The sequence below is a fragment of the Salmo salar genome, chromosome ssa13 (genome assembly GCF_905237065.1).
Source record: "Salmo salar chromosome ssa13, Ssal_v3.1, whole genome shotgun sequence".
Lineage (NCBI taxonomy): Eukaryota > Metazoa > Chordata > Actinopteri > Salmoniformes > Salmonidae > Salmo > Salmo salar.
Genome location: NC_059454.1, coordinates 107,211,279 through 107,355,457, shown reverse-complemented (window position 1 = coordinate 107,355,457; position 144,179 = coordinate 107,211,279).

Genomic DNA, 144,179 nt, shown 5'->3' with positions numbered 1-144,179 from the left:
TGATCACCACAGGGTTAGGGCCCTCCTCTGATCACCACAGGGTTAGGGCCCTCCTCTGATCACCACAGGGTTAGGGCCCTCCTCTGATCACCACAGGGTTAGGGCCCTCCTCTGATCACCACAGGGTTAGGGCCCTCCTCTGATCACCACAGGGTTAGGGCCCTCCTCTGATCACCACAGGGTTAGGGCCCTCCTCTGATCACCACAGGGTTAGGGCCCTCCTCTGATCACCACAGGGTTAGGGCCCTCCTCTGATCACCACAGGGTTAGGGCCCTCCTCTGATCACCACAGGGTTAGGGCCCTCCTCTGATCACCACAGGGTTAGGGCCCTCCTCTGATCACCACAGGGTTAGGGCCCTCCTCTGATCACCACAGGGTTAGGGCCCTCCTCTGATCACCACAGGGTTAGGGCCCTCCTCTGATCACCACAGGGTTAGGGCCCTCCTCTGATCACCACAGGGTTAGGGCCCTCCTCTGATCACCACAGGGTTAGGGCCCTCCTTTGATCACCACAGGGTTAGGGCCCTCCTCTGATCACCACAGGGTTAGGGCCCTCCTCTGATCACCACAGGGTGAGGGCCCTCCTCTGATCACCATAGGGTTAGGGCCCTCGGTCTGGGTTGGACGGAAAGGACAGGACAGTAGAGGACAGGACAGGACAGTATAGTATAGTACAGTAGAGGACAGGACAGGACAGTATAACACAGTAGAGGATAGGAAAGTACAGTACAGTAGAGGACAGTACAGTAGAGGACAGTACAGTAGGGGACAGTACAGTAGGGGACAGTAGAATACAGTACAGTAGGGGACAGTACAGTAGGGGACAGTAGAATACAGTACAGTAGGTGACAGTACAGTAGAGTACATGAGTCGGGGACAGTAGAGGACAGTACAGTAGGGGACAATACAGTACAGTAAGGGACAGTACAGTAGAGGACAGTACAGTAGGGGACAGGACAGTAGAGGACACTACAGTAGAGGACTGTACAGTAAGGGACAGTACAGTAGAGAACAGGACAGTATAGAACAGGACAGTAGAGGACACTACAGTAGAGTAGGGGACAGTACAGTAGAGGACAGTACAGTAGGGGACAGGACAATAGAGGACAGTACAGTAGAGGACAGTACAGTACAGTAGAGGACAGTACAGTACAGTAGAGAACAGGACAGTAGAGGACAGGACAGTAGAGAACAGTACAGTAGAGAACAGGACAGTAGGGGACAGTACAGTAGAGGACAGTACAGTAGAGGACACTACAGTACAGTAGGGGACAGTACAGTAGAGGACAGTACAGTACAGTAGAGAACAGGACAGTACGGGACAGGACAGTAGAGGACAGGACAGTACGGGACAGGACAGTAGAGGACAGTACAGTAGAGGACAGTACAGTAGAGGACAGTACAGTAGAGGACAGGACAGTAGAGGACAGTACAGTAGAGGACAGTACAGTACAGTAGGGGACAGTACAGTAGAGGACAGTACAGTAGAGGACAGGACAGTAGAGGACACTATAGTACAGTAGAGGACAGTACAGTAGAGGACAGGACAGTAGAGGACAGGACAGTAGAGGACAGGACAGTAGAGGACAGGACAGTAGAGAACAGTACAGTAGAGGACAGTACAGTAGAGGACACTACAGTACAGTAGGGGACAGTACAGTAGAGGACACTACAGTAAGGGACAGGACAGTAGAGGACAGGACAGTAAGGGACAGGACAGTAGAGAACAGTACAGTAGAGAACAGGACAGTAGAGGACAGTACAGTAGAGGACAGTACAGTAGAGGACACTACAGTACAGTAGGGGACAGTACAGTAGAGGACACTACAGTAAGGGACAGGACAGCAGAGGACAGGACAGTAAGGGACAGGACAGTAGAGGACAGTACAGTAGAGAACAGGACAGTAGAGAACAGGACAGTAGAGGACACTACAGTACAGTAGAGGACAGTACAGTAGAGAACAGGACAGTAGAGGACAGTACAGTAGAGGACAGTACAGTAGAGGACACTACAGTACAGTAGGGGACAGTACAGTAGAGGACACTACAGTAAGGGACAGGACAGTAGAGGACAGGACAGTAAGGGACAGGACAGTAGAGGACAGTACAGTAGAGAACAGGACAGTAGAGAACAGGACAGTAGAGGACACTACAGTACAGTAGAGGACAGTACAGTAGAGGACAGTACAGTAGAGGACAGTACAGTACAGTAGAGAACAGGACAGTACGGGACAGGACAGTAGAGAACAGTACAGTAGAGAACAGGACAGTACAGTAGGGGACAGTACAGTAGAGGACAGGACAGTAGAGGACAGGACAGTAGAGGACAGTACAGTAGAGGACAGTACAGTACAGTAGGGGACAGTACAGTAGAGGACAGGACAGTAGAGGACACTATAGTACAGTAGAGGACAGTACAGTAGAGGACAGGACAGTAGAGGACAGGACAGTAGGGGACAGGACAGTAGAGGACAGTACAGTACAGTACAGTAGAGGACAGGACAGTAGAGGACAGTACAGTAGGGGACAGTACAGTAGAGGACAGGACAGTAGAGGACAGGACAGTAGAGGACAGTACAGTAGAGTAGAGGACAGTACAGTAGGGGACAGGACAATAGAGGACAGGACAGTAGAGGACAGTACAGTAGGGGACAGGACAGTAGAGGACAGTACAGTAGAGGACAGGACAGTAGCGGACAGTACAGTAGGGGACAGGACAGTAGAGGACAGTACAGTACAGTACAGTAGAGGACAGGACAGTAGAGGACAGTACAGTAGGGGACAGGACAGTAGAGGACAGTACAGTAGGAGACAGGACAGTAGAGGACAGTACAGTATAGTAGAGAACAGGACAGTAGAGGACAGTACAGTACGGCACAGGACAGTAGAGGACAGTACAGTAGGAGACAGGACAGTAGAGGACAGTACAGTATAGTAGAGAACAGGACAGTAGAGGACAGTACAGTACAGTAGAGGACAGGACAATAGAGGACAGTACAGTAGGGGACAGGACAGTAGAGGACAGTACAGTACAGTAGAGGACAGTACAATAGAGGACAGTACAGTACAGTAGAGGACAGTACAGTAAGGGACAGGACAGTAGAGGACAGTACAGTAGGGGACAGGACAGTAGAGGACAGTACAGTAGGGGACAGGACAGTAGAGGACAGTACAGTACAGTAGAGGACAGTACAGTACAGTAGGGGACAGGACAGTAGAGGACAGTACAGTAGGGGACAAGACAGTAGAGGACAGTACAGTACAGTAGAGGACAGTACAGTACAGTAGAGGACAGTACAGTACAGTAGGGGACAGGACAATAGAGGACAGTACACTACAGTAGAATACAACACAGTAGGTTACAGAGCAGCTGTAGACAGGACGGTTAAAATCGGGCCCATGGATGGATGTCACAGCCTCAACCAGCTTGCTTCTCCTCTCATCTCTCTCCCCCTGATGAGGACAAACGACCAGGGCCTCGGTCTACCCATACTCCACCTTGTCAGCGGAAACACCCTGCAGACACTTTGCTGCTCCACAGACTTCCCCTAATTTTCCTGTTAAGAAACCATCGATGGTGTGGTTAAAATAAAAGAGAAAGGGGGATGGATAGAGGAGGGATGAAGAAGGGACAGGAAGAAGGAATGTTTGTTGTTTGAAATAACCAGCATGCAGTGTGTGCTGTCGTTGGAGAGAGATAAAGAGATGCAACTAGACTGTTACAAACGGTACCTAAACCAGTAGGTTCCAAATACATCCTTTACCTGAAATTCAGTACAGTTCATGTTAAATACATTTACATTCAGTACAGTTCATGTTAAATACATTTACATTCAGTACAGTTCATGTTAAATACATTTACATTCGGTACAGTTCATGTTAAATACATTTACATTCGGTACAGTTCATGTTAAATACATTTACATACAGTACAGTTCATGTTAAATACATTTACATTCAGTACAGTTCATGTTAAATACATTTACATACAGTACAGTTCATGTTAAATACATTTACATTCAGTACAGTTCATGTTCGTCAGACAAAGATTTGAAAAAAAGAGAGATGTTATTTTAGTATGTGTATTAGTAAATTTTAGACAAAATAACAAGAATACATTCTGCAGTAGAGATGAGAATACTGGGCTAAACTCTGGTGTGGTATGGAACAGAAGTCACAACAGAATAAAACATTTGTCTTTGAAGTGGACAGAGTATTTTCCACCCGGCAGGCAGCGGTCCTACCTGCACCCTCATTTCCACCTGACCCTAATGCTCCTCCAGTCCTTTCAGATCCATGCTGTATGGTCCCCCATAATGCTCCAGTCCTTTCAGATCCATGCTGTATGGTCCCCCATAATGCTCCAGTCCTTTCAGATCCATGCTGTATGGTCCACCATAATGCTCCAGTCCTTTCAGATCCATGCTGTATGGTCCCCCATAATGCTCCAGTCCTTTCAGATCCATGCTGTATGGTCCACCCTAACACTTCAATGCTTTCAGATCCCCTAAAGAACAGCAGGAAGTGACATGGATGTGTTTGAATGTGCTGATGGTTATTCTCTCCACCGTTCATTCCATTATAACACCACAGGGGAGACATAACACAGCTCCATAAGTCACCACTTTAGACTGCAGATATGGACCTCGGCCTCGCCTCGCCTCGCAGACACACAGACACTCGCAACGGAAGCCTGACGACTCTGAGGACACCAGGGAAGCCTGATGACTCTGAAGACACCAGCGGAAGCCTGATGACTCTGAGGACACCAGGGAAGCCTGATGACTCTGAAGACACCAGCGGAAGCCTGACGACTCTGAGGACACCAACGGAAGCCTGATGACTCTGAGGACACCAGGGAAGCCTGACGACTCTGAAGACACCAGCGGAAGCCTGATGACTCTGAGGACACCAGCGGAAGCCTGACGACTCTGAAGACACCAGGGAAGCCTGACGACTCTGAGGACACCAGGGAAGCCTGACAACTCTGAGGACACCAGGGAAGCCTGACGACTCTGAGGACACCAGGGAAGCCTGACGACTCTGAGGACACCAGGGAAGCCTGACGACTCTGAGGACACCAGGGAAGCCTGACGACTCTGAGGACACCAGGGAAGCCTGACGACTCTGAGGACACCAGCAGAAACCTAACAACTCTGAGGACACCAGGGAAGCCTGACGACTCTGAGGACACCAGGGAAGCCTGACGACTCTGAGGACACCAGGGAAGCCTGACGACTCTGAGGACACCAGGGAAGCCTGACGACTCTGAGGACACCAGGGAAGCCTGATGACTCTGAGGACACCAGGGAAGCCTGATGACTCTGAGGACACCAGGGTAGCCTGACGACTCTGAGGACACCAGCGGAAACCTGACGACTCTGAGGACACCATGGAAGCCTGATGACTCTGGAGACAGCAGCAGAGGAGAGAGAGAGGCAGACCCTGCAGTAGCACCACTCTAGTGCCCCAAAAGGTGCCCCCAGACTCCCAGACCACTCTAGTGCCGTGCCCCAAAAGGTGCCCCCAGACTCCCAGGCCACTCTAGTGCCGTGCCCAAAAGGGTGCCTCCAGACCCTCTAGGGCCGTGCCCCAAAAGGGTGCCTCCAGACCCTCTTGGGCCGTGCCCCAAAAGGGTGCCTCCAGACCCTCTAGGGCCGTGCCCCAAAAGGTGCCCCCAGACCACCAGACCAACACAGCACAGCCTCCAGTCCCCCCGGTCCCAGGACTCCAGCCTTCCATTAGCTAGTTGCTGCTACAAGCACAAAGTAACAATTAGACATCTTCCGTAGTGATTTCCTGCTGGGCGGCCAGGCATTCAACGATGACAGCAGTTGTCTTTTGATGACTTAAATAATTAAGAGGATGGGTAAGTAAACTGACAGGCGTTGGCTACTGTGCAGACAGACACGCTTTCAACATACATACAGGATGTTTCTGTCCCCCGCTGGAGAGCAGCAATCTGTACCGTACCGTCCCTTAGTTTAAGCTTCAATGTAACTTTTAGAGAGTTTTACATAGTGGCTGCAGACCAGAGTCCTTCCAACGCTGCAGTACATAGTGGCTGCAGACAGGAGCGGCTCCAACGCTGCAGTACATAGTGGCTGCAGACAGGAGCGGCTCCAACGCTGCAGTACATAGTGGCTGCAGACCAGAATCGTTCCAACGCTGCAGTACATAGTGGCTGCAGACCAGAGGGACTCCAACCCTGCAGTACATAGTGGCTGCAGACCAGACGGCTCCAACGCTGCAGTACATAGTGGCTGCAGACCAGAGGGACTCCAACCCTGCAGTACATAGTGGCTGCAGACCAGAGGGACTCCAACGCTGCAGTACATAGTGGCTGCAGACCAGAGGGACTCCAACGCTGCAGTACATAGTGGCTGCAGACCAGAGGGACTCCAACGCTGCAGTACATAGTGGCTGCAGACCAGAGGGACTCCAACGCTGCAGTACATAGTGGCTGCAGACCAGAGGGACTCCAACGCTGCAGTACATAGTGGCTGCAGACCAGAGGGACTCCAACGCTGCAGTACATAGTGGCTGCAGACCAGAGGGACTCCAACGCTGCAGTACATAGTGGCTGCAGACCAGAGGGACTCCAACGCTGCAGTACATAGTGGCTGCAGACCAGAGGGACTCCAACGCTGCAGTACATAGTGGCTGCAGACCAGAGGGACTCCAACGCTGCAGTACATAGTGGCTGCAGACCAGAGGGACTCCAACGCTGCAGTACATAGTGGCTGCAGACCAGAGGGACTCCAACGCTGCAGTACATAGTGGCTGCAGACCAGAGGGACTCCAACGCTGCAGTACATAGTGGCTGCAGACCAGAGGGACTCCAACGCTGCAGTACATAGTGGCTGCAGACCAGAGGGACTCCAACGCTGCAGTACATAGAGGCTGCAGACCAGACGGCTCCAGGCATTCATCAGGACCACATAGCCTCCTCTACAGTATGTATCCTGACCAGTCCTGACCACTCTGAGGAGACACTACACCAGAAAGACATTCACTACAACACCAAGTCCAAAATGGCACCCTATTCCCTATACGGTCTCTGGTCAAAAGTAGTGCACTATATAGGGAACAGGGTGCCATTTGGGACTCACACCGCATCTAATTCAGCAGCACACTCAAGCGTTTTACCACATTTAGAGCCTTCAGTCCTTATCGTGTCACAGTAAACGTGACCGCTAAAAGGAAGTGGGATCCTGATCTCGTGTCCTTGATGTAGATTTTATATGTTTGTAAAGTAAAGTATTCTGGAAGGATATTGGAGAAATCATTATAGCATCATAGACACAAGCAGTGAGACGCTGAGAAACCATAACAATGAATAATGTCTGGGAGAAACTTTATCATCTCAGACAAGACAACAACACTGTTTGCAATATTGGATGAGAATTTGCATTGTAATCTGGCAGATTCCAGGAGCCAAATACATGCAAAAAAATAGATGTGTTTACTGCATGACAAACAAATGCTATAATTTTGGCCATGAACCTCCAGATAAATCCATTCCGTTGCTGTCATTCTGGATCAGGGCCGTCATTTTGCCTCATCACTTCCCTGTTGGTCCCTCGCAGGACTGGTGGGAGATGTAATAGGCTGTGTGTCCCAAATGGCATCCTTTTCACTATATAGTGTACTGCTTTTGACCACGGCCCATAGGTCTCTGGTTAAAAGTAGTGCTCTGTATAGGGAAGAGGGTGCCATTTGGGACATAACCATTGGTTCTTTTAGAGGTCAGAGCAGCCAGAGGGGTTAGATAGAGGAGGACCAGTTAATGGAAAACCACCTTCTCAAAGGTGAAGGGTGAGTGTTCCTATTCCCATCTACTGACCAGCTGACTCCTGACCGCTGAACTCTGACCCCTGAACTCTGACCAGGCACTGGCTGCTTGGAAGGGAGCTGGGGGAGGGGAGTGATGGAGAAAAGGATGGATGGATGGCTGGATAACACAAAAGTGCTCTCTCGCTCTCTCCCCCCTCCTCTCTCTCTCTCTCTCTCTCTCTCCATCTCTCTCTCTCTCTCTCTCTCTCTCTCTCTCTCTCTCTCTCTCTCTCTCTCCCCCTCCCTCCCTCCCTCCCTCCCCTCTCTCTCTCCCTCTCTCCCCTACTCTCTCTCTCTATCCCCCTCTCTCTCTCCCCTTCACTCTTCTCTCTCTCTCCCCTCTCTCTCTCTCTCCCTCTCTCTCTGTCTCTCCCCCTCTCTCTCTGTCTCTCCCCCTCTCTCTCTGTCCCCCTCCTCTCTCTCTCTCTCTCCCATCTCTCGCTCTACCCCGCTCTCTCTCTACCCCGCTCTCTCTCTACCCCTCTCTCTCTCTACCCCTCTCTCTCTCTACCCCTTTCTCTCTGTCTCTCCCCTCTCTCTCTGTCTCTACCCCTCTCTCTACCCCTCTCTCTCTGCCCCTCTCTCTCTACCCTTCTCTCTGTATCTCCTATCAAGCATGACATTTTTGTTTTATTAAAGTAATGCTAATAAATATATTCTTCTAAATTGTATTTTCAGAAACTACTATACAAAAACCTTGCATACAAAATCATAAGGGTACAGTACAGTATATGCATGTAGAATAGAGAACATGGAGAACAGCGTCGGGGTCCGTGAATTTGGGAACTAAAATTACAAATTAACAATTGAAAAATGACATTTATTTTTTATGATTAGGCCAGAATAGAATAGGCCAGAACAGAATAGGCCAGAATAGACCAGAACAATAATACTGTCCAGAAATTACAATAGGCCAGAATAGACCAGCACAAAAATACTGGCCTGGCTTTACAATAGACCAGAATAGGCCAGCGCAACAATACTGGCCTGACATTACAATAGGCCAGCGCAACAATACTGGCCTGACATTACAATAGACCAGCGCAACAATACTGGCCTGACATTACAATAGGCCAGCACAACAATACTGGCCTGACATTACAATAGACCAGCACAACAATACTGGCCTGACATTACAATAGGCCAGCACAACAATACTGGCCTGACATTACAATAGACCAGCACAACAATACTGGCCTGACATTACAATAGGCCAGCACAACAATACTGGCCTGACATTACAGTCGGCCAGAATAGGACAGCACAACAATACTGGCCTGACATTACAATAGACGAGCACAACAATACTGGCCTGACATTACAATAGGCCAGCACAACAATACTGGCCTGACATTACAATAGACCAGCACAACAATACTGGCCTGACATTACAGTCGGCCAGAATAGGACAGCACAACAATACTGGCCTGACATTACAATAGACGAGCACAACAATACTGGCCTGACATTACAATAGGCCAGCACAACAATACTGGCCTGACATTACAATAGACCAGCACAACAATACTGGCCTGACATTACAATAGACCAGCACAACAATACTGGCCTGACATTACAATAGACCAGAATAGACCAGCACAACAATACTGGCCTGACATTACAATAGACCAGCACAACAATACTGGCCTGACATTACAATAGACCAGAATAGACCAGCACAACAATACTGGCCTGACATTACAATAGACCAGCACAACAATACTGGCCTGACATTACAATAGACCAGAATAGACCAGCACAACAATACTGGCCTGACATTACAATAGACCAGCACAACAATACTGGCCTGACATTACAATAGACCAGCACAACAATACTGGCCTGACATTACAGTCGGCCAGAATAGGACAGCACAACAATACTGGCCTGACATTACAATAGACGAGCACAACAATACTGGCCTGACATTACAATAGGCCAGCACAACAATACTGGCCTGACATTACAATAGACCAGCACAACAATACTGGCCTGACATTACAATAGACCAGCACAACAATACTGGCCTGACATTACAATAGACCAGAATAGACCAGCACAACAATACTGGCCTGACATTACAATAGACCAGCACAACAATACTGGCCTGACATTACAATAGACCAGAATAGACCAGCACAACAATACTGGCCTGACATTACAATAGACCAGCACAACAATACTGGCCTGACATTACAATAGACCAGAATAGACCAGCACAACAATACTGGCCTGACATTACAATAGACGAGCACAACAATACTGGCCTGACATTACAATAGACCAGAATAGACCAGCACAACAATACTGGCCTGACATTACAATAGACCAGCACAACAATACTGGCCTGACATTACAATAGACCAGCACAACAATACTGGCCTGACATTACAATAGGCCAGCACAACAATACTGGCCTGACATTACAATAGACCAGCACAACAATACTGGCCTGACATTACAATAGACCAGAATAGACCGGCACAACAATACTGGCCTGACATTACAATAGACGAGCACAACAATACTGGCCTGACATTACAATAGGCCAGCACAACAATACTGGCCTGACATTACAATAGACCAGCACAACAATACTGGCCTGACATTACAATAGACCAGCACAACAATACTGGCCTGACATTACAATAGACCAGCACAACAATACTGGCCTGACATTACAATAGACCAGCACAACAATACTGGCCTGACATTACAATAGACCAGAATAGGCCAGCGCAACAATACTGGCCTGACATTACAATAGACCAGCACAACAATACTGGCCTGACATTACAATAGGCCAGCCCAACAATACTGGCCTGACATTACAATAGGCCAGCACAACAATACTGGCCTGACATTACAATAGACCAGCACAACAATACTGGCCTGACATTACAATAGACCAGAATAGGTCAGCACAACAATACTGGCCTGACATTACAATAGGCCAGCACAACAATACTGGCCTGACATTACAATAGGCCAGCACAACAATACTGGCCTGACATTACAATAGGCCAGCACAACAATACTGGCCTGACATTACAATAGACCAGCACATCAATACTGGCCTGACATTACAATAGACCAGCACAACAATACTGGCCTGACATTACAATAGACCAGCACAACAATACTGGCCTGACATTACAATAGGCCAGCACAACAATACTGGCCTGACATCACAATAGACCAGCACAACAATACTGGCCTGACATTACAATAGACCAGCACAACAATACTGCCCTGACATTACAATAGGTCAGTTACAATAGGTCAATTACTATTCTAATGTCTCTGTTCGCTAAAAGATGCTGTGTCACAGGGAATGTCTGTAGCCAATTAGAACAGGACCAGCCAGTGGTATAGCCAAATGGACATCATGTATAGGGATGGTTTCCTGGACGCAGATTACATCTAATCCTGGACTAAAATATGCTGTTCATGGAGATTCTCTTATTTATTCTCTGTTGAAAATTGTTTTAAATCCTGGACTAGGCTTTTATTTGAGTCCTGGAAACAGGCTTTTAAACATGAGTATTATTACTAGAACTTCATGGTAAATAATAGCTTTCTTCAGTTACAGTAGCGGTTAAAGTTAAAGAGACAGTGGAATTAGAGGTCGTCCATAGGTCTTCCTTGTGGCTCAGTTGGTAGAGCATGGTGTGTGCAACGCCAGGGTTGTGGGTTCGATTCCCACGGGGGGCCAGTACAAAAAAAATAAAAAATCATGAAATGAAATGTATGAACTCACTACTGTAAATCCCTCTGAATAAGAGCGTCTGCTAAATGACAAATGTAAAATGTGACGGTGGGTGAGATAGTTGTATTAGATGTACAAGAATCAATAGTCCTGCTGTAGTAGTAAACAGAATGAACCATAGTAAAATATGTTAGTGAATTAACAGTATAGTTGAATATCTCTTTCATTACATTTTGATTTAAAATGTAGTTATTACTTTAATATACTTTTTTTTTATATATATATAACTCGAACCTAAAGACAATCTTGAAGAAATTATTCCACTGTAAAATAAAATAATAACATTTTAAAATTGGATAAATATAATAAATAATTCTCAGGACAAATGTTAGCATTATTCAATTGTTTATTCATTTAAATAACATTTCAAAGTTTAGTAAAATATAAGGATCAAACTATGAAATAGTTTTAACATTTGACTTAATTCAAAAAAATAAGTTGCAAACAATATAGGAAGGAAACTATATAGGAAATTATTTATTCACTAAATTATAGCTATGGTTATTCAATATTTAATTTGTTCATTAATATTATTCATATTACATATATTTAATAATAATATATTAGTAATACAACATTAATATGGTATAATATACCAAGTAATACAACATTAATATGGTATAATATACGAAGTAATACAACATTAATATGGTATAAAATAGTAAGTAATACAAAAAAAATTATTACATTATTATAATTCCCAAAAACGTTTTGTCAAGGAAATAGTCTATGAATAACTTTCATTGTATTTTCGTTTGTAAATTAACAGCGAAGTAAAACTTATCAACCTATGTCCGTCAAGCGGTTAGTCGCAAATTCAGCTCAAATTCACATTGGAAAGACCCACCAGCAATTTATGGCTTTTTTGTTGTTGTTGACAGTTTGAAGTGTCGAAGGCTACTGTAATGACGGACAATATAAAACGGCAAGCTGACCACTCTCCTGACTTTTACTATTTTCTTTGCGTATTCACCTCGTTAAAGGTCACTTCAGAGATGAAACGGGATTAAAGGAGCTCACATCTGTTTCGGTTTAAACTCCCTGGGCCGCAGCTCTCTCAACCTCAGATGCGACGGCACAAAGGACTTCTTTAAACCAAACAGCGAGGAATTACATCGACAACACGGCCTGACAACTGGTAATATACTTTGGTTTGTAATAGGTCTTTACTGTCGATATCAAGGAATAGAAAAAAAGTATTCCTCATTCTCATTAATCCACAACATGTGCATCATAGAATATAGGTGATACCCTTTCTAAAGACGTGCTTTATGAAAGGTCTAACATATCAAACGATGTTTCACATGCATAATGCTGTGTTATACACTGTAGGTGTTCTGTACCGTAGCTGATTAAAACTTGTGCTGTTAACGATCATTCATAAAAAATCTATTAAAAAAATCCATAATGATTTCTAAAATGTGATTGTATTTATGACCCGTAATTACATTTTATATAATTCTAAATACATTGCTGTGCATTTAGCTAATGGCCAAAGGTGTTGCGGTAGAACGCAGGAATCAGATCTCACAGACATGATCAAACATGCATACTGACAAGAGTTAAGGTGAAATCTGCCCACTGTCTGTTAGGTGGCAGTAACTGTCTGTTAGGTGGCAGTAACTGTCTGTTTGGTGGCAGTAAATGTCTGTAACTGTCTGTTAGGTGGCAGTAACTAACTTGTCTGTTAGGTGGCAGTAAATGTCTGTAACTGTCAGTTAGGTGGCAGTAAATGTCTGTTAGGTGGCAGTAAATGTCTGTTAGGTGGCAGTAAATGTCTGTTTGGTGGCAGTAACTGTCTGTTAGGTGGCAGTAAATGTCTGTAACTGTCTGTTAGGTGGCAGTAAATGTCAGTTAGGTGGCAGTAAATGTCTGTAACTGTCTGTTAGGTGGCAGTAAATGTCTGTTAGGTGGCAGTAAATGTCTGTAACTGTCTGTTAGGTGGCAGTAAATGTCTGTAACTGTCTGTTAGGTGGCAGTAAATGTCAGTTAGGTGGCAGTAAATGTCTGTTAGGTGGCAGTAAATGTCTGTTTGGTGGCAGTAACTGTCTGTTAGGTGGCAGTAAATGTCTGTAACTGTGTTAGGTGGCAGTAAATGTCTGTGACAGTAAATGTCTCTTAGATGAAAGTAAATGTCTGTAACTGTCTGTTAGGTGGCAGTAAATGTCTGTTAGATGGCAGTAAATGTCTGTTAGGTGGCAGTAACTGTCTGTTAGGTGGCAGTAAATGTCTGTTAGGTGGCAGTAAATGTCTGTTAGGTGGCAGTAAATGTCTGTTTGGTGGCAGTAAATGTCTCTTAGATGAAAGTAAATGTCTGTAACTGTCTGTTAGGTGGCAGTAACTGTCTGTTAGATGGCAGTAAATGTCTGTTAGGTGGCAGTAAATGTCTGTTAGGTGGCAGTAAATGTCTGTTAGGTGGCAGTAACTGTCTGTAACTGTCTGTTAGGTGGCAGTAAATGTCTGTTAGGTGGCAGTAACTGTCTGTTAGGTGGCAGTAGTGTCTTATGTGGCAGTAACTGTAGCCACTGTGCTTCTACACCTGCATTGCTTGCTGTTTGGGGTTTTAGGCTGGGTTTCTGTACAGCACTTTGAGATATCAGCTGATGTAAGAAGGGCTATATACATACATTTGATTTGAGTTAGAGTCTAGATAGAGAGGTAGAGTCTGGATAGAGAGGTAGAGTCTAGAGAGAGAGGTATAGTCTAGAGAGAGAGGTAGAGTCTAGATAGAGTGGTAAAGTCTAGTTAGAGAGGTAGAGTAGAGAGAGGAAGAGTCCAGATAGAGAGGTAAAGTCTAGATAGTGAAGTAGAGTCTAGAGAGAGGTAGACTCCAGAGAGAGAGTTAAAGTCTAGAGAGAGGTAGAACCTAGATAGAGAGGTAGAGTCTAGGTAGAGAGGTAGAGTCTAGAGAGAAAGGTAACGTCTATAGAGAGAGGTAGAGTCTGGAGAGAGAGGTAGAGTCTAGAGAGAGGTAGAGTAGAGAGAGAGGTAGAGTCTAGAGAGAGAGGTAGAGTCTAGAGAGAGAGGTAGAGTAGAGAGAGGTAGAGTCTGGAGAGAGAGGTTGAGTCTAGATAGAGAGGTAAAGTCTAGAGAGAGGTAGAGTCTATAGAGAGAGTTATAGTAGAGAGAGTTAGAGTCTAGATCGAGAGTTAGAGTCTAGAGAGATAGGTAAAGTCTAGATAGAGTCTAGATCGAGAGTTAGAGTCTAGAGAGGTACAGTCTAGAGAGAGATATAGAGTCTAGATAGAGAGGTAGAATGTAGAGAGAGAGGTAGAGTCTAGAGAGAGAGATAGGTAAAGTCTAGATAGAGAGATAGGTAAAGTCTAGATAGAGAGATAGGTAAAGTCTAGATAGAGCGATAGAGTCTAGATCGAGAGTTAGAGTCTAGAGAGAGGTAGAGTCTAGGTAGAGAGGTAGAGTCTAGAGAGAAAGGTAACGTCTATAGAGAGAGGTAGAGTCTGGAGAGAGAGGTAGAGTCTAGAGAGAGGTAGAGTAGAGAGAGAGGTAGAGTCTAGAGAGAGAGGTAGAGTCTAGAGAGAGAGGTAGAGTAGAGAGAGGTAGAGTCTGGAGAGAGAGGTTGAGTCTAGATAGAGAGGTAAAGTCTAGAGAGAGGTAGAGTCTATAGAGAGAGTTATAGTAGAGAGAGTTAGAGTCTAGATCGAGAGTTAGAGTCTAGAGAGATAGGTAAAGTCTAGATAGAGTCTAGATCGAGAGTTAGAGTCTAGAGAGGTACAGTCTAGAGAGAGATATAGAGTCTAGATAGAGAGGTAGAATGTAGAGAGAGAGGTAGAGTCTAGAGAGAGAGATAGGTAAAGTCTAGATAGAGAGATAGGTAAAGTCTAGATAGAGAGATAGGTAAAGTCTAGATAGAGCGATAGAGTCTAGATCGAGAGTTAGAGTCTAGAGAGAGGTAGAGTCTAAAGAGAGAGGTAGAGTCTAGAGAGAGAGGTAAAGTCTAGAGAGAGAGGTAGAGTCTCGATAGAGAGGTAGAGTCTAGGTAGAGTTTAGAGAGAGAGGTAGAGTCTAGAGAGAGGTAGAATAGATAGTGGTAGAGTCTAGAGAGAGAGGTAGAATAGATAGTGGTAGAGTCTAGAGAGAGGTAGAATAGAGAGTGGTAGAGTCTAGAGAGAGGTAGAGTAGAGAGAGGTAGAGTGTAGATAGAGAGGTAAATTCTGGATAGAGAAGTAGAGTCTAGAGAGAGGTAGAATAGAGAGTGGTAGAGTCTAGAGAGAGGTAGAATAGAGAGTGGTAGAGTCTAGAGAGAGGTAGAATAGAGAGTGGTAGAGTTTAGAGAGGTAGTGTCTAGAGAGAGGTAGAGTAGAGAGTAGTAGAGTCTAGAGAGAGGTAGAATAGAGAGTGGTAGAGTCTAGAGAGAGGTAGAGTAGAGAGGTAGAATAGAGAGGTAGAATAGAGAGTAGTAGAGTCTAGAGAGAGGTAGAATAGAGAGTGGTAGAGTCCAGAGAGAGAGGTAGAATAGAGAGTAGTAGAGTCTAGAGAGAGGTAGAATAGAGAGTGGTGGAGTCTAGAGAGAGATAGAATAGAGAGGTAGAATAGAGAGTGGTAGAGTCTAGAGAGAGGTAGAATAGATAGTGGTAGAGTCTAGAGAGAGGTAGAGTAGAGAGTAGTAGAGTCTAGAGAGAGGTAGAATAGAGAGTGGTAGAGTGCAGAGAGAGAGGTAGAATAGAGAGTAGTAGAGTCTAGAGAGAGGTAGAATAGAGAGTGGTAGAGTCTAGAGAGAGGTAGAGTAGAGAGTAGTAGAGTCTAGAGAGAGGTAGAATAGAGAGTGGTAGAGTCTAGAGAGAGGTAGAGTAGAGAGGTAGAATAGAGAGGTAGAATAGAGAGTAGTAGAGTCTAGAGAGAGGTAGAATAGAGAGTGGTAGAGTCCAGAGAGAGAGGTAGAATAGAGAGTAGTAGAGTCTAGAGAGAGGTAGAATAGAGAGTGGTAGAGTCTAGAGAGAGGTAGAATAGAGAGGTAGAATAGAGAGTAGTAGAGTCTAGAGAGAGGTAGAATAGATAGTGGTAGAGTCTAGAGAGAGGTAGAGTAGAGAGTAGTAGAGTCTAGAGAGAGGTAGAATAGAGAGTGGTAGAGTCCAGAGAGAGAGGTAGAATAGAGAGGTAGAATAGAGTGGTAGAGTCTAGAGAGAGGTAGAGTAGAGAGTAGTAGAGTCTAGAGAGAGAGGTAGAATAGAGAGTGGTAGAGTCTAGAGAGAGGTAGAATAGAGAGTGGTAGAGTCTAGAGAGAGAGGTAGAATAGAGAGTAGTAGAGTCTAGAGAGAGGTAGAATAGAGAGGTAGAATAGAGAGTGGTAGAGTCTAGAGAGAGGTAGAATAGAGAGTGGTAGAGTCTAGAGAGAGGTAGAGTAGAGAGTAGTAGAGTCTAGAGAGAGAGGTATAATAGATAGTGGTAGAGTCTAGAGAGAGGTAGAGTTTAGAGAGGTAGAATATAGAGAGGTAGAGTCTAGAGAGAGGTAGAGTTTAGAGAGGTAGAATAGATAGTGGTAGAGTCTAGAGAGAGGTAGAGTAGAGAGTTGTAGAGTCTAGAGAGAGAGGTAGAATTGAGTGTGGTAGAGTCTAGAGAGGTAGAGTTTAGAGAGAGAGAATAGAGGCTGTAGGTGGATATAGAATGTAGTATCCAGGGTTTCCCAGCAGGTTGCAGAGCGTGATCAGTAAAATCAATAGGTCATGTTTAAACTGGTTAAGGAGCTGGCTGTGGAAGGAGCAGCATGATACATGTCCGCTAGGAACATGGACTCCTGGTGGGTCAAAGGTCACTATCACCTTGAAATATCATCTACAGCTGCTCTCCCAGGACGCCAGATATGTTTCCCAAATGGCACCCTATTCCCTATATAGTGCACTACTTTAGACCAGAGCTCTGTGGAACCCTATTCCCTATATAGTGCACTACATTAGACCAGCGCTCTATGGCACCCTATTCCCTATATAGTGCACTACTTTAGACCAGAGCCCTATGGAACCCTATTCCCTATATAGTGCTCTACATTAGACCAGAGCCCTATGGAACCCTATTCCCTATATAGTGCACTACTTTAGACCAGAGCCCTATGGAACCCTATTCCCTATATAGTGCACTACTTTAGACCAGAGCCCTATAGAACCCTATTCCCTATATAGTGCACTACTTTAGACCAGAGCCCTATGGAACCCTATTCCCTATATAGTGCACTACATTAGTTGGTTCCGGAACTCCAATTTGAGCAGCAGCAGCTGAAAAATGAGCTCCTACAAATATTGAAATTTACATGGTTTTTAGAGTGAAGTACATCGGAAAAAAGCAAAAGAAAACTGCAAGACTGAATAGGAGAAAAAACAAGCAACAAACAAAGAAGATAGGCTTTTGAAAAATAACTATTTTTCATAAAATTGTAGTTATCTTAGCTAGCTGAATTGTTTACCAGTTGCTAAGCAGTTGCTAGGGACTCTTTTGGAAGAAGCTAGCTAGCTAACGAAGAACAACAAAGAATATCTAGTTAACAGAAGAAAAGAAAGAGAAAATCAGGACAGAAGAAAAAGGATATCAAAGTGAAACAGTTCTCTAAAGACACAAGAGACAATAATACAAGAAACAACACTTCTGTAGCTTGTCAACTATGTGTCTGTCTATCCCTGTTCTCTCCTCTCTGCACAGGCCATACAAACGCTTCACACCGCATGGCCGCTGCCACACTAACCAGGTGGTCCCAGCGCGCATGACCCACGTGGAGTTCCAGGTCTCCGGCAGCCTCTGGAACTGCCGGTCTGCAGCCAACAAGGCTGAGTTCATCTCAGCCTATGCTACCCTCCAGTCCCTAGACTTCCTGGCGCTGACGGAAACATGGATTACCACAGATAACACTGCTACTCCTACTGCTCTCTCCTCGTCTGCCCACGTGTTCTCGCATACCCCTAGAGCATCGAGCCAGCGGGGTGGTGGCACTGGAATCCTCATCTCTCCCAAGTGGACATTCTCTCTTTCTCCCCTGACCCATCTGTCTATCTCCTCATTTGAATTCCATGCTGTCACAGTTACCAGCCCTTTCAAGCTTAACATCCTTATCATTTATCGCCCTCCAGGTTCCCTTGGAGAGTTCATCAATGAGCTTGACGCCTTGATAAGTTCCTTTCCTGAGGATGGCTCACCTCTCACAGTTCTGGGTGACTTTAACCTCCCCACGTCTACCTTTGACTCATTCCTCTCTGCCTCCTTCTTTCCACTCCTCTCCTCTTTTGACCTCACCCTCTCACCTTCCCCCCCTACTCACAAGGCAGGCAATACGCTTGACCTCATCTTTACTAGATGCTGTTCTTCCACTAATCTCATTGCAACTCCCCTCCAAATCTCCGACCACTATCTTGTATCCTTTTCCTTCTTGCTCTCATCCAACACTTCTCACTCTGCCCCTACTCGGATGGTATTGCGCCGTCCCAACCTTCGCTCTCTCTCTCCCGCTACTCTCTCCTCTTCCATCCTATCATCTCTTCCCTCTGCTCAAACCTTCTCCAACCTATCTCCTGATTCTGCCTCCTCAACCCTCCTCTCCTCCCTTTCTGCATCCTTTGATTTTCTCTGTCCCCTATCCTCCAGGCCGGCTCGGTCCTCCCCTCCTGCTCCGTGGCTCGACGACTCACTACGAGCTCACAGAACAGGGCTCCGGGCAGCCGAGCGGAAATGGAGGAAAACTCGCCTCCCCTGCGGACCTGGCATCCTTTCACTCCCTCCTCTCTACATTCTCCTCTTCTGTCTCTGCTGCTAAAGCCACTTTCTACCACTCTAAATTCCAAGCACCTGCCTCTAACCCTAGGAAGCTCTTTGCTACCTTCTCCTACCTCCTGAATCCTCCTCCCCCCCCCCTCCCTCTCTGCGGATGACTTCGTCGACCATTTTTAAAAGAAGGTTGACGATATCCGATCCTCGTTTGCTAAGTCAAACGACACCGCTGGTCCTGCTCACACTGCGCTACCCTGTGCTTTGACCTCTTTCTCCCCTCTCTCTCCAGATGAAATCTCGCGTCTTGTGACGGCCGGCCGCCCAACAACCTGCCCACTTGACCCTATCCCCTCCTCTCTTCTCCAGACCATTTCCGGAGACCTTCTCCCCTTCCTCACCTCGCTCATCAACTCATCCTTGACCGCTGGCTACGTCCCTTCCGTCTTCAAGAGAGCGAGAGTTGCACCCCTTCTGAAAAAACCTACACTCGATCCCTCCGATGTCAACAACTACAGACCAGTATCCCTTCTTTCTTTTCTCTCTTTTCTCTTGAACGTGCCGTCCTTGGCCAGCTCTCCTGCTATCTCTCTCAGAATGACCTTCTTGATCCTAATCAGTCAGGTTTCAAGACTGGGCATTCAACTGAGACTGCTCTTCTCTGTGTCACGGAGGCTCTCTGCACTGCTAAAGCTAACTCTCTCTCCTCTGCTCTCATCCTTCTAGACCTATCTGCTGCCTTTGATACTGTGAACCATCAGATCCTCCTCTCCACCCTCTCCGAGTTGGGCATCTCCGGCGCGGCCCACGCTTGGATTGCGTCCTACCTGACAGGTCGCTCCTACCAGGTGGCGTGGCGAGAATCTGTCTCCGCACCATGCGCTCTCACCACTGGTGTCACCCAGGGCTCTGTTCTAGGCCCTCTCCTATTCTCGCTATACACCAAGTCACTTGGCTCTGTCATATCCTCACATGGTCTCTCCTATCATTGCTATGCAGACGACACACAATTAATCTTCTCCTTTCCCCCTTCTGATAACCAGGCGGCGAATCGCATCTCTGCATTTCTGTCAGACATATCAGTGTGGATGACGGATCACCACCTCAAGCTGAACCTCGGCAAGACGGAGCTGCTCTTCCTCCCGGGGAAGGACTGCCCGTTCCATGATCTCGCCATCACGGTTGACAACTCCCTTGTGTCCTCCTCCCAGAGTGCTAAGAACCTTGGCGTGATCCTGGACAACACCCTGTCGTTCTCCACTAACATCAAGGCGGTGACCCCATCCTGTAGGTTCATGCTCTACAACATTCGCAGAGTACGACCCTGCCTCACACAGGAAGCGGTGCAGGTCCTAATCCAGGCACTTGTCATCTCCCGTCTGGATTACTGCAACTCGCTGTTGGCTGGGCTCCCCTGCCTGTGCCATTAAACCCCTACAACTCATCCAGAACGCCGCAGCCCGTCTGGTGTTCAACCTTCCCAAGTTCTCTCACGTCACCCCGCTCCTCCGCTCTCTCCACTGGCTTCCAGTTGAAGCTCGCATCCGCTACAAGACCATGGTGATTGCCTACGGAGCTGTGAAGGGAACGGCACCTCCATACCTTCAGGCTCTGATCAGGCCCTACACCCAAACAAGGGCACTGCGTTCATCAACCTCTGGCCTGCTGGCCCCCCTACGTCTGAGGAAGCACAGTTCCCGCTCAGCCCAGTCAAAACTGTTCGCTGCTCTGGCACCCCAATGGTGGAACAAGCTCCCTCACGACGCCAGGACAGCGGAGTCAATCACCACCTTCCGGAGACACCTGAAACCCCACCTCTTTAAGGAATACCTAGGATAGGATAAAGTAATCCTTCTAACCCCCCCCTTAAAAGATTTAGATGCACTATTGTAAAGTGGTTGTTCCACTGGATATCATAAGGTGAATGCACCAATTTGTAAGTCGCTCTGGATAAGAGCGTCTGCTAAATGACTTAAATGTAAATGTAAATGTAAATTAGACCAGAGCCCTATGGAACCCTATTCACTATATAGTGCACTACTTTAGACCAGAGCCCTATGGAACCCTATTCCCTATATAGTGCACTACTTTTGGCCAGAGCCCAAAAGAACCCTATTCCCTATATAGTGCACTACTTTAGACCAGAGCCCTATGGAACCCTATTCCCTATATAGTGCACTACTTTAGACCAGAGCCCTATGGAACTCTATTCCCTATATAGTGCACTACTTTAGACCAGATCCCCATTTGGAACGTACACAAATAATTGAGGCTGTAAAAGCTAGTGGCTAAGGCCGAGGCTGACTGACCACTGTCTTGTTGTGCTCTCAATCTGGGACCAGTCTGCAGGCTTCCACTTCCCCCGGCCCCCTCCTTCCTGCCATAGTCCAGTTCTGTGCTGTAAAATCATTGATTGTGGGAAAACTCCAATCACGTAGCGAAAGAGAGAGGAGAGAGAGAGAAAGACAGCGAGAGTGAGAAAACAGAGAGAAATGGAAAGAGAGAGAGAGAGAGGAGGGAGAAGAGAGAGAGAGAGTAGACAGACAGACAGACAGACAGACAGACAGACAGACAGACAGACAGACAGACAGACAGACAGACAGACAGACAGACAGACAGACAGACAGACAGACAGACAGACAGACAGACAGACAGACAGACAGACAGACAGACAGACAGACAGACAGACAGACAGACAGACAGACATGAGAAAGAAGGGAGAGAGAGGTCAGAGAGAGAGAGAGAGAGAGCTCTGTTCACAAACACAAACATACCCCCAGGACAGCAACACAATTGAACCCAACCAAATCATGAGAAATCAAAATGATAATTACTTGACACATTGGAAAGAATTTACCAAAAAATAGAGCAAACTAAAATGTTATTTGGCCCTAAACAGAGAGTACACAGTGGCAGAATACCTGACCACTGTGATTGACCCAAACTTAAGGAAAGCTTTGACTATGTACAGACTCAGTGAGCATAGCCTTGCTATTGAGAAAGGCCGCTGTAGGCAGACCAGGCTCTCAAGAGAAGACAGGCTATGTGCACACTGCCCACAAAATGAGGTGGAAACTGAGCTGCACTTCCTAACTTCCTGCCCAATGTGTGACCATATTAGAGACACATATTTCCCTCAGATTCCACAGATCCACAAAGAGAGAGAGATCAGAGAGAGAGAGAGGTAAGAGAGAGAGGGGTCAGAGAGAGAGAGAGGGGTCAGAGAGAAAGGTCAGAAAGAGGGAGAGAGTGAGAGAGAGGGGAGAGACGGAGAGAGAGAGAGAGAGGTCAGAGAGAGAGAGGTCAGAGAGAGAGAGATCAGAGAGAGAAAGAGAAAGAGAGGGAGGTCAGAGAGAGAGAGAGAGAGAGAGAGAGAGAGAGAGAGAGAGAGAGAGAGAGAGAGGTCAGAGAGAGAGGGAGGTCAGCGAGAGGGAGGTCAGAGAGGGAGAGAGGAAGAGAGAGATCAGAGAGAGAGATCAGAGAGAGGTCAGAGAGAGAGAGAGGTCAGAGAGAGAGAGAGCGAGAGAAAGAGAGAGAGAGAGAGAGAGAGAGAGAGAGAGAGAGAGAGAGACAGAGAGACAGAGAGAGAGAGGGAGAGGTCAGAGAGGGAGAGAGGAAGAGAGAGATCAGAGAGAGAGAGAGGTCAGAGAGAGAGAGAGAGAAAGAGAGAGAGAAAGAGAGAGAGAGGGAGGTCAGGGAGAGAGAGAGAAGTCAGAGAGAGAGAGAGAGAAAGAGAGAGAGAGGGAGGTCAGGGAGAGAGAGAGAGAGAGGTCAGAGAGAGAGAGAGAGGTGAGAGAGAAAGAGAGAGAGGTCAGAGAGAGAGGTCAGAGAGAGAGAGAGAGGGAGGTCAGAGAGAGAGAGAGGGAGGTCAGAGAGAGGGAGGTCAGAGAGGGAGAGAGAGATCAGAGAGAGAGATCAGAGAGAGAGAGAGGTCAGAGAGAGGTCAGAGAGAGAGGGAGGTCAGAGAGAAAGGTCAGAGAGAGAGAGAGGTCAGAGAGAGAGAGGTCAGGTAGAGAGAGAGGTCAGATAGAGAGAGAGGTCAGATAGAGAGAGAGGTCAGAGAGAGAGGGAGGTCAGAGAAAGAGGGAGGTCAGAGAGAGAGGGAGGTCAGAGAGAGAGAGATCAGAGAGAGAGAGGTCAGAGAGAGAGAAGAGGACCCGCCAGGCAACCTGTAGGTTAATTGGATGTCATAATTCATTGGGAACAGATAGAATACTCTCCAATAGGTTAAAGGTAAATAATTACCTGGTTGACTTTGCACTAATTAATAGGAGTTAATGAAGGAGGAATTTACAATGTTAGTTAGTTTGGTTTCATTATTAGTCACTTTTATTTTCATTCATTTGAATACTCCCTCCTCCTCCCTCCCTCCCTCCCTCCCTCCCTCCCTCCCTCCCTCCCTCCCTCCCTCACGCACTCAATCACTCATTCATACTGTATGTATCAGGGGAATAAGAATTACGTTTAAATATTAGTTTGCACAAATACAATGGAATGTAATCCAACATGATCTGGTTTGACATAGAAGGATAATTTCAGAACCAAAGTCGTATCGCACAAGTTCGACTGCTCCGCTGCTCTCGTTTTTCATATCGCATCTTCTCAGGTCCCGGTAGGGTAAACTAAACTCTGTGTGAGTTGTGTGTACTGTCAGTCTGTCACTAACAGCCCGTGCGACCTGTGGGTCAGAGCGTTAAATACGCCCTCCAAGGCTGTGTGACAACTCTCCCCAACCTATCCCTTTATCTGAGGATATCAGGCTTGCCTTGTCTTGTGCTGACTTAGCCCACCTGCTAGTGTGTGCGGGTGTGCGTGTGTGTGTGTGTGTGTGTGTGTGTGTGTGTGTGTGTGTGTGTGTGTGTGTGTGTGTGTGTGTGTGTGTGTGTGTGTGTGTGTGTGTGTGTGTGCGCGTGTGTGTTGGCCACCCTACTCCGGTGCTAACCTTGTCAAGATATCCTCCACTGTTGTGCTCGTTATTGAGGCAACCGGGCACTAGTCGTCCTTCGACTATTTAAAACTCGAAAGGGCCACTTCCCTAGATAACCGTATCTAGGAAGGTTGTTAGCCTAGCCAGCTATAAGATGTGAGATTTGGTTGCTGCCCCCTGGTATTGCTAGCCCGCTACATCCCTCTTCCCTAGTATTGCTAGCACGCTACATCCCTCTGGCGCTACATCCCTCTTCCTGGTATTGCTAAATTTCCTAGTATTGCTAGCACGCTACATCCCTCTTCCTTGGTATTGCTAGCCCGCTACATCCCTCTTCCCTGGTATTGCTAGCCCGCTACATCCCTCTTCCCTGGTATTGCTAGCCCGCTACATCCCTCTTCCCTAGTATTGCTAGCCCGCTACATCCCTCTTCCCTAGTATTGCTAGCACGCTACATCCCTCTTCCCTGGTATTGCTAGCACGCTACATCCCTCTTCCCTGGTATTGCTAGCACGCTACATCCCTCTTCCCTGGTATTGCTAGCACGCTACATCCCTCTTCCCTGGTATTGCTAGCACGCTACGTCCCTCTTCCCTGGTATTGCTAGCACGCTACATCCCTCTTCCCTGGTATTGCTAGCACGCTACACCCCTCTTCCCTGGTATTGCTAGCACGCTACATCCCTCTCCCCTGGTATTGCTAGCACGCTACATCCCTCTCCCCTGGTATTGCTAGCACGCTACAGCCCTCTTCCCTGGTATTGCTAGCACGCTACATCCCTCTTCCCTGGTATTGCTAGCACGCTACAAGCTAGCTGACCAACTCCACCTAGCTGCCAGTGTGTGTTGTCAGCTTGGCGTACCAAACGACGGCCGTTTGTATGTGTTTCGCAGAAATAAGCCTATGTTAAAACATATCATCACTACTGCTCCAGTCGTGTGGTCATAGCTAGCTCACCCCAGTCGTGTGGTCATAGCTAGGCTCACCCCAGTAGTGTGGTCATAGCTAGGCTCACCCCAGTCGTGTGGTCATAGCTAGCTCACCCCAGTCGTGTGGTCATAGCTAGGCTCACCCCAGTGGTGTGGTCATAGCTAGGCTCACCCCAGTCGTGTGGTCATAGCTAGCTCACCCCAGTCGTGTGGTCATAGCTAGCTCACCCCAGTCGTGTGGTCATAGCTAGGCTCACCCCAGTCGTGTGGTCATAGCTAGCTCACCCCAGTCGTGCGGTCATAGCTAGCTCACCCAAGTCATGCGGTCATAGCTAGCTCACCCCAGTCGTGCGGTCATAGCTAGGCCTACCCCAGTCGTGTGGTAATAGCTAGCTCACCCCAAATTATTTTGCAGGTGCTGTACAACTCCCAGATTATTGTAGCTCTCTACCCTTCTACTGTGTAGTGGTAGATGTTGTAAACAGTCTCCGCTTACTATTATATTAGTTAATTATGTTTAATCAGTATATCAAATAAAAATGAACAAATCTTTACATTCTGAGGTGAGAGAACACTGCGTCACCATGATGCTGGGCATGTATGGCTGCTCCTGTTGTAGAGCTGAACTACAAGTACAAGATGGACAAGACCTGTGCCCCGCCTGCCTAGGCGTTGGCCACCTGTGCCATCCTGCCTGTGAAGGTGAGGGAAACGCGGCTAGCTAGCGCTGAGGGCCTTTCTGACCCACGCATTAACTGTGCCATCCTGCCTGTGAAGGTGAGGGAAATGCGGCTAGCTAGCGCTGAGGGCCTTTCTGACCCATGCATTAACTGTGCCATCCTGACTGTGAAGTTGAGGGGAAACACGGCTAGCCAGCGCTGAGGGCCTGGTTTTCACAGATAATTTACCAGCGTCCGGCATTGTTCACCAGTTTTTCTTTTGAGAAATGAAGAAGTAGTCCTGTTCTTTCCATGTGTCACTCAGATGGACTCAAGTCTTTTGGTGCGCGTGACCTGGAACGCGTTTCACGTTGTTTTTATCCAGTATTGACACAGTATATCCCGTCTTAAATTTGATCAATTATTTACGTTTTACAAAGGCTGGATTAGGAACGTTGTTTGAAATGTTTGGACCAAGTTTACAGGTAACTTATTAGATACTTTGTAGGCATGTTGGGCGAGTTGAAACCGGTGTATTTCTGAATCAAACGCGCCAAATAAATGGACATTTTGGAGTACCAACAGAAGAAGATCTTCAAAGGTAAGACATTAATTATATCGCTATTTCTGACTTTTGTCGCGCACCTGTCTGGTTGAAATCAGATTTTCATGTGATTGTATGCGGGGCGCTGTCCTCAGATAATCGCATGGTCTGCTTTCGCCGTAAAGCCTTTTTGAAATCTGACACAGCGGCTGGATTAACAAGAAGTTAAGCTTTATTTTGATGTATAACACTTGTATGTTTTATGAATTCTTATTATGAGTATTTCTGTTTTTGAATTTGGCGTGCTGCAATTTCACAGGATGTGAAATTATCCAGAGCGACTTACAAATTGGTGCATTCACCTTATGATATCCAGTGGAACAACCACTTTACAATAGTACATCTATGTATTTTTTGGTGGGGGGGGGGTTAGAAGGATTACTTAATCCTATCCCAGATATTCCTTAAAGAGGTGGGGTTTCAGGTGTCTCCGGAAGGTGGTGATTGACTCCGCTGTCCTGGCGTCGTGAGGGAGCTTGTTCCACCATTGGGGTGCCAGAGCAGCGAACAGTTTTGACTGGGCTGAGCAGGAACTGTGCTTCAGCAGAGGTAGGGAAGCGAGCAGGCCAGAGGTGGATGAACGCAGTGCCCTTCTTTGGGTGTAGGGACTGATCAGAGCCTGAAGGTACGGAGGTGCCGTTCCCCTCACAGCTCCGTAGGCAAGCACCATGGTCTTGTAGCAGATGCAAGCTTCAACTGGAAGCCAGTGGAGTGTGCGGAGGAGCGGGGTGATGTGAGAGAACTTGGGAAGGTTGAACACCAGACGGGCTGTGGCGTTCTGGATGAGTTGTAGGGGTTTGATGGCACAGGCAGGGAGCCCCGCCAACAGCGAGTTGCAGTAATCCAGACGGGAGATGACAAGTGCCTGGATTAGGACCTGCGCCGCTTCCTGTGTGAGGCAGGGTCGTACCCTGCGAATGTTGTAGAGCATGAACCTACAGGATTGGGTCACCGCCTTGATGTTAGCGGAGAACGACAGGGTGTTGTCCAGGGTCACGCCAAGGCTCTTAGCACTCTTGGAGGAGGATGGAGTTGTCAACCGTGATGGCGAGATCATGGAATGGGCAGTCCTTCCCCGGGAGGAAGAGCAGCTCCGTCTTGCCGAGGTTCAGCTTGAGGTGGTGATCCATCATCCACACTGATATGTCTGCCAGACATGCAGAGATGCGATTCGCCACCTGGTTATCAGAAGGGGGAAAGGAGAAGATTAATTGTGTGTCGTCTGCATAGCAATTATAGGAGAGACCATGTGAGGTTATGACAGAGCCAAGTGACTTGGTGTATAGCGAGAATAGGAGAGGGCCTAGAACTGAGCCCTGGGGGACACCAGTGGTGAGAGCACGTGGTGCGGAGACGGATTCTCGCCATGCCACCTGGTAGGAGCGACCTGTCAGGTAGGACGCAATCCAAGAGTGAGCCGCGCCGGAGATGCCCAACTCGGAGAGGGTGGAGAGGAGGATCTGATGGTTCACAGTATCAAAGGCAGCAGATAGGTCTAGAAGGATGAGAGCAGAGGAGAGAGAGTTAGCTTTAGCAGTGCAGAGACCCCGTGACACAGAGAAGAGCAGTCTCAGTTGAATGACCAGTCTTGAAACCTGAGTGATTTGGATCAAGAAGGTCATTCTGAGAGAGATAGCAAGAGAGCTGGCCAAGGACGGCACGCTCAAGAGTTTTGGAGAGGAAAGAAAGAAGGGATACTGGTCTGTAGTTGTTGACATCGGAGGGATCGAGTGTAGGTTTTTTGAGAAGGGCTGCAACTCTCGCTCTCTTGAAGACAGAAGGGACGTAGCCAGCGGTCAAGGATGAGTTGATGAGCGAGGTGAGGTAAGGGAGAAGGTCTCCGGAAATGGTCTGGAGAAGAGAGGAGGGGATAGGGTCAAGCGGGCAGGTTGTTGGGCGGCCGGCCGTCACAAGTCGCAAGATTTCATCTGCAAATACATTTTCTGAACGTCACGCGCCAATGTAAAATGCTGTTTTTGGATATAAATATGAACTTGATAGAACAGAAAATGCATGTATTGTCTAACATAATGTCCTAGGAGTGTCATCTGATGAAGATTGTCAAAGGTTAGTGCATAATTTTAGCTGGTTTTCTGCTTTTGGTGACGCCTGTCCTTGCATTGAAAATGGCTGTGTGTAATTTTTTGTCTATGTACTCTCCTAACATAATCTACCTTTATGCTTTCGCCGTAAAGCCTCTTTGAAATCGGACAACGTGGTTGGATTAAGGAGATGTTTATCTTTCAAATGGTGTAAAATAGTTGATTGTTTGAGAAATTGAAATTATTTGATTTTTGCTATCTTGCCAAGCAATCCCATAGAGGTTAAACGGGATTAGAGCGGGAAGGGGGTCCCATAGAGGTTAACGGGATTAGAGCGGGAAGGGGTCCCATAGAGGTTAACGGGATTAGAGCGGGAAGGGGTCCCATAGAGGTTAACGGGATTAGAGCGGGAAGGGGTCCCATAGAGGTTAACGGGATTAGAGCGGGAAGGGGTCCCATAGAGGTTAACGGGATTAGAGCGGGAAGGGGTCCCATAGAGGTTAACGGGATTAGAGCGGGAAGGGGTCCCATAGAGGTTAACGGGATTAGAACGGGAAGGGGTCCCATAGAGGTTAACAGGATTAGAGCGGGAAGGGGTCCCATAGAGGTTAACGGGATTAGAGCGGGAAGGGGTCCCATAGAGGTTAACGGGATTAGAACGGGAAGGGGTCCCATAGAGGTTAACAGGATTAGAACGGGAAGGGATCACTAGGGATCCCTAAGAAGTTTTAAGTGTCAGGAATTGTGAAAAACGGAGTTTAAATGTATCTGGCTAAGGTGTATGTAAACTTCCGACTTCAACTGTATACTCTCCTCCTCTCTCTTTACCTATAATTCCTTTCCTCTCTTTTGACCTAAACTCCTCCTTTGTCTCTCCTTTCCTCCATCCCTCCTATTCCTTACTTTTTATCTCAGGCCCTATTGGGATCCTTTTGTGTCGTTCCGTTCTGCCTCTCCTCTCCAATCTACCTCTCCGCTCCAATCCAATCTTCCTCCTCTCCATTCTACCTCTCATACTACCTCTCCTCTCCTCTCCAATCTACTTCTCCTCTCCATTCTACCTCTCATACTACCTCTCCTCTCCTCTCCAATCTACCTCTCTTCTCCTCTCCAATCTACTTCTCCTCTCCATTCTACCTCTCATTCTCATTCTACCTCTCCTTCCTCTGCATTCTACCTCTCCTCTCCTTCTAACTCTCCTCGCATTAAATCTCTCCATCTCTCCTCTTCTCTCCATTCAAACCTCTCCTCTTCTCTCCATTCTACCTCTCCTCCTCTCCATTCTACCTCTCCATTCTACCTCTCCTCCTCTCCATTCTACCTCTCCTCTCCATTCTACCTCTCCTCCTCTCCATTCTACCTCTCCTCCTCTCCATTCTACCTCTCCATCTCTCCATTCTACCTCTCCTCTTCTCTCCATTCTACCTCTCCTCTCCTCTCCACCTCTCCTCCTCTCCATTCTACCTCTCCTCCTCTCCATTCTACCTCTCCTCCTCTCCATTCTACCTCTCCTCTCCTCTCCACCTCTCCTCCTCTCCATTCTACCTCTCCTCCTCTCCATTCTACCTCTCCATTCTATCTCTCCACCTCTCCATTCTACCTCTCCTCTCCATTCTACCTCTCCCTTTGTTGTTGTTTTCCTGTTTTCTCATCTTCGTCAGAATGTATGTCCTCCTCTTGTTAGGGAGCAGGAAATATTTCCCTTCTGACTGGGAGGTATTGATTTTGGCCTGCAGCGCTGGTGACTGAGAGGGACAGGGTGGGGGTGGGGACGCAGGGTTGAGAGGTGAGATGCAGTGGCCAGCTCTGTCTCCGTATTAGTGTCATGTAATTGTCTTTCACCCACCTCCTCTTCCTCTGTATTTTCACTGATGTGTCCCCTCCATCAGGAGTAAGAGACATCAACGCAGTAACACAAACACACGTTTCACCCAGTTGGACAGGGCAATACCAGGATGTAACTAACACTAGGGGCTATACCAGGGTGTAACTAACACTAGGGACTATACCAGGATGTAACTAACACTAGGGACTATACCAGGGTGTAACTAACACTAGGGACTATACCAGGATGTAACTAACACTAGGGACTATACCAGGATGTAACTAACACTAGGGACTATACCAGGATGTAACCAACACTAGGGACTATACCAGGGTGTAACCAACACTAGGGACTATACCAGGGGTGTAACTAACACTAGGGACTATACCAGGGGTGTAAGTAACACTAGGCACTATACCAGGGGTGTAATTAACACTAGGGACTATACCAGGGGCGTAATTAACACTAGGGACTATACCAGGGGTGTAACTGTAACACTAGGGACTATACCAGGATGTAACTACCACTAGGGACTATACCAGGGTGTAACCAACACTAGGGACTATACCAGGTGTGTAACTGTAACACTAGGGACTATACCAGGGTGTAACTAACACTGGGGACTAAACCAGGGGTGAAACTAACACTAGGGACTATACCAGGGGTGTAACTAACACTAGGGACTATACCAGGGTGTAACTAACACTAGGGACTATACCAGGGGTGTAGCTAACACTAGGGACTATACCAGGGTGTAACTAACACTAGGGACTAAACCAGGGGTGTAACTGTAACACTAGGGACTATACCAGGGGTGTAACTAACACTAGGGACTATACCAGGGGTGTAACTGTAACACTAGGGACTAAACCAGGGGTGTAACTGTAACACTAGGGACTATGCCAGGGGTGTAACTAACACTAGGGACTATACCAGGGGTGTAACTAACACTAGGGACTATACCAGGGGTGTAACTAACACTAGGGACTATACCAGGGGTGTAACTAACACTAGGGACTATACCAGGGGTGTAACTGTAACACTAGGGACTATACCAGGGTGTAACTAACACTAGGGACTATACCAGGGGTGTAACTAACACTAGGGACTATACCAGGCGTGTAACTAACACTAGGGACTATACCAGGGGTGTAACTAACACTAGGGACTATACCAGGATGTAACTAACACTAGGGACTATACCAGGATGTAACTAACACTAGGGACTATACCAGGGGTGTAACCAACACTATGGACTATACCAGGATGTAACTAACACTAGGGACTATACCAGGATGTAACTAACACTAGGGACTATACCAGGGTGTAACTTTAACACTAGGGACTATACCAGGGTGTAACTAACACTAGGGACTATACCAGGGGTGTAACTAACACTAGGGACTATACCAGGGGTGTAACTAACACTAGGGACTATACCAAGGGTGAAACTTTAACACTAGGGACTATACCAGGGTGTAACTAACACTAGGGACTATACCAAGGGTGAAACTTTAACACTAGGGACTATACCAGGGTGTAACTTACACTAGGGACTATACCAGGGGTGTAACTAACACTAGGGACTATACCAGGGGTGTAACTGTAACACTAGGGACTGTACCAGGGGTGTAACTAACACTAGGGCCTTCTATCACTGCTACACCTCCACTGCGTCACCCATTACATTACAGTCTGCGTCCAAATGGCATCATACTCCCTATTTAGTGCACTACTTTTGACCTGGGCTGATAGAGCCCATGTCAAAAGTAGTGCACTATGTAGGGAATAGTGTGCCATTCGAAACATAGACAGATTCATCTCTCTATGCCTGTTTTGCTCTGATCGAAACTGGACTCATTAACTTCCTTTCACCTCCATTGTAATAGATGTGTGGTGGGGAGAGCATGGCTGTGTGGCGGGGAGAGCATGGCTGTGTGGCGGGGAGAGCATGGCTGTGTGGCGGGGAGAGCATGGCTGTGTGGCGGGGAGAGCATGGCTGTGTGGCGGGGAGAGCATGGCTGTGTGGCGGGGAGAGCATGGCTGTGTGGCGGGGAGAGCATGGCTGTGTGGCGGGGAGAGCATGGCTGTGTGGTGGGGAGAGCATGGCTGTGTGGCGGGGAGAGCATGGCTGTGTGGCGGGGAGAGCATGGCTGTGTGGCGGGGAGAGCATGGCTGTGTGGCGGGGAGAGCATGGCTGTGTGGCGGGGAGAGCATGGCTGTGTGGGGGGGAGAGCATGGCTGTGTGGCGGGGAGAGCATGGCTGTGTGGCGGGGAGAGCATGGCTGTGTGGTGGGGAGAGCATGGCTGTGTGGCGGGGAGAGCATGGCTGTGTGGTGGGGAGAGCATGGCTGTGTGGCGGGGAGAGCTACGTAACAACATGGTGCTGGATATGCGGACCAGGTCTCATTTGTAAAATAGTTCTTCTGACCTCAATGGGACTTCCTGGACAAATTAAAGTTTAAATAACAGCCAACACTCCTCACACTACTTTCATACTTCCTAAAAATATAAATAAATTAAATATAAATTAAATATCAGAAACTAACTAACTATTGAGACCAATTTTCTCCCACCGTATTAAAATATAGATATTATAAATAAAACATAACTAAAAATGTAGAAAAGTCAGTTAATCAGTAATAACAAAATCTACCCAAATCAATAATAAGATATTTCTCTATGATTAGAAATTCAGAATCCTGATCAAAGTTGAAGTGATTAGTGTGTATGTGTTTTAACAGCGGAGACGGGAGATGGGTCTATGAGGAGCAGGGTTCTCAGTGGACTAATTATCTAGTTTGAGATTAATCTTTCTGAGCTGGGGGAGTGTACACGCACACACACGCACACGCACGCGCACGCACGCACGCACACACGCACACACACACACTAAATAGAGAATAAAGACTGAGGTGTGTAATTACTCGGACTGTTCGGGGCAGATCGCTCCGCTTTCCCTCCCTACAGTACCTTTCATCTTCCTCCATCTCTCATTCCTTCCTTCCATCCATCCATCCATCCATCCATCCATCCATCCATCCATCCTTCCTTCCTTCCTTCCATCCATCCATCCATCCATCCATCCATCCATCCATCCTTCCATCCATCCATCCATCCATCCATCCTTCCTTCCTTCCTTCCTTCCTTCCTTCCTTCCTTCCTTCCTTCCTTCCTTCCTTCCTTCCTTCCTTCCTTCCTTCCATCCATCCATCCATCCATCCATCCATCCATCCTTCCTTCCTTCCTTCCTTCCATTCCATCCATCCATCCATCCTTCCTTCCTTCCTTCCTTCCTTCCTTCCTTCCTTCCTTCCTTCCTTCCTTCCTTCCTTCCTTCCTTCCATTCCTCCATCCATCCATCCATCCTTCCTTCCTTCCTCCTCCCTCCCTCCCTTCCCCCCTCCTTCCTTCCTTCCTTCCTTCCTTCCTTCCTTCCTTCCTTCCTTCCATCCATCCCTCCATCCATCCATCCATCCCTCCCTCCAAATATCCATCCATCCATCTCTCCCTCCCTCCTCCCATCCCTCCCTCCCTCCTCCCATCCCCCCATATCCCAAACAGCAGCCCACGGGTCCGCGTACCCACATCCATACCCACACATACAGTCAGAGCCGGTCCTAACCTTTTTGGGGGGGCCCCCTAAGTGAAATGTTGTCATGGTAATTCGACCATGATTACGTTTTAAAATGGTGCCTAGACTAATTTACCAATCTAAACATGTTATTTTTTTGGTTTGTTAGCTGACAAGGGCTAATTGAGTTACTGTCAGTGACTGACATAAGAGAAACTGCTGATGAACAAACACATTTGGAAATTCCACCTTGTATATTATTCTAATGCTCAACAGAGGGGGGGGGGGATCCCCAGGGAGGGGATGGGGGAGGGGAGGGGGGATCCCCAGGGAGGGGGTGGGGGGAGGGGAGGGGGGATCCCCAGGGAGGGGTGGGGTGGGGTGAGGGGGGTGGGGGTAACTAGGGATGGGGGGATGGGGGGAGGGGAGGGGGATCCCCAGGGAGGGGGTGGGGTGAGGGGAGGGGGGATAACCAGGGAGGGGGGTGGGGTGAGGGGAGGGGGATAACTAGGGAGGGGGATGGGGGAGGGGAGGGGGATAACTAGGGAGGGGGGATGGGGTGAGGGGAGGGGGGATCCCCAGGGAGGGGGGTGGGGTGAGGGAGGGGGATAACTAGGGAGGGGGGATGGGGGAGGGGAGGGGGATCCCCAGGGAGGGGGTGGGGTGAGGGGAGGGGGATAACTAGGGAGGGGGATGGGGGAGGGGAGGGGGATAACTAGGGAGGGGGATGGGGGAGGGGAGGGGGGGATCCCCAGGGAGGGGGGTGGGGGGAGGGGAGGGGGGGATAACCAGGCCTTTAATGGCTGCCAGTTGCACTACTTTAAACAAGAACCCAGGGAAATAGGGCTTTGCCATTGCGGACTCACCCTCTCTCTCTCTGTCTGTCTGTCTGTCTGTCTGTCTGTCTGTCTGTCTGTCTGTCTGTCTGTCTGTCTGTCTGTCTGTCTGTCTGTCTGTGTGTGTATAGAGGACTTCACACTGCTTACTTAGAGAGTATCACTTCCTTCCGAGTCGGCCCATACCTTGGCGCAGAATTGGGACCTCTGCCTTGCTAGCACAGGAGGACTGAGACAAGATACCGGTCTGAATCATTAAGGAATCAATATGAATCGTGAGTCATTCACACTAAGTTTCACACAGCTACATGTGCACTTTGTAATCATTAAGGAATCAACATGAATCGTGAGTCATTCACACTAAGTTCCACACAGCATGCACTTTGTAATCATTAAGGAATCAACATGAATCGTGAGTCATTCACACTAAGCCTAGTTGTTGTCGGAGCATATCATTTTTGTTTTTATTAAAACACAGACTTTACAGTATGTCTTCATCAATAGAATATATTTTGGTGAACGATCGTAAGCGCTTATACACGACAGTCACACGTACGGTAGCCTGCATACGAATTAGTATTCAGGTACACTGTAGGTACAGCACCTTGAGAGCATAGCCACAACACACAGACAGCAGTTCGCTAGGTCACCATCATCTCACAGTCAAAACACATTAGATAACGTTGATACATTGAAAATGAGACTTTTATATTTCTATATTTGAGAGAAGGGCAGTTCACCAGACGCAGCGCTGGCGGATCAATAGGATACTGAAAGGAGGAACGCCGGTCTATGAATCAGCAACAAGGAAGTGTAAGAGAGACGAAGAGAGAAGGAGGGGGAGGGAGAAGAGAGAAGGAGGGGGAGGGAGAAGAGAGAAGGAGGGGGAGGGAGAAGAGAGAAGGAGGGGGAGGGAGAAGAGAGAAGGAGGGGGAGGGAGAAGAGAGAAGGAGGGGGAGGGAGAAGAGAGAAGGAGGGGGAGGGAGAAGAGAGAAGGAGGGGGAGAAGAGAAAAGGAGGGGGAGGGAGAAGAGAGAAGGAGGGGGAGGGAGAAGAGAGAAGGAGGGGGAGGGAGAAGAGAGAAGGAGGGGGAGGGAGAAGAGAGAAGGAGGGGGAGGGAGAAGAGAGAAGGAGGGGAGGGAGAAGAGAGAAGGAGGGGGAGGGAGAAGAGAGAAGGAGGGGGAGGGAGAAGAGAGAAGGAGGGGGAGGGAGAAGAGAGAAGGAGGGGGAGGGAGAAGAGAGAAGGAGGGGGAGGGAGAAGAGAGAAGGAGGGGGAGGGAGAAGAGAGAAGGAGGGGGAGGGAGAAGAGAGAAGGAGGGGGGGAGGGAGAAGAGAGAAGGAGGGGGAGGGAGAAGAGAGAAGGAGGGGGAGGGAGAAGAGAGAAGGAGGGGGAGGGAGAAGAGAGAAGGAGGGGGAGGGAGAAGAGAGAAGGAGGGGGAGGGAGAAGAGAGAAGGAGGGGGAGGGAGAAGAGAGGGGAGGGAGAAGAGAGAAGGAGGGGGAGGGAGAAGAGAGAAGGAGGGGGAGGGAGAAGAGAGAAGGAGGGGGAGGGAGAAGAGAGAAGGAGGGGGAGGGAGAAGAGAGAAGGAGGGGGAGGGAGAAGAGAGAAGGAGGGGGAGGGAGAAGAGAGAAGGAGGGGGAGGGAGAAGAGAAGGGAGGGAGAAGAGAGAAGGAGGGGGAGGGAGAAGAGAGAAGGAGGGGGGAGGGAGAAGAGAGAAGGAGGGGGAGGGAGAAGAGAGAAGGAGGGGGAGGGAGAAGAGAGAAGGAGGGGGAGGGAGAAGAGAGAAGGAGGGGGAGGGAGAAGAGAGAAGGAGGGGGAGGGAGAAGAGAGAAGGAGGGGGAGGGAGAAGAGAGAAGGAGGGGGAGGGAGAAGAGAGAAGGAGGGGGAGGGAGAAGAGGTGGGGCAGACCTGTATTAGTTATATTCTGTAGCTCAGATTCATCTTGTGTTATTAGCAGAACTGAAATCTCCCTTTTGTCTGGTAACACAGAAGAATATAAATGAATACAGATACATTCATATTATAAATTCATGAATTAAAAAAAATAAATTAAGAATTGGATTGTAAAAAATAGCATTCATGGGAGTAGGGAGAAATTCACAGAATGTGTAACATTTAGGAAACAATGTAGCTAGATACACATCACCATCATCATCATCATCATCACCATCATCATCATCATCTCTGTCTTCAAGTCTGAGGAGCACATTGCATAAACTTCAGGTGGCAAACTTTACTTTCAGCTTTTAAAATCTATATTGGAGATAAACATAAAGTGTCTAATAAGAAAATACATGACTTGATCCTCTCTATTTAGAAAAATAACTCATCTAAAACGCATGGTTCTTTATGTCTGGGTAAATGTCACTCAAGTCTCAAACAGACAGGCCGGGCGCCCAGCAGGTATCCCCACTGCACTGTTGCTTACAACCACCCTGGTGTACTGCTGCCCAGTGTACTGGGACTATGGGGCTGGTGGACTGGGGCTGGTGGACTGGGGCTGGTGGACAGGGGGACTGGTGTGCTGCTGCCCGGTGTACTGGGACTATGGGGCTGGTGGACTGGGGGACTGGTGTACTGGGACTATGGGGCTGGTGGACTGGGGGACTGGTGGACTGGGGGACTGGTGGACTGGGACTATGGGGCTGGTGGACTGGGGGACTGGTGTGCTGGGACTATGGGGCTGGTGGACTGGGGCTGGTGGACTGGGGGACTGGTGTGCTGGGACTATGGTGCTGTTGCTGGGGGGCTGGTGGGCTAAACCTAATGACGGAGACTGACTGTGACTCGAGGAGGGGAGGGAGGGAAGGTGAAAGGGATGGGGTTAGGTATGTAGGGAGGGAGCGAGCAAGAAGGAGAGAGAGAGAGAAATAGATGGGGGTTAAGGACAGAGGGCAGGAAGGAAAGGAGGTAAGAACAGAGGGCAGGAAGGAAAGGAGGTAAGGACAGAGGGCAGGAAGGAAAGGAGGTAAGGACAGAGGGCAGGAAGGAAAGAAGGTAAGAATGGAGAGAGGACCAGTACCCCAATCTCCTTAAAGAGGGGGTCCTGCCAGGGACCAGTACCCTAATCTCCCTAAAGAGGGGGTCCTGCCAGGGACCAGTACCCTAATCTCCCTAAAGAGGGGGTCCTGCCAGGGACCAGTACCCTAATCTCCCTAAAGAGGGGTCCTGCCAGGGACCAGTACCCCAATCTCCTTAAAGAGGGGTCCTGCCAGGGACCAGTACTGCCCTGGTCTCCAACACACACACACATAACAACTTCTCCATGTAAACAAACATTGTATTGGTGGGAGTTCATTATACTGCATGGCAAGGTTGTAGCTAGAATCCTCACCAGCCCTCAAACTCAACTCTGGACCTCGAAGCCAGTTTTACTGCGTTTTTTAAAATCAGTGTGTGCAATTAATTATCAGGTACAACAGGAAACCAGCAGGCTCTGGACCTCTAAGGATAAGAGCTGAGTACCTCTGCTCTAGAAGGACACTTAAAAGAGCAGTCCTTCTAAAGTTACCCATAGGTACAGATCTAGAATCAGCTTCCCCTTCCCCTATCCTAACCTTAAAAATTAGTGGGGAAAATGAACATCTGACCCAAGATCAGCTTCTAGGGACAACTTTACCCTACACCTTAACGCAGCCGAGCACAGCAAGGCCAGGAGATATATTCAGGTACCAGTCTTGGAATGGAATGGATGTCTGTCTCTCTCACTGGTTAATTACCACCCAGGTGAGTTACCACCCTGGTGAGTTACCACCCAGGTTAATTACCACCCAGGTGAGTTACCACCCAGGTGAGTTACCACCCTGGTGAGTTACCACCCAGGATAATTACCACCCAGGTTAATTACCACCCAGGTGAGTTACCACCCTGGTGAGTTACCACCCAGGTTAATTACCACCCAGGTTAATTACCACCCAGGTGAGTTACCACCCAGGTGAGTTACCACCCTGGTGAGTTACCACCCAGGTTAATTACCACCCAGGTTAATTACCACCCAGGTGAGATATCACCCAGGCTAGTTACCACCCAGGTTAGACACCACCCATGTAAATAAAGACAGAGATAGCAGCTCTGTTTCATAAAGCAGTGTTATAACAGGGGAGTGTTATAACAGTGTTATAACAGGGGAGATCCCCCCCCCAAGGTGACATTGAGATGTCCCATTCATCTTGTTTTGAAATAATAACATAACATAATGTAGGCTTGGAAGTCTGAAAGAAAAACAGAACCCAAGACTGAGATGAAATCCCTGCCAGTCAACCTCTTACCTCTCATTCTTTCTGACTTACTTTCCTCTCTTTCAATCTTTTTTTCCCCTCGCTGAGAAACTGCCAAAAACACATTTTCTGAAGCTATTACAGTGGACAGAGGAGAAAGAGATTAAGATATTGCAAGGTTGCTTGACTGGAGGGAAGTAAGTCAAGGCCTTCAAATGTTGTCTGACAAGATTGTGGAAAAATTTACTTTTTTTTGTGGAGAGAACTTGTGAAAAGCTTTGACACGCTTGGGCTTGAAGGTGTTCTCTGGCGTTAGAAGCTTTTACACTGCTAATGAAAGGAACTTGACAGGAGCGGCGATGAGGAGCTGGAGAGGAGAGGAGGAGGTGGAGAGGAGAGGAGGAGGTGGAGAGGAGAGGAGAGGAGTGGGCAGGAAGTCCAGCAGCAGCAGAGCAGGGAACTCACAGTGACCCTAACAAAACTCGTAACCTGCTGCCAGCCATTGACTCAAATATATATATATATATATATATATTAATAACAGTATCTCAGAGCCTAATAAGTCGGAAGCTTACATACATCGTAGCCAAATACATTTAAACTCAGTTTTCAAAATTCCTGACATTTAATCCTAGTAAAAACGCCCTGTCTTAGGTCAGTTAGGATCACCACTTAATTTTAAGAATGTAAAATGTCAGAATAATAGTAGAGAGAATGATTTATTTCAGCTTTTATTTCTTTCATCACATTCCCAGTGGGTCAGAAGTTTACATACACTCAATTAGTATTTGGTAGCATTGCCTTTAAATTGTTTAACTTGGGTCAAATGTTGTAGGTAGCCTTCCACAATTTTGGCCCATTCCTCCTGACAGAACTGGTGTAACTGAGTCAGGTTTGTAGGCCTCCTTGCTCGCACACACTTTTTCAGTTCTGCCCACAAATTTTCTGTAGGATTGAGGTCAGGGCTTTGTGTTGGCCACTCCAATACCTTGACTTTGTTGTCCTTAATCCATTTTGCCACAACTTTGGAAGTATGCTTGGGGTCATTGTCCAGTTGGAAGACCCATTTGCGACCAAGCTTTAACTTCCTGACTGATGTCTTGAGATGTTGCTTCAATATATCCACATAATTTTCCTGCCTTATGATGCCATCTATTTTGTGAAGTGCACCAGTCCCTCCTGCAGCAAAGCACCCCCACAACATGATGCTGCCACCCCCGTGCTTCACGGTTGGGATGGTGTTCTTCGGCTTGCAAGCGTCCCCTTTTTTCCTCCAAACATAACGATGGTCATTATGGCCAAACAGTTCTATTTGTGTTTCATCAGACCAGACACATTTCTCCAAAAAGTATGATCTTTGTCCCCATGTGCAGTTGCAAACTGTAGTCTGGCTTTTTTATGGAGGTTTTTGGAGCAGTGGCTTCTTCCTTGCTGAGCGGCCTTTCAGGTTATGTCGATATAGGACTCGTTTTACTGTGGATATAGATACTTTTGGACCTGTTTCCTCCAGCATCTTTACAAGGTTTTTTGTTGTTGTTCTGGGATTGATTTGCACTTTTCACACCACAGTACGTTCATCTCTAGGAGACAAAACACGTCTCCTTCCTGAGCGGTATGACGGCTGCGTGGTCCCATGGTGTTTATAATTGCGTACTATTGTTTGTACAGATGGAAATTGCTCCCAAGGATGAACCAGACTTGTGGAGGTATACAATTATTTTTCTGAGGTCTTGGCTGATTTCTTTTGATTTTCCCATGATGTCAAGCAAAGAGGCACTGAGTTTGAAGGTAGGCCTTGAAATATATCCACAGGTACACCTCCAATCGACTCAAATAATGTCAGAAGCTTCTAAAGCCATGACATAATTTTCTGGAATTTTCCAAGCTGTTTAAAGGCACAGTCAACTTATTGTATGTAAACTTCTGACCCACTGGAATTGTGATACAGAGAATTATAAGTGAAATATTCTGTCTGTAAACAATTGTTGGAAAAATTACTTGTATCATGCACAAAGTAGATGTCCTAACCGACTTGCCAAAACTATAGTTTGTTAAACAAGAAATTTGTGGAGTGGTTGAAATATGAGTTTTAATGACTCCAACCTCAGAGTATTTAACCTTCCGATTTCAACTGTAACATTATTCTATTCAGTATCCAGTAATAAACAAAACAGACAGAGCAAGTATTGTCCATAAGATATCATCTCCCTCTAGGACCTAGCAGTGTTCTGAACCTCTCTCTTTGGGGGTGTAATATGAACATTTGGAGGGTAGGGGGAAAAGACGAGGGGTTCGTGTCCTTGTGCGCACGGCTTGGTAAAGTGTTCATGTGTAAATGTGTGATTGTCAGGTGATGTAGAGGTGAGCAAGGGGGGGGGTGCTATTTAACACATGGCTGAGATGCTTGGTGCAGTTTAGAAGATAAAAGCGTAACCCACACACACACACACACACACACACACACACCTTTCACACCTGACACCTCTCTCACACACACACACACACACACACACACACACACCGATTTCTTATGTGAAAGGTGTACATCTAGAGGCCGAATCATTACACCAAGGGCTTTGAAAAGACCAAGACTAACTAGACAGCAACACTAGTATTGTTTCTCTTTGACTAACAGAGGAAAGGAAACATCTGGGGAGGAGAGGAACAACAACAAGTTGATAAAAAGAGAATGGGGGAATTGGACAACCGTGTAAATAACAGAGAAATAAAAATGGTAGTAATACTAAACAAGGTAAACAATTAGTGCACAGCCTTCTCTTCATTCCTTCCTGGGTGTGGTTATTGGTTGACCCCCCCTGGCGGTGACCTTTAACCTCGAACTCCTGACCCCTCAGACTACGAAGCGGTGCTCCTTGCCGCCGTGGGCCATGAGGATAACGTTCCGGTTGGAGGTCCAGATAAGGCGGGCCAGCTTCAGGCCGTTCTGAGAGCCAGGAGAGGCAGGCTGCACCGGGGGACCTGGTAGGTCTTGATGCACTTCAGCTGGGGGGGGGGGGGTAGAGTTCAGCATGCCACTACTGCCCATTGAAAGAAAGAAGAGAAAGAAAGAAAGAAAGAAAGAAAGAAAGAAAGAAAGAAAGAAAGAAAGAAAGAAAGAAAGAAAGAAAGAAAGAAAGAAAGGAAGAAAGAAAGAGAGAGAGACACAGAAAGAAAGAAGAGAAAGACAGAAAAAACAGAACAGATGTGTGGAGAAAGGAGGACAGGAGGGGTTATAGTTGAGACAGTAGATATAGCTATATTTCAGCACAACATAAAAAACTATCATTCAAAGAGATAACCTCTTATTCCACGACCTACACGTCGCACACATAGCATGATAGCTTGTGACGGTAAATTTAGGGGACAGATATCGGTGATAAAGAAGACAAACTTCTAGAAACACATTTAAACCTCCCTCCCCATCAAGACACACACACACAGCTCATAGTGCAGTTTGGTCTGTGGGAAAAAACAGAAAAGGCATTGATCCAAATGTGAAGAAATGTTGTGAATTTGAGCTAGGTCTGAGAGAGACTGAGAGAGGCTGAGAGAGACTGAGAGAGACTGAGAGAGGCTGAGAGGGTCTGAGAGAGACTGAGAGAGGCTGAGAGGGGCTGAGAGAGCCTGAGAGAGGCTGAGAGAGGCTGAGAGGGTCTGAGAGAGCCTGAGAGAGGCTGAGAGGGGCTGAGAGAGGCTGAGAGGGGCTGAGAGGGGCTGAGAGGGGCTGAGAGGGTCTGAGAGAGCCTGAGAGAGGCTGAGAGGGGCTGAGAGGGGCTGAGAGGGGCTGAGAGAGGCTGAGAGAGGCTGAGAGGAGGCTGAGAGGAGGCTGAGAGGGGCTGAGAGGGGCTGAGAGAGGCTGAGGGGCTGAGAGGGGCTGAGAGGGGCTGAGAGGAGGCTGAGAGAGGATGAGAGGGGCTGAGAGGGGCTGAGAAAGGCTGAGAGGGGCTGAGAGGGGCTGAGAGAGGCTGAGGGGCTGAGAGGGGCTGAGAGGAGGCTGAGAGAGGATGAGAGGGGCTGAGAGGGGCTGAGAGGGGCTGAGAGAGGCTGAGAGGAGGCTGAGAGGGGCTGAGAGGGGCTGAGAGGAGGCTGTGAGGGGGCTGAGAGAGGGGTGAGAGGGGGCTGAGAGAGGCTGAGAGGGGCTGAGAGAGGCTGTGTTAAAACCGGAGCAACCCTATCCCTCCCTCAGTGAGTACAGGCAGACATCCTGCCATGGCGCAGGGGGCTCCAGATCTAGACCCCAGGCCGGCAGCGTCTCCAGGAGAGTGGCAGACCGTCTCCTCATTACCACTGTAGCCGACTGTCCGTGAGTCCGACAGAAAGGCAGGCAGGGAGCCATGGTTTACACTCCTCACTGTCAGGGGTTTTAGGCTCTCCTCTCCTCTCCTCTCCTCTCCTCTCCTCTCCTCTCCTCTCCTCTCCTCTCTCCCCTCTCCTCTCCTCTTCCCCTCTCCTGTCCTCTCCTCCCCTCTGCTATTTTCCCCTCTCCTCTCTCCCCTCCCTCCCTCTCTCCTCCTTCCCCTCCCTCCCTCTCTCCTCCCCTCCCCTCTCCCCCTCCTCTCAGACAGGGCTACTTGCTGCTGGTAACAGGACAGGAGACTGCCGGGCTGTGTGTGTACTACTAGTACAGGAAACAGGACAGACTGGAGCAGGCCTCAACTACCTCTCACTGGGGGCCATTAAAGCTGTGTCCCTCCACTATCTTCTAGGAAGGAAGAGTGTGTATGTGTCTGCGTGGTGTGTGTCTGCATGGTGTGTGTGTGTGTGTGTATGTGTCTGCATGTGTGTGTGTGTCTGGGTGTGTGTGTGTGTGTGTGTGTGTGTGTGTGTGTGTGTGTGTGTGTGTGTGTGTGTGTGTGTGTGTGTGTGCATGGTGTGTGTGTGTGTGTGTGTGTGTGTGTGTGTGAGAGAGAGAGAGAGAGAGAGAGAGAGAGAGAGAGAGAGAGAGAGAGAGAGAGAGAGAGAGAGAGAGAGAGAGAGAGAGAGAGAGAGAGAGAGAGAGAGAGAGAGAGAGAGGAGAGAGAGAGAGAGAGAGAGAGAGAGAGAGAGAGAGAGAGAGAGAGAGAGAGAGAGAGAGAGAGACAGAGAGAGAGAGAGAGAGAGAGAGAGAGAGAGAGAGAGAGAGAGAGAGAGAGAGAGAGAGAGAGAGAGAGAGAGAGAGAGAGAGAGAGAGAGAGAGAGAGAGAGAGAGAGACAGAGAGAGAGAGAGAGAGAGAGAGAGAGAGAGAGAGAGAGAGAGAGAGAGAGAGAGAGAGAGAGAGAGAGAGAGAGAGAGAGAGAGAGAGAGAGAGAGAGAGAGAGAGAGAGAGAGAGAGAGAGAGAGAGACAGAGAGAGACAGAGAGAGAGAGAGAGAGAGAGAGAGAGAGAGAGAGAGAGAGAGAGAGAGAGAGAGAGAGAGAGAGAGAGAGAGAGAGAGACAAAGTCAATCTACAGTGAGAGAGTGAAGTAAGGAGAACTAAACCACAAAACATAAAGATACATTGATCAACAAGCATGAACCCCAGACCCCAATGTTCTCTCTAATTGTTTTCGGCACTGAGCAAATTTCAGGTCTGCTGAGCGCAAACTTTGAACATTCTGGTAAACTCCCATCCAGTATTTACTGTGAAACTGAGGCTGTACCAGCTTTAAGTTACAGTTTTAACAGTGGTTAAGTAGGCTACTGTTGCTATTTGATCATAATGTAGGCCTACCAGAGTGGATAAATGCATCCCATAACATTTTAACATGGAAATAGTTGTTCTATCATTCAGCCTACAGTGGCAGCCAATGTGTGGTGTTCAATGTAGACCTACATTACCATGAGACGTGTGAAGAAAACATGCAGAGCTTGGCATTAACCTGTTTATCCACATCTAGGCCATGTACTGTTATAATCTCAACCCGGCACAGCCAGAAGAGGACTGGCCACCCCTCATAGCCTGGTTCCGCTCTAGGTTTCTTCCTAGGGTTCTGGCCTTTCTAGGGAGTTTTTCCTAGACCACCGTGCTTCTACACCTGCATTGCTTGCTGTTTAGGGGTTTTAGGCTGGGTTTCTGGACAGCACTTTGAGATATCAGCTGATGTAAGAAGGGCTTTATAAATACATTTTATTTGATGTCCTTCAGACAAGGACTGAAAATGTTGTTGTGTTGTTTGATGCAAGAGACCCCGTTACAAAATAAAATGCATTATTATTCCCACACCATTATTTACACCATTATTACAGAGAATCAGACACATTATGTTACCCTCTGCCTATTGGCTACTAAAATACAACAATGCCTCTTTAAGACAAAAAAAACTCTTTACCTGACTCTTGTATGACGCAGTCACTCCCCTTTTGATGACTACAAATGATCTATAACTGGGCTAGAAACTCACTAACTGGCAAAGGATATGAACAAATGTGCACACATGGCTACATGTACAGAAGGTCTTGCTTTTATCTCAAAACAAGTGCATCTTGTTCTGTGTAGAGTATGTCTGTATAGAGTATGTCTGTGTAGAGTATGTCTGTATAGAGTATGTCTGTGTAGAGTATGTCTGTATAGAGTATGTCTGTATAGAGTATGTCTGTGTAGAGTATGTCTGTGTAGAGTATGTCTGTGGTGAGTTATAGAGTATGTCTGTATATCTGTATAGAGTATGTCTGTATAGAGTATGTCTGTATATATTATGTCTGTATATAGTATGTCTGTATAGAGTATGTCTGTATATAGTATGTCTGTATAGAGGATGTCTGTATAGAGGATGTCTGTATAGAGGATGTCTGTATAGAGGATGTCTGTATAGAGTATGTCTGTATAGAGTATGTCTGTATAGAGGATGTCTGTATAGAGGATGTCTGTATAGAGGATGTCTGTATAGAGTATGTCTGTATAGAGTATGTCTGTGTAGAGTATGTCTGTGTAGAGTATGTCTGTATAGAGTATGTCTGTATAGAGTATGTCTGTATAGAGTATGTCTGTATAGAGTATGTCCTACTCCAATGCGTTCTGCCTGTCTTGCATAGTTCGTTTTGTTTCGGTATGTCGTTGAAAGTGGCGTTGATTCGATCACAATTCCCACAGTAAAGGGAAACGCTGACAGTGTTTAATAACTAAGGGGGTAAAATAGGAAATTGAGTGAGGTTGAATCCCCTGGGGGAGCAGAGAGCCAGCCCTCATGTTAAAGGGAACATTGTCCCGCATCGAGTCAGATACCCACGGCTGACAGGTAGAATGAAAACATTCCTTTAACCCACAGGTTGGCTAGCGGGTCACAACAATTACAACTGCAAACAAAAACAACTGAAAACAACACACTACATAACATAAAACACTACATACAACATGCTACATAAAACACTACATACAACATGCTACATAAAACACTACATACAACATGCTACATAAAACACTACATACAACATGCTACATAAAACACTACATACAACATGCTACATAAAACACTACATACAACATGCTACATAAAACACTACATACAACATGCTACATAAAACACTACATACAACATGCTACATAAAACACTACATACAACATGCTACATAAAACACTACATACAACATGCTACATAAAACACTACATACAACATGCTACATAAAACACTACATACAACATGCTACATAAAACACTACATACCACATGCTACATAAAACACTACATACCACATGCTACATAAAACACTACATACAACATGCTACATAAAACACTACATACCACATACTACATAAAACACTACATACCACATGCTACATAAAACACTACATACAACATGCTACATAAAACACTACATACAACATGCTACATAAAACACTACATACAACATGCTACATAAAACACTACATACAACATGCTACATAAAACACTACATACAACATGCTACATAAAACACTACATACAACATGCTACATAAAACACTACATACAACATGCTACATAAAACACTACATACAACATGCTACATAAAACACTACATACAACATGCTACATAAAACACTACATACAACATGCTACATAAAACACTACATACCACATGCTACATAAAACACTACATACCACATGCTACATAAAACACTACATACAACATGCTACATAAAACACTACATACCACATACTACATAAAACACTACATACCACATGCTACATAAAACACTACATACAACATGCTACATAAAACACTACATACAACATGCTACATAAAACACTACATACAACATGCTACATAAAACACTACATACAACATGCTACATAAAACACTACATACAACATGCTACATAAAACACTACATACAACATGCTACATAAAACACTACATACCACATGCTACATAAAACACTACATACCACATGCTACATAAAACACTACATACCACATGCTACATAAAACACTACATACAACATGCTACATAAAACACTACATACCACATGCTACATAAAACACTACATACCACATGCTACATAAAACACTACATACAACATGCTACATAAAACACTACATACAACATGCTACATAAAACACTACATACAACATGCTACATAAAACACTACATACAACATGCTACATAAAACACTACATACAACATGCTACATAAAACACTACATACAACATGCTACATAAAACACTACATACAACATGCTACATAAAACACTACATACAACATGCTACATAAAACACTACATACAACATGCTACATAAAACACGACATACAACATGCTACATAAAACACTACATACAACATGCTACATAAAACACTACATACAACATGCTACATAAAACACTACATACAACATGCTACATAAAACACTACATACAACATGCTACATAAAACACTACATACAACATGCTACTTAAAACACTACATACAACATGCTACATAAAACACTACATACAACATGCTACATAAAACACTACATACAACATGCTACATAAAACACTACATACAACATGCTACATAAAACACTACATACAACATGCTACATAAAACACTACATACAACATGCTACATAAAACACTGCATACAACATGCTACATAAAACACTACATACAACATGCTACATAAAACACTACATACAACATGCTACATAAAACACTACATACAACATGCTACATAAAACACTACATACAACATGCTACATAAAACACTGCATACAGTGGGGGGAAAAAGTATTTGATCCCCTGCTGATTTGTACGTTTGCCCACTGACAAAGAAATGATCAGTCTATAATTTTAATGGTAGGTTTATTTGAACAGTGAGAGACAGAATAACAACAACAAAAATCGAGAAAAACGCATGTCAAAAATGTTATAAAATGATTTGCATTTTAATGAGGGAAATATGTATTTGACCCCTCTGCAAAACATGACTTAGTACTTGGTGGCAAAACCCTTGTTGGCAATCACAGAGGTCAGACGTTTCTTGTAGTTGGCCACCAGGTTTGCACACATCTCAGGAGGGATTTTGTCCCACTCCTTTTGCAGATCTTCTCCAAGTCATTAAGGTTTCGAGGCTGACGTTTGGCAACTCGAACCTTCAGCTCCCTCCACAGATTTTCTATGGGATTAAGGTCTGGAGACTGGCTAGGCCACTCCAGGACCTTAATGTACTTCTTCTTGAGCCACTCCTTTGTTGCCTTGGCCGTGTGTTTTGGGTCATTGTCATGCTGGAATACCCATCCACGACCCATTTTCAATGCCCTGGCTGAGGGAAGGAGGTTCTCACCCAAGATTTGACGGCACATGGCCCTGTCCATCGTCCCTTTGATGCGGTGAAGTTGTCCTGTCCCCATAGCAGAAAAACACCTCCAAAGCATAATGTTTCCACCTCCATGTTTGACGGTGGAGATGGTGTTCTTGGGGTCATAGGCAGCATTCCTCCTCCTCCAAACACGGCGAGTTGAGTTGATGTCAAAGAGCTCCATTTTGGTCTCATCTGACCACAACACTTTCACCAGTTGTCCTCTGAATCATTCAGATGTTCATTGGCAAACTTCAGACGGGCATTTATATATGTATTCTTGAGCAGGGGGACCTTGCGGGCGCTGCAGGATTTCAGTACTTCACGGCGTAGTGTGTTACCAATTGTTTTCTTGGTGACTATGGTCCCAGCTGCCTTGAGATCATTGACAAGATCCTCCCGTGTAGTTCTGGGCTGATTCCTCACCGTTCTCATGATCATTGCAACTCCACGAGGTGAGATCTTGCATGGAGCCCCAGGCCGAGGGATATTGACAGTTCTTTTGTGTTTCTTCCATTTGCGAATAATCGCACCAATTGTTGTCACCTTCTCACCAAGCTGCTTGGCGATGGTCTTGTAGCCCATTCCAGCCTTGTGTAGGTCTACAATCTTGTCCCTGACATCCTTGGAGAGCTCTTTGGTCTTGGCCATGGTGGAGAGTTTGGAATCTGATTGATTGCTTCTGTGGACAGGTGTCTTTTTTACAGGTAACAAGCTGCGGTTAGGATCACTCCCTTTAAGAGTGTGCTCCTAATCTCAGCTCGTTACCTGTATAAAAGACACCTGGGAGCCAGAAATCTTTCTGATTGAGAGGGGGTCAAATAATTATTTCCCTCATTAAAATGCAAATCAATTTATAACATTGTTGACATGGGTTTTTCTGGATTTTTGTTGTTGTTATTCTGTCTCTCACTGTTCAAATAAACCTACCATTAAAATTATAGACTGTCAGTGGGCAAACGTACAAAATCAGCAGGGGATCAAATACTTTTTTCCCCCCACTGTGCAGCACACTATACACACACACACACACACACACACACACACACACACACACACACACACACAACATGCTCCATAACATAAAACACTGCATACAACAGGCTACATACAACACACAACATGCAACAAATCATAAAACACAACACGCTACATACAACATGCTATGTACAACACTCTACATTCAACACGCTTGATACAACATGCTACATAAAACACTGCATACAACATGCTACATAAAACACTGCATACAACACGCTACATAAAACACTGCATACAACACGCTACATACATAAAACATGCTACATAAAACACAAAATACCACACGCTACATATATCATGCTACATAACATAAACAACTACATACAACACGCTACATAAAACACTGCATACAACATGCTACATAAAACACTGCATACAACACGCTACATACATAAAACATGCTACATAAAACACAAAATACCACACGCTACATATAACATGCTACATAACATAAACAACTACATACAACACGCTACATAAAACACTGCATACAACATGCTACATAAAACACTGCATACAACACGCTACATACATAAAACATGCTACATAAAACACAAAATACCACACGCTACATATAACATGCTACATAACATAAACAACTACATACAACACACTACATACAACATGCTACATACAACATGCTACATTACATAAAACACTGCATACAACATGCTACATAAAACACTGCATACAACACGCTACATACATAAAACATGCTACATAAAACACAAAATACCACACGCTACATATATCATGCTACATAACATAAACAACTACATACAACACGCTACATAAAACACTGCATACAACATGCTACATAAAACACTGCATACAACACGCTACATACATAAAACATGCTACATAAAACACAAAATACCACACGCTACATATAACATGCTACATAACATAAACAACTACATACAACACGCTACATAAAACACTGCATACAACATGCTACATAAAACACTGCATACAACACGCTACATACATAAAACATGCTACATAAAACACAAAATACCACACGCTACATATAACATGCTACATAACATAAACAACTACATACAACACGCTACATACAACATGCTACATACAACATGTTACATTACATAAAACACTGCATACAACATGCTACATACAACATGCTACATACAACATGCTACATTACATAAAACACAGCATACCACACGCTACATTACATAAAACACAGCATACCACACGCTACATTACATAAAATACAGCATACCACACGCTACATAACATAAAACACTGCATACAATAGGCTACATACAACATGCTACATATAACACATTACATACAACACATCATAAAACACTGCATACAACATGCTGAATCTAACACTCTACATACAACACGCTACATACAACATATCATAAAACACTACATAACCAGACGGTAAAAACAACACGATACACAACATAAAGCACTGCATACAATAGGCTACATACAACACGCTACATACAACATGCTATGTGTAACACACTACATACAACATATCATAAAACACTGCATAGAACATGATACATCTAACACGCTACATACAACACACAACATATAAAAAAACACTACATACAACATGTTACATACAACATGATACATAAAACACTGCATACAACATGCTACATACAACACGTTACATACAACATGCTACATAAAACACAGTATACCACACACTACATACAACACGCTACACAACATAACACTGCATACAATAGGCTACATACAACACGCTACATACAACATGCTGCATACAACATGCTAAATCTAACACTCTACATACAACACGCTACATACAACATGCTACATACAACACACCACATAAAACAGTACATACAAGACGCTGCATACAACACGCTACATACAACAGTACATACAACACGCTACATAACAACGCGCAACATATCATAAAACACTGCAGATAACATGCTACATACAACATGCTACACGTCTTAGCACAGAAAGGTAAGATATAATTGAGTGAATTATCTTTACCTCTACTGTCTGTACCAAACCCACACACACACACACACACACACACACACACACACACACACACACACACACACACACACACACACACACACACACACACACACACACACACACACACACACACACACACACACACAAGCACGTAGAGCGGTTGACCTGTGGCGTATAGCAATACATTAATCACCAAAACTACATGTCAATATCTGTCTCAGCAGTGTGTGTGTGTCTGTCCTCAGCTGCTGGTCTGGGATCAGCTCAGAGGAGGAGGTAAAAGGCTTCAGCAGTGTGTGTGTGTCTGTCCTCATGCCACTGGTCTGGGATCAGCTCAGAGGAGTGCTGATCTAGTATCAGATGTTCCAGATCCATGTCATCTTATTCATTAGGATCTAAAAGACCAAACTGATCCTAAATCAGACGTTTTAGGGGCCCATGTATCTCATCCCCTGATCCAGGTCTGAAACAGAGTGGACAGGGTTAGGGAGTAACTGATTTATAAGAGAGGAGAGAACAGGAAGGAAGAGGACGCTTAATGAGAAAGGCATCCAAAAGTAGCGTAAAGTAATGAGATTACGTTATTGAATTTGGGTAATCTAAAAGTCACGTCACGGATTACAGTTTTCAACAGGTAACTGTAACTATAAAGGATTACATTTAGAAAGTAACCTACACAACCCTTCCAAATGCGAGCAGCGCAAGTGGTTTAAACTGCTCTCCTCTCTCCCTCTCTCTCCCCCTCTCCTCTCCTCTCCTCTCTCCCCCTCTCCTCTCTCCTCTCTTCCCTCCTCTCTCTCCCCCTCTCCTCTCTTCCCTCCTCTCTCCTCTCTTCCCTCCTCTCTCCCTCTCTCTCCTCTCTTCCCTCCTCTCTCCTCTCTTCCCTCCTCTCTCTCCCGCTCTCCTCTCTTCCCTCCTCTCTTTCCCCCTCTCCTCTCCTCCATCACCCTCTCTTCTCTTCTCTCTCCCCCTCTGCTCTCCTCCCTCTCCCTCCCCTCTCCTCTCCTCTCTCTTCCCTCTCCTCTATCACCCTCTCCTCTCCTCTATCCCCTTCCCTCTATTCCTATCCCTCTCTCCCCCCTCTCCTCTATCCCTATCTCACCTATATCTATTCTCTGTCCTATATCACCTCATATATATATATATATATATATGTTTTTACATTCTCTGTCTGGACAATGAGAGATCAACTCAGAGGCCTTTCAAGGTAGCAGCACAATGCAAACTAATCAATGATTTGCATATTTCTCAAGGTATTTCTAGGGTTATTGCTCAGGGGCGGTGGGGGTTTCCATAGCCCACACACACACACACACACACACACACACACACACACACACACACACACTACATGTCCCGCATTGTGGAATCAGTGTGCTCCTCGCCATGAGAACAATCAGAAATGTTGAGCGCTGCGATGCTGCAGCAAAATCAATGTCTGCAAGACCATAAATCTCAGTGTGTATGTGTGTGAGTGAGAAATAGAAAGAGAGAGGGAAGAGAGAGAGAGAGGGAAGAGAGAGAGAAACAGGAAGTGAGAGAGAGAGAGACAGGGAGAGACAGAGAGAGACAGGGAGAGATAGAGAGAGAGACAGGGAGAGAGAGAGAGAGAGCGAGAGAGAGAGACCGGGAGAGAGAGCGAGACCGGGAGAGAGAGCGAGACCGGGAGAGAGAGCGAGACCGGGAGAGAGAGAAAGGGAGAGAGAGACAGGGAGAGAGAGACAGGGAGAGAGAGACAGGGAGAGAGAGACAGGGAGCGAGAGAGACAGGGAGCGAGAGAGACAGAGAAAGGGAGAGACAGAGAGCCTAGGAGAGACAGAGAGCCAGGGAGAGTGTGCCACTGCTGAGAACAAACCTGATCATTTTTAAAGGAAAATTGATGGAGTGAGAGAAAAAGAGAGAGAGAAATGGATGGAGGGAGAACTCAATAGAACGGATAGAGAGATTTTTCTCTTTTTGCAGGTTCTCTTGGTCTGAAATAATGGGTCAGAGATAATTACTCATCACAGAGACCTTGATGTGACAGACACAGACACACACACACACAACACACACACACACACACACACACACACACACACACACACACACACACACACACACACACAGGCAGGGAGACAGACACAGGCAGGGAGACAGACACAGGCAGACAGACAGACAGACAGACAGACAGACAGACAGACAGACAGACAGACAGACAGACAGACAGACAGACAGACAGACAGACAGACAGACAGACAGACAGACAGACAGACAGACAGACAGACAGACAGACAGACACCTGTTATTCCAGGTTTGTGCTGTGACTCTTCAGCGATGCACCAGTCACCAGCACTACACTCATCTATTGTTATATTAAATGCTGTTAACGTGAATTAAGAGATGAATAGGAAGGGACAAATTAAGAAACTAGCAAGAAATTACACAGATTCATAAATCAGTGGTTATACAGAAAACATTTATATTTAATGCTATTATTGCATTGTCAACATATCGCATTTATTTAACTAGAGAAGTTAATAAATACATCTGGTCTCAAATAATCTATCAAATGAGATTCACTGGATTTGAATGAATCATTTTCTTTGAAAACTGTAATCAGAGATAAGGGATTTGAACCTGAGAATATATAGACTGTGATCAGAGTTAAGGGATTTGAACCTGAGAATATATAGACTGTAATCAGAGTTAAGGGATTTGAACCTGAGAATATATAGACTGTAATCAGAGTTAAGGGATTTGAACCTGAGAATATATAGACTGTAATCAGAGTTAAGGGATTTGAACCTGAGAATATATAGACTGTGATCAGAGTTAAGGGATTTGAACCTGAGAATATATAGACTGTAATCAGAGTTAAGGGATTTGAACCTGAGAATATATAGACTGTGATCAGAGTTAAGGGATTTGAACCTGAGAATATATAGACTGTGATCAGAGTTAAGGGATTTGAACCTGAGAATATATAGACTGTAATCAGAGTTAAGGGATTTGAACCTGAGAATATATAGACTGTGATCAGAGTTAAGGGATTTGAACCTGAGAATATATAGACTGTAATCAGAGTTAAGGGATTTGAACCTGAGAATATATAGACTGTAATCAGAGTTAAGGGATTTGAACCTGAGAATATATAGACTGTAATCAGAGTTAAGGGATTTGAACCTGAGAATATATAGACTGTAATCAGAGATAAGGGATTTGAACCTGAGAATATATAGACTGTGATCAGAGATAAGGGATTTGAACCTGAGAATATATAGACTGTAATCAGAGTTAAGGGATTTGAACCTGAGAATATATAGACTGTAATCAGAGTTAAGTTTTACACCACTACTATACGAATTATAATGGAGACATTTAGAGAGAAAGCTCTGAGTGTGTTGTGTGTTGTGTGTGAGTGTGTTGTGTGTGTGTGTGTTGTGTGTGTGTGAGTGTGTTGTGTGTGAGTGTGTTTTGTGTTGAGTGTGTGAGTAGGTTGTCTGTGTGTGTGTGTGTTGTGTGTGAGTGTGTTTTGTGTTGAGTGTGTGAGTAGGTTGTCTGTGTGTGAGTGTGTGTGTGTGAGTTGAGTGTGTTGAGTGTGTTGAGTGTGTGTGTTTGTGTGTGTTGAGTGTGTTAAGTGTGTGTGTGTGTGTGTGTGTTGAGTGTGTTGAGTGTGTGTGTGTTGAGTGCGTGTGTGTGTATTGAGTGTGTGTGTTGAGTGTGTGTGTGTTGTGTGTTCTGTGTGTGTTGAGTGTGTTGTGTGTGTGTGTGTGTGTGTGTAATACAGAAGGATTTACTTTGTCATGTGATAGCAATACAAAAAGGCTGTGAGTTTGAGGCTACAATGTGGACAAGGATTCGTCTGCGAGGCGATACACAAAAAAAAAAGAAAGTCTATTGACTTCAGAAGTCCGGAAGTAGACAGGCACCCGTTATTGGTGTCTGTGTGTGTGTCCGTGTCCGCTCTCATCCAGCTACACACACGCACACACACTTTGTATATAATTATTCAGCTGCTTTACTTAGCCTCCCAGCATATTGAATTTCTCCCGAGTCAAACGCCTTTTCCCCAATTTTGTAACATCTGGCTGGGTAGAAGGTGTTTTCTGAAATGTGTTGGTTTTGATTTGGAGGCAGAATACTACTAACGGCCGTCAACAGAGTACCCAGTGTTCACTGCAACAGCTCCTCTCTCCTCTGTCATGCCCCTGGGTCAGTCTGCTGGTCAACAGAGTACCCAGTGTTCACTGCAACAGCTGCTCTCTCCTCTGTCATGCCCCTGGGTCAGTCTGCTGGTCAACAGAGTACCCAGTGTTCACTGCAACAGCTGCTCTCTCCTCTGTCATGCCCCTGGGTCAGTCTGCTGGTCAACAGAGTACCCAGTGTTCACTGCAACAGCTGCTCTCTCCTCTGTCATGCCCTCTGGGTCAGTCTGCTGGTCAACAGAGTACCCAGTAGAACACACATATCTACACACAGCCACTACAGATGACTGAGACCTATAACTTAGACCTAGACCTATAAACACACTATAGTCCAAGAGACCCTGCTCACCTGCTCACCTGCACATCCTGCTCACCTGCTCGACTGGCCATCCTGCTCACCTGCCCATCCTGCTCACCTGCTCACCTGCTCACCTGCTCATCCTGCTCATCCTGCTCACCTGGCCATCCTGCTCATCCTGCTCACCTGGCCATCCTGCTCACCTGCTCACCTGCTCATCCTGCTCACCTGGCCATCCTGCTCACCTGCTCACCTGCTCATCCTGCTCATCCTGCTCACCTGCTTATCCTGCTTATCCTGCTCATCCTGCTCAAACTGCTCACCCTGCTCACCTGATCACCTGCTTATCCTGCTTATCCTGCTCATCCTGCTCAAACTGCTCACCCTGCTCACCTGACCACCTGCTCAGCCTGCTCATTCTGCCCATCCTGCTCACCTGCTCATCCTGCTCATCTGCTCACCCTGCTCATCCTGCTCACCTGCTTATCCTGCTCACCTGCTCATCCTGCTCACCTGCTCATCCTGCTCACCTGCTCACCTGCTCATCCTGCTCATCCTGCTCACCTGCTTATCCTGCCCATCCTGCTCACCTGCTCATCCTGCTCACCCTGATCACCTGCTCATCCTGCTCATCCTGATCACCTGCTCCTCCTGCTCCTCCTGCTCATCCTGCTCATCCTGCCCACCCTGCTCATCCTGCTCACCTGCTCACCTGTACATCCTGCTCACCTGCTCATCCTGCTCACCTGCTCAACTGCCTATCCTGCTCATCCTGCTCACCTGCTCACCTGCTCATCCTGCTCATCCTGCCCACCCTGCTCACCTGCTCACCTGCTCACCTTCTCACCTGCTCATCCTGCTCACCTGCTCATCCTGATCACCTGCTCATCCTGCTCACCCTGCTCACCTGATCACCTGCTCACCTGCTCACCTGCTCATCCTGCTCACCTGCTCATCCTGCTCACCTGATCACCTGCTCACCTGCTCATCCTGCTCACCTGCTCATCCTGCCCTTCCTGCTCATCCTGCTCACCTGCTCATCCTGCTCACCCTGCTCATCCTGCTCACCCTGCTCACCCTGCTCACCTGCTCATCCTGCTCACCTGCTCACCTGCCCATCCTGCTCATCCTGCTCATCCTGCCCACCCTGCTCATCCTGCTCACCTGCTCACCTGTACATCCTGCTCACCTGCTCATCCTGCTCACCTGCTCACCTGCCCATCCTGCTCATCCTGCTCACCTGCTCACCTGCTCATCCTGCTCATCCTGCCCACCCTGCTCATCCTGCTCACCTGCTCATCCTGCTCACCCTGCTCACCTGGCCATCATGCTCATCCTGCTCACCTGCTCACCTGATCACCTGCCCATCCTGCCCATCCTGCTCATCCTGCTCACCTGCTCATCCTGCTCACTTGCTCACCTGATCACCTGCTCACCTGCTCATCCTGCTCACCTGCTCATCCTGCTCACCTGCTCATCCTGCTCACCTGCTCACCTGATCACCTGCTGTGTAGTAGACCACCTTTACCTGAGACATAATCAACTATAATACAGTGAGTAGTATATCAAACATTAGAAACACCTTCCTGATACATGGATTTACTACTGTAGAGTAGGGGCCTGAGGCCACACAGTGTGTTGTAGATATGTGGTAGTGGTGGAGTAGGGCCTGAGGCCACACAGTGTGTTGTAGATATGTGGTAGTGGTGGAGTAGGGGCCTGATGCCACACAGTGTGTTGTAGATATGTGGTAGTGGTGGAGTAGGGGCCTGAGGCCTCACAGTGTGTTGTAGATATGTGGTAGTGGTGGAGTAGGGGCCTGAGGCCCCACAGTGTGTTGTAGATATGTGGTAGTGGTGGAGTAGGGGCCTGAGGCCTCACAGTGTGTTGTAGATATGTGGTAGTGGTGGAGTAGGGCCTGAGGCCTCACAGTGTGTTGTAGATATGTGGTAGTGGTGGAGTAGGGCCTGAGGCCTCACAGTGTGTTGTAGATATGTGGTAGTGGTGGAGTAGGGGCCTGAGGACACACAGTGTGTTGTAGATATGTGGTAGTGGTGGAGTAGGGGCCTGAGGCCACACAGTGTTTTGTGAAATCTGTGAATGTATTGTAATGTTTTTTAAATTGTATAAACTGCCTTAATTTTGCTGGACACCAGGAAGAGTAGCTGCTGCTTTGGCAGGAACTAATGGGGATCCATAATAAACCCAAAGAAGAGTAGCTGCTGCATTGGCAGGAACTAATGGGGATCCATAATAAACCCCAGGAAGAGTAGCTGCTGCCTTGGCAGGAACTAATGGGGATCCATAATAAACCCCAAGAAGAGTAGCTGCTGCCTTGGCAGGAACTAATGGGGATCCATAATAAACCCCAGGAAGAGTAGCTGCTGCCTTGGCAGGAACTAATGGGGATCTATAATAAACCCCAGGAAGAGTAGCTGCTGCCTTGGCAGGAACTAATGGGGATCCATAATAAACCACAGGAAGAGTAGCTGCTGCCTTGACAGGAACTAATGGGGATCCATAATAAAACCCAGGAAGAGTAGCTGCTGCCTTGGCAGGAACTAATGGGGATCGATAATAAATACAATTACAAATTGCACCTCCCTCCCCCTTTTGTCCTCAGAATAGCCTCAATCCGTCGGGGGCATGGACTCTACATGTCGACTCCAATGCTTCCCACAGTTGTCGGGATGTGCTTTGGGTGGTGGACCATTCCAGCAGCGTTGCAGTTCTTGACACAAACCGGTGTGCCTGGTACCTACTACCATACCCCAGTTCAAAGGCACTTAAATACTTTGTCTTGCCCATTCACACTCTGAATGGCACACATACACAATCCATGTCTAAAGGCCTAAAAATCCTTCTTTAACCTGTCTCCTCCCCTTCATCTAATGGGGTGCCACAGGGTTCAATTCTTGGGCCAACTCTTATCTCTGTATACATCAATGATGTCACTCTTGCTGCTGGTGATTCTCTGATCCACCTCTACGCAGATGACACCATTCTGTATACTTCTGGCCCTTCTTTGGACACTGTGTTAACAACCTTCCAGACGAGCTTCAATGGCATACAACTCTCCATCCGTGGCCTCCAACTGCTCTTAAATACAAGTAAAACTAAGTGCATGCTCTTCAACCGATCGCTGCCTGCACCTGCCCGCCCGTCTAGCATCACTACTCTGGACGGTTCTGACTTAGAATATGTGGACAACTACAAATACCTGGGTGTCTGGTTAGACTGTAAGCTCTCCTTCCAGACTCACATCAAACATCTCCAATCCAAAGTTAAATCTAGAATTGGCTTCCTATTTCGCAACAAAGCATCCTTCACTCATGCTGCCAAACATACCCTCGTAAAACCGATCCTCGACTTCGGCGATGTCATTTACAAAATAGCCTCCAATACCCTACTCAATAAACTGGATGCAGTCTATCACAGTGCCATCCGTTTTGTCACCAAAGCCCCATATACTACTCACCACTGCGACCTGTATGCTCTCGTTGGCTGGCCCTCGCTTCATACTCGTCGCCAAACCCACTGGCTCCAGGTCATCTACAAGACCCTGCTAGGTAAAGTTCCCCCTTATCTCAGCTCGCTGGTCACCATAGCAGCACCCACCTGTAGTACGCGCTCCACCAGGTATATCTCACTTGTCACCCCCAAAGCCAATTCCTCCTTTGGCCGTCTCTCCTTCCAGTTCTCTGCTGCCAATGACTGGAACGAACTACAAAAATCTCTGAAACTGGAAACACTTATATCCCTCACTAGCTTTAAGCACTAACTGTCAGAGCAGCTCACAGATCACTGCACCTGTACATAGCCCATCTATAATTTAGCCCAAACTACCACCTCTTCCCCTACTGTATTTATTTATTTATTTATTTTGCTACTTTGCACCCCATTTTCTACTTCTACTTTGCACTTTCTTCCAGTGCAAATCTACCATTCCAGTGTTTTACTTGCTATATTGTATTTACTTTGCCACCATGGCCTTTTTTGCCTTTACCTCCCTTATCTCACCTAATTTGCTCACATTGTATATAGACTTATTTTTCTACTGTATTATTGACTGTATGTTTGTTTTACTAGATGTGTAACTCTGTGTTGTTGTATGTGTCGAACTGCTTTGCTTTATCTTGGCCAGGTTGCAATTGTAAATGAGAACTTGTTCTCAACTTGCCTACCTGGTTAAATAAAGGTGAAATAAATACAAATAAAAAAAATCTACACTGATTGAAGTGGATTTAACAAGTGACATCAATAAGGGATCATAGCTTTCACCTGGATTCACCTGGTCAGTCTGTTATGGAAAGAGCAGGTCTAAAGTAGTGCACTATATAGGGAATAGGGTTCAATAGGGCTCTGGTTAAAAGTAGTGCACTATATAGGGAATAGGGTTTCATAGGGCTCTGGTCTAAAGTAGTACACTATATAGGGAATAGGGTGTCATTTTGAACAATGGCAACTGCTTGGCATCTGTCCGCAAGGCCGTACAGAGGGTAGTTTGCACAGCCCAGTACATCACTGGGGCCAAGCTTCCTGCCATCCAGGACCTCTATACCAGGCGATGTCAGTGCAAGGCCCTAACAATTGTCAAAGACTCCAGCCATTCAAGTCATAGACTGTTCTCTCTGCTACCGATGGCAAGCGGTACCGGAGCGCCCAGTCTGGATCCAACAGGATCCTGACCAGCTTTTCAAGACTGTTAAATAGTGCTAATCGTTAACCAAATAGCTACCCGGACTAACTCTTTTGATTCATCACATAAACTGCAGTTACTGTCTATTATCTATCCTTTACCCCTACCTACATTATACTGCTGTTACCGTTTATTATCTATCCTTTACCCCTACCTACAGTATACTGCTCTTACTGTCTATTATCTATCCTTTACCCCTACCTACATTATACTGCTGCTACTGTCTATTATCTATCCTGTTGCCTAGTTACTTTAACCCTACCTACAGTATACTGCTGTTACTGTCTATTATCTATCCTTTACCCCTACCTACAGTATACTGCTGTTACCGTTTATTATCTATCCTTTACCCCTACCTACAGTATACTGCTGTTACTGTCTATTATCTATCCTTTACCCCTACCTACAGTATACTGCTCTTACTGTCTATTATCTATCCTTTACCCCTACCTACAGTATACTGCTGTTACTGTCTATTATCTATCCTTTACCCCTACCTACAGTATACTGCTGCTACTGTCTATTATCTATCCTTTACCCCGACCTACAGTATACTGCTGTTACTGTCTATTATCTATCCTTTACCCCGACCTACAGTATACTGCTGTTACTGTCTATTATCTATCCTTTACCCCTACCTACATTATACTGCTGTTACTGTCTATTATCTATCCTTTACCCCTACCTACAGTATACTGCTGTTACTGTCTCTCTATCCTTTACCCCTACCTACAGTATACTGCTGTTACTGTCTTATCTATCCTTTACCCCTACCTACAGTATACTGCTGTTACTGTCTTATCTATCCTTTACCCCTACCTACAGTATACTGCTGTTACTGTCTATTATCTATCCTTTACCCCTACCTACAGTATACTGCCTTATCTATCCTTTACCCCTACCTACAGTATACTGCTGTTACTGTCTATTGTCTACCCTTTACCCCTACCTACAGTATACTGCTGTTACTGTCTATTATCTATCCTTTACCCCTACCTACAGTATACTGCTGTTACTGTCTATTGTCTACCCTTTACCCCTACCTACAGTATACTGCTGTTACTGTCTATTATCTATCCTTTACCCCTACCTACAGTATACTGCTGTTACTGTCTATTATCTATCCTTTACCCCTACCTACAGTATACTGCTGTTACTGTCTATTATCTATCCTTTATCCCTACCTACAGTATACTGCTGTTACTGTCTATTATCTATCCTTTACCCCTACCTACAGTATACTGCTGTTACTGTCTATTATCTATCCTTTACCCCTACCTACAGTATACTGCTGCTACTGTCTATTATCTATCATTTACCCCTACCTACAGTATACTGCTGTTACTGTCTATTATCTATCCTTTACCCCTACCTACAGTATACTGCTGTTACTGTCTATTATCTATCCTTTACCCCTACCTACAGTATACTGCTGCTACTGTCTATTATCTATCCTTTACCCCTACTGTATACTGCTGTTACTGTCTATTATCTATCCTTTACCCCTACCTACAGTATACTGCTGTTACTGTCTATTATCTATCCTTTACCCCTACCTACAGTATACTGATGTTACTGTCTATTATCTATCCTTTACCCCTACCTACAGTATACTGATGTTACTGTCTATTATCTATCCTTTACCCCTACCTACAGTATACTGCTGTTACTGTCTATTATCTATCCTTTACCCCTACCTACAGTATACTGCTGTTACTGTCTATTATCTATCCTTTACCCCTACCTACAGTATACTGCTGCTACTGTCTATTATCTATCCTTTACCCCTACTGTATACTGCTGTTACTGTCTATTATCTATCCTTTACCCCTACCTACAGTATACTGCTGTTACTGTCTATTATCTATCCTTTACCCCTACCTACAGTATACTGATGTTACTGTCTATTATCTATCCTTTACCCCTACCTACAGTATACTGATGTTACTGTCTATTATCTATCCTTTACCCCTACCTACAGTATACTGCTGTTACTGTCTATTATCTATCCTTTACCCCTACCTACAGTATACTGCTGTTACTGTCTATTATCTATCCTTTACCCCTACCTACAGTATACTGCTGTTACTGTCTATTATCTATCCTTTACCCCTACCGACAGTATACTGCTGCTACTGTCTATTATCTATCCTTTATCCCTACCTACAGCATACTGCTGTTACTGTCTATTAGCTATCCTTTACCCCTACCTACAGTATACTGCTGTTACTGTCTATTATCTATCCTTTACCCCTACCTACAGTATACTGCTGCTACTGTCTATTATCTGTCCTTTACCCCTACCTACAGTATACTGCTGTTACTGTCTATTATCTATCCTTTACCCCTACCTACAGTATACTACTGTTACTGTCTATTATCTATCCTTTACACCTACCTACAGTATACTGCTGTTACTGTCTATTATCTATCCTTTACCCCTACCGACAGTATACTGCTGCTACTGTCTATTATCTATCCTTTACCCCTACCTACAGTATACTGCTGTTACTGTCTATTATCTATCCTTTACCCCTACCTACAATATACTACTGTTACTGTGTATTATCTATCCTTTACACCTACCTACAGTATACTGCTGTTACTGTCTATTATCTATCCTTTACCCCTACCTACAGTATACTGCTGTTACTGTCTATTATCTATCCTTTACCCCTACCTACAGTATACTGCTGTTACTGTCTATTATCTATCCTTTACCCCTACCTACAGTATACTGCTGTTACTGTCTTATCTATCATTTACCCCTACCTACAGTATACTGCTGTTACTGTCTATTATCCATCCTTTACCCCTACCTACAGTATACTGCTGTTACTGTCTATTATCTATCCTTTACCCCTACCTACAGTATACTGCTGTTACAGTCTATTATCTATCCTTTACCCCTACCTACAGTATACTGCTGTTACTGTCTATTATCTATCCTTTACCCCTACCTACAGTATACTGCTGTTACTGTCTATTATCTATCCTTTACCCCTACCTACAGTATACCGCTGTTACTGTCTATTATCTATCCTTTACCCCTACCTACAGTATACTGCTGTTACTGTCTATTATCTATCCTTTACCCCTACCTACAGTATACTGCTGTTACTGTCTATTATCTATCCTTTACCCCTACCTACAGTATACTGCTGTTACTGTCTATTATCTATCCTTTATCCCTACCTACAGTATACTGCTGCTACTGTCTATTATCTATCCTTTACCCCTACCTACAGTATACTGCTGTTACTGTCTATTATCTATCCTTTACCCCTACCTACAGTACACTGCTGCTACTGTCTATTATCTATCCTTTACCCCTACCTACAGTATACTGCTGTTACTGTCTATTATCTATCCTTTACCCCTACCTACAGTATACGGCTGCTACTGTCTATTATCTATCCTGTTACCTAGTCACTTTATCCTTACCTACAGTATATGTACTGTGGCAAATCTATTCAAGATTAGGAGCGTTTGTCACAAATTAAGTGGGAAACTGTCACCAAAAACACCCCAGAATGAGAGTTCTTTCGAACAGGACAGTACCTGTGTGTTTGTTTCTCCGTCCCGGTCCACCCAGGCCGCAGGCAAGGTCAAGGACAGCAGGGCTCGGTACACAAATTGGGTTTTTGGTAGGTCCAGGTCCAAACGCCAACAGATAAGTCCAAACAGTCCAGCTCATACACGGTAAATCCAACCGATATACACTGCTCAAAAAAATAAAGGGAACACTTAAACAACACAATGTAACTCCAAGTCAATCACACTTCTGTGAAATCAAACTGTCCACTTAGGAAGCAACACTGATTGACAATAAATTTCACATGCTGTTGTGAAAATGGAATAGACAACAGGTGGAAATTATAGGCAATAAGCAAGACACCCCCATTAAAGGAGTGGTTCGGCAGGTAGTGACCACAGACCACGTCTCAGTTCCTATGCTTCCTGGTTGATGTTTTGGTCACTTTTGAATGCTGGCGGTGCTTTCACTCTAGTGGTAGCATGAGACGGAGTCTACAACCCACACAAGTGGCTCAGGTAGTGCAGCTCATCCAGGATGGCACATCAATGCGAGCTGTGGCAAGAAGGTTTGCTGTGTCTGTCAGCGTAGTGTCCAGAGCATTGAGGCGCTACCAGGAGACAGGCCAGTACATCAGGAGACGTGGAGGAGGCCGTAGGAGGGCAACAACCAAGCAGCAGGACCGCTACCTCCGCCTTTGTGCAAGGAGGAGCAGGAGGAGCACTGCCAGAGCCCTGCAAAATGACCTCCAGCAGGCCACAAATGTGCATGTGTCTGCTCAAATGGTCAGAAACAGACTCCATGAGGGTGGTATGAGTGCCCGACGTCCACAGGTGGGGGTTGTGCTTACAGCCCAACACCGTGCAGGACGTTTGGCATTTGCCAGAGAACACCAAGATTGGCAAATTCGCCACTGGCGCCCTTGCTCTTCACAGATGAAAGCAGGTTCACACTGAGCACGTGACAGACGTGACAGAGTCTGGAGACGCCGTGGAGAACGTTCTGCTGCCTGCAACATCCTCCAGCATGACCGGTTTGGCGGTGGGTCAGTCATAGTGTGGGGTGGCATTTCTTTGGGGGGCCGCACAGCCCTCCATGTGCTCACCAGAGGTAGCCTGACTGCCATTAGGTACCGAGATGAGATCCTCAGACCCCTTGTGAGACCATATGCTGGTGCGGTTGGCCCTGGGTTCCTCCTAATGCAAGACAATGCTAGACCTCATGTGGCTGGAGTGTGTCAGCAGTTCCTGCAAGAGGAAGGCATTGATGCTATGGACTGGCCCGCCCGTTCCCCAGACCTGAATCCAATTGAGCACATCTGGGACATCATGTCTCGCTCCATCCACCAACGCCACGTTGCACCACAGACTGTCCAGAAGTTGGCGGATGCTTTAGTCCAGGTCTGGGAGGAGATCCCTCAGGAGACCATCCGCCACCTCATCAGGAGCATGCCCAGGCATTGTAGGGAGGTCATACAGGCACGTGGAGGCCACACACACTACTGAGCCTCATTTTGACTTGTTTTAAGGACATTACATCAAAGTTGGATCAGCCTGTAGTGTGGTTTTCCACTTTAATTTTGAGTGTGACTCCAAATCCAGACCTCCATGGGTTGATAAATTGGATATCCATTGATTATTTTTGTGTGATTTTGTTGTCAGCACATTCAACTGTGTAAAGAAAAAAGTATTTAATAAGATTATTTCTTTCATTCAGATCTAGGATGTGTTGTTTAAGTGTTCCCTTTATTTTTTTGAGCAGTATATATCGTCCCTTTCTCTATGGTTCACAGATCCTTCCAGCCCTTTCTCTCTCTCTTCCTGGTTTGTCTTGACCCCTTATCTGTAGGTTGGCCCCAACTTCTGAGGGTTCCCCTTGCTTCTGGGAATTGTAGTTTGGCAGTCGGTCATTTTGTGATCTGTAGTTCTGATCGGGGTGGCCATTTTAGTGATAGGGCAGAGCCCGTTTATTAGTTCTGCTCTCACATATCTGCCATTTATCACTCGACCCCCTTCTTTGCCACAGTACATATCTACCTCAATTACCTCGTACCCCTGCACATTGACTCAGTAATTGGTACCCCTGCACATCGAGTCAGTACTGGTACCAATTAAACACTGGAGTGATAGATGAGCAGAAGATGAATGTGCAAGTAGAGATACTGGGGTGCAAAGGAGCAAAAAAATAAATAACAATATGGGGATGAGGTAGTTGGGTGGGCTATTAACAGATGGGCTATGTACAGGTGCAATGATCTGTAAGATGCTCTGACAGCTGACGCTTAAAGTGAGTGAGGGAGATATGAGTTTCCAGCTTCAGTGATGTTTGCAATTTATTCCAGTCATTGGTAGCAGAGAACTGGAAGGAGAGGCGGCCAAATGAGGAGTTTGCTTTGGGGATGACCAGTGAAATATACCTGCTGGAGCGCATGCTACAGGTGGGTGCTGCAATGGTGACCAGTGAGCTGAGATAAGGCGGAGCTTTACCTAGCAAAGACTTATAGATGACCTGGAGCCAGTGGTTTGGTGACAAATATGTAGCGAGGACCAGCCAACGAGAGCATACAGGTTGCAGTGGTGGGTAGTATATGGGGCTTTGGTGACAAAACGGATGGCACTGTGATAGACTGCATCCAATTTGCTGAGTAGAGTGTTGGAAGCTATTTTGTAAATGACATCGCCGAAGTCAAGAATCAGTAGGATAGTCAGTTTTACGAGGGTATGTTTGGCAGCATGAGTGGAGGATACTTTGTTGCGAAATAGGAAGCCGATCCTAGATTTAATTTTGGATTGGAGATGCTTGATGTGTGTCTGGAAGGAGAGTTTACAGTCTAGCCAGACACCTAGGTATTTGTAGTTGTCCACATATTCTAGGTCAGAACCGTCCAGAGTAGTGATGCTAGACGGGCGGGCAGGTGCAGGCAGCGATCGGTTGAAGAGCATGCATTTAGTTTTACTTGTATTTAAGAGCAGTTGGAGGCCACGGATGGAGAGTTGTATGGCATTGAAGCTCGTCTAGAGGGTAGTTAACACAGTGTCCAAAGAAGGGCCAGAAGTATACAGAATGGTGTCGTCTGCGTAGAGGTGGATCAGAGAATCACCAGCAGCAAGAGCAACATCATTGATGTATACAGAGAAGAGAGTCGGCCCAAGAATTGAACCTTGTGGCACCCCCCATAGAGACTGCTAGAGGTCCGGACAACAGGCCCTCTGATTTGACACACTGAACTCTATCTGAGAAGTAGTTGGTGAACCAGGCGAGGCAGTCATTTGAGAAACCAAGGCTGTTGAGTCTGCCGAAAATAATCCGGTGATCGACAGAGTCGAAAGCCTTGGCCAGGTCGATGAAGACGGCTGCACAGTATTGTCTTTTATCGATGTCGGTTATGATGTCGTTTAGGACCTTGAGCGTGGCTGAGGTGCACCCATGACCAGCTCGGAAACCAGATTGCATAGCAGAGAAGGTACGGTGGGATTCGAAATGGTCGGTGATCTGTTTGTTAACTTGGCTTTCGAAGACTTTAGAAAGGCAGGGTAGGATAGATATAGGTCTGTAACAGTTTGGGTCTAGAGTGTCTCCCCCTTTGAAGAGGGGGATGACCGCGGCAGCTTTCCCAATCTTTAGGGATCTCAGACGATACGAAAGAGAGGTTGAACAGGCTAGTAATAGGGGTTGCAACAAATGCGGCGGATAATATTAGAAAGAGAGGGTTCACCTATTGTTCACGAAGCATGTGACAAATACAATTTTATTTTATTTGATTAGGTTGGTGAGGGGGTCGAAATGGCCTAGGATCTTACAGGTCACCATTCGTTGACAATCTGATAAATCTTTCTATCAGGAATCAGTGAGCCACAGAAAAAATATTTGAGAACCAACCACCTTATTTCCCCAGTCAGGTGTCAAAGGACCTGGGGAAACTGAGAGGAGAGAAGGAAGAGAGGAGGAGAGGAGAGGCAGGGAGAAGAGAGGAGGAGAGGAGAAGAGAGGAGGGGTAGAGAGGAGAGGAAGAGATGAGTGCAGAAGAGAGGAGAGAAGAATAGGTGAGGAGGAGAGGCAGCAAGGAGAAGAGGAAGAGAGGAGAGGAGGAAAAGAGAGGAGAGCATTCATAACGGAGATCTCTCCTATCTTTCTCCTCTGACCATCCTCCTCTCCTCTGGCCATCCTGTCCTCCTCTCTTACAACTCTCCTGACCTCTCGCCTTTTCTCTCCTATGCTTTAACCACTCTCCCCTTTCTCCTTTCCATCAGGACTACTACAGCACAGGAGAATGATTCCCTGTGTAGCCACTAATAACTGGTCAGATCTGCTGCGACCGGTGAGGACCCTGAAATCCAAAATGGCCGTTCACAGGAGCGCTATAAGGGCCAGTTGCAGTTAATCAAACTCCTCTCGCACCCAGCCCTGGTCAGTGGTCACTACAGATCCAAGATGGTGGCCTGTAGTAGAGCCGTAAAGGGGCCAGTTACAGTTAATCAATCTCCTCTTCCTCCCAGCCCTGGTAAGTGGTCACTACACCAAGAGCCGCGGCAGGAGAAGGAGAGGTTCTTGCTTGGCCATTCACAGCTCATCATCAGTTATATTTATCTGGGCACTCATATCTCATCTCGTGCCCCAATCAAGATGGGGCCTTATTTTAGCTGCCTCAGCTTCAACCCGCTCTGCTCTGAGCCCTGTTCCTGTATCAGTTGATCAGCCCACTGCGCTGGCTAAGCTCCCGACTGGCCGATCGATAATAATCATCACACCGTCATGGCCATTGGATTGGGACGGAGGGCTGGGAGTTGACTGGCTGGTTTGGCTTGGCTGGGACGGATCTCTATAGTTTGGTCGAGTAAGACAGACCTCTTTCCCACCTACCTCCCTGCCTCCGCATTCCAAATGGCACCCTATTCACTATATAGTGCACTACTTTAGACCAGAGCCCTATGGGACCCTATTCCCTATATAGTTCACTACTTTAGACCAGGACCCTATGGAACCCTATTCCCTATATAGTGCACTACTTTAGACCACAGCCCTATAGAACCCTATTCCCTATATAGTGCACTACTTAAAGGAGCAGTATAGTTAAAAACGTGATTTTCATTTATTACCACTATAATATAACTATAATGAATCAAACATAACACTACGAGATGTTTTAAAACAGGAATTAAAATTACACCAACTGGTAGTACAATAACGATTTATCGAAATGATTAAAATTGTAGTGATATAGTGAAATTGTAAGATATAAAACAATTTCTCCACAATATTATACACACAGTTAAATTATATTCCCAAGACGACTTTTCTAAAATACTATCCACCCCCTGATTATTTGGGGAAAAGTGTGATTTGAAATTCAGTCAATTCATGCGGACAGGAGAAAGGGAGGCTTGAAACAGACACCGACTTAGAGATCCCAAATAACAGAGACAATCATCGAAAACGTACAGTATCAGCAAGCCAGATGTTAATTTCTTCCCGTAGGATCTGAGCCAAACACAAAGAGACAGAGTGAGCAGAAGGTAGAGGAACACCCGGCAAGGGGGGGGAGAAGAGATCCACCTTAGAGATGTCCAGGATAAGTCAGAGGTGTGAACCATGTCAGGGAGCTGTGGCACTCAGGGGGCCCAATTAGATAGGAGATAGCAGCCTGGTAGCCTTGCCTGAGCAGAGAGAGAGAGAGAGAGAGAGAGAGAGAGAGATGGCAGCCTGGTTGCCTTGCCTGAGCAAGAGAGAGAGAGAGAGATGGCAGCCTGGTAGCCTTGCCTGAGCAGAGAGAGCGAGAGAGAGAGATGGCAGCCTGGTAGCCTTGCCTGAGCAGAGAGAGAGAGAGAGAGAGAGAGAGAGAGAGATGGCAGCCTGGTTGCCTTGCCTGAGCAGAGAGAGAGAGAGAGAGATGGCAGCCTGGTAGCCTTGCCTGAGCAGAGAGAGCGAGAGAGAGAGATGGCAGCCTGGTAGCCTTGCCTGAGCAGAGAGAGAGAGAGAGAGAGAGAGAGAGATGGCAGCCTGGTAGCCTTGCCTGAGCAGAGAGAGAAGAGAGAGAGAGAGAGAGATGGCAGCCTGGTAGTTTTGCCTGAGCAGAGAGAGAGAGAGAGAGATGGCAGCCTGGTAGCCTTGCCTGAGCAGAGAGAGAGAGAGAGATGGCAGCCTGGTAGCCTTGCCTGAGCAGAGAGAGAGAGAGAGATGGCAGCCTGGTAGCCTTGCCTGAGCAGAGAGAGAGATGGCAGCCTGGTAGCCTTGCTTGAGTCACTTTGAACTGGACTGTGTGTTTACAGGAAGTAGGGCCTGCCATCATTCACTTTGAACTGGACTGTGTGTTTACAGGAAGTAGGGCCTGTCTTCATTCACTTTGAACTGGACTGTGTGTTTACAGGAAGTAGGGCCTGCCATCATTCACTTTGAACTGGACTGTGTGTTTACAGGCAGTAGGACCTGCCATCATTCACTTTGAACTGGACTGTGTGTTTACAGGCAGTAGGACCTGTCATCATTCACTATGAACTGGACTGTGTGTTCACAGGCAGTAGGGCCTGTCATCATTCACTATGAACTGGACTGTGTGTTTACAGGCAGTAGGACCTGTCATCATTCACTATGCACTGGACTGTGTGTTTACAGCAGTAGGACCTGCCATCATTCACTTTGAACTGGACTGTGTGTTTACAGGCAGTAGGACCTGTCATCATTCACTATGAACTGGACTGTGTGTTTACAGCAGTAGGACCTGCCATCATTCACTATGAACTGGACTGTGTGTTTACAGCAGTAGGACCTGCCATCATTCACTTTGAACTGGACTGTGTGTTTACAGGCAGTAGGACCTGTCATCATTCACTATGAACTGGACTGTGTGTTTACAGCAGTAGGACCTGCCATCATTCACTATGAACTGGACTGTGTGTTTACAGCAGTAGGACCTGCCATCATTCACTTTGAACTGGACTGTGTGTTTACAGCAGTAGGTCCTGCTTTACTGCCATCAGTAGCAACAGCATGACTTCAGATCATTAGAACACATTCACCAAAAGCCACAAAATACACTTGGACTTCTGCAAATATGTACAATACCAATCAAATCAGATGTATTTATAAAGCCCTTCTTACATCAGCTGATATCTCGAAGTGCTGTACAGAAACCCGGCCTTAAACCCCAAACAGCAAGCAATGCAGATGTAGGAGCACGGTGGCTAGGAAAAACTCCCTAGAAAGGCCAAAACCTAGGAAGAAACCTAGAGAGGAACCAGGCTATGAGGGGTGGCCAGTCCTCTTCTGGCTGTGACGGGTGGAGATTATAACAGAACATGGCCAAGATGTTCAAATGTTCATAGATGACCAGCAGGGTCAAATAATAAATACCAGTCAAAGGTTTGGAAGCACCTTCTCATTCAAGGGTTTTTCTTTATTTTTACTATTTTCTACATTGTAGAATAATAGTGAAGACATCAAAACTGTGAAATAACAAATATGTAATCACGTAGTAACCAAAGAAGTGTTAAATAAAAAATATATTTTAGATTCTTCAAATTGCCTTGATGACAGCTTTGCACACTTGGCATTCTCTTAACCAGCTTCACCTGGAATGCTTTTCCAAATGTCTTGAAGGATTTCCCACATTTGCTGAGCACTTGTTGGCTGCTTTTCCTTCACTCTGCAGTCCAACTCATCCCAAACCATCTGAATTGGGTTGAGGGCAGGTGATTTCAGAGGCCAGGTCATATGATGCAGCACTCCATCACTCTCCTTCTTGGTCAAATAGCCCTTACACAGCCTGGAGGTGTGTTGGGTCATTGTCCTGTTTAAAAACAAATGATAGTCCCACTAAGCACAAGCCAGATGGGATGGCGTATTGCTGCAGAATGCTGTGGTAGCCATGCTGGTTAAGTGTGCCTTGAATTCTAAATAAATCATTGACAGTGTCACCAGCAAAGCACCCCCACACCATAACACCTCCTCCTCCATGTTTCACGGTGGGAATCACACATGTGGAGATCATCCGTTCGCCTACTCTGCGTCTCACAAAGACACGGCGGGTTTCAACCAAAATTCTCACATTTGGACTCATCAGACCAAAGGACAGATTTCCACCGTTCTAATGTCCACTGCTCGTGTTTCTTGGCCCAAGCAAGTCTCTTCTTATTATTGGTGTTCTTTAGTAGTGGTTTCTTTGCAGCAATTCGGCCATGATGGCCTGATTCTTGCAGTCTCCTCTAAACAGTTGATGTTGAGATGTGTCTGTTACTTGAACTCTGTGAAGCATTTATTTGGTCTGCAATCTGATGTGCAGTTAACTCTAATGAACTTATCCTCTGCAGCAGAGGTAAATCTGGGTCTTCGTTTCCTGTGGCGGTCCTCATGAGAGCCAGTTTCATCATAGCGCTTGATGGTTTTTGCGACTGCAAAGTCGAACTTCAAGTTCTTGACATTTTCCGGATTGACTGACCTTCATGTCTTAAAGTAATGATGGCCTGTCATTTCTCTTTGCTCATTTGAGTTGTTCTTGCCAAAATATGGACTTGGTCTTTTTCCAAATAGGGCTATCTTCTGTATACCACCCCTACCTTGTCACAACACAACTGACGCATTAAAAGGAAAGAAATTGCACAAATGAACTTTTAACAAGGCACACACCTGTTAATTGAAATGCATTCCAGGTGACTACCTCATGAAGCTGGGTGAGAGAATTCCAAGAGTGTGCAAAGCTGTCATCAAGACAAAGGGTGGCTACTTTGAACATAATATTAAATTGTCTTTATATTTCACTAAATTGTAGGTCCCACAGTCTGTCCCAACACATAATGACATGAAAGTCAATTCTGACAGGGTAAAAGGCTATTAGTTGACTCTAAAATGTTGAATTCTATACCCATTTGAAGATAAACAATTATTATTAATTGTTATTAACCCATTTGAAGAGAAACAATTATTATGAATAGTTATTAATGTGTTTGATAAGATTAAAGATTCTCTCAGGGGACCCTATATACATTTTAGGGGACCCCACATGGGTCCCGGACCACAAGTTTGGGAACCACTGTAATACTAACCTCTCTCCCTGCTTGCTTCAATGCTTCCTCTCTCTCTCTGTGTATCTCCTTTGCCTCCTTCATTGCAGCCTGACTCACCACTGTGTCTCACTACTCTCTATAAAGAAAATGTATTTTCTTATGAGAACTTAAAGTATCTTTTGACTATAGCTAGATTAATTTCAGTCAACTGCTCCTGCTGAGGTCAGGCTCTGTTCAACATTAGCTTCTAACTTCATCCTTCTAGCCATTTAGTTATAGCTAGCTACCTGGCTAGCTAGACATCTGACTGAAATATCAGTGACTATTTACCAGTAGTACTGATTTGCTGCAACATGTGAAAGGGTGTGGTAGAGAGGGGCCCCACTACACATAAACTTATCTTTGAGGGACCCTTAATACATTAGCTACCGCACCAACTTGATAATCCAACGAAAAAAAACACATATGAGAATGATGACTCTCTACCTCCAATACATATTTTACATTTTATTTCATTTTAGCAGACGCTCTTATCCGGAGTGATTAGGGTTACATGCCTTTCTCAAGGACACATCAACATATTTTTGTTCAGGAGTCGATGGATGGAGTCGATGGATGAGAATTCCCATTGTCAGCGGCGTCTCTCTGCTACTTGCCATAGTAGGTCTGGACTGAGGTAGTTTGTTTCGCCTCTCGGTCTATGTCGTAGGTGGAGTTTCCCGTAGACGGGAAACTCCACCCACGACATAGACCGAGAGGTGAAACAAACTACCTCAGTCCAGTGGTGAACGAATCCTTTGCTAACAAGGCCAATTGGAGCAGGCGAACCTAACGAGCATACATGAATCATTCATGATTCCACTCATTCGCAGGGTTGAATCTACATTTGCCCGGCATTTTAGCTATTGATGTGACGTTTGGCGCGCACCTAATCAGTCAGTTCTGTACCTGTGCGCTCACATGGCAACCAAACACGTGAGGAAATAAAACTTGCTAGTCTGGCTGGAAATTATTTCGCAAGACAAATATATTTTTCAAATATTTTTCATATTAACATATTTTATCATTTTTTTGTTCTCCTCAATTTAATTCTCGTACTTTTCAAGAACCAACTTAAGAAAATGTCTGATTTTCAAGGTATCCAGGTACTTGAATATCTGAGTGCCAGATTCAAGTACTTTAAGAACCTCAAGCACATTTTGTGCAAACCCTGAGCATAGCTAGCTTGCAAAGCAATTCAAATTTTTTGCTAGCTAACCAAATGACACCTGCATCTAGCTGTAGCCACCAAAAAACAAAATGAGGAAAAAACATTGCATGCCTACCAGCAGCTAGCTAGCTAACGTTAGGCACTGTGTCTTTAGCTTGCTAAATAAAGACCCACATAGATAGATACGCTAGTCTATTAACCAGGTTATGACTGACTTGATCATTGCCCTTGCTAGTTTGAGTGTAGTAATATCTCCAGCCTTTGAAACTGAAACGGTGCTCCCTGAATGGCTGGAGGCAACAAACACTAACGTGATTTACAACCTGATAGAACACATTTTTGGACTACCAAGAAATGTATTGGTGAATTACAGTTGAAGTCGGAAGTTTACTTACACTTAGGTTTGAGTCATTAAAACTCGTTTTTCAACCACTCCACAAATTTCTTGTTAACAAACTATAGTTTTGGCAAGTCAGTTAGAACATCTACTTTGTGCATGACACAAGTCATTTTTCCAACAATTGTGTACAGACAGATTATTTCACTTATAATTCACTGTATCACAATTCCAGTGGGTCAGATGTTTACATACACTAAGTTGACTGTGCCTTTAAACAGCTTGGAAAATTCCAGAAAATTATGTCATGAATTTAGAAGCTTCTGTTAGGCTAATTGATATAATTTGAGTCAATTGGAGGGGTACCTGTGGATGTACTTCAAGGCCTACCTTCAAACTCTGTGCCTCTTTGCTTGACATCATGGGAAAATCAAAAGAAATCAGCCAAGACCTCAGAAAAAAATTGTAGACCTCCACAAGTCTAGTTCATCCTTGGGAGCAATTTCCAAATGCCTGAAGGTACCACGTTGTGTCGTCAGCAAAACTTAATGATGGTGTTGGAGTCGTGCTTGGCCACGCAGTCATGGGTGAACAGGAAGTAAAGGAGGGGACTAAGCATGCACCCCTGTGGGGCCCCGTGTTGAGGATCAGCGTTGCAGATGTGTTGTTGGAGTGGGTCTAGGACTTCCGGGATGTTGGTGTTGATGTGAGCCATGACCAGCCTTTCAAAGCACTTCATGGCTACTGACGTGAGTGCTACGGGTCGGTAGTCATTTAGGCATGTTACATTCGCATTCTTGTGCACAGGGACTATGGTGGTCTGCTTGAAACATGTAGGTATTACAGACTCGGTCAGGCACAGGTTGAAAATGTCAGTGAAGACACTTGCCAGTGGGTCCACGCATGCTCTAAGTACACATCCTGGTAATCTGTCTGGCCCTGCGGCCTTGTGAATGTTGACCTGTTTGAAAGGCCTTGCTCACATCGGCTATGGAGAGCATGATCACACAGTCGTCTGGAACAGCTGGTACTCTCATGCATGCTTCAGTGTTGCTTGCCTTGAAGCGAGCATAAAAGGCATTTAGTCCGTCTGGAAGGTTTGGGTCACTGGGCAGCTCGCGGCTGGGTTTCCCTTTGTAGTCCGTAATAGTTTGCAAGCCCTACCACATCCGACGAGCGTCAGCGATGGTGTAGTAGGATTCAATCTTAGTCCTGTATTGATGCTTTGCCTGTTTGATGGTTCGTCTGTGGGCATAGCGGATGTTGCCTGCAGTCCATGGCTTCTGGTTGGGATATGTACGTACGGTCACTGTGGGGATAACGTCATCGATGCACTTATTGATGAAGCCGGTGACTGAGGTGGTATACTCCTCAACGCCATTGGCTGAATCCCGGAACATATTCCAGTCTGTGCTAGCAAAACAGTCCTGTCCCCTCTGGCGCCATTGTTATTATTATGCAACAATAGCCAATTTAATATTGTAAACGGTTTGGCTAATGGGGCAACTTGCTATATGTCTGAATGGCGCTGCCCGTGTGCTCACAGATGCCATAATGGGGCAGATACAACGTTACGAATAAGAAGTGGATAGAATCTTGTTTCTTATGATTATCAGTGAAAGAACCAACTTCCCTCAAGAAAAAAGATCGCAGTCAGAGTGCTGTATAAACTGCAGTATGCTACAATTACTGCATCCAAAATACCACAGTCGACTGCAGTTACCGCACTTTTACTTCAGCTTCAAAAACTAGCTAAAGGATGCACAACTCAAACCCACAACACTGATACAGGCTATGTAATTCTCTCTCTCTCTCTCTCTCTAGCTAAAGATTTCAAAAAGATCAATGTTGGGAGGGATTGATTGGGCAACAGTGGGATGATTAGGGAAGTGTTGTTTGTTAATTACCATAGTGGGGCGTTAGCCGAGCCTGAAAAACAGAGTTAAAAACAGACAGGAACATAAAAACACAGCTAATATTCAGGCCCGGGAGGACAGAATCAGATTTTTTTAAATATAAAATCATATAAAATACAGAAGTTACAACTGACTTAGATCCATAGACAATAAGGTGAGATTTATTGGCTCCTTGGTACAGTAAACAACTCAATGCATCAATCAATTTCTCTCTTATAGTTGTCTGTAACTCTGTCTGGTCATGCACACACACAGACAGAGAGATAGATTCACAGAACTATAGAATTACTACACTAATTCTATTTCCTACAGAGCTCTGGGTTCCTACAGTGCTCTGGGTTCCTACAGTACTCTGGGTTCCTACAGTACTCTGGGTTCCTACAGTGCTCTGGGTTCCTACAGTACTCTGGGTTCCTACAGTACTCTGGGTTCCTACAGTACTCTGGGTTCCTACAGTACTCTGGGTTCCTACAGTGCTCTGGGTTCCTACAGAGCTCTGGGTTCCTACAGAGCTCTGGGTTCCTACAGTACTCTGGATTCCTACAGTACTCTGGGTTCCTACAGTGCTCTGGGTTCCTACAGTGCTCTGGGTTCCTACAGTACTCTGGGTTCCTACAGTGCTCTGGGTTCCTACAGTACTCTGGGTTCCTACAGTGCTCTGGGTTCCTACAGTACTCTGGGTTCCTACAGTACTCTGGGTTCCTACAGTGCTCTGGGTTCCTACAGTGCTCTGGGTTCCTACAGTACTCTGGGTTCCTACAGTGCTCTGGGTTCCTACAGTGCTCTGGGTTCCTACAGTACTCTGGGTTCCTACAGTGCTCTGGGTTCCTACAGTGCTCTGGGTTCCTACAGTACTCTGGGTTCCTACAGTACTCTGCAGTATCTCTGACCACAGCTATAGAATACTGGTATATCTATATGTCTCTGACAGTAGTACTGGAAGAGAGACCGGATGTACAGGTCAGTAGTAACTATGGACACAGGACAGTAGATAGTTGCAGATACAGCAGGTCAGTAGTAACTATGGACACAGGACAGTAGATAGTTGCAGATACAGCAGGTCAGTAGTAACTATGGACACAGGACAGTAGATAGTTGCAGATACAGCAGGTCAGTAGTAACTATGGACACAGGACAGTAGATAGTTGCAGATACAGCAGGTCAGTAGTAACTATGGACACAGGACAGTAGATAGTTGCAGATACAGCAGGTCAGTAGTAACTATGGACACAGGACAGTAGACAGTTGCAGGTCAGTAGTAACTATGGACACAGGACAGTAGACAGTTGCAGATGCAGTGGTGGTCAGTGTCGTTTATGATGAGGGAGGACCATTTTTTATTTTTTTTGATGAGCATGGCCTTATTTCTATAACAGCATATTGGCTGACTGTCATTCATATTCCATTCACTCAGTTCAATGTAACAGTGATAGGTTTAGGCTACTACATGATAATCAAATGCTCCCTTTACCCATCATGAGGTTGCTACAAACCAGCCTATGAATGAAAGCTTACAGCGTAGGTGCACACAGGTCGAGAGCAAAATTTGAGATGACAGACAGTGACACATGGACAGACAGTGACATTCAATACCGCCTTGCACACTATTACCTGCATCTAGCTGATCTAGGGCGTAATCATTAGTCCAACAGTTGCAAACAAGAGTTTCTATTGGACAAATTCAGGTTGTTTTTTTTATCCCCGTTTAGTTTGCTTCCGTTTAAGAAACGTTTTTCAACAGAATCGGCGGAATGAATACACCCCTGATCACGTATTATTAACACAGTTTACTTTCATAGCAGCCATGTTGTATTCCTCCTCTATGCGTTCTCCTCCACTCACCGTTTCCCTTCTCTTGTGGACTTCAATGATTAACACATCCTCTGTATGTGACCATGCTATGTTATAACTGCTACACACAGCCTACATCGTTGTCACAATATTAGCTAAAGTAACATCCTAGTCAACATAGCTAATAGAACTAACATGTTCTAACCCGATACAATCATGCAGTAACATTACAGTGTATAGTCAGTAAGCAGTTACACCGGCGGGCCCCAGTGGCAATAAATTAGTACAACCAAAAGCTTACCTTGACTTGGAAGAGTTCCAGTGTTGTGTTGGATAGTCATAGCCAGCTAGCTAACATAGCAACCCTCTGTTTGAGCCGGGTGTTTGAGTAACTAAACTAGCTATCTGCATTTGCTAGCTAAGTGAAACTGGAAAGAAAAAGACAAAATCTCTCTCTCTTGCTTCTCCTTCATTTTTGAAGAAATTAATTTGTTGAAAACTGTTCAACTATTGTCTTTCTCTCTTTTTGAATCTACTACTCACCACATTTTATGCACTGCAGTGCTAGCTAGCTGTAGCTTATGCCTTCAGTACTACATTCATTCTCTGATCCTTTGATTGGGTGGACAACATGTCAGTTCATGCTGCAAGAGCTCCGATAGGTTGGAGGACGCCCTCCGGAAGTTGTAACAATTACTGTGTAAGTCTATGGAAGGGGGTGAGAACCATGAGCCTCCTAGGTTTTGTATTGAGGTCAATGTACCCAGAGGAGGACGGAAGCTAGCTGTCCTCCGGCTACACCATGGTGCTACCACACAAAGTGCTGTTGAGGCAACTGTAGACTTTCTTTGCAAAACAGTGTGTTTTAATCAATTATTTGGTGACATGAATATATTTAGTACAGTTTTATCTAAAAATAATGACTTTTTCAATGTTACACAATTTTTTTTAATGAAATTCACTGAGGAGGATGGTCCTCCCTCCTCCTGGTCAGTAGTAACTACGGATGTAGGATCTTAATTTAAGCAACCTGTTGTAGAACTTTCTTGTATTTGTAATGTATTTGAGGTTTTAAAAAGGCTTCTGAACTTTAAAATGTCATCTTAAAAAAAAAATTCACACTTCCTGTTACGGCAGGATTGTTTTCCTGCTTTAGCAAACTGGCTCAATTTAAGATCTTACATGTGTAATAACACAGGGGAGTAGACACAGCTACAGACACAGGGGAGTCTGTTGTTACCACAGATAAAGCTCAGTACTCTATAACAGGGGGTTCCCACACCTTTTTCTTTGTGACCCACCAATTGAGGTGTCTGATGAGTCGCGATCCACCATATAAAGGTTGAGAGTTGGAGGGGGGGGGCACACAGACTAAAGTATGAGTAAAGGAAAAACTAAACCCCTCTGCTCCAAACCTATAACTGAATGTAGATTTGAGCATGGGGCTTTTGTAATCCATTTTTAAAAATGTTCATCCCTCAGATAAAGAAGCCAATGAAAAGCTCCAGTCGGACGGTCAGAGAGAAAGAGAGAGAGCCCTCATCATCGTCATCATCATCAAGGGCTCCAGTTAACCAATTACGACAGCCGATTCAGAGAAGCAAATGAGACAGGGTTTATAGAGTCTCCCTCCAGCCAATTGCAGCAGTTATAATTGAATTTGACCGTCGCCTCTGCTGTACGTTTTCACCGGACTGCTCCGGGTTGGAAGGCATTATGGCTACTTGTTGAAACAGCTCAATACACGGAGGGCAGCATTAGAATTGCAAATGAGCTTTGTGATAAGTGCTTATCAACGCGATGGTAATGGCCTTCCTCTCTTCTGTGTGAATGGTCTGACTTGTATTACATCATGACGCGCAACAACACACACACACACACACACACACTAACACACACTACACACACACACACACACACACACACACACACACACACAAACACACACTACACACACACACACACACACACACACACACACACACACACACACACACACACTCAACAAACCAAAAAACACACACACACACTACACACACACACACACACACACACACACACACACACACACACACACACACACACACACACACACACACACACACACACACACAAACTACACAAGCTGCTAGAGCAGTGTTTCCCAACCCTGGTCCAACAGTACACATTGTTGTTGTAGCCCTGGTCAAACACACCTCATTCAACTCATTGAGGGCTTGATGATTAGTTGACAAGTTGAATCAGGTGTGCTTGACCAGGGTTACAATAACAAGGTGTACTGTTGGGGGGGACTGGAGGAACAGGGTTGAGAAACACTGAACTAGTGGACTGACTGCTGTAAGCACTGGAATGCTAACTAGCTACAGTGGTGTCATAGACTACAATAGACAATGCTAACTAGCTACAGTGGTGTCATAGACTACAATAGACAATGCTAACTAGCTACAGTGGTGTCATAGACTACAATAGACAATGCTAACTAGCTACAGTGGTGTCATACACTACAATAGACAATGCTAACTAGCTACAGTGGTGTCATAGACTACAATAGACATCTACACATCCACACACACACACACACACACACACACACACACACACACACACACACACACACACACACACACACACACACACACACACACACACACACACACACACACACACACACACACACACACACACACACACACACACACGGGATTCCCTGGAAAACAGTGGCGATAAGGTTACTGACTGAACTATCCTAATAGTAAAATAAATGTATGAATTAATTTAATTGATCGATTCAAACAGAAGTCTCCAAACACACCTAGCTCAAATCATCAAGCACTTGTTTCATGTTTTTGCAATAGTTATAAATACATTGGACATTTTGGTCACCAGAGAACAAACACATATATTGTCTTTATAATGATCTTATATAGTTTTTAATACAGAGGACTGTTTTTATAATGTCTTATATAGTTTGTATCAGTGTTATTATAATGGTCTTAGTTTTTATTACTGTGTTTATAATGGAGCAACTGGAGACTGGGGACTGTGTTTATAATGGAGCTACTGGAGACTGGGGACTGTGTTTATAATGGAGCTTCTGGAGACTGGGGACTGTGTTTATAATGGAGCTACTGAAGACTGTGTTTATAATGGAGCTACTGAAGACTGGGGACTGTGTTTATAATGGAGCTACTGAAGACTGGGGACTGTGTTTATAATGGAGCTTCTGAAGACTGGGCACTGTGTTTATAATGGAGCTTCTGAAGACTGGGGACTGTGTTTATAATGGAGCTACTGAAGACTGGGGACTGTGTTTATAATGGAGCTACTGGAGACTGGGGACTGTGTTTATAATGGAGCTTCTGAAGACTGGGGACTGTGTTTATAATGGAGCTACTGAAGACTGGGGACTGTGTTTATAATGGAGCTACTGGAGACTGGGGACTGTGTTTATAATGGAGCTTCTGAAGACTGGGGACTGTGTTTATAATGGAGCTTCTGAAGACTGGGGACTGTGTTTATAATAGAGCTACTGAAGACTGGGGACTGTGTTTATAATGGAGCTACTGAAGACTGGGGACTGTGTTTATAATGGAGCTTCTGAAGACTGGGGACTGTGTTTATACTGGAGCTTCTGAAGACTGGGGACTGTGTTTATAATGGAGCTACTGGAGACTGGGGACTGTGTTTATAATGGAGCTACTGAAGACTGGGGACTGTGTTTATAATGGAGCTACTGAAGACTGGGGACTGTGTTTATAATGGAGCTACTGAAGACTGGGGACTGTGTTTATAATGGAGCTACTGGAGACTGTGTTTATAATGGAGCTACTGAAGACTGGGGACTGTGTTTATAATGGAGCTACTGGAGACTGTGTTTATAATGGAGCTACTGAAGACTGGGGACTGTGTGTCACCTTACTGATGTTGAAAAACCCACCCACCCACACACACCCACCCACACACACACACACACACACACACACACACACACACACACACACACACACACACACACACACACACAGCTCGAGGGTGTTTTTCCATAAAAGACAGGTTATCAGTAGGAGCCCATTCTGTCTAAAGAACAAATCCAAACCAACCAGAAACCCTATTATTAGACTGATGCTAATCTATCCACATGAAACGACACCTAAACCTAACTGATCTCTTGATATTTTGCCTACCTACAATATTTCATTCGTATCCAATAGCTAAGCTATAAATGTAACACTTAACACTTAGTAAATGTGTGATTTACTTCCCCACCAATTAAATTCTATATGATTTTTCCTCCCAGTGTGGTGTTAAAAAAAAAATCCGGCCCTTTCTTTTCTGAATCGCTCTAATCTCTCTGTGCTGCACAGGGGGGAGAGAGAGGGGGAGAGATGGGGGGGGGGAGAGAGGGGGGGAGATGGGGGGGAGAGAGAGGGGGGAGATGGGGGGGAGAGAGAGAGAGGGAGATGGGGGGGAGAGAGAGAGAGAGCGGGAGGCTGAATCTGCGGCAGGCAGCACGGCGCTAGCCATCCTGTGTTTTATTCTGATTGTCATGGCGACGGGTGAAAAATGTAGCGCCACGGGCAGTAGCTGCAGCAGAGTCAATAACGCTTCCAGAGACGCGGTGTGGATTATCAACAGCAGAGTCCCTGCTTCGCCTCGCCTCCCCTCCACTTTCTCTCCTCCTTTTCTCTCTTCTCCTTTTCTCTCTCGCCTCTCCTCGCACCCAGCCGCCAAAAGCTGAAGGGCGAATCGATACGGCCAAGGAAAGGACACCGACCCCGCTCTATTTACAACAATATGCCATCAATATTACAAAAAAAAGGACCCAAAAATGTCATATTTTTATTTCATCTTCCTTGCCAAGCTATTGCCTGAGCTCATCAAACATTTTTTTAAAAGACCTCGGAATAGGGGATTTATTTTATATCACCAGGGTGAGGAAGGAAAGGTGTATGAGTACAATACTCTGCCCTTGGTGGAGGCCTAGCTTTCAGAGACTAATCCATATTATGTAATCCAAGATGGCGTAGCAGTCAGACATCGTTGGTCAGTAGAGGTGTTTCTGTGTGGAGCAGGAGAGACTACAGGTCAGTAGAGGTGTTTCTGTGTGGAGCAGGAGATACTACAGGTCAGTAGAGGTGTTTCTGTGTGGAGCAGGACAGGCTACAGGTCAGTAGAGGTGTTTCTGTGTGGAGCAGGACAGGCTACAGGTCAGTAGAGGTGTTTCTGTGTGGAGCAGGAGAGACTACAGGTCAGTAGAGGTGTTTCTGTGTGGAGCAGGACAGGCTACAGGTCAGTAGAGGTGTTTCTGTGTGGAGCAGGAGAGACTACAGGTTAGTAGGACGGTAATCTTATGATCCAAGATGGCGTAGCAGTCAGACGTCCTGTCGTGTCCCTTGCATATATCTTTTTAGATCTTTTTTTTCCTCATATCTTTTTAAAATATTTTCCTAAACCTCAACTTCTAAATACTCTCCTGCAACCCGCCTCACCCAATGTGGCGTGGATCTGTTTTTGTTTTCCTAAAGTATTTCTATTTACTTCGAATCTGGAATCCCTCAACTGAAGCTAGCCAGCTAACTACCTACCAGCTATCAGTCAGCAAACCATTGCTAGCCGTCATCAGCTAACCTTCAGCTCAGAAAGCTCTCGCCAGTTCGAACAACGTGACTCAAACCAGGTTAACGGACTTATTTTTTTCTCTCCATATCCCCGGATTCCTAACGCAAACTCTGAACATTTTCATCTGGATCTTCGCAACTAGCTAACCGCAATCCCAGGTGACTACTCCTGGCTAGCATTTCCATCCCGGAGCAAGCACCAATTAGCCTGAAGCTAGCTTGGCCAGGGCTCCTGTGCTACCACCAAAGCCCACTCCTGGCCTACAATATCCTACAATACCCTCAGGCGCGACGTCCGGTGAAGGCCCATTCTGCTAACCACGGCCTACTAGCTACCTAGAGCTACTTGGAACCCTACTAATTCCACGACTGGTCTATTGACGTCACCGCACGAAGAGGCAAAAACAGACTTACCCCCATCGCGACGTCCCCCAAAGGCTAACTTGCTAGCCCCGGTCTGTTACCTGATAGCTTGCTTGCCCCGGTCTGCTAACTGCTAGCTTGCCTGCCCCGGTCTGCTAACTGTTAGCCCCGGTCTGCCAACTGCTTGCTTGCTAACCCGGTCTGCTAACTGCTAGCTTGCCAGCCCCGGTCTGCTAACTGATAGCTTGTTTAGCCCCGGCCTACTAACTGTTAGCTTGTTAGCATCGGCCTGCTAACTGTCTGAATCGCCATGTACCCAGTCAGCCCAACCACTCACTGGACCCATATGTTCACTTGGCTACGGATGCTTCTCTCTAATATCAATATGCCTCGTCCATTACTGTCCTGGTTAGTGATTACTGTCTTATTTCACTGTAGAGCCTCTAGCCCTGCTCAATATGCCTTAACCAACCATGTTGTTCCACCTCCTACATATGCGATGACATCACCTGGTTTAAACGTCTCTAGAGACTATATCTCTCTCATCATTACTCAATGCCTAGGTTTACCTCCAATGTACTCACATCCTACCTTACCTTTGTCTGAACACTATGCCTTGAATCTACGCTATCGTGCCCAGAAACCTGCTCCTTTTACTCTCTGTTCCGAACGTGCTCGACGGCCAGTTCGTATAGCCTTTAGCCGTACCCTTATCCTACTTCTCCTCTGTTCCTCTGGTGATGTGGAGATTAATCCAGGTCCTGCAGTACCTAGCTCAACTCCCACTCCCCGGGTGCTCTCATTTGTTGACTTCTGTAACCGTTAAAGCCTTGGTTTCATGCATGTTAACATTAGAAGCCTACTCCCTAAGTTTGTTTTACTCACTGCTTTAGCACACTCTGCCAACCCGGATGTCTTAGCCGTGTCTGAATCCTGGCTTAGGAAAACCACCAAAAATCCTGAAATCTCCATCGCTAACTATAACATTTTCCGCCAAGATAGAAATGCCAAAGAGGGCGGTGTTGCAATCTACTCCAAAGATAGCCTACAGAGTTCTGAATTACTATCAAAGTCTGTACCCCCAAAATTTGAGCTTCTACTTCTAAAAATGCACCTTTCCAGAAACAAGTCTCTCACTGTTGCCACTTGCTATAGACCTCCCTCTGCCCAAGCTGTGCCCTCGATACCATATGTGAATCGATTGCCCCCCATCTATCTTCTGAGCTCATGCTACTAGGTGACCTAAACTGGGACATGCTTAACACCCCGGCCATCCTACAATCTAAGCTTGATGCCCTCAATCTCACACAAATTATCAATTAACCTACCAGGTACAACCCCAAATCCGTAAACACGGGCACCCTCATAGATGTCATCCTAACTATCTCGCCCTCCAAATACACCTCTGCTGTTTTCAATCAAGATCTCAGCGATCACTGCCTCATTGCCTGCATCCGTAATGGGTCTGCGACCAAACGACCACCCCTCATCACTGTCAAACTCTCCCTTAAACACTTCTGCGAGCAAGCCTTTCTAATCGACCTGGCCGGGGTATCCTGGAATGACATTGACCTCACCCCGTCAGTAGATGATGCCTGTCTATTCTTTAAAAGTGCCTTCCTCACCATCTTAAATAAGCATGCCCCACTCAAAACATTTTTTAACTAGGAATAGATATAGTCCTTGGTTCACTCCAGACCTGTCTGCCCTTGACCAGCACAAAAACATCCTGTGGCGTTCTGCATTAGCATCGAATAGCCCCCGTGACATGCAACTTGTCAGGGAAGTTAGGAACAAATATACACAGGCAGTTAGAAAAGCTAAGGCTAGCTTTTTCAAACAGAAATTTGCATCCTATAGTACTAACTCAAAAAAGTTCTGGGACACTGTAAAGTCCATGGAGAATAAGAGCACCTCTTCCCAGCTGCCCACTGCTCTGAGGCTAGGAAACACTGTTACCACCGATAATTGAGAATTTCAATAAGCATTTCTCTACGGCTGGCCATGCTTTCCACCTGGCTACCCCTATCCCGGTCAACTGCCCGGCACCCTCCACAGCAACCCGCCAAAGCCCCCACCATTTCTCCTTCACCCAAATCCAGATAGCTGATGTTCTGAAAGAGTTGCAAAATCTGGACCCATACAAATCAGCCGGGCTAGACAATCTGGACCCTCTCTTTCTAAAATTATCTGCCAAAATTGTTGCAACCCCTATTACTAGCCTGTTCAACCTCTCTTTCGTATCGTCTGAGATTCCCAAAGATTGGAAAGCTCACCCCCTCTTCAAAGGGGGTGACACTCTAGACCCAAACTGCTACAGACCTATATCTATCCTACCCTGTCTTTCTAAGGTCTTCGAAAGCCAAGTTAACAAACAGATTACCGACCATTTCGAATCCCACCGTACCTTCTCCGCTATGCAATCTGGTTTCAGAGCTGGTCATGGGTGCACCTCAGCCACACTCAAGGTCCTAAACGACATCATAACCGCCATCGATAAGAGACATTACTGTGCAGCCGTATTCATCGACCTGGCCAAGGCTTACGACTCTGTCAATCACCACATTCTTATTGGCAGACTCGACAGCCTTGGTTTCTCAAATGACTGCCTCACCTGGTTTACCAACTACTTCTCTGATAGAGTTCAGTGTGTCAAATCGGAGGGCCTGTTGTCCGGACCTCTGGCAGTCTCTATGGGTGTGCCACAGGGTTCAATTCTCGGGCCGACTCTCTTCTCTGTATACATCAATGATGTTGCTCTTGCTGCTGGTGATTCTCTGATCAACCTCTACGCAGACGACACCATTCTGTATACTTGTGGCCCCTCTTTGGACACTGTGTTAACTAATCTCCAGACAAGCTTCAATGCCATACAACTCTCCTTCCGTGGCCTCCAACTACTTTTAAACGCAAGTAAAACTAAATGCATGCTATTCAATCGATCACTGCCCGCACCTGTTCGCCCGTCTAGCATCACTACTCTGGACGGTTCTGACTTAGAATACGTGGACAACTACAAATACTTGGGTGTCTGGTTAGACTGTAAACTCTCCTTCCAGACTCACATTAAGCATCTCCAATCCAAAATTAAATTTAGAATCGGCTTCCTATATCACAACAAAGCATCCTTCACTCATGCTGCCAAACATACCCTCGTAAAACTGATCATCCTACCGATCCTCGACTTCGGTGATGTCATCTATAAAATAGCCTCCAACACTCTACTCAACAAACTGGATGCAGTCTATCACAGTGCCATCCGTTTTGTCACCAAAGCCCCATACACTACCCACCATTGCGACCTGTACGCTTTCGTTGGTTGGCCCTCGCTTCATACTCGTCGCCAAACCCACTGGCTACAGGTTATCTACAAGTCTCTGCTAGGTAAAGCCCCGCTTTATCTCAGCTCACTGGTCACCATAGCAGCACCCACTCGTAGCACGCGCTCCAGCAGGTATATCTCTCTGGTCACCCCCAAAGCCAATTCCTCCTTTGGTCGTCTTTCCTTCCAGTTCTCTGCTGCCAATGACTGGAACGAACTGCAAAAATCTCTGAAGCTGGAAACACTTATCTCCCTCACTAGCTTTAAGCACCAGCTGTCAGAGCAGCTCACAGATCACTGCACCTGTACATAGCCCATCTGTAAACAGCCCATCTATCTACCTACCTCATCCCCATACTGTATTTATTTATTTATCTTGCTCCTTTGCACCACAGTATCTCTACTTGCACTTTCATCTTCTGCACATCTATCACTCCAGTGTTTATTTGCTATATTGTAATTACTTCGCCACCATGGCCTATTTATTGCCTTAACTACCTCATTTGCACTCACTGTATATAGACTTTTTGTTTTCTTTTGTTCTACTGTATTATTGACTGTATGTTTTGTTTATTCCATGTGTAACTGTGTTGTTGTCTGTGTCGAATTGCTATGCTTTATCTTGGCCAGGTCGCAGTTGCAAATGAGAACTTGTTCTCAACTAGTCTACCTGGTTAAATAAAGGTGAAATAAATAAATAAAATAAAAATTATAAAAACACGGCCTTGTTTAAACACATCAGAAGAGCGAGAAGAAGAGTGGGAGGTAGGGAGGAAAAGTTTTCTGTCCTCTGTGGCAAAATCCTTTCGACTGCAAACACTGGCGTATGGTCTGCCAGAATGCTACTATCCGGCGAACACAGCGATGTATCGGTGGGAGGGGCGTGTGTGGAGGAGAGTGTCCGATATCTGTGGAGAAACAAGGCGGTGCTTTTCCAATGTTCAATAACACAACAGCACACAAACACAGCGGGCTGGCTCATCTGCAAGGTAAACACTTTGTTTGTTTTAAACCCTCCCCTTCTGACTCTGTTGGTGGTGGGTGATGACAGGGATGGAGGGGTGGAGAGTGGAGGGAGGGATAGATTGAGGGAGGGATGGAAGGATAGAGAGATGGAGGGTTGGCGGGATGCTAGGGGTCATTGACTGTTAGCTCTACAGTGCTAGCCCTTCTCTAATGAATGACCATTCAAAACGTAGAAGTCATGCTGACAATGACGACACAGGATGAAAAGAGAGGAGAGACAGGATGTAGGGAGAGGAGAGACAGGATGTAAGGAGAGGAGAGACAGGATGTAAGGAGAGGAGAGACAGGATGTAGAGAGAGGAGAGACAGGATGTAGAGAGAGGAGAGACAGGATGGAGGAGAGACAGGATTAGGAGAGGAGAGACAGGATGTAGGGAGAGGAGAGACAGGATGTAAGGAGAGGAGAGACAGGATGTAGAAAGAGGAGAGACAGGATGTAAGGAGAGGAGAGACAGGATGTAAGGTGAGGAGAGAATTATTTATTTCTGCTCCATAACAAATCTCTCAGCCTCTCTCTGCACACACATACAAATCCACACGCATGCATACGCGCACACACACACACACACACACACACACACACACACACACACACACACACACACACACACACACACACACACACACACACACACACACACACACAGCTATCTACCTGATAAAGGGGGAGCAGGGTTGTTCTCCTCCGTTGGACTCCAGTGGTTTTGTTGCACGTGTTGTTCCCTGGATCAATACCAGACAAATTACATCCAGATAGAAACGCCCTCTCTGACATCTTATTGGTGAAATATTAAGTCACATAAAAGACAGAGTACAGACAGGCCACCGTGTTGTCTCTCTGTAGACCAGACTCAATTAAAAAAGCTTTACACTGCAAAGTTATTTTTTATTAAACATTAAATATGAATCTACTTCATATAATAATTCAATTAATTATTGAGGTTTTCAGATTTACTAGTAACTATTCTCCTATAGTCCTACAGCAGGGGTAGGTAACCCTGTTCCTGGAGTGTTGCAGGTAAACCAGGGTTACCCTGTTCCTGGAGTGTTGCAGGTAAACCAGGGTAACCCTGTTCCTGGAGTGTTGCGGGTAAACCAGAGTTACCCTGTTCCTGGAGTGTTGCAGGTAAACCAGGGTAACCCTGTTCCTGGAGTGTTGCAGGTTAACCAGGGTTACCCTGTTCCTGGAGTGTTGCGGGTAAACCAGGGTTACCCTGTTCCTGGAGTGTTGCAGGTAAACCAGGGTTACCCTGTTCCTGGAGTGCCGCAGGTAAACCAGGGTTACCCTGTTCCTGGAGTGTTGCAGGTAAACCAGGGTAACCCTGTTCCTGGAGTGCCGCAGGTAAACCAGGGTTACCCTGTTCCTGGAGTGTTGCAGGTAAACCAGGGTAACCCTGTTCCTGGAGTGCCGCAGGTAAACCAGGGTAACCCTGTTCCTGGAGTGCCGCAGGTAAACCAGGGTAACCCTGTTCCTGGAGTGTTGCAGGTTAACCAGGGCAACCCTGTTCCTGGAGTGCCGCAGGTACTGCAGGATTTTGTTACAACTAGGCCCTAAACAAGGGGTGCGTTCAGTTCGCGTTCAGTTCGGTACATTTTCCTAAAACATTCTAGAACAGACTTTGAGATATACATTTGCTCTGCTCAGTGGGTGTGGCTTGAAGCTATGAGTGATGTATTTAAAGGGCCAGCGGTGCATTTTGAGCTCACACCCCAAACATTCCTACTTGTCGTTCAGTACAGTATCACTTCCTTTCAATTACGTTTTTATGCACTGAACGCAGCCCTGACCAACTGAGCTAATTGATCGCCTAAATTCAAAACACACCTGGTCTTCCAGGTCGGTTAAATGAAAAACGAAGAAGTGCCATCGGCACTCCAGGACCAGCGTTGTCTACCCCTGTCCCTTTACTAGTCCTACAGTATCACAGTCTTAAGTCTGCCTACCAACTCACATACATTTCATCGTCTTTAAAAATAAATCTAAAATCCTTTGTGATATTACACCAAAAAAACTAAATATCATAACATGCTTATAATGATCTAAACCGTCTCGTATAAACCCACTGTATGAACACAAAGCCTGAGACATTAGAAAACACAACATGACATGTAGCTGCTATTTTAGAGCTATTTTTTTTTGTTTGTTGTTCAAACATATTTTCTCTGCTCTGAACCACCCTGAGGTGGTAGAGGACAGCAGAGGAGGACGTGTGGAGGCTTTGGGAGAGGAGAGATAAAGGAAACGAAATGACAGCTGATAACAAGCTTTAGCATGTCGACAAGACCAAGGGCGCTATAGGCCAGAGGGGAGATCAACTATAAATGGTGTGTGTACACACATCATCTACTGATGATGGGTGTACTGTTGCTTGTATGCATTGGTGTGCGAGTGCTCACTGTGACTGTCACCCTGATATTGGTTGCTAGGTAGCTACTTCCCACACCATTTTTCCGGGACAGTTGACAGTGCTTGGGCAAGCGGGAGTGAAAGACACTGTGTCCCGGTGTTGTTTGCCGTTCATCCCCTCCCCATTGAGTAACAGACTGTATACGTATCTTGGTGAGATCGTGAGGGTTATCAATATTAGTTATTTCTTGTATAGGCTGCTATCCTACTTACCACGTTAGCTACTGCTGGAGACACAACCAACTGTAAAGTTTGGTGGAGGAGGAATAATTGTCTGGGGCTGTTTTTCAAGGTTCGTGGCTAGGCCCCTTAGTTCCAGTGAAGGGAAATCTTAATGCTACAGCATGACAATGACATTCTAGACAATTCTGTACTTCCAACTTTGTTGTAATATTTTGGGGAAGGCCCTTTCCACTTTAAAATCCTCAAAACGATGAGAAAACTCACCGCTCAAAGCACGCAGCAGCGATGTATACTTCTCCCGTTGGTCATCTGATAGGGAACAGACTAGTAGTGTCAGAAGGTGGGTGAGATTGTTGGCTTCTACTTGGCGGGTCAGGAGGAGTAATTTTCCCTTGAAGGCTTTGACAAGGCTGTACATCTGATGCACAAAAAGGCCCTTCCCTTGTAGTTTGGAATTCAGTTCATTCATGAGGGCCATGACGTCCAAGGTGAAGGCAAAATCAGCCAACCATTCTTTATCTTGCAGTTGAGGGAAATCCACATTTTCCTTTCATTTGCAAAAACTCAGCAATCTCTGACTTCAGGTCCCACACTCTTTTAAGCACCTTCCCCAAACTCAGCCATCTCACGTTTGTGTGGTAGGGGAGATCTGCATGACCCGACTCTATCTCTTCCAACAGTGAGACAATTTGTCTGGGGTTTAAAGATTTAGCTCTTATGAAGTGTATCACTTTAGTGACTGTATCCACAACACGGCTCATTTTCAGAACACATTTACAGAGCACCTCCTGATGAATAATGCAATGCAGGAAGAGTAGCTGATCCGGGTTCAGCTCAGTGTAACCGATGTGAAATGGCTAGTTAGTTAGCGGTGGTGCGTTTCAATCGGGTGACCTCACTCGCTCTGAGACCTGAAGTAGTTGTTCCCCTTGCTCTGCAAGGGCCGTGGCTTTTGTGGCGTGATGAGTAACGATGCTTTGTGTGGTGTCAGTTGTTGATGTGTGCAGAGGGTCCCTGGTTCAAGCCCAGGTTGGGGCGAGGAGAGGGACGGAAGCTATACTGTTAAATCAGCTACTTGATCTTGTATCCTTTTCAAAAGGCCAATGTTTTTTTCCTGTCAAGTTTGGGCACCCATCAGTGGTCACACTGGATGACTAGGTGAAATCCTTTACCTTGTCTTTCAACTGTTGTTCCATATGTCCTCAACACGCTGTATCACTGTTCGTCTTGACAGGGAAGCATTTTCAAACAGCTCTCTCTTGTTGGGGGGAAAATATTGCTGCAGAGTTAACTAAACATTCTTTAATGAATTCGCACTTAGCGAATGGCTTGCTATGTTTAGGAATTTTGTGGGACAGTACATAGCTAGCTCTCGCAATTCAGTAATTTGCTGAATGCAATTTTGTGAAAAGTAATTGCTGCTTTTGCAACTGAGAAAGCAACTCTTTCGATGCACTTGCCCTCTGCTCAGAAGACACATTCCTATATTTCTCTGCATCCTTCGTCTGGAAGTGTCAGGACAAGTTGTATTCTTTCAAGACAGCGATGCTCTCTTTGCACACTAAGCACACAGCTTTCCCTGATACCTCAATAAATAAATATTTCAATGTACACTCTTGCTGGAACACCAGAAATTCATTGTTTACTTTCCTTTTCTTTGAAATCTTAGAAAATGTATTTTTGAGCAATTTCTAGCTAGCTACTATTTGTAACTGTGACGTGTGTGTCAGCCTGTCAGTCACTGTCTGTCCTGGTGCAGTTGTTATTTATACGTGCCTTCAAAATAAATGTCCCACAAGCGGTGGGAGTTAAATCATTACACAAAGGTGAGTATTCATTTGGCTTTTAATTTGAAAAAGAAATACGTTTTTTTTCCAAAACTTTACTATAGCAAATTCTTCATGTGATCTGAGCATGATTTCCGCAGGCGGTATTGAATCAGATCGCGGGCCGCATATGGCCCCCCGGGACGGCTTTTTGCCCAGGCCTGATAGTGGAAAGCCTTCCCAGAAGAGTGGAGACTGTTATAGCAGCAAAGGGGGGGACCAACTCTTTTGGAATGAGATGTTCGACGAACAGGTGTCCACATACTTTTGGTCATGTAGTGTATATATGCTGTTCTTGATCTTTTTCATTCTTCTGGAATGTTTAACATGGCTATAAATGACAGAGAAGTTGACAAAAGAACAAACAAGCCTTGTTACTAGGCAGGACAGAGAAACCTTATGGTGCCTATCTAGACTCTTATTCTTATAACGACACATGTTACGCTGCAAGAAAATCATATTTAAAATGCACATCTAACCATTTAGCAATGTTGACCGTGATGTCACACATTTGCCCCTTTATTTACAGAAAGACCCAAATACTGTATACCTCAGAGGTCGGCTGGCACCTCGATACGCCACTGGTCGCCGGCTTATCGACTCTTTGTGACGCCCAACCAGCCACGCGAAACGGTCTTGAGTGGCAACAAAACTGCCCAAATAGCTGATTCGCTTTCCATACGCCCACTCCTTTCCATACACTAGTGTTGCACGGTACACTGAAATGTCTTTAATTTTTTCGATACTACAACAACAGTTGGGTACAATAACTTTTTGTTACTTTCGGTACTTCTCTCAAACGAGTGTCAGGTCGGCTACTGATTGAGAGAGGATCAAGTCTATCTATCAGTGCAGCCGATGTGCCCTGAGCGCCGTGCCTGCTGCAATTAGTCATACTGGCTCTAGTCTGTCCTGAGGAACCACTGAACTCACTGGGAGTATTTAGTAAAGTGATACTAAACCTTGGTATCCTTTAACCTTGGTATCCTGTAACCTTGGTATCCTGTTACCTTGGTATCCTGTAACCTTGGTATCCTGTTACCTTGGTATCCTGTTACCTTGGTATCCTGTTACCTTGGTATCCTGTAACCTTGGTATCCTGTTACCTTGGTATTCTGTAACCTTGGTATCCTGTAACCTTGGTATCCTGTTACCTTGGTATCATGTTACCTTGGTATCCTGTAACCTTGGTATCCTGTTACCTTGGTATTCTGTAACCTTGGTATCCTGTTACCTTGGTATTCTGTAACCTTGGTATCCTGTAACCTTGGTATCCTGTAACCTTGGTATCCTGTTACCTTGGTATCCTGTTACCTTGGTATCCTGTAACCTTGGTATCCTGTAACCTTGGTATCCTGTTACCTTGGTATCCTGTTACCTTGGTATCCTGTAACCTTGGTATCCTGTAACCTTGGTATCCTGTAACCTTGGTATCCTGTTACCTTGGTATTCTGTAACCTTGGTATCCTGTCACCTTGGTATCCTGTCACCTTGGTATCCTGTCACCTTGGTATTCTGTAACCTTGGTATCCTGTAACCTTGGTATCCTGTAACCTTGGTATTCTGTAACCTTGGTATCCTGTCACCTTGGTATCCTGTCACCTTGGTATCCTGTCACCTTGGTATTCTGTAACCTTGGTATTCTGTAACCTTGGTATCCTGTTACCTTGGTATCCTGTTACCTTGGTATTCTGTAACCTTGGTATCCTGTTACCTTGGTATTCTGTAACCTTGGTATCCTGTAACCTTGGTATCCTGTAACCTTGGTATCCTGTTACCTTGGTATCCTGTTACCTTGGTATCCTGTAACCTTGGTATCCTGTTACCTTGGTATCCTGTTACCTTGGTATTCTGTAACCTTGGTATCCTGTTACCTTGGTATCCTGTAACCTTGGTATCCTGTAACCTTGGTATCCTGTAACCTTGGTATCCTGTTACCTTGGTATCATGTTACCTTGGTATCCTGTAACCTTGGTATCCTGTTACCTTGGTATTCTGTAACCTTGGTATCCTGTTACCTTGGTATCCTGTAACCTTGGTATCCTGTAACCTTGGTATCCTGTAACCTTGGTATCCTGTTACCTTGGTATCCTGTTACCTTGGTATCCTGTAACCTTGGTATCCTGTAACCTTGGTATCCTGTTACCTTGGTATCCTGTTACCTTGGTATTCTGTAACCTTGGTATCCTGTAACCTTGGTATCCTGTAACCTTGGTATCCTGTTACCTTGGTATTCTGTAACCTTGGTATCCTGTAACCTTGGTATCCTGTCACCTTGGTATCCTGTCACCTTGGTATTCTGTAACCTTGGTATCCTGTAACCTTGGTATCCTGTAACCTTGGTATCCTGTCACCTTGGTATCCTGTCACCTTGGTATCCTGTCACCTTGGTATTCTGTAACCTTGGTATCCTGTTACCTTGGTATCCTGTTACCTTGGTATTCTGTAACCTTGGTATCCTGTAACCTTGGTATCCTGTTACCTTGGTATCCTGTTACCTTGGTATTCTGTAACCTTGGTATCCTGTAACCTTGGTATCCTGTAACCTTGGTATCCTGTAACCTTGGTATCCTGTAACCTTGGTATCCTGTAACCTTGGTATTCTGTAACCTTGGTATCCTGTAACCTTGGTATCCTGTAACCTTGGTATCCTGTTACCTTGGTATTCTATAACCTTGGTATCCTGTAACCTTGGTATTCTGTAACCTTGGTATTCGGTAACCTTGGTATCCTGTAACCTTGGTATCCTGTTACCTTGGTATCCTGTAACCTTGGTATCCTGTAACCTTGGTATCCTGTAACCTTGGTATCCTGTAACCTTGGTATCCTGTTACCTTGGTATCCTGTAACCTTGGTATCCTGTAACCTTGGTATTCTGTAACCTTGGTATCCTGTAACCTTGGTATTCTGTAACCTTGGTATTCGGTAACCTTGGTATCCTGTAACCCTGGTATCCTGTAACCTTGGTATCCTGTAACCTTGGTATTCTGTAAATAGCCCACCCAACTACCTCATCCCCATATTGATATTTTAAATGTTTTGCTCCTTTGCACCCCAGTACGGCCTATTCATTGCCTTACCTCCCTAATCTTACCTCATTTGCACACACTGTATATAGTGTGTTACTGACTGTACGTTTGTTTATGTGTAACTCTGTGTTGTTGTATGTGTCGCACTGCTTTGCTTTATCTTGGCCAGGTCGCAGTTGTAAATGAGAACTTGTTCTCAACTTGCCTACCTGGTTAAATAAAGGTCAAATAAATAATAATTCTGTATCAAAGTAAAAATGTGGGTATCTTGACAAGACTCCCACACAGTCTTTTAGACACACCCAGTCGCCCATACCCCATCGCCTTATTGGGCTGCAGCTATCCATACTTAGAGAGAGATACCAAGAAAGACAGACAGACAGACAGACAGACAGACAGACAGACAGACAGACAGACAGACAGACAGACAGACAGACAGACAGACAGACAGACAGACAGACAGACAGACAGACAGACAGACAGACAGACAGACAGACAGACAGACAGACAGACAGACAGACAGACAGACAGAATCCTCCTCCACACTATAGAGGAAACCAACAGGTCATGGACCCCTTTCACCCCACAGCCCAACACTAACCCCACAGCCCAACACTAACCCCACAGCCCAACACTAACCCCACAGCCCAGCACTAACCCCACAGCCCAACACTAACCCCACAGCCCAACACTAACCCCACAGCCCAGCACTAACCCCACAGCCCAACACTAACCCCACAGCCCAGCACTAATCCCACAGCCCAACACTAACCCCACAGCCCAACACTAACCCCACAGCCCAACACGAACCCCACAGCCCAACACTAACCCCACAGCCCAGCACTAATCCCACAGCCCAGCACTAACCCCACAGCCCAATACTAACCCCACAGCCCAGCACTAATCCCACAGCCCAGCACTAACCCCACAGCCCAGCACTAACCCCACAGCCCAACACTAACCCCACAGCCCAGCACTAACCCCACAGCCCAGCACTAACCCCACAGCCCAGCACTAACCCCACAGCCCAATACTAACCCCACAGCCCAACACTAACCCCACAGCCCAACACTAACCCCACAGCCCAGCACTAACCCCACAGCCCAGCACTAATCCCACAGCCCAGCACTAATCCCACAGCCCAGCACTAACCCCACAGCCCAACACTAACCCCACAGCCCAACACTAACCCCACAGCCCAATACTAACCCCACAGCCCAGCACTAATCTCACAGCCCAACAGCCCACAGCCCAACACTAACCCCAGAGCCCCACAGCCCACCACAATCCACTGCACTACAATGCATCCAGCCCCAGCTCAGCCCAGTGGGAGCCCACCTCATGACCTCCCTAATCGATAACTGGGCCGGGTGCCACTCCAGGTCTCTCTTCCTTGCTGCCCCTGTACTCTCGAACAAAGAGGTGAGCAGAGGAGTGGAAGTGAGAGGAGACCCTGCCCTGTGCTCCACTCCCTCCTGCCAGGCAGGGTGCCTCTGGCCTCACTCCCCCCCCCCCCGTGCCTACCTCCATACCCACGAACCTTGCTGCCTACCCACCATGCCACAGCTCCTTCCCCCCTGCTGATAATTTATTGATGCTGAACTATCACCCTGACTCACAGGTGCCCCTGGCTGGAGAGGAGGGCAGGAGAAGAGGGGGCAGGAGAGGTGGGGGCAGGAGAAGAGGGGGCAGGAGAAGAGGGGGCAGGAGGGGGGGGAGGAGAAGAGGGGGCAGGAGAGGAGGGGGCAGGAGAAGAGGGGGCAGAAGAAGGGGGGGCAAGAGAGGGCGGTAGGAAAAGGGGGCAGGAGAGGGGGCAGGAGAGGAAGGGTAGGAGAAAGAGGTACAGGAGAGGGGGGCAAGACAGTAGTAGGAGAAGGGGGTTAGGAGAGGAGGGCAGGAGAGGAGGTAGGAGAAAGAGGTACAGGAGAGGGGGGGCAAGACAGTAGTAGGAGAAGGGGGTTAGGAGAGGAGGGCAGGAGAGGAGGGCAGAAGAAGAGGACAGGAGAGAGGGGGGCACCTGCCTGCACTGGGGAGATTCTCCTCTACACACCGCTGGCACTGGACCCATTCACAGTCCATCTCACCTCACAGCAGCATATCGATCAGGAACACAGCCTCTTTGTTGGTCTGCCAGGGTGTGTCTCCCTCCCTCCTCTCTCACATTCATTTACCCCCCCACCCCCACCCCACTGCCCATCGGTGCCAGGCACAAGGTAGTGGAGGTATGGTGTTATATAGGTGTTTACCTGGCACTTGCCCGTGCGGACACCATAGAGGGCGACCGAGTCCCCACGGCAATACGGTGACTTCGGTCGCAGTAGCCCACCATGTAAAACCTGAAACAGAGTAGAAGCACATTGGAAACACAATAGAATCACACAGTAGAAACCAGTGTTTCCTCTGGATTTTTTTTGTGTGCAGTGTGTGTGTGTGAGAGGGGTGGGGGGGCGTTCCAGGGTCACCCCCGGAGAATTGAAAAGCTCAGTTCTGGTGAATTTTTAAAGGCCATTCCACTCCAAAATTGATTAAAATAAAATTATGCCGACACCATCTAAAATATAATTTCCACCTCCAGAAATGAGCCCAATAACATATTGATACAATTATTTGTTCAAATTAGAGCCTATTAATGGTCCATATTAGCAGGTATGCTATTAGCAATAAGCATCACTAGTAACCATATTTTTCTTTATGTAGCAGCAACGATTTTTCCGTGGCCCAAATGACTGCAAGAAACACACTGGTAGAAACACACTGGTAGAAACACACTGGTAAAAACACACTGGTAGAAACACACTGGTAAAAACACACTGGTAGAAACACACTGGTAGAAACACACTGGTAGAAACACACTGGTAGAAACATACAGGAAGAAACACACTGGTAGAAACACACTGGTAGAAACACACTGGTAGAAACACACTGGTAGAATTACACTGGTAGAAACAGTAGAAACACACTGGTAGAAACACACTGGTAGAAACACACTGGTAGAAACAGTAGAAACACACTGGTAGAAACACACTGGTAGAAACACACTGGTAGAAACAGTAGAAACACACTGGTAGAAACACACTGGAAGAAATAGCACTGGTAGAAACACACTGGTAGAAACACACTGGAAGAAACACACTGGTAGAAACACACTGGTAGAAACAGTAGAAACACACTGGTAGAAACACACTGGAAGAAACACACTGGTAGAAACACACTGGTAGAAACACACTGGAAGAAACACACTGGTAGAAACACACTGGTAGAAACACACTGGTAGAAACACACTGGTAGAAACATACTGGTAGAAACAGTAGAAAAACACTGGTAGAAACACACTGGTAGAAACACACTGGTAGAAACACACTGGTAGAAACACACTGGTAGAAACATACTGGTAGAAACAGTAGAAAAACACTGGTAGAAACACACTGGAAGAAACACACTGGTAGAAACAGTAGAAACACACTGGTAGAAACACACTGGTAGAAACACACTGGTAGAAACACACTGGTAGAAACAGTAGAAACACACTGGTAGAAACACACTGGTAGAACCACACTGGTAGAAACACACTGGTAGAAACTGTAGAAACACACTGGAAGAAACACACTGGTAGAAACAGTAGAAACACACTGGTAGAAACACACTGGTAGAAACACACTGGTAGAAACAGTAGAAACACACTGGTAGAAACACACAGGAAGAAACTCACTGGTAGAAACAGTAGAAACACACTGGTAGAAACTCACTGGTAGAAACACACTGGTAGAAAAACACTGGTAGAAACAGTAGAAACACACTGGTAGAAACCCACTGGTAGAAACACACTGGTAGAAACAGTAGAAACACACTGGTAGAAACACACTGGTAGAAACAGTAGAAACACACTGGTAGAAACACACTGGTACAAACAGTAGAAACACACTGGTAGAAACACACTGGTAGAAACACACTGGTAGGAACAGTAGAAACACACTGGTAGAAACACACTGGTAGAAACACACTGGGTAGAAACACACTGGTAGAAACAGTAGAAACACAGTGGACACACTGTGGAGACACAACAGCTTGTTCACCGTGTAGAACCTACCAGAGTAGAAACACAGAACACAACGCACGCCAATGGCCGTCACCTGTGGGCCGACCCTTGAACCCTACCAACCCCCAGGGGATAACCAGGCCCCTTTCCCTTCCCCATCATCAAGCTTTAAGTAAACACGAGGGCTAGATAATCTCTCTCTCTCTCTGAGGTCTTGTTAGTAACACACTAACAGTACATCAATTCTACAGCGGTTAGAGAGAGACCATCACTAACACCACTAATCGTTCACTGCGCTATTATTAACTCAAAATGGCCATGCGGAGGAGTTGATCCAAAATGGCTGCCAACGATGTGACTTAGACTAGAGAGATGGAGAGTTTCAGTCATGGCTGCCTTCTGCCATGGAGCTTTTGTCATTTTTCCATGGAGGTTTGTGAAATCAATGATATTTAGCTGACAAATGATCGACCGCTTCAGTTTTCTGCTATTACAAAGATCAGAATTTAAAGGAGAGTAATTATGCTCTCTATAGCAAAGCATGAAGATGTACTAGTAGGTACTTCAGGTTGTACTACGATGCATTGTATTACCAACAGTACCAGTCAAAAGTTTGGACACACCTATTCATTCAATGGTTTTTCTTAATTTTTTACTATTTTCTACATTGTAGAATAATAGTGAGGACATCAAAATGATCAAATAACACATATGGAATCATGTAGTATTTTTTTTTTTTTTTACAAATCAAAATATATTTTAGATTTCTCAAATTAGCCACTCTTTGCCTTGACAGCTTTGCACACTGTTGGCATTTTCTCAACCAACTTCATGAGGTAGTCACCTGGAATGCATTTCAATTAACAGGTGTACCAGCAGCATACCACCCTGCATCCCACTGCTGGCTTGCAGCTGAAACCAAGCAGGATTGGTCCTGGTCAGTCCCTGGATGGGAGACCAGATTCTGCTGGAAGTGGTGTTGGAAGGCCAGTAGGAGCACTCTTTCTTCTGGTATAAAAAAAAATATATCCCAATGCCCCAGAGCAATGATTGGGAACATTGCCCTGTATAGGTTGCAGTCTTTTGGATGGGATGTTAAACAGGTGTCCTGACTCTCTGTGGTCACTAAAGATCCCATGGCACTTATCGTAAGAGTAGGGCTGTTAACCCCGGTATCCTGGCTAAATTTCCAATCTGGTATTCATACCGTACCATCATGGCCACCAAATGTTTTATTTAACTAGGCAAGTCAGTTAAAGACACATTTTTATTTACAATGACAGCCTACCAAAAGGCCTCCTGCGGGCATGGGGGCTGGGGTCATCCGCAGCTTACAACTGGCTCATTCATCCCCCTCCTCTCCCCTGTAACTATTCCCCAGGTCTTTGCTGTAAATGAGAACGTGTTCTCAGTCAATTTACCTGGAAAAATAAAAAAAGTTAATTTGTATAATTTCTTTCCCTCTTAATGTGTTTTAGTCAAGCAATTGTGTTGTGACAAGGTAGGGGTGGTATACAGAAGATAGCCCAATTTAGTAAAAGACCAAGTCCATATTATGGCAAGAACAGCTCAAATAAGTAAAGAGAAACAACAATCTACCATTACTTTAAGACATGAAGGTTAGTCAGTATGGAACATTTCAAGAACTTTGAAAGTTTCTTCAAGTGCAGTCGCAAAAACCCTCAAGCAATATGATGAACCTGGTTGTCATGAGGACCGCCAGAGGAATGGAAGACCCAGAGTTACCTCTGCTGCAAAGGATAAGTTCATTAGAGTTACCAGCTTCAGAAATTGCAGCCCAAATAAGTGCTTCACACAGTTCAAGTAACACACATCTCAACATCAACTGTTCAGAGGAGACTGCGTGAATCAGGCCTTCATGGTCGATTTGCTGCAAAGAAACCACTACTAAAGGACACCAATAAGAAGAAGAGACTTGCTTGGGCCAAGAAACATGAGCAATGAACATTAGACCAGTGGAAATCTGTCTTTTGGTTTGATGAGTCCAAATTTGCGATTTTTGGTTCCAACCACCGTGTCTTTGCGAGACGCAGAGTAGGTGAACGGATGATCTCCGCATTTGTGGTTCCCACCGTGAAGCATGGAGGAGGTGTGATGGAGTGGGGGTGCTTTGCTGGTGACACTGTCTGTGATTTATTTAGAATTCAAGGCACACTTAACCAGCATGGCTATAATTTGTTTTTCAACAGTACAATGACCTAACACACCTCCAGGCTGTGTAAGGGCTATTTGACCAAGAAGGAGAGTGATGGAGTGCTGCATCAGATGATCTGGCCTCCACAATCACCCGACCTCAACCCAATTGAGATGGTTTGGGATGAATTGGACCACAGAGTGAAGGAAAAGTAGCCAACAAGTGATTAGCATATGTGGGAACTCCTTCAAGACTGTTGGAAAAGCATTCCAGGTGAAGCTGGTTTAGAAAATGCCAAGAGTGTGCAAAGCTGTCATCAAGGCAAAGGGTGGTTACTTTGAAGAATCTAAAATCTAAAATATATTTTTATTTGTTTAACACTTTTTTGGTTACTACATGATTCCATATGTGTTATTTCATAGTTTTGATGTCTTCACTATTATTCTACAATGTAGAAAATAGCAACAACAACAAAAAAACAGGACACACACACACACACACACACACACTACACACACACACCGACACATACACACACACACACACACACACAGACACACACACACACACACACACAGACACAGACACACAGACACATAGACACACACACACACAGACACACACACACACACACACACACACACACACACACACACACACACACACACACACACACACACACACACACACACACCGACACATACACACACACACAGACACACACACAGACACACACACAGACACACACACCCACACAGACACACAGACACACAGACACACACACACACACACACACACACACACACACACACACACACACACACACACACACACACACACACACACACACACACACACAGACACACAGACACACACACAGACACACAGACACACACACACACAGGCACACAGACAGACACACAGGACATGACTACTCACTTGCAGATAGCAGGAAAACATTAATTCAGCCCTTTCTTCTTCACCAGAGAGCCTTCGATGCAGGACATGATAATATCCATCACCTAGAGGAGGAAGGACAGAGAAACAACTAGAAATAAGCAGCCTCCATTTTTCTCATGTAAAAATACTATTGTTGCTGCCACATATTCCAAACCAAAAGATAGACTTCAGAATGTCAAAATAAAGACAAATCTTTTTTTTTTGTGGCATTGTTGTAGGGAGATCCCAGGTCTCCTACAGTCTCACCTCCACCATCAGGTCTCCTACAGTCTCACCTCCACCATCAGGTCTCAGTTTCACCTCCACCATCAGGTCTCCTACAGTGTCACCTCCACCATCAGGTCTCCTACAGTCTCACCTCCACCATCAGGTCTCAGACAGTCTCACCTCCACCATCAGGTCTCAGTCTCACCTCCACCATCAGGTCTCCTACAGTCTCACCTCCACCATCAGGTCTCCTACAGTCTCACCTCCACCATCAGGTCTCAGTCTCACCTCCACCATCAGGTCTCAGACAGTCTCACCTCCACCATCAGGTCTCCTACAGTCTCACCTCCACCATCAGGTCTCAGTCTCACCTCCACCATCAGGTCTCAGACAGTCTCACCTCCACCATCAGGTCTCAGTCTCACCTCCACCATCAGGTCTCCTACAGTCTCACCTCCACCATCAGGTCTCAGTCTCACCTCCACCATCAGGTCTCCTACAGTCTCACCTCCACCATCAGGTCTCAGTCTCACCTCCACCATCAGGTCTCCTACAGTCTCACCTCCACCATCAGGTCTCATTCTCACCTCCACCATCAGGTCTCAGACAGTCTCACCTCCACCATCAGGTCTCAGACAGTCTCACCTCCACCATCAGGTCTCCTACAGTCTCACCTCCACCATCAGGTCTCAGACAGTCTCACCTCCACCATCAGGTCTCAGTCTCACCTCCACCATCAGGTCTCAGTCTCACCTCCACCATCAGGTCTCCTACAGTCTCACCTCCACCATCAGGTCTCAGACAGTCTCACCTCCACCATCAGGTCTCCTACAGTCTCACCTCCACCATCAGGGCTCAGTCTCACCTCCACCATTAGGTCTCAGTCTCACCTCCACCATCAGGTCTCCTACAGTCTCACCTCCACCATCAGGTCTCCTACAGTCTCACCTCCACCATCAGGTCTCAGACAGTTTCACCTCCAACATCAGGTCTCCTACAGTCTCACCTCCACCATCAGGTCTCAGTCTCACCTCCACCATCAGGTCTCAGACAGTCTCACCTCCACCATCAGGTCTCAGTCTCACCTCCACCATCAGGTCTCAGACAGTTTCACCTCCACCATCAGGTCTCAGTCTCACCTCCACCATCAGGTCTCCTACAGTCTCACCTCCACCATCAGGTCTCAGTCTCACCTCCACCATCAGGTCTCCTACAGTCTCACCTCCACCATCAGGTCTCAGTCTCACCTCCACCATCAGGTCTCAGACAGTCTCACCTCCACCATCAGGTCTCAGTTTCATCTCCACCATCAGGTCTCCTACAGTGTCACCTCCACCATCAGGTCTCAGTCTCACCTCCACCATCAGGTCTCAGACAGTCTCACCTCCACCATCAGGTCTCAGTTTCATCTCCACCATCAGGTCTCCTACAGTGTCACCTCCACCATCAGGTCTCAGTTTCACCTCCACCATCAGGTCTCAGTCTCACCTCCACCATCAGGTCTCCTACAGTCTCACCTCCACCATCAGGTCTCAGACAGCCTCACCTCCACCATCAGGTCTCAGTCTCACCTCCACCATGAGGTCTCCTACAGTCTCACCTCCACCATCAGGTCTCAGTCTCACCTCCACCATCAGGTCTCAGACAGTCTCACCTCCACCATCAGGTCTCAGTTTCACCTCCACCATCAGGTCTCCTACAGTGTCACCTCCACCATCAGGTCTCAGTCTCACCTCCACCATCAGGTCTCAGTCTCACCTCCACCATCAGGTCTCCTACAGTCTCACCTCCACCATCAGGTCTCAGACAGTCTCACCTCCACCATCAGGTCTCAGTCTCACCTCCACCATCAGGTCTCAGTCTCACCTCCACCATCAGGTCTCAGTCTCACCTCCACCATCAGGTCTCAGTCTCACCTCCACCATCAGGTCTCTGACAGTCTCACCTCCACCATCAGGTCTCCTACAGTCTCACCTCCACCATCAGGTCTCAGTCTCACCTCCACCATCAGGTCTCAGACAGTTTCACCTCCACCATCAGGTCTCAGACAGTCTCACCTCCACCATCAGGTCTCAGTCTCACCTCCACCATCAGGTCTCCTACAATCTCACCTCCACCATCAGGTCTCAGTCTCACATCCACCATCAGGTCTCAGTCTCACCTCCACCATCAGGTCTCCTACAGTCTCACCTCCACCATCAGGTCTCATTCTCACCTCCACCATCAGGTCTCAGACAGTCTCACCTCCACCATCAGGTCTCAGACAGTCTCACCTCCACCATCAGGTCTCCTACAGTCTCACCTCCACCATCAGGTCTCAGACAGTCTCACCTCCACCATCAGGTCTTAGTCTCACCTCCACCATCAGGTCTCCTACAGTCTCACCTCCACCATCAGGTCTCCTACAGTCTCACCTCCACCATCAGGTCTCAGACAGTCTCACCTCCACCATCAGGTCTCAGTCTCACCTCCACCATCAGGTCTCCTACAGTCTCACCTCCACCATCAGGTCTCAGTCTCACCTCCACCATCAGGTCTCAGTCTCACCTCCACCATCAGGTCTCCTACAGTCTCACCTCCACCATCAGGTCTCATTCTCACCTCCACCATCAGGTCTCAGACAGTCTCACCTCCACCATCAGGTCTCAGACAGTCTCACCTCCACCATCAGGTCTCCTACAGTCTCACCTCCACCATCAGGTCTCAGACAGTCTCACCTCCACCATCAGGTCTCAGTCTCACCTCCACCATCAGGTCTCCTACAGTCTCACCTCCACCATCAGGTCTCCTACAGTCTCACCTCCACCATCAGGTCTCAGACAGTCTCACCTCCACCATCAGGTCTCAGTCTCACCTCCACCATCAGGTCTCCTACAGTCTCACCTCCACCATCAGGTCTCAGACAGTCTCACCTCCACCATCAGGTCTCCTACAGTCTCACCTCCACCATCAGGTCTCAGTCTCACCTCCACCATCAGGTCTCAGTCTCACCTCCACCATCAGGTCTCCTACAGTCTCACCTCCACCATCAGGTCTCAGTCTCACCTCCACCATCAGGTCTCAGACAGTCTCACCTCCACCATCAGGTCTCAGTCTCACCTCCACCATCAGGTCTCAGACAGTCTCACCTCCACCATCAGGTCTCAGTCTCACCTCCACCATCAGGTCTCCTACAGTCTCACCTCCACCATCAGGTCTCAGTCTCACCTCCACCATCAGGTCTCCTACAGTCTCACCTCCACCATCAGGTCTCAGTCTCACCTCCACCATCAGGTCTCAGACAGTTTCACCTCCACCATCAGGTCTCAGTCTCACCTCCACCATCAGGTCTCAGTCTCACCTCCACCATCAGGTCTCAGTCTCACCTCCACCATCAGGTCTCAGACAGTTTCACCTCCACCATCAGGTCTCCTACAGTCTCACCTCCACCATCAGGTCTCAGTCTCACCTCCACCATCAGTTCTCAGTCTCACCTCCACCATCAGGTCTCAGACAGTCTCACCTCCACCATCAGGTCTCAGACAGTCTCACCTCCACTATCAGGTCCACTACGTCAGTGGGCATCATCTCTATGAGGATATCTATGACCCCCCCTCCCCCAACACACACTCTCTCACCTGGACCAATAGGTCTACTTCGTCAGTGGGCATCTTCTCGATGAAGATATCTATGACCCTTAGGATCTCTGTTATAGCCCAGGTCAGAGAGGTAGTGTGGACATTCTGCTGTGACTGAGAGTTAGCCTGCATGGCTGTGTGTCTTTTGGACCTAACACAGCAGAGAATTCAAATTACATTTTTTATGTCATTGTATTACCTATTGCATTTGTAATTATTCATAATTTATTTTATTCCCAATTGTTTATTTGAGGATAATTGTTTTTGCAGCATTTGATAAAGGAGAGGAATGACTTATCTGAAGCTGTGGAGAGGGGAGGGCAGTGCGACAGCAGAGGGGACATGTCCAGAGGAAAAGAGGTACGGGGGAGACAACATGGGGACATGACAAACACGAGGTCAGGTCTCACCTCTCTGGCAATAGTTGTAATGAATGCCGGTGGTCTGGAGGTGGCAACGAGAGACGGCGCGTGGCGTGCCGAGCGTGCCGGGTCGGCCGCTGGGTGGAGGGGGGGGGCATTGTTATGCTAACCAGGCAGCAGGGCGAAGACAGCCGGAGGAAGGGAGGGGAAAAGAGAGAAAAGAATAAGGGAAGCGTTAGAAACAGAGTGAAAAGATTAGACACAGCTTATAATGTCAGGCCAAGGTCAACGCGATCACTCACACTGCACTGGGCATAATGGACTTCCAAAATGCACAATAATTAGGCCCTGCCCTTGGTGACTCAGCATCCGTCTGTCAGCCAGGCACCATCACACACAGGGCCTTGCACACACACACTCACTTACTCAAACACACACACACACACACACACACACACACACACACACACACACACACACACACACACACACACACACACACACACACACACACACACACACACACACACACACACACACACACACACACACGGGCCCATGCCACTAGCTAGCCGTGGAAATTGAGAATAGTTGGTGCTGTCTGAAATGGTGTGCCAGTGGCCCACTTGTTAACGAATGATCTGAGTGGGGGACCAGGTGAATATGGGTTAGGATGGGGTTAGGGGTAACGGACCAGGTGAATATGGGTTAGGAGGGGGTTAGGGGTAACGGACCAGGTGAATATGGGTTAGGAGGGGGTTAGGGGTAACAGACCAGGTGAATATGGGTTAGGAGGGGGTTAGGGGTAAAAGACCAGGTGAATATGGGTTAGGATGGGATTAGGGGTAACGGACCAGGTGAATATGGGTTAGGAGGGGGTTAGGGGTAAAAGACCAGGTGAATATGGGTTAGGATGGGGTTAGGGGTAACGGACCAGGTGAATATGGGTTAGGATGGGGTTAGGGGTAACGGACCAGGTGAATACGGGTTAGGAGGGGGTTAGGGGTAACGGACCAGGTGAACATGGGTTAACTCTACCTATACCCTACTATAACCCCTATAACTCTACCTATACCCCACTATACCCCCTATAACTCTACCTATACCCCACTATACCCCCTATAACTCTACCTATACCCCCTATACCCCCTATAACTCTACCTATACCCCCTATACCCCCTATAACTCTACCTATACCCCACTACCCCTATAACTCTACCTATACCCCACCCTATAACCCTATACCCCACTATACCCCCTATAACTCTACCTATACCCCCTATACCCCCTATAACTCTACCTATACCCCACTATACCCCCTATAACTCTACCTATACCCCACTATACCCCCTATACCCCACTATAACCCCTATAACTCTACCTATACCCCACTATACCCCCTATAACTCTACCTATACCCCACTATACCCCCTATAACTCTACCTATACCCCACTATACCCCCTATAACTCTACATATACCCCACTATACCCCCTATAACTCTACCTATACCCCACTATACCCCCATACCCCACCATAACCCCTATAACTCTACCTATACCCCACCATACCCCCTATAACTCTACCTATACCCCACTATACCCCCTATACCCCACGATACCCCCCTATAACTCTACCTATACCCCACCATAACCCCTATAACTCTACCTATACCCCACTATACCCCCTATAATTCTACCTATACCCCACTATACCCCTATAACTCTACCTATACCCCACTATACCCCCTATAACTCTACCTATACCCCACTATACCCCCTATACCCCACTATAACCCCTATAACTCCAGGTGAATATGGGTTAGGATGGGGGTTAGGGGTAACGGACCAGGTGAATATGGGTTAGGAGGGGGTTAGGGGTAACGGACCGGTGAATATGGGTTAGGAGGGGGTTAGGGGTAACGGACCAGGTGAATATGGGTTAGGAGGGGGTTAGGGGTAACGGACCAGGTGAATATGGGTTAGGAGGGGGTTAGGGGTAACGGACCAGGTGAATATGGGTTAGGAGGGGGTTAGGGGTAACGGACCAGGTGAATATGGGTTAGGATGGGGTTAGGGGTAACGGACCAGGTGAATATGGGTTAGGATGGGGTTAGGGGTAACGGACCAGGTGAATATGGGTTAGGAGGGGGTTAGGGGTAGTTTGAGGTAGGGGAGCAGAGAAGTGAACCACTTCAAAGGTTCTGGGCATATTGTGAGCGGGAGGCGATGCTGCTCTACTCTTTAGACAAGTAGCTAAAGCAATCTGTCCTCCAACATCAGCTCCAACCGTGTCCTTATTCCCCCCAGCCCAGCCTGTCCCTGCCCCCCACCCATCACCATCAACACACGGCCCAGTGCACTAGTGTCCCACTCAGCAGGACGACCGTGGTCTGGACTCCTCAAGGTCAAACAGCACAAGGTTAACCAACCCGTATACAACACAAACGAAGCACACATTCAATGCACATCACTGCATTCTGTATCAGAAAGTAGGCCGGCACTCTTATGAAGCACTCGTTTTATTTATAAAAGCCCTCCATGCATAAACTTCCACCGTACCTTTCATTGTTAACTTACAGACGTATGAGATACCAAACCTGGTCTCAGGGATGGCTAACTCTGAGATCCCATTCCATATCCAGTTAGGTAAATCTTCTTTTAGTTTACATGTTTACCGTATGTTTAACATGCTACATGACTTGTCAGTGAGTTTATCCAAGAGAATACTACACCGAACAAAAATATAAACACAACATGTAAAGTGTTGGTCCACTGTTCCATGAACTAAAATAAAAATGTTCCATACGCACAAAAAAAGCTTTTTTCTCTCAAATTTTGTGCACAAATTTGTTTACATCCCTGTTAGTGAACATTTCTCCTTTGCCAAGATAATCCATCCATCTGACAGGTGTTGCATATCAAGAAGCTGATTAAACAGCATGATCATTACACAGGTGCACCTTGTGTTGGGGACAATAAAAGGCCACTCTTTTGTCACACAACACAATGCCACAGATGTCTCAAGTTTTGAGGGAGCGTGCAATTTGCATGCTGATTGCAGGAATGCCCACCAGAGCTGTTTCCAGAGAATTTAATGTTAATTTCTCTATCATAAGCCGCCTCCAACGTCATTTTAGAGAATTTGGCAGTATGTCCAACCAGTCTCACAACCCCAGACCATGTGTAACCACGCCAACCCAGGACCTCCACATCCGGCTTCTTCACCTGCGGGATCGTCTGAGACCAGCCACCCGGACAGCAGATCAAACTGTGGGCTTTGCACAACCAAAGAATTTCTGCAAAAACTGTCAGAAGCCGTCTAAGGGAAGCTCATTTGCGTGCTCGTCATCCTCACCAAGGTCTTGACCTGACTGCAGTTCGGCGTCGTGACCGACTTCAGTGGGCAAACGCTCACCTTCAATGGCCACTGGCATGTTGGAGAAGTGTGCTCTGCTTTACAGACAAATCAATGTGAGGCTTGTACAGTATCTAAGATGGGTAGGTCAGGACATGTGTTCGTAAAGTGTCTAAAGAGTAGGAGTGTTGGTCTAGGATCAGTTTGACCTTGTAGATGATAAGGAATGAGATTAGGTGGACAAATGGGGGCCTGATCCTAGATCAACTCTGTTTTTTTAGTAGTAGGGCTGTCTTCTCTGCCCAGGTGAAGCTGTGTGAAGAGCAACAGACTTAAACCCTCCCCTGCCAGCTGCCAGCTGTCAGCCGCTGTGATTTGATCAGAGGTCATATTAATAAGACAATAAGACAATGGTGTTTGCTCGTCACCTTCAAACACATCTCAGCTTGGTAAACACATACACACACAGACACAAACACCTAAACGCTCATCTTTCTCCCTCTCTCTTGCACACGTCGTTTTGTGGACGTTAAGGATCTTCAACTACATATTTACAGGATAGAGGAATAGATCAGATACACACACACACACACACACACACACACACACACACACACACACACACACACACACACATACACACACGTCACACAGACACACGTCACACACACACACACACACACACACACACACAGACACAGACACACGTCACACACAGACACACAATGATTGATTATTTGTGAGCTAGGGGGAGTGGAAAATATCTATTGCCCCAGTCACATGGCTTGACTCATTGGTTACCTGGCACATATATAGTCCTGGTACAGACACAGACATGGTACAAAGCTGGTACAGACACAGTCCTGGTACAGTCCTGGTACAGACACAGACATGGTACAGACCTGGTACAGACACAGACATGGTACAGACACAGACATGGTACAGACCTGGTACAGACACAGACCAGGTACAGACACAGACCTGGTACAGACACAGACATGGTACAGACACAGACCTGGTACACACACAGACCTGGTACAGACACAGACATGGTACAGACACAGAGCTGGTACAGACACAGACCTGGTATAGACCTGGTACAGCCACAGACCTTGTACAGAACTGGTACAAACCTGGTGTCTAGAACAGTACAGACATTAGTCTGTTGTCTGGTGTCTAGAAAAGCGCTGGACCCTATTCACACTATTCTGCTGCCCCAATCCAAATAGTGCTGGTGGATATGTAATCAGGCCAGCTACAGTACGTAAAACTTCTTGGTTTGGCTCAGCCTAAACACATTAGGTAGAGTTATAGGGGGTATAGTGGGGTATAGGTAGAGTTATAGGGGTTATAGTGGGGTATAGGGGGTATAGTGGGGTATAGGTAGAGTTATAGGGGTATAGTGGGGTATAGGGGGTATAGTGGGGTATAGGGGGTATAGTGGGGTATAGGTAGAGTTATAGGGGGTATAGTGGGGTATAGGTAGAGTTATAGGGGGTATAGGGGGTATAGTGGGGTATAGGTAGAGTTATAGGGGGTATAGTGGGGTATAGGTAGAGTTATAGGGGTTATAGTGGGGTATAGGGGGTATAGTGGGGTATAGGTAGAGTTATAGGGGGTATAGTGGGGTATAGGTAGAGTTATAGGGGGTATAGTGGGGTATAGGTAGAGTTATAGGGGTTATAGTGGGGTATAGGGGGTATAGTGGGGTATAGGTAGAGTTATAGGGGGTATAGTGGGGTATAGGTAGAGTTATAGGGGGTATAGTGGGGTATAGGTAGAGTTATAGGGGTTATAGTGGGGTATAGGGGTATAGTGGGGTATAGGTAGAGTTATAGGGGGTATAGTGGGGTATAGGTATAGTTATAGGGGTTATAGTGGGGTATAGGGGGTATAGTGGGGTATAGGTAGAGTTATAGGGGGTATAGTGGGGTATAGGTAGAGTTATAGGGGTAATAGTGGGGTATAGGGGGTATAGTGGGGTATAGGTAGAGTTATAGGGGGTATAGTGGGGTATAGGTAGAGTTATAGGGGTTATAGTGGGGTATAGGGGGTATAGTGGGGTATAGGTAGAGTTATAGGGGTTATAGTGGGGTATAGGGGGTATAGTGGGGTATAGGTAGAGTTATAGGGGTTATAGTGGGGTATAGGTAGAGTTATAGGGGGTATAGTGGGGTATAGGTAGAGTTATAGGGGGTATAGTGGGGTATAGGGGGTATAGTGGGGTATAGGTAGAGTTATAGGGGTTATAGTGGGGTATAGGTAGAGTTATAGGGGTATAGTGGGGTATAGGTAGAGTTATAGGGGGTATAGTGGGGTATAGGGGGTATAGTGGGGTATAGGTAGAGTTATAGGGGTTATAGTGGGGTATAGGTAGAGTTATAGGGGGTATGGTGGGGTATAGATAGAGTTATAGTGGGGTATAGGGGGTATAGTGGGGTATAGGTAGAGTTATAGTGGGTATAGTGGGGTATAGGTAGAGTTATAGGGGGTATAGTGGGGTATAGGTAGAGTTATAGGGGGTATAGTGGGGTATAGGGGGTATAGTGGGGTATAGGTAGAGTTATAGGGGTTATAGTGGGGTATAGGGGGTATAGTAGGGTATAGGTAGAGTTATAGGGGGTATAGTGGGGTATAGGTAGAGTTATAGTGGGGTGTAGGTAGAGTTATAGGGGGTATAGTGGGGTATAGGTAGAGTTATAAGGGGTATAGTGGGGTATAGATAGAGTTATAGTGGGGTATAGGGGGTATAGTGGGGTATAGGTAGAGTTATAGTGGGTATAGTGGGGTATAGGTAGAGTTATAGGGGGTATAGTGGGGTATAGGTAGAGTTATAGGGGGTATAGTGGGGTATAGGGAGTATAGTGTGGTATAGGTAGAGTTATAGGGGGTATAGTGGGGTATAGGTAGAGTTATAGGGGGTATGGTGGGGTATAGGTAGAGTTATAAGGGTTATGGTGGGGTATAGGTAGAGTTATAGGTGTTATGGTGGGGTATAGGTAGAGTTATAGGGGGTATAGTGGGGTATAGGTAGAGTTATAGGGGTTATGGTGGGGTATATGTAGAGTTATAGGGGGTATAGTGGGGTATAGGTAGAGTTATAGGGGGTATAGTGGGGTATAGGTAGAGTTATAGGGGGTATAGTGCGGTATAGGTAGAGTTATAGGGGGTATAGTGGGGTATAGGGGGTATAGTGGGGTATAGGTAGAGTTATAGTGGGGTGTAGGTAGAGTTATAGGGGGTATAGTGGGGTATAGGTAGAGTTATAAGGGGTATAGTGGGGTATAGATAGAGTTATAGTGGGGTATAGGGGGTATAGTGGGGTATAGGTAGAGTTATAGTGGGTATAGTGGGGTATAGGTAGAGTTATAGGGGGTATAGTGGGGTATAGGTAGAGTTATAGGGGGTATAGTGGGGTATAGGGGGTATAGTGGGGTATAGGTAGAGTTATAGGGGGTATAGTGGGGTATAGGTAGAGTTATAGGGGGTATAGTGGGGTATAGGTAGTGTTATAGGGGGTATAGTGGGGTATAGGGGGTATAGTGGGGTATAGGTAGAGTTATAGTGGGGTGTAGGTAGAGTTATAGGGGTATAGTGGGGTATAGGTAGAGTTATAAGGGGTATAGTGGGGTATAGTGGGGTATAGGTAGAGTTATAGTGGGTATAGTGGGGTATAGGTAGAGTTATAGTGGGTATAGTGGGGTATAGGTAGAGTTATAGGGGGTATAGTGGGGTATAGGTAGAGTTATAGGGGGTATGATGGGGTATAGGTAGAGTTATACGGGGTATGGTGGGGTATAGGTAGAGTTATAGGGGGTATGGTGGGGTATAGGTAGAGTTATAGGGGGTATAGTGGGGTATAGGTAGAGTTATAGGGGTTATAGTGGGGTATAGGTAGAGTTATAGGGGGTATAGTGGGGTATAGGTAGAGTTATAGGGGGTATAGTGGGGTATAGGGGGTATAGTGGGGTATAGGTAGAGTTATAGGGGTTATAGTGGGGTATAGGTAGAGTTATAGGGGGTATAGTGGGGTATAGGTAGAGTTATAGGGGGTATAGTGGGGTATAGGTAGAGTTATAGGGGGTATAGGTAGAGTTATAGGGGCTATAGTGGGGTATAGGGGGTATAGTGGGGTATAGGTAGAGTTATAGGGGGTATAGTGGGGTATAGGTAGAGTTATAGGGGTATAGTGGAGTATAGGTAGAGTTATAGGGGGTATAGTGGGGTATAGGTAGAGTTATTGGGGGTATGGTGGGGTATAGGTATAGTTATAGGGGTTATAGTGGGGTATAGGTAGAGTTATAGGGGTTATAGTGGGGTATAGGTAGAGTTATAGGGGTATAGGTAGAGTTATAGGGGGTATAGGTAGAGTTATAGGGGGTATAGTGGGGTATAGGTAGAGTTATAGGGGGTATAGTGGGGTATAGGTAGAGTTATAGGGGGTATAGTGGGGTATAGGTAGAGTTATAGGGGTATAGGTTGAGTTATAGGGGGTATAGTGGGGTATAGGTAGAGTTATAGGGGTATAGTGGGGTATAGGGGGTATAGTGGGGTATAGGTAGAGTTATAGGGGTTATAGTGGGGTATAGGTAGAGTTATAGGGGGTATAGTGGGGTATAGATAGAGTTATAGTGGGGTATAGGGGGTATAGTGGGGTATAGGTAGAGTTATAGTGGGTATAGTGGGGTATAGGTAGAGTTATAGGGGGTATAGTGGGGTATAGGTAGAGTTATAGGGGGTATAGTGGGGTATAGGGGTATAGTGGGGTATAGGTAGAGTTATAGGGGTTATAGTGGGGTATAGGGGGTATAGTAGGGTATAGGTAGAGTTATAGGGGGTATAGTGGGGTATAGGTAGAGTTATAGTGGGGTGTAGGTAGAGTTATAGGGGGTATAGTGGGGTATAGGTAGAGTTATAAGGGGTATAGTGGGGTATAGATAGAGTTATAGTGGGGTATAGGGGGTATAGTGGGGTATAGGTAGAGTTATAGTGGGTATAGTGGGGTATAGGTAGAGTTATAGGGGGTATAGTGGGGTATAGGTAGAGTTATAGGGGGTATAGTGGGGTATAGGGGGTATAGTGGGGTATAGGTAGAGTTATAGGGGTATAGTGGGGTATAGGTAGAGTTATAGGGGGTATGGTGGGGTATAGGTAGAGTTATAAGGGGTATGGTGGGGTATAGGTAGAGTTATAGGGGTATGGTGGGGTATAGGTAGAGTTATAGGGGGTATAGTGGGGTATAGGTAGAGTTATAGGGGTTATGGTGGGGTATATGTAGAGTTATAGGGGGTATAGTGGGGTATAGGTAGAGTTATAGGGGGTATAGTGGGGTATAGGTAGAGTTATAGGGGGTATAGTGCGGTATAGGTAGAGTTATAGGGGGTATAGTGGGGTATAGGGGGTATAGTGGGGTATAGGTAGAGTTATAGTGGGGTGTAGGTAGAGTTATAGGGGGTATAGTGGGGTATAGGTAGAGTTATAAGGGGTATAGTGGGGTATAGATAGAGTTATAGTGGGGTATAGGGGGTATAGTGGGGTATAGGTAGAGTTATAGGGGTATAGTGGGGTATAGGTAGAGTTATAGGGGTATAGTGGGGTATAGGGGTATAGTGGGGTATAGGTAGAGTTATAGGGGTATAGTGGGGTATAGGTAGAGTTATAGGGGGTATAGTGGGGTATAGGTAGAGTAATAGGGGTATAGTGGGGTATAGGGGGTATAGTGGGGTATAGGTAGAGTTATAGTGGGGTGTAGGTAGAGTTATAGGGGGTATAGTGGGGTATAGGTAGAGTTATAAGGGGTATAGTGGGGTATAGTGGGGTATAGGTAGAGTTATAGTGGGTATAGTGGGGTATAGGTAGAGTTATAGTGGGTATAGTGGGGTATAGGTAGAGTTATAGGGGGTATAGTGGGGTATAGGTAGAGTTATAGGGGGTATGATGGGGTATAGGTAGAGTTATACGGGGTATGGTGGGGTATAGGTAGAGTTATAGGGGGTATGGTGGGGTATAGGTAGAGTTATAGGGGGTATAGTGGGGTATAGGTAGAGTTATAGGGGTTATAGTGGGGTATAGGTAGAGTTATAGGGGGTATAGTGGGGTATAGGTAGAGTTATAGGGGGTATAGTGGGGTATAGGGGGTATAGTGGGGTATAGGTAGAGTTATAGGGGTTATAGTGGGGTATAGGTAGAGTTATAGGGGGTGTAGTGGGGTATAGGTAGAGTTATAGGGGGTATAGTGGGGTATAGGTAGAGTTATAGGGGGTATAGGTAGAGTTATAGGGGCTATAGTGGGGTATAGGGGGTATAGTGGGGTATAGGTAGAGTTATAGGGGGTATAGTGGGGTATAGGTAGAGTTATAGGGGTATAGTGGAGTATAGGTAGAGTTATAGGGGGTATAGTGGGGTATAGGTAGAGTTATTGGGGGTATGGTGGGGTATAGGTATAGTTATAGGGGTTATAGTGGGGTATAGGTAGAGTTATAGGGGTTATAGTGGGGTATAGGTAGAGTTATAGGGGGTATAGGTAGAGTTATAGGGGGTATAGTGGGGTATAGGTAGAGTTATAGGGGGTATAGTGGGGTATAGGTAGAGTTATAGGGGTATAGTGGGGTATAGGTAGAGTTATAGGGGGTATAGGTTGAGTTATAGGGGGTATAGTGTGGTATAGGTAGAGTTATAGGGGTCATAGTGGGGTATAGTGGGTATAGTGGGGTATAGGTAGAGTTATAGGGGGTATAGTGGGGTATAGGGGGTATAGTGGGGTATAGGTAGAGTTATAGGGGGTATAGTGGGGTATAGGCAGAGTTATAGGGGTTATAGTGGGGTATAGGGGGTATAGTGGGGTATAGGTAGAGTTATAGGGGGTATAGTGGGGTATAGGTAGAGTTATAGGGGTAATAGTGGGTTATAGGTAGAGTTATAGGGGGTATAGGGGGGTATAGGTAGAGTTATAGGGGGTATAGTGGGGTATAGGTAGAGAAGACTGTCCTGTATTCACCCTGACCACACAGCCTGGTCCAGAGAAGACTGTCCTGTATTCACCCTGACCACACAGCCTGGTCCAGAGAAGACTGTCCTGTATTCACCCTGACCACAGCCTGGTCCAGAGAAGACTGTCCTGTATTCACCCTGACCACACAGCCTGGTCCAGAGAAGACTGTCCTGTATTCACCCTGACCACACAGCCTGGTCCAGAGAAGACTGTCCTGTATTCACCCTGACCACACAGCCTTGTCCAGAGAACTGTCCTGTATTCACCCTGACCACACAGCCTGGTCCAGAGAAGACTGTCCTTTGTGTTGTTAAGACCTCCAGGCTAGTATCATCACATCTCAGTCCTACACAACTCTCCACATGGACACACGCACGCACACACGCACGTGCGCACACACACACACAAACACACGCACACACAAATGCGCGCACACACACACACGTACGCACACGCACCCAAAAACACGCACATGCACGCGCACCCACACACAACATAAGAGACAGGGCAGTAACAGCATGCCAAGAAAGTGGACAACGCCAGTTCAATTCTCTCCTAACAACGAATACAGCACAAGATATGGTGAATATATGGGGTATATATGGGGTATATCGGTGTATAGATGGGGTATAGATGGGGTATATCGGTGTATAGATGGGGTATATCGGTGTATAGATGGGGTATAGATGGGGTATATCGGTGTATAGATGGGGTATAGATGGGGTATATCGGTGTATAGATGGGGTATAGATGGGGTATAGATGAGGTATAGATGGGGTATAAATGAGGTATATCGGTGTATAGATGGGGTATAGATGAGGTATATCGGTGTATAGATGGGGTATAGATGGGGTATATTGGTGTATAGAGGGGTATAGATTAGGTATATCGGTGTATAAATGAGGTATATCGGTGTATAGATGGGGTATAAATGAGGTATATCGGTGTATAGATGGGGTATAGATGAGGTATATCGGTGTATAGATGAGGTAAATCGGTGTATAGATGGGGTATAAATGAGGTATAGATGAGGTATATCGGTGTATAGATGAGGTAAATCTGCGTATAGATGGGGTATAAATGAGGTATATCGGTGTATAGATTAGGTATATCGGTGTATAAATGAGGTATATCGGTGTATAGATGAGGTATATCGGTGTATAGATGGGGTATATCGGTGTATAGATGGGGTATAGATGGGGTATAGATGAGGTATATTGGTGTATAGATGAAGTATAGATGGGGTATAGATGGGGTATAGATGGGGTATAGATGGTGTATAGATGGGGTATAGATGGTGTATAGATGGGGTATAGATGGTGTATAGATGGGGTATAGATGGGGTATATCGTGTATAGATGGGGTATATCGGTGTATAGATGAAGTATAGATGGTGTATAGATGAATTATAGATGGGGTATAGATGGTGTATAGATGGGTTATAGATGAATTATAGATGTGGTATAACGGTGTATAGATGGGGTATATCGGTGTATAGATGGGGTATAGATGGGGTATAGATAAGGTATATCGGTGTATTGATGGGATAAAGATGGGGTATAGATGGGGTATAGATAAGGTATAGATAAGGTATATCGGTCTATAGATGGGGTATAGATGGGGTATATCGGTGTATAGATGGGGGTATAGATAAGGTATATCGGTGTATAGATGGGGTATAGATGGGGTATATCGGTGTATAGATGAGGGTATAGATAAGGTATATCGGTGTATAGATGGGGTATAGATGGGGTATAGATAAGGTATATCGGTGTATAGATGAGGGTATAGATAAGGTATATCGGTGTATAGATGGGGTATAGATAAGGTATATCGGTGTATAAATGAGGGTATAGATAAGGTATATCGGTGTATAGATGGGGTATAGATGGGGTATAGATAAGGTATATCGGTGTATAGATGAGGGTATAGATAAGGTATATCGGTGTATAGATGGGGTATAGATGGGGTATAGATGCGGTATACAGCGCACACTTGGAGTTTGACAAAAGGCACCTAAAGAATTCTCAGAATATGAGAAACAAGATTTTCTGGTCTGATGAAATCAAGATTGAACTCGTTTTAGTTAATACATTTTATATCTGAAATATAGCCATACTATTTTAATTTCCAACAATATATTAATGAACAACTGTATCTATTTTGAAAAATATATTGAACAAATTCCCTCAAGGAAAAAAGATAACATGATGTACTGTATAATTCTACAGTAAAATAAGTCAATATACAGTATCTGATAATGCTCTGATAATGCATGGTCCACATCATATGTTTCTTAAAACAAAAAGACATGTACTCCTTCAGATACATCATATACCTTTAATTTCTTTTCTCATATTCTGAAACGATGTCAGAGGCAATTCAAACAATACGGGCTAATGCTTTGTTCCTTTCCACCTTTCATTTCCGCTTTCTCTCACCTCTCTCACACACACACACACAATCTTTAAATGTACATATTGATGTGTGTGATTCCGAACATCCAGAATCACACATATCATTATGTAATTGTAAAGATCTTTTGATATCAGCAATCAATATCATAGCCTGGCCTAGCTGTTGTTGAAAGAACATTTCCAAAGGGACATTTGATATTGGACAGTGTATTGCTCTAGGTATTTAAGTTTACTATTATTATGATAAAGACAGACATTTGTTTTGAATAAAATACAATATCTAACATGATATATATATTTTAAACTATAATCTTAAGTGTTTAATTCATTCAAAATGGTTTGCTTTTCCCCTTAGGACCTAGGTTGATAAGATAATATATTCTATAACACCTTTACATTTAAAATGTTACATTTTACACATTTCTACAACCAATAACACAGAAACAACTGAATTTATATATATATTTATACAAATAACTCTTTCTCTCTCTTTATCCTTGTCTCTCACACACACACTTAACTTAAAAATTATTATTTTAAAAGTTCAGAAATGAAATGGTATTTCTTTGGTTATACAAGGTGTGTATACGCCATGTGTCTCATTGTGAGGAAGTGCTCAGATCTTTCCTTAAGGAAAAGAGATGAGAGATGAGTGATTTACATGAATTCCCTTTGTTAAATAACCATCCACCTGTTTGTCAATACACTCAGTTTAAAGATGCAGCCTTTCAGGCATACGATATGCATGTAAGACTCATCGCCAGCGATATATCTAAATAACCAGTCAGGTATATGAATAAATAAAGGATAGGCCATGCAGAGTACAGAGGAGAAGTGTGCGTATGCGTGCATAATGTTGCATTTTTCTTCACATACTGCTCTCTATCCAGCGGTGTGTAGTCCCTGTGATTTCCAACGTTATTTAATTTCATTATTGACCTGATTCTCCACAAAATATGAATAATTCTGCTTTATATATCTACTGATACTCTCATATCATTCCTATAAACCACTAATTATATTCTGCCCTGTATCATTGATCTTCTTCCGTGGCTTCTGTTGCTGTTACTTAAAGGCCATGTCAGTCAAAAAAACGTGATTTCCTGTGTTTTATATATATTTCCACACTATGAGGTTGGAGTAATACTGTGAAATTGTGAAAATTATGATAATGCACTTTTAGTAGGAGCTGTTTTTGAAAAGAACACCTGAAATTTCATCCTGTTTTGATGGGATGGAGTTTTGTCCTTCCATGGGGACATCACCATGCGATAAATTCATGAATCGTTATAGATCAGGTATGAAAATAGAAGACAGATTAGTCTATCAAATAACATTTCACAAAAATATTATCTAAATATACTAAAGAAAAATATACACAAATAATACATTATCTGATGAAATTGCTTTAGAAAGGGGCACAAGACAGGGATGTCCACTCTCCACCCTCCTGTTTGCACTGGCAATTGAACCACTTGCAGAAAGAATTAGACAGGACCCAACGTAACAGGTATCAGTATTGGTAAACCTTGTCATGTGTGCTCCCTCTCCGGCCTCTAGGTCACCAGGCTGCTCGTTATGGCGCACACCTGTCCCCATCGTTACGCGCATAATGACACTCACGTGGACTCCATCACCCCCTTGATTACCTGCCCTATACATGTCACTCCCTTTGGATCCTTCCCCAGGCATCATTGTTTCTGTTTCTATTTCTGTGTCATGTCTGTGCGTTGTTCGTGTTCTTATATTGTATTACGTTGTGTTTATTTATTAAAAAACTCACTCCCTGAACTTGCTTCCTGACTCTCAGCGCACATCATTACAGAATGACGCCTCACCAAAGGGAAGCATCAGGGAGTGTCTTTTGTTGTTGTTTGTTTTGGAGGTGATGTCGGGTCTGGGTGTCAGAACCGGAGCTACCTGGGAGGCCTCAGTCGGTTTGTCGGATTCACATGCCTTGGCGGGTTCAATGGGTTCCCCTGCCTCAGCTGGCTCGACGGGTTTCCATACCTCAGCTGGCTCGACGGGTTTCCATACCTCAGCGGGATCGATAGGCTCCCATGCCTCAGCTGGCTCGATAGGCTCCCATGCCTCAGCTGGCTCGATAGGCTCCCATGCCTCGACTGAGGCAACTGGGGAGGCCTCAGCCGGTTCATCAGGTTTCTGCACCTCAGCGGAGGCGACCGGTTCACTCCTGATCCCCGGGATCGTCCCTGAGGCTGGAGCAGAACTCGCCGGGGAGGTGGGTACTATCACATATGCTTTTCTCCGGCGCTCGAAGTCGCCATGCTCCCGCGCCTCAGCCGGATCGACAGGTTCCCGCACCTCAGCCGGATTGACAGGTTCCCACGCCTCAGCAGAGGTGACCGGTCCGCTCCTGATCCCCGGAATCGTCATTTTGGTTGGCGTCCTGCAGATGGAGCCGCGCGTCGGGGAGGGTGTACTGTCACATTTTCCTCCCTCCAGCTGGATGGCAGCTCCCCGCCCCACCCCACCCTGCCCCCTGTAGTCATGGTTTCCTCCCTCCAGCTGGATGGCAGCTCCCCGCCCCGCCCCCTGTAGTCATGGTTTCCTCCCTCCAGCTGGATGGCAGCTCCCCGCCCCGCCCCTGTAGTCATGGTTTCCTCCCTCCAGCTGGATGGCAGCTCCCCGCCCCGCCCCGTAGTCATGGTTTCCTCCCTCCAGCTGGATGACAGCTCCCCGCCCCGCCCCTGTAGTCATGGTTTCCTCCCTCCAGCTGGATGGCAGCTCCCCGCCCCACCCCACCCCACCCCCGTAGCCATGGTTTCCAAAACCGAGCCACCTAAGGACAATAATGGTGTTGGCGGAACACTGCTTCAGTATGAATGGTAGTTTATAGACTGTTATGGGTACTTGGTAACTGGCTGCTTTTCACTAAATATGTTTAGATGTACAATCAGGCCTCTCCCTGGGATTGTCTAACAAGGTGATGCTGATGTAAGCTTAAGGTTGGTTCTAATCAAAACGTGTCTTTTATGTGGATAATCTTTGGAAAATGTAAACTGGCTTCTTCTTAATGTTAATGTTTGGGGAGAAAATTCGGAATAATTCAATGACTGGGTGCAATGTAGTGGTCTATTTTACCGTAGGCTACTGAACTAGACTGTATGAGCTTGTGACCTAATCCCATGAAATTAGGTCTGACTACTAGGCAACCATTCAGCAAAGCAGCTACAAAATAATATTGGTTATGTGGTTGACTAACACATACAATTTTAGAAAATGTATTTGGCAAAAAAAATAGTTCTTCATTTACCTCTACCCTTTTTCCTCACACATCAGTAGTGTCAACAAATGAAGTGGAGAGATGCCATCCAGCTGGAGGGAGGAAACCATGGCTACGGGGGGCGGGGCGGGGAGCTGCCATCCAGCTGGAGGGAGGAAACCATGACTACGGGGGGCGGGAGGGGAGCTGCCATCCAGCTGGAGGGAGGAAACCATGGCTACGGGGGCGGGGCGGGGAGCTGCCATCCAGCTGGAGGGAGGAAACCATGACTACGGGGGGCGGGGAGGGGAGCTGCCATCCAGCTGGAGGGAGGAAACCATGGCTACGGGGGGCGGGGCGGGGAGCTGCCATCCAGCTGGAGGGAGGAAACCATGACTACGGGGGGCTGGGCGGGGAGCTGCCATCCAGCTGGAGGGAGGAAACCATGGCTACGGGGGGCGGGGCGGGGAGCTGCCATCCAGCTGGAGGGAGGAAACCATGGCTACGGGGGGCGGGGCGGGGAGCTGCCATCCAGCTGGAGGGAGGTCTGAAAACCTCTCTGCCAATAACATCTAGTTTTCAGTTTCCCCTCCCCACTCCCAGACAGTCGGAGCAAAATTATTGCTTGACAAATTGCCATTTGTTAATAAGAAGCTATTTTTGTTTCTTTTTAACCATTTTTAAATGGAAACAATCACAGTAAGGTACTTAATCGTTACCCAGATATGATTTGATATTGAGATAAAAACAGCTGGATTGGACCTTTAACATAAAGCCAAGAGGGGTCTTTCTTCTGAAATAGCTGTTAAACTGCAATAGTTTCATCATCAAAAAACAGTAAGGTGTTTTGAATCTAGTAAAACCACAATACATATTTTATAATATTTTATAATAGCTACTGTATAATCATTATGAGTTTCACCTGCTATAACACACACACACACACACACACACACACACACACACACACACACACACACACACACACATCTGTTTTTAACATTCTTAAAATCTCTTTTGCAAACTTGACACATGTTCAACGTGATATAATTGCAAAAAAAAAATTAAATGTAAATGGATATTATATATGTGTGTACTGGATTGTAGTGGTTAGCTTGAAATAAGCACTGATCATTATCAGAAAATGACAGCTTTAATATAGATGTTTTTTTTTTTTTACTTTATGAAGGCCTTGCTAAAAATAGATAAACAAAGTAACGTTTGTGTCTGCATGCATGCGTTTCCTGATTGGCAGGTCTTCAGTGAAACGTCCAACAGTAAACAGTGTAGCCAGGTACATGCCGTACAGCCGCCATAAGAACGTGTTCAAGTTTACATTTTCAAACAGAAAGGGCTTGTTGAAGCTAAATTGTATATAGCGGATGTGTATTATGTTGACTTGTTCCTCAGTGAATTCAGCGATCATCAAGTAACACCGACATATCTATCCTTACTATGTTGTTAAGATTAACACTTTCAACACAATATGAAACACAGTCGTTCATTGGACAATACAGCTGTCAGAATGACGTCTTCACGTGTGTTTTACGAATCTATAAAGGGTTTGCATTGTTCTTGGCCCTGTGATTTTCAATGTGATTTCATTTAATTATTATTTAATAACATAAGTATTTATTTAATAGTGTAATAATATAAAGAATCTTTGACACGTATTATTGGTATAATCATTTTTAGTTGCTGGATTTACAATTTTTGAGTAAAATCCTGGGGTGTGACTGTGTTCTCTTAGCCCGTGTAGCAGAGGCAGGCATTAGACTGTGATAAAGACACACACACACACACACACACACACACACCTTACCTCGCTTCACACACACCATTGTTCTAGCCAGCCTTAGTGTTTAAGCTCAACATGACTGTCTAATAATTAAAGCATGCATGGCTGGGAGAGAGGGAGAGAGAGAGAGAGAGAGACAGAGAGAGAGAGAGACAGAGAGAGAGAGAGAGAGAGATGGAGAGAGTGTGAAAGGGAGAGGGAGAGGAAGAGAGGGAGAGAGAGAGAGAGATGGAGAGAGTGTGAAAGGGAGAGGAAGAGAGATATAGAGAAAGAGAGATGGAGAGAGTGTGAAAGGGAGAGGGAGAGGAAGAGAGATATAGAGAAAGAGAGATGGAGAGAGTGTGAAAGGGAGAGGAAGAGAGATATAGAAAAAGAGAAATGGAGAGAGTGTGAAAGGGAGAGGGGGGGGAGAGAGAGAGAGAGAGAGAGAGAGAGAGAGATGGAGAGAGTGTGAAAGGGAGAGGAAGAGAGATATAGAGAAAGAGAGATGGAGAGAGTGTGAAAGGGAGAGGGAGAGGAAGAGAGATATAGAGAAAGAGAGATGGAGAGAGTGTGAAAGGGAGAGGAAGAGAGATATAGAAAAAGAGAGATGGAGAGAGTGTGAAAGGGAGAGGGGGGAGAGAGAGAGAGAGAGAGAGAGAGAGAGAGAGAGAGAGAGAGAGAGAGAGAGAGGTGTTCAGACCATAGGCTTAGCCACAGTGCCACCTATACTCGTGTGTTAGAATAGGAAATGAATGTTCTAGCGCCCAGACTGCCTGCCTGGATGCCGAGGCCCTATTCAGGCCAGATAATTTGACTAGAGAGGGATACAGCAGGACAAAGCAGCTGGCTTCATGACTACAGCAAAACATCACACTCGCTGACGGTGTACCTACATGTCTGAGTTTTATGATACGTACACAAGTAACTGCTCAAATAATAATTAAAACACCTGAAAAAGATTTATTTTATTTATTGTATTCAATTCTAACAACTCAGTCCTATTTTTCATAAATAAAGTTTTTTGTATTGTTGGTTTTTGAACTTGAGGTGTAGTACAGCAGGTGGACTACACAGTGGCTGGCCACAGCCCTATGTATCAATGTGATTTATCATGGTAAATAAGCAATACTGACAGACTGACTGAATGTCCCCTTCTGCATTAGGTCGATCCTCCGGCCAATACCCTGAGCAATGGCTTCAAAAACACAAGGGACAAAATATGCTACGGAGAATTATCTTTTCAAAACCCCCAATACATTTAATAACATACACAACAAAAAAAACATAGAAACTGTTAATGTGCGAGCGTTGCGTTGTTGGATTCTTTCAGACCACATTCTCTGCTTCTCCACAGCCCAAACTGAAGATCCCCATGCCCTTTCACAGGGCTGATAAGTCAATTTTGTGCCGTAAAAAAAAATGCAGACTTAGTCTCCGATCTGTGTCTGGGATCACAGAGAGCATCATCGTCATCCACTCAATGACTCATAGACAGGAGGAAGGCTACAACCATGTCCAGGGGTGTTGATGTGTGTGTGTGTGTGTGTGTGTGTGTGTGTGTGTGTGTGTGTGTGTGTGTGTGTGTGTGTGTGTGTGTGTGTGTGTGTGTGTGTGTGTGTGTGTGTGTGTGTGTGTGTGTGTGTGTGTGCGCGTACATGCGAGTATGTGTGGGGGGGGGGGGTTGCTACGAATCTGAGGGGAGGGGGGTGGGTGGGCTGCTACAGATCTCCCGTCCCGTCCTGTCCCGTCCCCTCCTGTCCTGTCTTGCCTGGGGAACATGTTTTTGTTTGTTTGTTTGTCTCTAAGTGCATCCATGGGTTCGCCTCGCCGAGCGCTCTCTCTGTGCATCAGCCTCTCTCTCTTAACGCTAATAAACCCTGAGAAATCACTGCCATTTTGGGCTAACCGTATTAGCACACGCAACACGAAAAAGGCAGACATATTTATACTCATAATAAATTTGTTAAGATAGGGTTTCATCTTAATTGCATAATCTGATGTTGGTAGCATTTTTCATTGGTTGTCTTACTGCCTGGAGTAACCTTGTTTGCGGGGCTGTGAGGGGTAGGTTAGGGGCTGTGTGTATGTGTGTGTGTGTGTGTATGTGTGTATGTATGTATGTGAGTGTGTGTGTATGTGTGTATGTGAGTGTGTGTGTGTGTGTGTGTGTGTGTGTGTGTGTGTGTGTGTGTGTGTGTGTGTGTGTGTGTGTGTGTGTGTGTGTGTGTGTGTGTGTGTGTGTGTGTGAGTGTGTGTGTATATGTATGTATGTATGTGTGTGTGTGTGTGTGTGTGTGTGTGTGTGTGTGTGTGTGTGTGTAGGTTAGCCAGGCAGACAGATAGGGCTCTATACAGAAAGGTCTCCTCTCTGCCCCGCCTGTCATCCAGCAAGGCAGACATCATTACATCATATTAAAGCTTCCCAATCACATTACAGCCGTGGTTTCATCAGTCAGTGTGTCAGACGCTGTGCAGGCAGGCAGCCCATCCTGCTGTGCTGTGTGGTGTCTGTCTGGCAGAACGGAGGGGAGAAAAGCAGGGGTGCTTTTCCACTGCGGTGGAACAGGGTGTGTGTGTGTAGGGGGGACCAAAGTGGACTAGTGGGGGACCAAGGTGGACTAGGGGGGACCAAGGTGGACTAGGGGGGACCAAGGTGGACTAGGGGGGACCAAGGTGGACTAGGGGGGACCAAGGTGGACTAGGGGGGACCTATCTAGGGCTCCTACTAATGGTTTTACCGACAACCAGAGTCAAACTACTAACTACAGCTATCACCCACAAAGCAACATTACTACTGTCTAGTGCTGTACTCTAGATTTCACAGTGGAGTAATTGCCACTCAAGCTGCACTCAAAATGTGTGTGTGTGTGTGTGTGTGTGTGTGTGTGTGTGTGTGTGTGTGTGTGTGTGTGTGTGTGTGTGTGTGTGTGTGTGTGTGTGTGTGTGTGTGTGTGTGTGTGTGAGCGTCTGTATGCATATACATGTGCGTTATCCCAACCTACATGTACAAATTACCCGGACTAACCTGTACCCCAGCACACTGACTCGGTACCGGTACCCCCTGTATATAGACTTGTTATGTTATTTTTTACTTTAGTTTCTTTCTCTATTTCTTAGAACTGCGTTGTTGTTAAAGAGCTTGTCAGTAAGCATTTCATTGTAAGGTCTACACCTGTTATTTTTGGCGCATGTGACAAATAAAATGTTATTTGATTTGATTTGTGTGTACGTATGTATGTGTGTGTGTGTGTCTATGTGCGTGCGTGCGTGTGTGTGTGTGTGCGCGTGTGTGTGTGTGTGTGTGTGTACTCTCCACTCTCCAGCTGTTTCTCTGCGTGGACACACAGCTCCAGTGGTCCCATGAGAACAGTGGACACTTCCCACACGGTGAAGCCTCGACCAATCAGGTGCTGTGAGGTGGGGGGGGGTAGCAGCTTGGGGCTGCAGGAGGAGGAACGTCACGGCCTTACCTGGAGGAGGAAGAGTCAACAACAACAACATGAGTAAACAACAACATCATCAGTAAACAAAGACGATAACAATGGGTGGAGCTGTGGGTGTGGGGGGGGGGGGGGCTGGGGGGTGCAGGAGGCGGTCAGGGCACATCTCCAGGGCAACGCTCACACACAGTCTTTAGGAGACGACTCGTCACATTGTGTTGCACACCTGCTCTGCTGTCGGACGGATGGATGGACAGACACAGACAGACAGCCTTTTATGCTCCTGTCATTATGTCCCAGTAATCACACTGTCACTAGAGAGAGAGAGAGAGAGAGAGAGAGAGAGAGAGAGAGAGAGAGAGAGAGAGAGAGAGAGAGAGAGAGAGAGGGAGAGAGAGAGATTAAGAGAGAGAAAGGGCTGCAGAGATGCAGCTTGCCATGTATGAATCTGTTGCCTTCCAAGACAAATCATACATTTAATGACGCCTATATAGCGCAACAAAAAAATATTTGCAACTTTTAAATATTTAACCGTGAACAGACAGCATTAATGTTTTTGGTTGCTAAGGCTGAAATGGGGAAAAATATAATTATCTTATAATACTCCTTGGTCTTGGAAATGCAAAAGTCTTTAAAACTGGAGGAGAGGGTATAGCTGTCTTGATAGGGTAAAATGTTATTTAACCTTTATTTAACTAGGCAAGTCAGTTAAGAACAAATTCTTATTTTCAACGACGGGCTAAGAACAGTTGGTTAACTGCCTTGTTACAGGGCAGAACGACAGATTTGTACCTTGTCAGCTCGGGGATTTGAACTTGCAACCTTTACGGTTACTGGTCCAACACTCTAACCACTAGGCTACCCTACCACCCCATTGATCATTGTGCTATTTTTTTTATGAATTGAGTTGTGTTCAGTTGTAGCGTATATAGACACTGACTACTTTCTGCTGAACTCTTACCAGGTTTCTAATCTCAAGAATCTTTCCTGGTTAAAAAATAAATAAATAAATGTGGTGTTACTACCCTGTTCTCAGCACAGCAGTTTCATGAATACCTACTTTGAACTGGCATATGTAATATAATATGAATCATACTGTATGACTGAACTGCAGAGTCTCTATCAGAAATAAACTCACAGCATGGAACGTTTTCAGATACGCTGGTCATTTGAAGAGCAATGATGGAGACAGACTGGAAACTAGAGCTGTGTATTGACGGGAGGAGTGGGGGAGGACAAACCCATTGACCACTGACAACTGTGAGCACTGACCACTAGCGTGCACACATGCACTCACACACACACACACACACACACACACACACACACACACACACACACACACACACAGTCACATACACTCACTCAGTCACACTCACTCACTCACTCACTCTCCTCAGCAGCATCAGAAGCAGCATCCATGGCGGCCATTTTACACGGAGCCGCAGCGGTACGGAGGGATTAGAGAGGACGGACGGAGGGAGGGAGGGAGGGATGAGAAGGGAGGGGAGAGAGGGAGGTGAGGGGAAGGGAGTGCCTCCTCCACAGAGGTCAACTCACACATGACCTGGCATTTCAGAGAGAGAGAGAGAGCCACTGCAGGGCCAGATTGACCATTAAGGGTCCCCCAGCAGTAAACTAGCATCTCCATACCCCTCCCCCACACTGGCAGTGTTACGCTGTGACCACACAGGACACTATATTCAGTAAATATACAATGGTTCTGACAATGGTCAGTAATTATTGACACCCATGTCATCCAAAAAAAGTCACTCAAATTCATCGAATTCAAATTCATCCGACTCTTGGAAGAATGTTCTATAGACAGATGAGGCAAAAGTATAACTTTTTGTGTCATGCCTGGTGAAAACCAACGGTACCAGCGGTAGAGTGTGATGGTGGTAGTGTGATGGTTTGGGGGATGCTTTGCTGCCTGGTGTGCGTGGCCAAAGAGCTCTATGTTCATGTCATCTGATCACAGCACTGCCTGGAGTTCAGCTTCCACTGGTCCAGGGGGGCCCTTGTTAAGGTCAATGGCATCATAAACTTTACCAAGTACCAAGGTATTTTACATTATGAAGCTTACCGTAGTTCCCCCAGAGAAGCTGAGTCAGCCACGCGGTTTTTGGTAAATAGCACAACGGGAAAAAGCGGGAAATGCTGAATCCATATCAGCGAGTCTCTGTTGTGCGGCGCACGGCGTGATGAAGTTACACTTGAATGCAATTCACTACTAAATGTTTGCCATCAGATATATTACAACGGCTTTCTGCCATGTTTGAGAAGTCAAAAGCCCTATTTGGACGGGATTAGTTTTACTGGGAGGGGGGTCGGGGGGGGGTAATGTAATTATTTGTACAAAACACCACATCTGTAATTTTAGAGCCGTCAGAATCTGCCTGTAATCTGCCTGAATCAGAATCTGCCTGTAATCTGCCTGTAATCTGTCTGTAATCTGCCTGAATCAGAATCTGCCTGTAATCTGCCTGTAATCTGCCTGTAATCTGTCTGTAATCTGTCTGAATCAGAATCTTCCTGTAATCTGTCTGAATCAGAATCTTCCTGTAATCTGCCTGTAATCTGTCTGAATCAGAATCTGCCTGTAATCTGTCTGAATCAGAATCTGCCTGTAATCTGCCTGTAATCTGTCTGAATCAGAATCTGCCTGTAATCTGCCTGTAATCTGCCTGTAATCTGCCTGTAATCTGTCTGTAATCTGTCTGAATCAGAATCTACACTTGAATGCAATTCACTACTAAATGTTTGCCATCAGATATATTAGGACGGCTTTCTGCCATGTTTGAGAAGTCAAAAGCCCTATTTGGACATAATTAGTTTTACTGGGAGGGGGGTCGGGGGGGTAATGTAATTTTAGAGCCGTCAGAATCTTAGAGCCGTCAGAATTCTGTCTGAATCAGAATCTGCCTGTAATCTGTCTGAATCATAATCTGCCTGTAATCTGCCTGTAATCTGCCTGTAATCTGCCTGTAATCTGCCTGTAATCTGTCTGTATTCTGCCTGTAATCTGCCTGTAATCTGCCTGTAATCTGTCTGAATCAGAACCTGCCTTGTCAGTAATTTGTACATGGCAGGACAGTAACAATTCCAGCCAGAATAACCTACAGTTTTTTTTGGTGGACTCCAAGGTCCTCGGATAGTACTAGTCCCGTGCGAATCGACATCCCTGTGTTTTGAGAGAAATGTCTTGAGTTTGACAGGTGTTGCTCACGGTTTGAGCACGATAACAATAAATGATTAGACAAAAATTGAACGAAGTGCTGCGCATGGCCTATATATGAAGGACCTACACACGTATGAACTTTCACAGTGAATGTTTTTGTTCATATGTTTTGTGTGTATGAATTGAATATTGCCAAATGCGTCAGTAAAAAAAAAAAAAAAACAATATGCCAATTTAATGTAACCCTTGCTGTTAATAAATCACAAAGCAGCATACAACTGACCTAAACATTTGGAAATGATAAATTCACTTTCTCATCCGTAGCCTTAAAACGCATCTCATGTGCACTGTTTAGCTCACATCTGAAGGCTGGAGGGCATTTAGGACGTCTACTGCGGATCGATAACATATCCTAATGATTATGATCACACTTCCTCAATTCAAATATTATGGCGACACTAAAAGAAATATGGTTTAGAATCTTGGGAACCAAGCTCGAGTTATCTGTGTAGCCCTGTTATCGTCTGGCTTTGGTCATTACCTCCAGGCTCCGTTATAGCTGTCAATTCATTAAAAAATATATATATATAAAATAAAAATAATTACGGGGGGAAGTTTGGGAGAAAAAAAAACTAATCTCGTCTAAATCGTCCTCTGGAATAACGGACATTTAATAATTAAATAACCAATGTTCTCTAGTAATACTAGTCCCGTATAGGGCTAAAGAGCTCTGGATGAGTTATCTTTACTTGAAACCCATTGAAATTGGAGAGGGCAGTCCATAAGCGCATACGAAGGATATCAATTATCTGAAAGGATTCTGCATGGAGTAATGGTTTAAGATCCCACCCAATGTGTTCTCCAACTCATAAAACATTTTAGAAAAAAGGACATTATCCTTGCAAGGTGATGTATTTAAAGCAGGAGCTGGAACCTGTTCAGGGAACAGAACAAAAACTGGAATAGAACGACATTTTTAAAGGAACATAATCAGAACCGAGAACGAAATTGTTCTATACTGTTCCGGAACAGAAACGCTATTTTAAAAGCATGGGAACCAGTTAATGTTTTTTTATGTTTCAGGTATTTTATTTTTTGCCCTACAAAAAAACACAAAGTGCCTACTGTATGCAGAACCGTCACTGTCACACACAAAAAAAAACGTATTACAGTGTCTGCCTGCTTGCCAGCTGAAAATCTTTGCTGGTGTGTATGTGTAGGCTACCTGCCATTCCCACTCACGTGGCTGCTAGCACCGTCGTGAAAAGGGGCATGAGGGATGCCCTACAAGGATACGTTTTTTAGTAGTGAGAATGTTGGAAAGTAATCTTTAGACATGTTGTACTTTTCTTAAATGTAGTTTTGTAATTGACTAAAACAAGCAGACAACATGAACATTTTTTTTTTTACTGTGAGCCAATGGGTGTAACCTAGGTAACCACAGGTTGTTTTCACCAGGCGGGTGTTCTATTCTATCTAATACCGACTGGGACCTCACAAGCAAAGGTTCACTCACACACACACACACACACACACACACACACACACACACACACACACACACACACAGACATAAGACATAAGACATATACACACACACACACACACACACACATAAGACACACACACACACACACACACACACATAAGACACACACACACACATAACAGACATGAGACACACACACACACACACACACACACACACACTTATCAATAGCCCTATAGTGGGATCAAAACAACGCATCATAGCATCCATACCGTATATATGTCACCAAAACACACACTAATGCTTTGGCCTTTCCAAAGGTCTCCTCTCCTCCGCCAACCCAGGCTGTAATCTCATCATCTTTATCTTATGACATTTCTCATCAAAACACATATGATTTCCAGATTGCAGCTGCCTTCTTATTGGTTTAAAGGCTGTGTGGAATGTGGATAGATAGACCTGATTGGTTTAAACACTGTGTGGAATGTGGATAGATAGACCTGATTGGTTTAAACACTGTGTGGAATGCGGATAGATAGATCTGATTGGTTTAAACTGTGTGGAATGTGGATAGATAGACCTGATTGGTTTAAACACTGTGTGGAATGTGGATAGATAGACCTGATTGGTTTAAACACTGTGTGGAATGTGGATAGATAGACCTGATTGGTTTAAACACTGTGTGGAATGTGGATAGATAGATCTGATTGGTTTAAACACTGTGTGGAATGTGGATAGATAGACCTGATTGGTTTAAACACTGTGTGGAACGTAGATAGATAGACCTGATTGGTTTAAACGCTGTGTGGAATGTGGATAGATAGACCTGATTGGTTTAAACGCTGTGTGGAATGTGGATAGATAGATCTGATTGGTTTAAACGCTGTGTGGAATGTGGATAGATAGATCTGATTGGTTTAAACGCTGTGTGGAATGTGGATAGATAGATCTGATTGGTTTAAACACTGTGTGGAATGTAGATAGATAGATCTGATTGGTTTAAACACTGTGTGGAATGTAGATAGATAGATCTGATGGAAAGATCCTAGCATAGACATATGAAGACAGGAGATGTATAATAGTTATTATACTGCCATATTAATAACCTCTGTTGTGGACTGGCTCTCTCTCTGGTACACTACTGTAACGGTCTGGCGGTCTGGTCCAAACAGCCATGCCTGGCTGGCTGGCAGTCTGAATGACTGGCTGTCTGAATGACTGGCTGGTTGGCTGCCGGAAAAGACTGGCTGGTTGGCTGGCTTGCTGTCTGTTTGGATAGATAGCTGTCTGTCTCTGTGGCTGGCTGGTTTGGCTGGCTGGCTGTCTGGCTGAGTAACTGGCTAGCTGACTAAATGGCTGTCTTTCTGTCTGTCTGACCGCTTAACAGGCTGGCTGCAACATAGAAGGACAGGCTAAAGGACTCTGTCTGTCTTTGTTAAATGCGTCTGCTGTGCTCCATTCGTTCCCTGTAGGGCAGGTGCCGGGACCACGGACACACCACATACATACACACACATGCAGAAACACGTGCACAAACACATGCATGCAACAACAACAACAAAAAACACACCTATTTATCTGTCTGTCTGTTTATACGTAAAATGAACAGATTACAATTATTAATGCTACATGAGTGTTGGAAAACCTCCAAGGCTATAAACTAACAAGACAAATGGAGCGGGGGGGGAGATAGAGGGAGGGCTGGAGGAAAGATGGAAGCAGGGAGGGGCTGACGCTGGTTGTCTTGACTGGAGTTTATCATGTGGGAATATCATCTATCCAGTCAGAATGACATAATGGAGGAGAATTTTCCTTTTTTTCCCCCCTCTAGCAGAGCCTTAAATCTGTGGTAGCTGTGAGAGGAGACAGGGAAAGACATTTAGGGGACAGACTGTTGTTCAGATCAGACCAGCTACGGCCACACACACACACACACACACACACACACACACACACACACACACACACACACACACACACACACACACACACACACACACACACACACACACAGGGCTATGGCTAGCTAGCGGTCAGTCAGTCTGGGTGGGGGAAGGGGAAGGATGAGTCTGGGTAATGTGTGTTTAGCTAACATTCCACTCTTTAACTCTCCTTGTCATTGGCCAATGAAACTGGCCTTTCGGCAATCTCAATGTTCAATATGCAGCTGCATTTCCGGAGGAGTTGCTCATTGGTTGTTGGAAATAACATTAATATTTTCCATGACAACATGTGGAACCTCGTAAATATTAATAAAAAGTATTAAAAAAAAGTCCAAAACAAACATTTAGCTGTAAGCTAGGCAAAGCCAAGACGTTTTGTGGTTGGAATTGCAGTATTGTCCCAGTCGGTATTCACGTAATAATAAAGAATTCCCCTCGACCACGCACACAAAATAGGGAAAATCAACATTCTTTTAAATTGACCCCCATTGTAAAAGAGGTAACTTCGTCATAGATTTTTTTTGTTATAAAGTAATAACAAAACATGCTGAAAAACTGCTGTGTTGTTCAATATACATGTAGCCAGGTCAACAATCCCGACCAATGGTTTGCAATGCTCCCACGTAGGGAAATGGAGCCTGATAGAAGAGCCCTGTGGCTTCCTGCTATTCAACATGGGAGATTGGGACACATAGAACCTGTGAGAAGAGCCCTGTGGCTTCCTGCTATTCAACATGGGAGATTGGGACACATAGAACCTGTGAGAAGAGCCCTGTGGCTTCCTGCTATTCAACATGGGAGATTGGGACACATAGAACCTGATAGAAGAGCCCTGCAACTTCCTGCTATTCAACATGGGAGATTGGGACACATAGAACCTGATAGAAGAGCCCTGCAACTTCCTGCTATTCAACATGGGAGATTGGGACACATAGAACCTGATAGAAGAGCCCTGTGGCTTCAGGCTATTCAACATGGGAGATTGGGACACATAGAGCCTGTGAGAAGAGCCCTGTGGATTAAGGCTATTCAACATGGGAGATTGGGACACATAGAGCCTGTGAGAAGAGCCCTGTGGATTAAGGCTATTCAACATGGGAGATTGGGACACAGAGCCTGTGAGAAGAGCCCTGTGGATTCAGGCTATTCAACATGGGAGGTTGGGACACATGGGGATCCATTGACCAAGCAGGCTACACGTAGATATGTGGGTAGAAAACATTTCATCACAGGTAAGACATTTAACATGTTTAGTACAGTCTGTTTATAACTCCACTCACTACTTGTAGCTGTATAGTCCGTTTGTTTGTGTTGTTGGTCCTGGCTAGCTTAATGTTCTGGTTGGTAGCTAGCACTCACTCACTCACATGGCTGCTAGCACTGTCATGAAAAGGGGCATATAAAGTTTTTCTAACTAGTGAGAATGCTAGGGTCGGCTATGAAAAGCTAACTGACACTTACTCTTGAGGTGCTGACCTACTATGATTATTATTATTTGACCCTGCTGGTCATCTATGAACATTTGAACATCTTGGCCATGTTCTGTTATAATCTCCACCTGGCACAGCCAGAAGAGAACTGGCCACCCCTCATAACCTGGTTCCTCTCTAGGTGTCTTCCTAGGTTTTGGCCTTTCTAGGGAGTTTTTCCTAGCCACCGTGCTTCTACGCCTGCATTGCTTGCTGTTTGGGGTTTTAGGCTGGGTTTTTGTACAGCACTCTGAGATATCAGCTGATGTAAGAAGGGCTATATAAATACATTTGATTTTATTTGATTTAGGGAGCAGGCAATGTTGGAAAGTAATCTTTAGACATGTTGTACTTTTTCTTAAATGTAGTTTTGTAATTGACTCAAACAAGCAGACAACATGGAAACTGCGTTTGAGAAAGGTAAACGTTTTTTTGTTGTTGTTGCTGTGAGCCAATGGTGTAACCTAGGTAACCACAGGTTGTTTTCCACACAGGTGAGCGGGGCCGCGACGTTCTATGTATTTTGGTGAATTTAGACATGAGCTAGCAACTTTTGACAGACTGGCTTCATATGGACCCCCCCCCTAAAAAAGAGTTCCTTAGAAACCAGACATCAACTGATCTATGGAGGGGGAAAAAGTGTCCCCTTTCGCCCTCAGAACAGCCTCAATTCGTCGGGGAATGGACTCTACAAGGTGTCGAAAAGCGTTCCACAGGGATGTTGGCCCATGTTGACTCCAATGCTTCCCACAGTTGTGTCAAGTTGGTTGGATGTCCTTTGGGTGGTGGACCCTTCTTGATACACACAATAAACTGTTGAGCGTGTGAGAAAACCAGCAGCGTTGCAGTTCTTGACACAAACCGGTGCACCTGGCATCTACTACCATACCCCTGTTCAAAGGCACCTAAATCTTTAGTCTTGCCCATTCACCCTCTGAATGACACACACACACAATCCATGTCTCAATTGTCTCAAGACTTAAAAATCCTTCATTAACGTGTCTCCTCCCCTTCATCAACACTGATTGAAGTGGATTTAACAAGTGACATCAATAAGGGATCATAGCTTTCACCTGGATTCACCTGGTCAGTCCATGTCATGGAAAGAGCAGGTGTTTTTAATGTTTTGTGCACTCAGTATCTATAATGTAGGACAATGACTACAGGATACTCTGTCTCTGTGTGTGTGGCTAGGATGGAACGTGTGTGTGTGTGTGTGTGTGTGTGTGTGTGTGTGTGTGTGTGTGTGTTGGCTAGAATGGAGAATAGAGGATGGATATAACAGATATAACACAACGTAGTCTAGATATAACAGATATAACACAACGTAGTCTAGATATAACACAACGTAGTCTAGATATAACACAACGTAGTCTAGATATAACAGATATAACACAACGTAGTCTAGATATAACACAACGTAGTCTAGATATAACACAACGTAGTCTAGATATAACACAACGTAGTCTAGATATAACACAGCGTAGTCTAGATATAACAACGTAGCCTAGATATAACACAACGTAGTCTAGATATAACACAACGTAGTCTAGATATAACACAGCGTAGTCTAGATATAACAACGTAGCCTAGATATAACACAACGTAGTCTAGATATAACACAATGTAGTCTAGATATAACACAACGTAGTCTAGATATAACACAACGTAGTCTAGATATAACACAACGTAGTCTAGATATAACACAACGTAGTCTAGATATAACACAATGTAGTCTAGATATAACACAATGTAGTCTAGATATAACACAACGTAGTCTAGATATAACAACGTAGTCTGGATATAACACAACGTAGTCTAGATATAACAACGTAGCCTAGATATAACAACGTAGTCTAGATATAACACAACGTAGTCTAGATATAACACAACGTAGTCTAGATATAACACAGCGTAGTCTAGATATAACAACGTAGCCTAGATATAACACAACGTAGTCTAGATATAACACAACGTAGTCTAGATATAACAACGTAGTCTAGATATAACACAACGTAGTCTAGATATAACACAACGTAGTCTAGATATAACACAACGTAGTCTAGATATAACACAATGTACTCTAGATATAACACAATGTAGTCTAGATATAACACAACGTAGTCTAGATATAACACAACGTAGTCTAGATATAACACAACGTAGTCTAGATATAACACAATGTAGTCTAGATATAACACAATGTAGTCTAGATATAACACAACGTAGTCTAGATATAACAGATATAACACAATGTAGTCTAGATATAACACAACGTAGTCTAGATATAACACAACGTAGTCTAGATATAACACAACGTAGTCTAGATATAACACAACGTAGTCTAGATATAACACAACGTAGTCTAGATATAACACAACGTAGTCTAGATATAACACAGCGTAGTCTAGATATAACACAATGTAGTCTAGATATAACACAATGTAGTCTAGATATAACACAACGTAGTCTAGATATAACACAACGTAGTCTAGATATAACACAACGTAGTCTGGATATAACACAACGTAGTCTAGATATAACACAACGTAGTCTGGATATAACACAATGTAGTCTAGATATAACAACGTAGTCTAGATATAACACAAAGTAGTCTAGATATAACACAATGTAGTCTAGATATAACAACGTAGTCTACATATAACACAAAGTAGTCTAGATATAACACAACGTAGTCTAGATATAACACAACGTAGTCTAGATATAACACAACGTAGTCTAGATATAACACAACGTAGTCTAGATATAACACAACGTAGTCTGGATATAACACAACGTAGTCTAGATATAACAACAGTCTAGATATAATACAGCTTAGTCTAGATATAACAACATAGTCTAGATATAACACAACGTAGTCTAGATATAACACAACGTAGTCTAGATATAACACAACGTAGTCTAGATATAACAGATATAACACAACGTAGTCTAGATATAACACAACGTAGTCTTGATATAACAACGTAGTCTAGATATAACACAACGTAGTCTAGATATAACACAACGTAGTCTAGATATAACACAACGTAGTCTAGATATAACACAACGTAGTCTAGATATAACACAGCGTAGTCTAGATATAACACAGCGTAGTCTAGATATAACACAACGTAGTCTAGATATAACACAACGTAGTCTAGATATAACACAACGTAGTCTAGATATAACACAGCGTAGTCTAGATATAACACAACGTAGTCTAGATATAACACAACGTAGTCTAGATATAACACAATGTAGTCTAGATACATGGAATTATAAATGAAACTAAAACACTGTTACAATGGATCTCTGACTACGGGTCTGGAACACTTTCACAAAGCACCTCAAGGAGCACGTAGACAGTAGAATAGAATAGACGGTTAGAAAATGGCACCATTATCAAAACCACATAGGGCTGCTGTCATTTGGCTTCATTCAGGAGGAAAGTGCTGCTATCCCTGCACATAAACACTATGCTTCAGTCAAATGTTGTAATATTGATGTTGGGCTATTTGCCCAGCCAGTCTCTCAGTCACACAGAGACGCAGACCAAACCCCCTCACTGAGATGATTGCTGCTCGTCAAGAGGAGACGCGTTGGTGTGAAAGTAATGACAGGTTTCTAACAGCTCACTCTTTCTCTCTGCAGCTTGCAGAACACAACAATCAAAGGGAGGGGAAAGGAAACTTGCACGTACATGCACACGCACGCACGCACACACACACACACACACACACACACACACACACACACACACACATTCACACAATCTATCATTCTATCCCTCCTCCCTGTCCACTATCTATCCCTACTCCCTGTCCACTATCTATCCCTGTTCACTATCTATCCCTCCTCCCTGTCCACTATCTATCCCTCCTCCCTGTCCTCTATCTATCCCTCCTCCCTGTCCTCTATCTATCCCTACTCCCTGTCCTCTATCTATCTCTACTCCCTGTCCACTATCTATCTCTCCTCCCTGTCCTCTATCTATCCCTCCTCCCTGTCCACTATCTATCCCTCCTCCCTGTCCTCTATCTATCTCTCCTCCCTGTCCTCTATCTCTCCTCCCTGTCCACTATCTATCCCTCCTCCCTGTCCACTATCTATCCCTCCTCCCTGTCCACTATCTATCCCTCCTCCCTGTCCTCTATCTATCCCTACTCCCTGTCCACTATCTATCTCTCCTCCCTGTCCTCTATCTATCCCTCCTCCCTGTCCTCTATCTATCCCTCCTCCCTGTCTTCTATCTATCCCTCCTCCCTGTCCTCTATCTATCCCTCTATCCACCCCTCCCTGTCTGCCGAACCACTTAATAACCTTTACGGGATCAGTGTTCCTCCCTCGGGACGGTTGAGCTAACGTGCGCTAATGTGATTAGCATGACGTTTTAAGTAACAAGACAGTTTCCCAGGACATAGACATATCTGATATGGGCAGAAAGCTTAAATTCTTGTTAATCTAACTGCACTGTCCAATTTACAGCAGCTATTACAGCGAAATAATACCATGTTAATGTTTGAGGAGAGTGCAGTTATGAACTTGAAAATGTTTAAATAAACCAATTAGGCACATTCTGGCCATCTTGATGCAACATTTTGAACAGAAATGCAATGGTTCATTGTATCAGTATAAAACTTTGCACATACACTACTGCCATCTAGTGGCCAATATCTAAATTGTGCCTGGGCTGGAATAATACATTATGGCCTTTCTCCTTGCATGTCAAAGATGAAAAAAAATATGCATTTTTTTTTCTTTGTATTATCTTTTACCAGATCTATTGTGTTATATTCTCCTACATTCATTTCACATTTCCACAAACGTCAAAGTGTTTCCTTTCAAATAGTATCAAGAATATGCATATCCTTGTTTCAGGGCCTGAGCTAAAGGCAGTTAGATTTGGGTATGTCATTTTAGGCGAAAATTTGAAAAAAAGGGTCCGATCCTTATTAACAAATAGAGAGACACAACTAACAGACGCACATTCAGGTCTTTGTGTGTGTGTGTGTGTGTGTGTGTGTGTGTGTGTGTGTGTGTGTGTGTGTGTGTGTGTGTGTGTGTGTGTGTGTGTAATCCTCATGCTCCCCTGTTCAAGCGAGGACAGCGTCTAAACCTCTACATATTGGCACCTCCAATCAGTTTTTTTTTTAAATATATCTGGGGTCTGCTGGTACAGCAACAAGTCTGTTGAATAGCCTCATAAAACACAAACACATGCACATACCTGGTTAATAACTTCCTAACCCATCACCACACCTGGTGAATAACTTCCTAACCCATCACCACCCCTGGTTAATAACTTCCTAACCCATCACCAGACCTGGTTAATAACTTCCTAACCCATCACCACCCCTGGTTAATAACTTCCTAACCCATCACCATACCTGGTGAATAACTTCCTAACCCATCACTATACCTGGTTAATAACTTCCTAACCCATCACCACCCCTGGTTAATAACTTCCTAACCCATCACCACACCCATCACCACACCTGGTGAATAACTTCCTAACCCATCACCACACCTGGTGAATAACTTCCTAACCCATCACCACACCAATCACCACACCTGGTTAATAACTTCCTAACCCATCACCACACCCATCACTATACCTGGTGAATAACTTCCTAACCCATCACCACACCCATCACCACACCCATCACCACACCCATCACCACACCTGGTTAATAACTTCCTAACCCATCACCACACCCATCACCACACCCATCACCATACCTGGTGAATAACTTCCTAACCCATCACCACACCCATCACCAGACCTGGTGAATAACTTCCTAACCCATCACCACCCCTGGCTAGAGGAAGTGGGGCGATGGGGGGAGGGTGAGAGGGGTGAGGGGAGGAAGAGGGGAGGGGCGACGGGGGACACCTGGGAGGGGAGGAAGAGGGGGGTGTGGCAGTAAGAAAAATTAGGCAGGGTAATCGATGTAGACAGAGGAAGGAGATTCTGCCTAAATGCTTCAGCATAGACTGCACCTAACAGTAAACTTCTTTATCCCTTGGACTCCCCCCTCCCCTCCCTCCCCTCCTCTCCCCCTCCTCTCCTCTCTCCCTGCTCCCTTCCTCTCAGTGTTCTTCCTGCCACCGCCACCATTTTAAAAAGGCACCACTCTGGAAGCAGGCACTTCTCCTCCACTCCACCTTCAACAAGATAAAGTGGTTATACTTAATTTGTTACCTTGTGATTTACAGAAGGTCAGGGGGAGAAATATTTTTCTTCTCTTCCCAATAAAGTTATATTGAGAGTAGCAGTAGGTGGGTACTGGGCTGACATACTGATGAATGCTGAAGGGCATAGTTCATTTAATAAAATACTGGTCTTACTTCCTGGACGACTGTTTTTGTCTTGCCAAAAAGTGGTTGGATATGATATGTGTTATCAGATGAATAAACAGTGCTGCTACATACGTAGGTCTCTGTCTTCACATACGACTAAATATTACATTCATGAATGAATGAACGACTGACTGACTGACTGACTGAATGGCTGACTGACTGACTGACTGACTGAATGGCTGACTGACTGACTGACTGACTGACTGACTGACTGACTGAATGGCTGACTGACTGACTGACTGACTGAATGGCTGACTGACTGACTGAATGGCTGACTGACTGAATGGCTGACTGACTGACTGACTGACTGACTGACTGACTGACTGAATGGCTGACTGACTGACTGACTGACTGACTGACTGAAGGACTGAATGACTGACTGACTGACATGACTGAACGACTGAACGACTGACCGACTGACTGACTGACTGACTGACTGAATGGCTGACTGACTGACTGACTGACTGACTGACTGAATGGCTGACTGACTGACTGACTGACTGAATGGCTGACTGACTGACTGACTGACTGACTGAATGGCTGACTGACTGACTGACTGACTGAATGGCTGACTGACTGACTGACTGACTGACTGAATGGCTGACTGACTGACTGACTGACTGACTGACTGACTGAATGGCTGACTGACTGACTGACTGACTGACTGACTGAATGGCTGACTGACTGAATGGCTGACTGACTGACTGACTGAACGACTGAAGGACTGAAGGACTGAATGACTGACTGACTGACTGACATGACTGAACG